The sequence below is a fragment of the Sturnira hondurensis genome, unplaced genomic scaffold (assembly GCF_014824575.4).
Source record: "Sturnira hondurensis isolate 20B ecotype Veracruz unplaced genomic scaffold, ASM1482457v3 Scaffold0010128, whole genome shotgun sequence".
Taxonomy (NCBI): domain Eukaryota; kingdom Metazoa; phylum Chordata; class Mammalia; order Chiroptera; family Phyllostomidae; genus Sturnira; species Sturnira hondurensis.
The window spans coordinates 26230987-26374384 of record NW_028082759.1 but is presented as its reverse complement, the minus strand read 5'-3'; the positions used below and the strand labels follow the sequence as shown (position 1 = coordinate 26374384).

Sequence of the window (143398 nt, the reverse complement as noted above, 5' to 3'; positions counted from 1 at the left end):
GCTACGCCAGCCAGGGCATCACCTGGTCTTTTTTATAAATACTCAGAAGCAGTCTCAAGAGTGACTCTTACTGAGTTGACTCGGGAGTCTTGGCGATGTTGGAGCCCTCTCAGCGTCTTAGGTGCTAATGCACTTTCTCCCGACACCAGACTGGTGTTTACCCCTCTGGCTGCACTGGGCAGAGGCCTGACGCTCAGCAGAATGTCTGTCTTTATTTTGTTTCTTTTTTCAGTGTACAATGGCCATTAATGCTTTTTAATGTTCTTTAGAAACACATACAATGATAAGTAATTTGTTATCACTCATATCAAAACACCCTTGTCAGTGAATGAAGTAATATCTCAAACTGTATATCGCACATAACATTTTTGTAAGTGCCTAGGTTTATAAAACTTTGGTTTTATTTCAACAAACTTGTGAGTTAAAGGGGGTGGAGGATTAGCCTAGTTTTAGAAATAAGGAAGTTTGATGGAGGGGAGAAATACAATTTTCCCATTTACTGATGGAGTTAGGACCAGGCCCTGACTCCCGTCACCGGTCACTTCATGCCACTGTCATTTCTCTGGTTGCTGTATAAGTGACAAAGCCACACCTGCCCATGACCCTGGGGTTCTGCCTGTGACTTTTGAGGTGATGAAGCTCCCAGTTGAAACAAGCCCTTTTTTCATACTTGAACTTCACAAAGAGCTTCATTTTAAACTGTGTTGTTTTGTCTAAAAGGTAATCGGTCGATTTCTTAATTGCATCCCATTCCAATGGTGCAGAACTGTGATTTTCAGCCTTTTTCATGTCATGGCGCACTTCAACTAATTACTAAAATTCTACGGCAAGCCAAAAAATGTATCTTTTGCTGATTTGATTTAAAAAATAGGTATAATTCTGATTCATTCACACCAGACAGCTATTGTGTTGGCTGTTGTTATTTCATTTAATTTATTTTTTGTTAGTTCAAGGAAAAGAGGTCAGTGCCCCTGAGGAAATAGTCAGGGATTGCCTGTTACAGAAATCCTTGCAGCCTGCTGGTTGAAATTGCTTGAGGGGGCTGCATTTACAGGGAATGGTGTAGCCCAAACACACCAAAACACACGTCAGTTGCTTTGAAGTTGGATTACTTCAGTTCATCATAACTCAGCTATCTGTCCCCAACACTTGGCCTCTTAGTATGTTGTCCCCTCCCACTCCACCCCTGCTCAAATTATTAGGTGGAAAGTGTTCTGAGGGTAAAGCCTGCTTTGGGGGGAAATTGGAAGGATGAGGTAAAACTTTAAATGATGCCTGGCGCTCCCTAAGCAGGAAACTGGAGCCAGGCCCCATGGCTCTCTAATTAAAACTTGTGTTCCTGCAGGTTTCTTCCGCGGCCCGGCTGAACAGACCTGCCTTGGATTTCTGCGGAGAGTTTTTCAGCAGGAATGCGGGCTTTGTTTCTCTGAATGGCTGAGTGCAGATTAGTGGGATGCCAGTTTCCTGTGGCCTTTCAGGCTGCAATTTGAGCCTGTTTGCTCCTGGCCCTGGCACAATTGAAAACAATGGGGGACTTCTTTCAGGTTTCACTCCGGGGCTCTCAGAAACCGGGGAAGTGGCTAAAGCCCTACTTTACAGGTAATTAACAATAGATAATGTTTGCTCTGCATTTTTTAGAGCCGATAAAAGGTAGAAGAACATATTCAGCTCCTGATTTAGACACTACCCTGTGGTTTCATGGGTCTGATAGCTGTCTGGGCACCACACGGTGGCCTTAGTGTCTGGGTCACCCATGGGGTGGGGCACACATGGGAAATCACGCCATAATTAATAAACAACATAAGGATAAACTCTTTTACATTCTCACAACTGCAAACCGACTTTTGCCTCACCCTGTGTATGACTGAGTATAAAACTCAGAAAGTAGAAGAAAAAGGAAAACTTATTAAAACATGGACCACTAACCAAGAAAGCTTAGAGGTGGCTGGAACTGCTGTCCCCTGAAGCCACCCACGCCTTTTGGCTCAGTGTGTGTTGTTACGCCTATATCTGTTTTATGAGGGGAACGGTTTCCATACCTTGATACGTATTCAAGGCATTTTTTTCCCTGTTCTGTCGATTCAGCTCTGGAATCCACCAGCCTGTTAAAGTCATGCCGGCATAAGAGGTTTTTATTCACTGCGGCATTTCACTCTTGGCCACAGATACTCTGCTGAGAGTGTCTGGTGTGTTGGAGAGTGGGTCTGGCCCTCACGTCACGTGTTTGGTGTGACAGAAGCTCTTCAACACCGCACGCTGAACACATGTCTGTAGACCGCCCTTCTCCCGGAAACATACGGTGGCAGCTCGGGGGGTGGGGGGAGGGTAGGTTTACAGTTGTATGTGGAACAGAGTCTATTCCTGTCTTGTTACTCATTAACGATTGTTATTTCCCATACGGACAACTGTGGACCTACTCTTGCCCCACCCTGCGTTGTGTCCACTTTGAGGCCAGTGGGTTGGTGGCCGTGTGGATGGCCTCACTGATGATTATCTGGTCTTCAGCAGTTATGAGCTAGTTCTTCGCCCCACATACTGGCTGAAGCAGTAAGAAGGAGAGATGGCAGCGATCTGTCCCCAAGAGCAACATGACGACCTCTTTCCCAGTCCTGTTTCCAGGACAGGTGGGCGTTTCTCTTTGGGAAATAGTCCTCACTGTCAGCCCCCACCCTTCACACCCACTAGCGTGAGGTGGCCTCGGAGCTCTTGATGAAAATCTGAAGGCTGGGTCCCGTCTGAGATCCCCAGCAACTTATTTTTAGAGTGAACATAACTCTAAACCAAACGTCGGTAGCTTTTTGTTTCAAGCCCCTTCCAACTCGTGGCATGAAAATGTCACCTTACTCATTTGCCCTTAAGAGCAGTTGCTCCGATGGAGAACATATGTGTCATGTGAAACCAGACACATTGAACGTGGGCTCAGACCCCTGCCTGGGGAGCTGGACTTTACGCACAGAGATGTGCACAGGGGATGTGGCCCTTCAGCAGGGAAGCCGTGCGCCCGGACTGGCCGCTGGGCCTCGCACAAGCTCCTCACCCCACGGAGAGCCCGGCGGGCAGACCTGGCCCCGGAAACTGGGAAGCCATTGACTCTTCTCTTCTGCTGATAGATGCGGCTTGTGTTCATTGTGACACTGTTTCTGAAAATGCAGGAAAAGCACAAGGGAGACAGTGAAAGTCCCACGTGACAGGGGGTCTTCAGCAATTATTTGATGCCCTCTTTACCCATCTCCTAGTTTCTTCACCTTCAAAACGCAGGTTTAGAAGTAGAAACACTCCTCGCCATTTCTCATCGCGTTAGTATTTTCCATAATGCACTGGATCTTTTAGAATAGAGACATTGGTTCCGAAAGGCGGCCGAGATCCAGAGTGACCTGTCAGAAAACAGCTACTCTGAAAAGACCCAGAATATACACTTTATCTCATTTCCTTCCCTTTTTTCTATCTTCTTCTTGAGAAGAGTTGATAAGAGGGGAAACACAGGTCGGTTCTTTCAGCTTTCTGGACTTACCCAATTAGGCACCTTTATGGGAAGAAACGAAAGACACATGACAAGAAAAAGAGAACTGAGGACACGGAATACCATGAGGGTGAAAAGGCTCAGTAGCAAAAATGTACAACTTTTACCCAGAAGAAACTAACATGATTCAACATTGCCAACACTTACAGCAAAATACTAGAAAGGACACTTGCAAACATCCCTGCTGCTTTGTTGTGCGAAGTAGTTTCCTGCTTTCCCCTCCCCCTCCGCAGTTCCCCACACTAGCAGTGCTAATGATTTCCCCTCCGAAACTTCGTCTCTGAACACGAATGCTCGTCATTTTCCCCATGGTGACCGGCTTGGAATTATGTAGCCAACTTTATCATCGCCATCATTAAAATCAGTGCATGTTTCATTCCGGTTGTGGAGGAAGTGATTGCTTAAAGCATGCAATCACTTGATTGAAAATATGACTTATTGTTCAGACAGTGCAACACGTACGTGACAAAGGACCTTCCTCTGTGCCCCTCATGCCCACGCAAGGATGCTAACATGCTCGACCTTTTCTGACGGAAGCACTTTTGTGCTAAACCAACCCGAGGCCCTTAGGAAGAAGTGACGACCAATTAAAAATTTTTTTTAAATTATTGATGTCAGAGAGAGAGAGGAAGGGGAAAGAGTAAGAGAGAGATTGACTTGTTGTTCCACTTATTTATGCATCATTGGTTGGTCTTCGCATGTGCCCTGACCAGGCAACCGGGTCCAATGCCTCAACCTGCTGAGCTCCTGCCAGGGCACGAAGCAATGGCTGATTGTGATCTTACTCAGGTAACCTTTTACAATGACTCCTAGATAGGTCAGTGTTCTGCCAAAAATTAAGGTGTTTGAAAGCAGCAATGAGCTCACTTAATTTCTCTGTTTTGAACAGAGGGCTTTTGATGGTTTACCAGACACCACCTCACAGTTTCCTGTTCCGTGTGTGTGAAGCAGGGCTGCAGAAAGCCATTTGCCCTAAGTTTTAAAACTCTAGGATGAAAAGCCCCTGACCAGAAGCTTCGGAAGCACAGTAGCTTTCTTAAGTCGTAAAAGAGAATTACAACCATAGCACCAATGAACCAAACAAACACACAACCTCTCTCCCACCGCACCTCCCCCCAAAAAAAAAGTAGTAAAAGCTAAAACAGGAGATTGAGTGGTGGAAATGATTCTTTAAGCCTTTCACTCTTAGGGGCTCTCATATTTTTAAAAATTGTCCTTCTTCCGAATCACAGCTAACCCAGCATTCCGCGCTGACAAAAGAGGTTGGTGTTCTCCGTTGAGAGAGAGCTGGGAGGTAGGGTCAAGCTTTCGGGCTCAGGGACCAGCTGCAGCTGGGAGTTCGTGCTGAGGGCCGGCCGCCGCAGGACGGAGGTCAGAAAGAGCAGTGCATCTCTCCCACGCTCCTTCGCCTTCTCTATTATTCCTGCACATCTGACTTATTATTTTATTACTTTTCCATACTGACTTACTGCACATACTGACTTATTATTTTATTACTCTTCCAAAAAGCAACAAAACAGCCCATGGCTCTACAGGAAACAAGAGAAATGATAGAGTATGCTCATTTTTAAGGGACTATAATAATTTTAAATAATGGAGCAATTTTGCAAAACATATTTTGTAGACCCGACCCCTGCACACCCATAAGGAGGAATTAGGAGGCACTGCATTCACCTGAAGAAGCGAACTGAAATACTGCGCCTTTGGAGACACAGTTTCCTGAGTCGGGGCTGAGGGCGCAAACACGGGCCAGGAGAGAGTCAGATCCATCCTGAGGGCAGACGGGGAGCAGGGAGGTCAGTGCTTGATCTTCCCAGCCTGACAATGACCATGAAAGGGCTGAGTCTGGCTCATGACTCAAATTCGCCCCGTACGTGACTGCATCATCCTTATCTGGGTTGCTCACCCTCGCTTCATTCGCCTCCAACACCAGCTCTGGGAAAGTATCTAAGACCAGGATGCTAAGGGTTGCCAGTCAGTGACTGGCGACACCGAGTTTCTTCCAGAGCCGCACACCCCTCCACAGGGAACCTTGGGGAAACGACGGTGAGGTGGTGAGCTTCCGGAGAGCACCGCCTTCCGAGGTCGCGGTGGAGCGCCCACACCGGGACCACCTGCATAATCCAAGGTCAGCGCATATTTGTTTCTGGTGTCTTTGACCTTTTCTTTTGGTCAAGCTCCCTTTCTAGAAATGACATTTTGTTTCTCAAACCCAAAAGACTCAGCTTTCCCTTATGCATTAATCTCATCGGTGAGTGGCCTTGGAGTCACATGTGCAGACTCAGGAAGGACATCTGTCCTTTCTCCCTTGGTGTCCTGCTGCTATCTACCTCCCCATCTACCTGTCTAGCTGTCCCCTGTTTCTCTCTCTCTTTCTCTGTATCTGTCTACCTACCTACCTATCATCTACCTACCTATCTACCTATCACCTACTTTTTAACTACTTATCTACCTACCAATCATCTACTTACCTATCTACCTATCATCTACCTGCCTACTTATACCTGCCTGTCACTTGTCTATCTCCTCACCTATCACCTACCTATCCCTCTACTTACCTACCTACTACCTCTCACCTGTTTGTCTACCTATCATTTATCTCTCTATCTCTCTATCATCTACTCATGTTTTTACTTGCAAAATTCTCGTTGCTCACCGGAGACGTTTGAGCGTATTTGTACTGTAGTAAACCACCTTGCATCTTGCTAATCTCGAGTGGTGTGAACAACATAACAGAAGCCCTTCACACTCCTATCAGAAGCTAGTTATCCATAAGCTAGGCAGGTGGGGGGAAGGGAAGAGGAACTTACCTCCACCCCAACAATAAAGTCTCGGACCTTGATTGATGGCTGAGATGTTTTGCAGTTTATAGCAAAACATTTTTTAGGATGTCTTAAGTCCCTTGGCCGTCTGGCATTGACTGGGCTTTGTTTGATCTAACAGGCTTGTCGGTGCCTCACTAGGTGGATTCCAGCAGAGGTGACGTGACCGGGAAGCAACGATGTGCTTGTCTTGCCTTCCCGAGTGAGGCTGAAGTCCTGGGCCCTGCCAACGCCAGGCCTCTTTCCCCAGACTCATTGTGAGGCGTGAAGTGGCGTGACGCAATGGGAGTGAATGTCTTGACAAGTGTCCCTTTTGTTGTTCTCAAGAGGGTTATGTCCCGGTTTGCTCCCTCACAAACTCTCTGCAGCTGACACAGCCAGAGAGAGTGAACTCCTTGGCGGAGGTGCAGGTTTCGTTTGCTGGTGCACCCCCTGGGGTGGCGGGCGCGGAACACGTAGGAGCTGCGTTCTCTTTGCCTCGGGTTCATGTTCATCTTGACATTGGATCACTTAGTCCTTCTGTTCATCACGTGAGCTAGCAGACTTGCACAGGCCCACCAGGCTTGCTGAAGGAAAAAGCAGGGAAGGCCACTCTCTGGATTTCTCTGGTGCCCCTGGTCTTGCCTTCCCAGTTCTTCCTTGGCGCAGTCAGGGATTTGAGCGTTTGCGGCAGAAAATATTCAGCCATGTGCTGTTTGGTGGTGGATAAGGGGCGGTAATGTCACTTGTTCTGAAGACTGAGACTGTTGGGAACAAGAAAAATAGTCTCAGCCCCAAGGAGCCTGCGTCCCTAGCAAACATCCTATAAGTTGATTGCCATCTGTTTAGTTTCAAAATTTTCCTTTCAGTTGAGTCAGACCCCACCCTGTTCTCACGCGCAGGCTCTGTAAGCCAATAGCTAACCGCCACATCTGCTTCTGTGTAACGCTTGCTTGCCTGCCTCTATATAAGGACTTAGCTGTAAGTGCTGGGCACGACTCTCGTTTGCAGCCCCTGCGGTCACTGTGTCTCTGGACACTTTGAGAGTTCGCCCCTGCGCAGGTTAAACTTGGCCAATAAAGTGACATGTTTGAAATCCTGAAAGTCTCTGACATTTGTTCTCGTGGTTGGTGGATGCAAAAAGACCAGTGACAAGAACGTGCCCAGGCTCCAGGCTCCCCCTGGGCCCCTTTTCCTCAGACTCACTGTCGCCACCATGACCATCAGTACTCAGGCGGCAGCGGAACCGAAGTGGCCTTGAAGGGAAACTGTGGAACTCACTGAGCATCTCTCGGGGTCCCTGTAGTGACTGGGCGGAATTTCTCTGTGTCAGCAGCTGCTTTCTCAGTCGCCTTAATGACCTATTTTAGACTCAAGAGTTTCTTAATCTGGTGACACATCTTCAGAAAATCCAGTTGAGAAATTCAATAGCCAGGGCCAAGCATATTTGCTTCACTAATACTCTGGTTTCTTCTGTTGATATATATCCAAACCTCGCAGCTGAAAATGCGCTGTGTTCTTCCCATCATTGATTTTCATAAAATTGGTTTCGATAACTTGGCGAGACTTTGGCAGTGTCTTGGGGTCAGTCCCACCCAAGGTTTGCTGCTTCCGGACTCAACCGCCAACACACCTGGCTTCCCGGCAGAGGTCGGCTTCCAACTTTTCTAAATACTCTTGTGAACCGAAGATAAAATCTTCGAACAATAATTCTTTGGACCAAAAACAAGCCATTTTTTCCCTTCAAAATACACACTTAAAGTTTTATTTTATTCACCATCATGAATTATCTGAATTTTCAACACTCAGCAGTTAGAAGCAGAGTGAAGGATGATGGGGAAGGGGGTTTTCTGAAGCAGAAAAATGAGGACAGTGACCGAAGGTGCCCTCAGGGCCTCGGGGTGAAGGGTTTGAGCAGTTCAAAGCACAAAATTATTCCTGAGGGTATTGATATATTACAACAGAGCACAATATTTTATTTTCATAATAAGTGATCTTGAATTTACAAAAAATGTTTTATATTGTGTCAAAAAGCGACTATCACGTATGTTAGATGAAATTCAAAATAAAATGACTAATGCTTGGGAGAGTAAATCTTAGTTATGTGGAAAATTATCTAGCAGGTAGTAACTCATCTCAGACAGTGTTAATAAATGAGCAACTAAATTAATCAATTAGTTCAACACAAAAAAATTCATATTGCTTAGATAACATGATTATTCCTCTGCTCAGCTTTCTAGAGTGGCTTCCGTTTATCTTGAATATGAAATCTAGTGTGCCATTTCCTGAGTGGGTTGTAATAGTTGCTCAATAAGAGGGCTATTTGGTTGACACCTACTCTCCCCACAGCTCTCTCTCTCCATCCTCTCTCCTCAAATTGTGTTTTAATAGGGGCTTTCTCACTTTCCTAACCTAGCTAAGTGATTGGTTCAGGGGATGGGCATGTGACCAAGGATGGTCCAATCAAAGTCTTTCCCTGATATTTTTTCCAAATAGGAGCAAAGGAAGAGGTCTTTTTCATTCAGTTGTGAAAGTGTAAGAATGTGTGCCTAGAATCCCATTACTCAGAGTCCCCGGCAGTCAGAGAAACTTCCAGACGGATGACAGGTCACACTAAAAGAACCTGATAGCACTGGATAGCAGCACCTTAGTTTGTTTGTTCCACAGGCCAGCCTCCAACCTACCACCTAGTAGTTCGCTGCAATAAGCCAGTGACTTCACCGAGCAACTTCATCTGTGGTTCCTAGTTAATTCACATCTAAGTGTTAGGCACTTTCCCTTTTTTTCTTGCATTTATAAAACTGGATTGTGGGTCATTGCCCCTATTCCACAGTTAAGCATTGGGGTCTCAAAGAGAAAGTGCCTTGTCTGTGGTCTCATGGTTATTAAGCAGCAAAGCTGGTTGTTAAAGCCAGGTTCACTGACTTTGAAGCTCATCTTTTAAAATTTCTTTTAAATTGATTGATATTTAGAGAGAGAGGAAGGGAGAAAGAGAAAGAGAGAAACTTTGATGTGTTGTTCCATTTATTGGTGCATCCATTGGTTGCTTCCTGTATGGGCCCTGACCAGAGACTGAACCTGCAACCTTGGCGTATCAGGGTACCTGACCAGGGCTGAAGCTCATGCTTTTATTAAAAATTTTTATCTTGGCATATTTTTATTGTGATAAACTATACATAACATAACTTATCATTTTAATGATCTTTAAAGTCTACGATCCAATGGCATTAAATATGTTCACATTGCTGTGTAATCATCCCCACTACCCACCTGAAGAACATTTTCATCACCGTAAACTGAAACTCTACTCCCGTTAACCAATAACTTCTCATTATACTCTTTCCCAGCCTCTAGTAACCGTTATTCTACTGTCTGTCTCTGTGAGTTTGATACTTTAGGCACTTCATATAAGTGAAATCATACAGGATCTGTCTTATTATTTCACTTAGCATAATGTCTTCAAAGTGCATCTACGTGGTAATGAGTGGCAGAAATTCCTTCCTTTTAAACGGAATAATATTCCATCATACGCGTGCACCAGACAGCGGCTGCGCATGTTTGGGGTGTTTTCTACCTTTTGCTGATTGTGGATAACGCGGCAATGAACCACGTGGATGGACAATGTTCTGTTTGAGTCCCTGCTTTCGTTTTTTTTTTGAGTTCATACCCAAGAGTAGAATAGCTGGATCATCTGGTAATTCTGTATTTAATTTTTTGAGGATCCAGCAAGTGCCTGCTCTATTTTACATTCTCAACAGTAGTACAAAGTGATCCGATTTCTCATCCTCACCGACACTGGTTACTCTGAGGACTTGTTTCTCTTTTCACAACATCCACATTAACTGGGCGGTGGTGTGGTTTCCATTTGTCCTCGAAGCTGCCGACTGTTAAACCTCAGCCCTCCTGTCTTGCAGCTGTGCCCCCATCCCCAGCTGCCCTATCTGTTTTCTCTTCAGACAGAGTGTCACATCCCACTGACCACACTTGGGCTTTGTCATTCTGTTGTTAATCTTCCTCAGCTAGAAAAAAACCAATGTCTTCTTCTTTACTCTGCCAAAGCCTGTGTCCCTCGGTCTTCAAAATTCTGTTTGGAATTCATCTCGCCATCGAAGCATCTCCTCCGGGATGCTGACCTCACCCCGAGCGCGTTTCATTCTAGGATTGCTTAGCATTAGGAATAGTTAGTATTGGGCTTGTCTGTGTGTTCATTTACATGTTTTCCAAGTGGGTTTATGCCGCTCACTTTGAGTTCAGAAACTCTTGACGAAGTGGGTGCTGGGTACCTCTCTGTGGCAATACATGGCACCTACTGTCCAGTGGCCAACGCACAGTGGACATCTGATAAAGCTGTTGGTCACCATTATTATCATCATAACGTATTTACACCTAAGATGGCATTTACACTTTCCTGTGGTATTCTTCTTAAGAAGAAATCTTACTAATGAATCTTTGTGTGACAATCTTTTCTAATGTTACTTCATCATTTTTCTTTTGTAATATTTTCCATGCTTCTGAGGACGTCAGAAAAAGATGTTGTCTCTCTTTCTGTTCTCTGCTCACATGGAAGGTGCCTCACGGGGGGGCGGGGGACGAAGGTCTAGGCGTCCCAGGAGAGGCGGACACTTGGCTGCCCTGCTCCCTTCCAGCAGTCTGGCTGCTGTGGTCGGCAGACATTTCTCCCAAATATCAATCGCTGGGCACAACCATTTTTTAAAGGTGTTCACATTTAGACACATGAATTCCATACTATGGTCGACCTGGAATTCTCAGATCAGCTGGTCTGTGAGCCACGTGGCACCCCTCCAACCCCCCCCCCCAAAATAACCAAAACAAAAAAACACCTGACAATGATCAGGCCTCCTATGCTGTGAGTTTTGAACGACCGCTGTTAGGGTCTCCTGTTTGCAGACATGCAGCCAGAAGTGGTCTCTCCACCTGGTCACTTTATATTCCAGCTGGTAATTAATTACTCAGTGGTAAATAAGTAAATAAATACATAAATGCCAGATGAGGGGATGGAGCGCACAGTCTACTTGGTATGGACTTTTGGGGGACGTAGGGTTTCCCATCTGCAATGCTATCTATCTCTGCTCGTACCCAGGCAGTCAGGCTGAATGTAAGCGGCCCCTCCCTTTTCCAAAGCCCCTCTGAGGCACTTCAGTGGGGCTGGAGGGGGCAGACTGGGCAGGGAGGAGACGGAGGTGGCCGCGAAGCAGGCACCAGACAAGAGGGTGATACAACTGTGTCATTACAATGGGACCTCACGGTCTTTAAAAAATTAAGTGTGTCTGTGTGTTGTCACTTAAGGTTAACTTCAAATAACAATTGCATATCAGTAGCCAGATCATCTGCTTAGTTATCAAGAGAGTTTCTCTATTGACCTGATGGGTTGAAAAGCAATACATCCTCTACATTTGCTCAGACTTCTATTTGGAAAAATATTTCTCTTCTCTTCTCTCCTTCCTTTCTCCCTCTCTCCCCCTCGGACTTTTCTAGGCCTGGGAAAGCAGGCTTATAGCATTATGAAGTTTGCCTCTCCCAGCCCAAAGTCCCTGGCTCCCGTGGAAGGGGCTTTCTCTCTTGCTCTCAGCACAGCCTGGAGCCAGGTGGTTCCCGTCTGCTGCCTGGAGGCCCTGCCCCCTCCCCCAGAGGAGCCCCTTTGCCCTCTTCCTCCCCAGCCCCTCCCCACTTTCTACCCCCCACCCCTGGGCCTCTCTGTTTTGTCGCTAGAAATAATCTTTTATTGCCCAGTTGTTCGGAAGTGACCTTTTGCCCTTGAGCAGATAGCGCCAGGCTCCCCCTCCTTGCCGCCCCCCACCCCCATTGCTCTGGGGCTGCAGTTGCTGTTTTGTGTGGGCTGATCGGGTGTCAGGGAGAACAATGCCAGGCTTTGCAGCTCCGGCCTCCAAAGAGGTTGGGGGTGGGGCGTGTAGGGGGGTTAGTTCTCCAATATGAAGCTGACCGGTGGATCCCGGTTGCAAATATCTTTTCTTCAGTAAACTGATAAACAAATGGAAAATTTGAACATATTTAACTCACTTCTGTTCAACAACCATGTATTTCACAGAAATAGGAGATTATTTCAGGATTTCACTGTATGGTATTTAACTGTGTAAATATACTCTTGAATTAACTTGAGAATATAGTCTTACATTAAAATATTAATCAAATGTACTATTATATTTCTCAGAGGCCAATTTTCCAGCAGGTTTCAATTATTCTAAATAACAAGTGTAATAACCCCTATAACTGAGATGTTCTTAATCATGAAAAGCAAACTCATTTTTTATTTTAAAATTAGGGAAAATATCCACAGCTATTGGCCTCCTGGATTAAATGCAGGAATTTTTGATTTTGTATTTTTCCTAGGAGTTAATTTCTTCTGTTTCAAATTCTCAGGAATATTCACCAGAATTAGTAGAGTCAGAATTTTTTGTTTTAAAAGTCTTAGTTTCCACTTAGAGGTTGATATTCTGCTCTACAGGCACAGAAAAATTCTGTGGCTGTTTTTTGACACTTATTAACATATTATTAACATAAAAATGTTGACACTTTCTAGCCCTTGACCAGAGGGGAACAAACGTCTTCTCCCCAACTCCCACCTACCTACCGTGCCATGACCCGCACGTCCCTACACCCTGGAGCAGAGGGTTCCTACTGCCAGTGGCCCGGCAGTGTCTTAGCCCCCCGCCTCAGCCCTGGTGGCGAATGGTGCTGCTGCTTCTGCTCACTTCAGTCGGTCCGCTCTGTTCCTTGTCTCAGAGCTGGGCTGTGCTGAGTGAAGGACCCCTGAGAGGTTGTCGTGACTGTTAGTCACACAGGCAGACGAGGCCTGCTGCACGGCGTGGAAACACGTACATCAGCCTTCACCACAAAGGAAGCTGGAGATGGAAAGTGCAGCGTGAGTAAGTCTTCCCTGTTCCATTTTACAGATGAAGGAGCAGGAACTGGTAGTCATGCAAATGAATGTTCTAGAAGGACACAGAGCAGCCGTCAGGTTCTTCTGATTGTGCTCATAAATGTGCGTGTGTACGCATGTCACAAACATGTGTTGCGCGCTGCCTTTTTCATTCCTTAGTTGTGCTTTACCAGTCAGATGCATTGCTCTCAAAAAACCAACATGAAACGTGCAACGTTTCCAGTGAATAATTTTGAGAAGATGGTGATGTGTGTGTGTGTATGGATCTCCGTGTTTTTAAAAGAGCGATGGACCCTGTCGATCCGTTTTATTAGCAGACAGGATAGAGGCACAGTTGGCCAGATAACTTGCCATTTGGAGGGGTTCCTGGCTGAGCCTGGAAAACCGGGGCATGACCAAGGGGAGGTGGATGTTGCGGCATCACGGAGCGAGGCGAGAGCACGCCATTCCCGTGTTCGTGGGCTTCTTTTGGTTTCAGGCTCCCGTGGTTCAGCAGGGCAGCGCTCTCCATCTTCAGAAGGCTGGCCGTAGTTTGAGTGGTAGTGTTTGGTCTTTAAAAGGGTCCAGGAAATGGCACCGAGCTCTCCTTCCACATTTTCCCCCCAGAGAAGGGTGCCCACAGCCCTGGTGCCGTTTTGAGAATCGGTCAGATGGCTGAGAAGGCAGGGAGAACACTGGACACCTCCTTTGGGGCCCTGGGTGGGCGGCCGAGGAAGTGCTGAATCTGTTTCCCAGGGTCGCTCACAGCAGCACCCCGACAGGGTCACGGTGGGGCTCCTCGCATTCTGCTCTCACCGGACTCCCCTCTGAAGTGAGGCTACTTCCCTTTTCGGCTCCTGGGACTGCTGGGGGAACGCACAGTTCCATCCACTCTTCACGAGGGGAAGTTGGCTTCGATATAAACTTGGAAAAGGGCACAGAGACTGGGGTTCAGGAGATCAAGATTCTTCTGTTGATTGTCTTTCAAAAAGACAGAAACCTTTCCCCTAACCGGCACCATGATCCAATTAGTGCGGGAGACGCAGGTGATGCTCCTGAAGCCGCAGCCATGGCCTCCGCGACAGTGGACAAAAGCAAACAGAATGCAGAGTGGTCACAGTGGTCAAGCCAACCAATAGCTATCAGTGTCTCAGCAGCAGTACAGTGGCGTGCAGTGCTATGGAAATTCAAATATATGTGGAAGCTGTTAATCATATTCTCTTATCGCCACGCCCAGAAAGCCGATTTTCTGCACACAACGTCTGTTTTCTGTGTAAGGAATGACATATCTGTGTAGAGATACAATTATACGTTCACTGAAAAAAGTAATGTACTAGCAAGTTATCGATGAGGTTAACCGTAAGGAGGGCCCAGAGCTTTGGTAATAAAGGCCACAGAGCAGATTTGCTGATTACTCTGTATACAGTCATAGGAAGTCATAAAAGTAAGCTGATAATCTTCCTTTGAATTAGGAAGAAAATTAAAACCCATTCCTAGAAATTGGTTGAGAGTAAAAGAATGAATTAAAAATAAAGTCATGATAAATGGGTGCTTCAGGCATGCCACTGGAGATTCGTTTTGTCATGCAATAAACAAGGCGTTTGCTGAATTATTATAACTTCCAGCCTTTCCCAATATTCAGTTCCTCCAAGGCCCTTGTACGACTGGAACTGCACTCTGTTTGCTGAGCCACGTGGGTCTTGGAAGTTCAGGAAGTCCTTCTGCAGGAGTGGTTCTAGATGTCCCTCTTGGTCTCCACCCCTGGCCACCATCTTCGGGCCACCAGGAGCTCCACCTCAACCTCCACAGGGGCCTTCGTTCAGTGCTGTCCTTTCTGTCACCTATCCACGCCAACGACGTCCAAGTCCCCGGTCCTGTCCTCCTCCCTCTTCCCCTCGGGCCCTCCTTTGTGGCACTCAGGACTAGGGTCCCTCCCCATCTTCCTCCAGGTGGCTCTGTGCTGGCCTTTCCTGTCTTGCTCTTCCAGGCGCTTCCTCACGCTGCAGGAGAGAACTGCTCCGATGTCCGGTGATGGAAGCAAAGCATCTTCCAGCTTCCATCTCCCGCAAGAACCTGTTCTTACCACCGTAATTGTTTGCTGCGTGACTTGGCAAATGGTGTTAAGCAACTCGCTGGGCAGAGGTGGAAAAGGGAAACCCGGCCCGAAGTTCTAGGCTCCCAGGTGAACTAGGCCCAGAAGACGGCAGAGGACTTCCTGGGTGATAAATACGGCCCGGGGACGGCGAGGGAGGGAGCTGTGGCTCCTGTCACCCAGCAGGGAGGACTGGGGGTGGGACGCAGGGTGACACATTTCCTTTGGTCAAGCCCAGCGGCGCCGCTGGCTTCGAAAATCCCCCCACACCTCAGTTTCTTCTTTGTCAAAGGTTCTCTCCCCAAACTTTTGTGGGCAGCATGAAATCAAATCCGGAAAACGCCACAAAGTGCTCAGCACTATGAATAGAAGGTAACTGTGCCGTAAGGGTCACGTGGGGATTTGTGGTTGCTACAGTCGCAGCAAGAACACTCATGCCGTGGTTGTAGTTAAGTGTTTGTTTGCTTGTTCGCTTGTTTATTGCCTTCCTCCCCCGCTAATCTGCATTGTTGCGGGGACCACATTTGCTTTAGTACCCACTGTGACCCTCTTATGTGGACAGCTTCTGGCTCTGGGAGGCACTGGACAGATATTCATGGGACACACAGGTGGATTATGATTATTGGCACAGTGCCGTCCGGAAGGTCATCAGCAAGTCCAGGCTTCACGGGAGCTTGTGAACACTGACGTTTGTGGAATTTCTCCAAGTTTGTTTTGGAGATGGTTTGACCAGCCTGGGCTGTCTAGCGCCCCGAGTTTCATGAAATCAGAAGCTGACTCGTTGGGGAGTCTAGGGAGGAACGCAGAGCAGGACTTGACCGTCCACAACCTGCCAGGGAGTGGGGAGGTGGAGGGATGCTGAAGGGACTCCCGAGGCCGGGCAGTCTGGGCGCACTTACTGTACATTAGACGGGATGCTGTGCTCCTGAACACATCACGGCCCGAGGTCACCACCCAGAGGCGGGGTGTTATGTGAACAGCCAGCAGCCTGCCCCGCAACTGGGCAGCGATGGGTGCTCACAAGACACCCCTAAGCTGGCAAGGAAATTAAATTTTGTTTATGTTTCTTAACCTGGCAAGGAGGTTTGTAGGTCATTTTAGATTTAGGAAGTTTTCTCTCAAAAATGGTCAGAGTCAACAGAATGAAAATGCCTAATTTTTGGTAGTGTTGGATAAAGCAGGTGTTATTTTATCCATAAAACCAATGTTCTTTTCTATAGCCAGAGCCAGATCAATCACATCCTAAAATCAGGAAGTTGCAGCAAGCTGGTCCAGCTGGTCAGCAACCAAGTCCGTCCGAATTATCGAGGCCCTGGTGTTACCACGCATTCTCTGCTGGTGGTAACCGACTTATGCCGTGATAGTGAGTCAGGCATTCAAGGTGTTAAATACGCTTTGGGGGTGCTGGGTAGCTAGATTTACACGGTCATGGGGAGAATAGAGGGTTATTTTTGTTCTTTCATTCAGCATTCTTAAGTGGCAAATTTTAAGAGCTTAAAGCTGATATTAAATTCCATGGATGGAAAACAATACCGACTGACCGTCCACCGCAAACCAGGTGTCTGCACAGAGGAGCTCGCACACCCCTGTCCGGGGCCAAGACTCTCCAAGGGAGAAAAACCGTCTGAATCTGTCAACCTTAAACTCTAGTGACGTCTGGAGAAGAGCGTGACGGCCATTCCTATTACTAAGAGTGGACAAAGGATACTTTTAAAAGATTCAAAATCTTCAGCCTGAAATACATCACATGACTCGTTAGACACATTAGAGAAGTAACATTTGTCTTTAGGAAAATAGTTCAATTTTATATGTTGGTGGGTTTTTCCCGATGATGTTGAATTATAAATACTTTTATTTAAAACAAAGGAAGGAAAATCCCCCAAGTTCATAATTAGTAAATTTTCCTGAATTAAACATAACTTAGGTGGAAAAAAATTCAGATGAAAGTGATTGCAGACATGACATTTTTATCAAAACAACTTCTACTGCCCATGTACTCTGGAAACTTAATTTTCATTTTTCTTTCTTTTATTTCTTTGTGGTGAATTCTAAGGGAAACTTCTGGAGATCTTTAAAAGTAAGCAATTTTGAGTATTTCCTTGGGTTAGGGTTTTGTTGTGCTGGGTTACTGGGATCCATTTGCTCAACCAAGATCAAAATAAAACCGTCTCAAGGGAACCAACTGTGTCCGATGAACTGGTAACTTGGTAAACTGAGAGATGCCTCGCTGTGCCAGGGAGCAGGCCACACCCTCAGCTCACACCCAGGCAGAGCCTGAGGGTGGGCCGGGGGCACCGCCTAGCGGGCTGTCATCGGCGGCAGCTAGAAACAGGCGAGATGGAAAGACTTGCTTGGCGGGAGGTCCCTGTCCGTGATTTGTCTATCTGGGGATCTAAACAAGGCACCTGTGTCCCGCTGACTCTTGTCCTGCTCCATGTTCTCTGACCCCTCACCTCTCTTCCGATCACCGTAAGATGGAGAATTTAGCACGATTTATAACATACTTAGGTCTGTGTTGCAGTGTTTTCCAGCCCCCAGTCAGGTGGCGTGGAAAAGGTGACCCAGCAGAGAGGTGAGGCCAAGGCAGGGTGGTGAACACGACCTTCTTTGGGGTTCTCCGGGGCGAGGACCCATTTCTGAGCAAACTGAGAGGAAAGATGGACAGAAAGGGAAATGGCTTTGTTAACAATGGAAACGAAGCGAGCACGGTGACTTGAGAAAGTGGCAGAAAAACAGAATGACTCGTTCTTCAAAGGCACCTGAATGGAAATGAGGGACAGCCGACTTACTCACAAAGAGAAGGGGAAAGTTGAATGAACCGGACTGGAGCAGGACTGCAGGGGTGCACAGCTCTGAGGAGGAGGAGGAGGAGGAGGAGCTGCTGAGCCACCCCAGTTACATGTCAAGTGCTGTGTGGTGCCCTGGGGACGGGTGTTAGTCACATGAGACAAAGGATGGCACGTCTTCCAGGCTCTGAAGGTCTGCCAAGGCCTGTTAGCGCTGTGCTGGGCTCCCTTGCCAGAGGCAGGATGAAAACCTACGAGAATTGCGCTTTTGCTGTGACAAATGGGCCTCGTGGAGGGGGAGCAGGCCTCAGGGGAAGTTACAGGAAGGCTCGCAGGGTCGCTCTCTCGAGTCATGGCTTCTAACACAAGAGGTCATGGGCACACCGAGTGCCCCTAATGCCTGTGTTCCCGGGGCGACATCGGCATGGGGTTCAATAAGCCTAACTCCAATCAAGGAAGATTTAGCTGCTCTGTTTTCTTCCTCAGCAAAATAATGTAGGCACTCTGAGAGGTCTTCTATACTTTTACTTCTTTTTAAAAAGATTTTATTTATATATTTTTAGAGAGGGGAAGGGAGGGAGAAAGAGAAAGAAACACCAATGGATGGTTGTCTCTCACATGGTCCCTTACTGGGGACCTGGCCCGCAACCCAGGCCTGTGCCCTGACTGGGAATCGAACCCATGACCCTTTGGTTCCCAGGCTCAACCCACTGAGCCACACCAGCCTGGGCTGACTTCTTTTTTAACTTTGACAAGCTCAAGCCCTTTCCAGAACTTCACAGCCCATATTTGAGGCCACTGTGCCTCTATCATGCACCAAAATTAAAGGTAGGGAATCCAGATGGAAAGCACAGGCTTAGAATTGGACCAGTGTAGGTTCGAGGCCAGTCTCTGCCACTTACAGGGGACAATATCCACTCCCAGCACCGCCCAAAGACCTGGGCACCCAGACCATATCTCGGCCCGCTGGCCCTCCCCGCTCCAGGGACTCTGCTCTACCTTCCTTTGACCTCACCTTCTCCATATGCCTGGGATTCTGTGGGTCCAGGTGGGGAGGACATGGCCACCCTCTCAGAGCCAGTGCCTGCCTGTAGTCTGGGTACCCTGGGCCCCAGAATTCTGGAGCCACACAGCAGGGCCCACTTCAGTCTGGGGCTCTTCCTCGGGTCTGTCTGCACAAGGTAGACAGTGGCGCCACGTTGCTTCTGTCTAGGGACGGGGTAGCAGAGGGAGGTGTCTGCAGTGTCTGTCCTCACACATGTATGACATTCCTGTGGCATGAGATGGGGCGGGGGACCGGGGAGAAAGGCCCTCGGTTTGTATGTCGGCCCCGACCTGGAGAGGTTAAAAGCGAGCCTTGTCCAGTAAAGCTATTGGGATATATAAATGGGGTAATATCTGTGAAATGCTTAAAATAGATACTTATATTTGTTTATTCGCGTACGACTATGCATGATAAAAGCTCCGAAGGAATGGTTGCTTATAGAGGTTACTATTTTAAGTTTTGCATTTTTCAAATTTTACATAATCAACATGTATCACTTTGTAACTGGAAAAATAATTGAACATTCTATTGCGAAGTTAAAAACATTTTCTTTCCTTGCCACGTGATCTCGAAGTTGGGAACGATCTGATCTTCTTTTTCTGGTCTCTCACCTTATCTCCCAAGACACATTTTACATTTTCTCATGAAGTCCTATAGCTCTTCAGTAAGAGAAATAAATGACATTCTCAGAATCAGGAATTTTGGCTTTAAGTGACTTTATGAAACATGACCCTCAACAGTTCCCAATTCACATTCCGGTTTACGATTGTGTCACCAGCTGAACCCTTAACGGGCCCCAGCAGAAATAGTCACATAAGCACTTAGGTGAGATTGTTTTGGCAAACACCCAAAGGTAGAATTAGATAATTCTATCAGGATGTTTTTAACGGCAACTCACACAAACTCTCTTGGCTGGTCAATCCCAGCCATTGTAGCAACGAAGCTTCCAAAATGCAGCTTAATCTGCCATCCGCTTCTCCCCGACTTCACCATGTCCGTTGCAGTGAGCGCCCGCAGATTCTGGACTTCATGTGTGCCTCAAACACAGTCTCAACTGCACCTGCGACCTTGGAGCTGGTCTGTAGTAAAAAATATTTTCCCTGTGACAGCCTCTTGGATTTCGTTAAGGATAAAGGCACAGTTTAGATGATCGCACTTGAGCTGGGAGATGGGAATGCAGTGAGTTGCGCTCCAGGCCGGGTCCTTCCCGGCTTCGTGGGGCAGCTTCGGCTCGAAGAAGCTCTTGCAGGTTGAGACCAGGGACCAAAGCTCTCCCTGGTCCCCCGGAGCTAACTTAGGTATTTATGAACATCCTTGAAGGTTTATATATATTTACATATATATAATTTCAGGTAACTTAATGGAATAATAATTTCCCCATGGGATGGTGGCTTTTAAAAAAATCCTTACTCAAGATTATTATGTTTATTGATTTGAAAGAGAGGGGGAAAAAGAGAGAGAGAGAGAGAGAGAGAGAAAGAGAAACATTGATGTGAAATACTGATCAGTTACCTCCCGTGGGCACCTGGCCAGTGACAAACTGGCAATCTAGACATGTGCCCTGACCAGGAATCAAACCTGTGCCCCTTTGGTGCACAGGATACCACTCAACCCACCGAGCCACCGGGCCAGGGCCAGGGGATGAGTGGCTTCCCGCACCTCTGATTCTGCTGTCAGTGGAACTGTTTGTTCACCAGGTGATCTTGTCCCAGTTAGACACTGGCTGCTCTATGTGACACTGACTAATGAAAGCCTACCTGTCACATCGTCTTGATGTGAAACACTGTCAAGCCTGAGATCATCGGACAACCCTGGAGCTTGGACGTGCTGACAAGCAGCCTCATGTCCCGCCCTGGCAGATCGGGACAGTTCTTCACGGAAGGTTCTGTTTCTCTGTGGTGGAATGGACTTGCATGTTTTTCAGAGTCAAGTGTTCAAGGAGCTTAACAAAGGATTTGTGTATAGATGAACTTCCCTTTCTGTGTATCTGATAGGTTTAAATTCGAATCTGTATAGCAGGTACATCTGTCCTGGGCCCCTTTGGTGTGACTGCATGCATGGAGGCCTCTTATTCCTGTCAGAATTGTTAGTATTGAGAAAAAGGCCTGCGTAGCCCTGGCTGGGTGGTTCAGCTGGTTAGAGCGTTGTTCTAATATGCTAAGGTGGTGGTTCGATCCCTGGTCAGGGCACATACGAGAAGCAACCAATGAATGCATCAATAAGTGGAACCAATCTCTCTCTCCCTCCCTCCCTCAAATCAGTTTTAAAGATAGAGAGGGAGAGAATAAGCCTTTGTTGGTCTCATAGACTTCGGGGACAGGATTAACGAGTGTGCCTATCTCAGCTGCTCCGGTTGAGATGGACATTTGCAGAGCTGAAAGGGCCGTGAGCTTGTCTCAGGATCACGCAGTGAGGTCAGTGGGCAGCTCACGTCTGTCTGGGCAGCCACTGGAGACCTGCGGTGGGTGCTGGTGGGGTTAAAGCAGCCCGAGACAGAATTCCTCCATCCAGTGCCTCCAAACTTTACTTTAGTATGAGATTCTTCGGTCAGTTATTGTTGAAAATAAAACAGAAAATTGAGAAAAAAGGTTGTCATTATTCAATCAGTTATGCAGGACACAGAGGGATAATTGCAGGTAGAAATGAGGTTTATACAATTATGGACTAAATTTTAAAAACCAGGTTTGAATACAGCCTCATCAAAATGTCCTAACCCCCCACCAACCCCGTTCTTACTTATCCCCTCATGAGAAAGTGAAGACTGATCCTTTAAAATAACAAATAAGTCAAAGAGAAGTTATTTCTCAAAGGAACCTGTTGACTCCTGTTTGTTGTTATCATGGGACCCTATTTCCAGCGATTGGCTTTTTTTTGAGTTAGGAACCTGTTTGTTGCCATTTACTATTTTTCTGTAAAGCCCATCTGAAACTGCATGTGTGTGTGTCTGGGTGTGTGAAAAATGGCTCTTGGATCAGCTCTATTTGCATTGGTATTTCCAGTGGAAATGTCAAGTGTGACCTTTGTCTTGTTTGGGTGTCTAATCCTGTTTTAAAGCCCTGTCACGCCCCTGCTGAGGGTCAGTGCCCTCGTGAATAGAGCTTCTGCACCTGCTCCCCTTCTCCTCCTCTTCCCCTCTCCCCGGAGCTGGAGGATGTTCCGGACGGCCAACAAAACAATGCTGTGCTTCAGTGACTGCTGTGTCAGAAAATTACTCCAGACTTGGGAATTTCGTCGAGTGAGTTTCGAAACCATGAGAAAATAAACACAAAAATAAGCAAACCTGAAAAAGGAAAAGAAAAAAAAAACCCTGCGAGAACATTGCATTTCACTGCTACAAATATCAGGGCTAGCACACCCTTGAACTTTCCCAAGAGGCTCCAAGGAGAGATCGGCTCTCACAAATGCAGGATGCAAAAATCAGTCATTGACATTTCACCTATAGGGGAAAAATTATTAATATGAAAGCGCTGTGGGAAATATAAACAAGGAAGTCGGAGTTACCATAGCGACGGCATTTGGTTCGCCCGTTTCCCAAAGCAGAGTTTTGAATAGTTACACTTCGTGGGCTGACTTAGGCAGCCAATGAATGTCGATGACCTGAACAGTCAAAGGATTGTATCATCTAAAGACAATGTTCTGTAAAAATCAGCTCTGTCTGCCAGTGCTGGGGCTGGGCCGTAATTTCCCATCCCAGGCATTGTTAGGGCCTTAACAAAGAATGTCTTGCTGGAGTCTCACCAATTTAACTGTGTAGGTCGTCATTTTACCATCTTTGCGTTAGAGCCACCCAGGAGGGGGAAGCAGGATCCACACTGAAATCTGCTAAAACTGTAAAGTTCATTATCAACAGTGATACCTGAAAACACGTCCACCGGAAAACACCCAAGTGAACAACCTTTCTGGCCATTTTAATGTTCTTACTATTTTTTCTGAAACTGTGCTAATTTCCATATTTTCTTGTAGAAAGAAGCCTTTACTGATACTCCCCAAGCTAGTAATAGAAACACATTCTGTCTTTCATTTCGCACCAGGCTCCAAAGTCCAGTTAGGATGCAGCTTTCCGGTAAATGTACCCACGGGGCCTGAGGTCTGACCCCTGTCCTGGCTGGCTCACAGGTTTTCTGGCCGGCAAGCGCCCACCCCCACCCCATCTAGGCTGCTTTCCACCACAGGGATCATCTTGCCAAAAGGCCCTGTGGCACTCTTCCCCAAAGGTCTCCAACGCCGAGAGTGGACCGTACAGATGGAACCACCTCAAGGAGTAACCAAACTCGTCGGAAGGTGAGTGGTGGAGGAGAGTGCCAGGGTTCAGGAGAGTGCCAGGAAGTGACCCTCGCCCTGGGAGCGAGCAGCGCTGGGTGCAGGCACCGAAGACACAGGCAGACTTAGGAGAGAGCAGGCAAGGAAGTGACCGAAGGCCCGAGGTACTTCGGGGCCCGGTGAGTGCAGCAGTTTGCTCGTCAAGGAGGACTGCGGGAGCTGACTCGGAACAAAGCAGGTGAGGCTTTGCTTGGGCTGGCCCTGATGGTCAGCTTAGAAATGTTTGTCCTGTGGGTTTGGGGAAGCCCTGACAGATGTTTGGGCAGGATGGGGGTATTACAGTCTGGAAAGACTCATTGGAAATATATAGGGTAGATCAGGTGGAGTGGAATAGCTGGGGCAGAGGGGCTGCTTCGGAGGCAGGTGCTGAGGTCAAGGTGCGTGCGAAGACCTTGATTACAGAGAGGCCGTGAGCAACGTGGAGACAGATAGGAGAGGCACTGGGGAGGCCGTGTGTGATGGAGCAGACGAGCAGTGACTCTGAGGCCTCGGGTCCGATGACCAGCAGAAGCAGGGCAGCCAGGAGAAGCCGGGGTCTTGTGTCCACTTGCAGTGAACTTTCAGATGCGAAGTTCAAAATGATTGCGATTCATCCTGTTGAAAGTAGGTGGCTTGGGTTGCAGGATGAGAGCTCCAGGGAGAGTCCTGGCTAGAAATGCAGGTTTAGGAATCTTGTTAATTGAGGGCAATTTAAAGCCTTGGAGATGAGTAAGGTCCTTCAACAAGGACCAGATTTGGGAAAGGACTCATACTTCTGAGATGAGAAAGGGAAGGAGAAAGCAAGGAGCAAAGAGGACAGGCAGGGAGGGCCCAGGTGAGCATTGTCCGGGGAAGGAAAAGAGGGAGACTGTGGGAGGAAGGAGCAGCAGGCAAGAACAGACACATACAATCTGCAAAGACAACGGCTTTTAAAAGACAAGGCCCAGCAGCCATGTCACTCATGATTTAGGAGACAATGTACTGTGTGAGGGTGGAGATGGCGGTTGTAAATGCCCCTGAACTTTGGCAGTCAGTGGAAAGAATGGGGGCGGACAGGGCGCCCAGCTCATGTGAAGGCCATTAGATGGGACAGGCCCGCCACTGTCTGAGGTCAGAGACTCAAAAGCCAGGAAGAGCAAAGGACTGGAGGTGTCAGGGAAAGCTGCTCAGGGTTAACAAAGCAGGTAAGTATGAGCATGATTCCTATTATACTGATGAGGAAACTGAGGCCGTACAAAGTGCTCAAGGACACAGAGCAAATGAACGGCAAATTTAGAGTTGAAAAACTCGGTGGTCGGCTCCCAAGTCCACATTCCTAACTGCTTTGCCATTCTCCGGATTCTGAGCACTTCTGTTCTGTGGTAGTACAAGCAGACTCTTCGTGACTGATGGCAGATATGAGTAACCTTTAACGGGTCTGAACCGTGTCCTTCCTGGGCGGTTGGGTAAACTCCCTCTTACCCAGCACCCACTTTCTCAATTGTGTGCAGAAGGAAATCCTCTTTCTTACTCATCTGTATCTCAGTGGGACTCCGGCAAAAACTTTCAAACCCGCAAAAAAGAACACCTCCTGTGACAAAGGGTGTTTTCCTGTGTCTTCCCACGTGGCGCAGCAGGGCTGGGTCTCAGCTGTCAGCCTCCTCCTCTCTCTCAGCTTTGACCAGTTTCTGCCCTTTAGAGATGGTATTCGAGAACTCTTTCAGAGAGGAGTTTATTCTGATGACCCTTGCAAAGCAATTTCCATTTGTTTGTTTTTCTAGCTTTATGGAGGGATAGTGGAGGTGTGACATCGTGTGAGTTTAAGGTGTACGATGAGGGTTTGCTACACACGTGTATTGTGAAATGACTCCCAGGGTGAGGTAAGTTAACACGTCCGTCTCCAAAAGTACAAAAGTACATTGTGTGTGTGTGTATGTGTGTGTGTGTGTGCGCGAGCATGTGGTTTGGACATTTAAGCTTTGCTCTCTTAGCAACTTTTAAGTGTATAATACAGTATTATTAATACAGATGCCATGCTGACTATTAGGTCCCCAAGACTTACTCATGTCATAGTTGGAAGTTAGAACCCTTTGACCCAAGAGTAATCCCGTGTCAAAAGAATCGTGAAGGACGCCATGTTTGTCTAGGATTCCAGATGGGGCAGTCACATGTTTGGACTCTCCGTGGAGCTGTGTGCGTCTGTCTCACGCTTGTTTTCTTCCAACAATAGGTGGAGACCGAGGAATGCATCTTTTGGCTGCGCCCAGTCCTAAATGTGTTGTTTAGAGGAGTTTAGATCCCATTAATGTTCAGTTTGCGTTTTGTCTCTGTGGTCTGTCAAAGTTTATCTTTATAGGCTGGACTGTAGGAAGCCTAACAGTCATAAACATTCTTGTTAAAAATAATTCTCTAGAACTTTTTGAAGCTATAGTCAATTCTTATCAAATACTCTTGAATAGCTCATCTAGTGTTTGAAATTTTGTTCATTCTAATTTAAGGAAACTGTGACTGGAGTTGCTCACATGCGTACAGAATGAGCAGTACATGTAACAAGCGTATTTCCAGTTGGAACTCGCTTCCTTGAGTTACCAAAGCAGAGCGGTCTGCCCAGCGTGAGTAACTGTTCGGTCCACGTTATCTACTACAGAATTTATAGTACACATAAAATTAAATTCTCTTGTCCAGATCACAGCCCAGCACAGAAGTAGCTTTTATCTTCAAGACCTTTTAAAACGTCTCGTTTGTTTTGTGTTGCTAAGAGTGTCCCCTTCTTAGAAGAATAGTGTAAGACAGATGCTCCTAGCAGTAAACATACCCACACCCAATGCGCCCACACGTGCCAGCCCGTTGCTGTGCTTTGGTGGGCCCGTGAGCATAACTCGCACTCTGCATCATTTACACATGTATGCATCATTTCCATTTGCCCACGTACCTATAATTCTGAAGTATGGTCAATAAGGAACATCTGCAGGCTCAAGTTTTGTATGAACATTGTCAAGTTTAACATGGATATAAATTTTTTCTCTAAAATGTCTAAAAACACAAAATATTTGACCAATAGTGCCTAGTAGGAGATAAAAGAGATGGACAAAATGTGAGTGGCCCGGCAAGCAGGCTTCCTCCATACCGACTTTCTGAATTTCATACTAGGGTGATTTTAAACATATGTGGTCATAAGCTTATCAGATTTCCAAAAACGAGCCTTCCACAAAAATCACACTGGGCCCCTCAGCTGTGTTTTCTTCCATTATTTATTGACAAATTGAAAACAAATGTTCTTTAAAAAATACGGGGAACTAGAAGCAGCTGTCAGGATGCCCCGATCTCTAGAAATCTCTCTGATGCAGGCGCGTAGGAAACGTGACTCAGGTGTAGGGGGCGGAGCCCGTGTCCTCTACGATCACGCCGTGTTTACTGGTGTCAGTTCAGAGATGCAAGTGTGCACGTCTGTGGGAACACAAACTGAGCAGTTTGTTTAATTTAATGAAGGTTCCGAGTACATAAGCAAAGGATTGGGGGCAAAATGCAGGTATTTTCAGTTTGGATGTGCTCATTGTGAATGTATTTTAAAAAGAAGGCATTCTGGGGGAAACCCTTTGGAAGTGACTTGGTGAATATTATGGAGATGGTTCTGGAAGTTTTCCTTCTCCAGCTACTGAAGGTTAGTTACTGAGCTGCCTAGGGGCATGGACTGCGGGATCATGAAGCCAGGCGACCGACAAAAAGCCCAGAAAACGCGTGCGTACAGTATCAGAGGGCTGACTAGTTCCAAACAAAAATTTCCTTTATGTAATAGACACATTTTGCCTAATTTAGAAAAAAAGACATATTCAATTAATAGGCTTATTTTTAAAGTTGAACATCTGGTCTAAGATGCCATGAAAAAAATTTTGTTTAACTTAGCAAGTATCATCCTTTTGGGACGTGATTCTTTGAGAAGAGCGTAACATCGCGGAGAGAGAATCCTGCCAGGGATGGGTGCTCGGAGTTTAATCATGAGGGACATTCCACCAACAAAAAGAGAGAGGACGAACTCTTCAGAAATGTCGATGTCATAAATGACAAAAAAACCAAAAAGAGTCTAAGGGGATTTTCAAAATTAAAGAACTCCAGGGAGACGCAACGACGAAATGCAACACCTGGCCTTAGACTGGGTTCAGTTCTGAAGGGAAAAGTGTTATAAAAAACATCGTTGGGGCCAGTGGCAAACGCGGAGGACAGACGGTAATAGATAGCAGCGTTGCGTGGATGTAAAATCCACTGAGGCCGATGGCCGCGCTGTGGTCCTGTACGAGAGCACCGCGTCCACAGTGAGTGCACACCGAGGCCCCTGGGGTGGGGCCGGGCTGGGGGCTGCGGTGCGAGCCGCTGAGCCTCCCCATGATGAAGACACGGGGGCCAATGTCACCGGCAGGAAGGTCTGGGTGAAGGTGCTGTGGGTGTGCTTTGTGAGGTTGCAGCTTCTCAGTTTGCATTTATTTCCAAGTGAAAGTGGACGATTGGAATGAAAAGCTGCCTCGCTGGAGAAGGCAGTCGGCGCCGCAGTGGGAGTCCCGGGCCGAAGGCCACTCGGTGTTATCGCAGGTGAGTTGTGTGGATCCCCGACGGAGGGAAAGAATCCGATTGGCATGTGGAATTAGACTTTGTTTTTTAATTCCATGGCAACCGGCATAAAAAACTAAGCATGGTCCATTGACTCCGTCTTGCGTCCACTCTGGTTGTGCCTTAATTTTCAAAGGGTCTTTCTTGGCGGTCTCACTCAGCGGGTCCCCCAGCGGGTCCCCCAGCCCTGAAGGGTCTCGTGGCCCCCAGATGTCTCTCTGAGAGGGGTGTGTAGGTTCCTGCTCTGCGGTCATATGTTGTTTGCGATTGTATTAGACAGTGTTTGATGGAACATATTTCATGAGAGTAAATTTTAAGTATTTTTAATTACATTGAATTTGCCACCTGCAAATCCCAAAGTCCTTTACAAACTCTCTCTTCCTAGGAAGTGTGGTGGACAGTTGTCCCCATACCGGGCCCGAGGACGTGTAGGGCCTCTCCGTCCAGCTTCTGGGTTTTATCTTTGTTTGGCCAACAGCTCTGTGCTCATCTCCTTACCACTGTTTCCTTATCGTTTTTTGTGTGTGGTAAAATCAGTCTAAAGATTTAAATACAGTGAATAAATTGTTATGTACCCTATGAATCCAGTGTGTAATTAATGAGGAAAGGGCTGTGGAATGGGAAAGCTGGTTGGCTTGGTCCATGTGATTCCATTTTTTTTTCCGTGACTGGACAGACAGACCATAATGCTGAGGTCTCTTCTGAAACTGGCTCCAGGTGGGGTGGTGGACAGATGGGCAGTGTTGGCGTCGCCCGGGGCCTTCTCAGAAGCGTGGACTCTCCGGCCCAGGCCCGCCGGTTCGGACAGGACTTTGCAGTGTAACAAGAGCCCTGGGGGTTAAAAGGGTTGGGGGACACTGATAAAGCCTAGCACTCTGACACAGGTGTCCCTGAAGAATCTCGGGGACGCGGGCACCGGGCCTGCTGTCGCCTGCTGTCACTGCAGGTTAGGACTCTGAGAAGAATCATAGTCATGGCCGTGGTGGCTCCTTCACAGAACCTCTCTCCCGATCCTTCTCTTCCTAAGGCTTTCTGATCCTTTTCGTTCTTTTTTGTCCTTACGAATTATTTTTATTGCTTATTCTAATCTCCATGGCATGTTTACTTAGACACAGTTATCTTGAACGGTTTTCCTTGCCTGCCCAGAACGTGGCCCCGTGTGATTTCTTTCCCACAGTGGTCAGAGCACATGTGTGGTAAGATGTAAACCCTCGGAAATTCATCGAAGTATGTACATCGTGACCCAGCCCATGGTTTGTCTGGGTGAAACACTCTGTGTGCCTGGAAAACACCTGTGTCTTTAGCAGTGGTTGCGGGTGGTGTTCCGTGGCGTGTAATTAGGGTAATCTGATTGGTTGTGTTGTTTAGGTAATTTATATTCACCGTGACTTTGTCATACTTGTTCTGCGGAGTATGCCGGTCTCCAAGGACAGCCACGTTCTCAGTTCCTGGGGGCCTGGGCTCCAACATTCTAAGTTTGGGGGACACGGCCCAGCCCCTGAGAGCTTTCGCAGGCAACACTGCCGTCATTCTTGTGCAGTTCTCCTCGTGCACGTAAGTGATTTCCCCGGGAAACCCGCCGAAGTGTGGAGTTGCCAAGTCCTGAACAGAGTGCTGGGGAATGACGAAGACGATGTGATAGGCAGGGTGAAAGTCTGAGAAATAGCAGTAAGGGCAAGATGCATTTTGCAAGTGATGATAACTTTATATTATATAAAAAGATAATTTTGGCATCTTTTTGAGATAGCTATTATCTTTATTCCCATTTTACTGATAAGGAAACTGAGACTTATGGAGATTAAGTGTAATTTTTCTAAGGATCCAGAGGACCCAGAGTTCTGTCTGAAGTCTATTTGATTCCATAGCCTGCACTTCTATACATGGCAGCAGCCTCTGTCATAGCTTCATGTGGAGAACACACATGTATACACATGCACACAGACACACGTGCACACATACACATGCGGACACAAGCACAACACACCCAATACACAAATGCACAATGCAAACACATAGAAACACACGTGTCTGTGTGTACATACAGTCACACACAGTGCCATACACACGCCATGTCATACACACACAGGCACACACTGCACACCCGTTCCCACATGCACGACCAGACACACAGGCAGACACACATCCTCCCCACCTCCAGGAAGTGTGGCCTGAGCGCGGTTGGCTGCTGGTTCAAAAGCCCATTCATCAGGCCGTGCTGGCTGTGGCTGGAGCACGAATGAATGACAGCAGTGTGTGAGAACAGCCCCGGAGAAGAAAGAGCACAAGGCCCCGGAAAAACAGCTCCCAGAGAGGCACATCTGTGTCGACTTACAAACACAGAGGCGTGTGGAAGCGCCGCGGCCACGGAGCCCCTGCTCTGGGAGCAGAGGCACGGCGTCCTGTGAGGCCACGAGGCGGGGGGTGCAAGTCCCTGCGAACAATGGCCACAGATGCCAGCCAGGCAGGGGGCATGGGGGGCGGGGACACATGGTGTGTCTCCCGCCAGCTGGGGGACGAGTCCAGGAAGGAAGGGGAGGGCCAGCTCCAGCGCTGTGAGTGCGACATGCCTGGCCCGCGCAGGTGCCCGGAGCAGCGCCTGGCACACAGGGGGCCCGCCCAGGCGGCTGGTGCCCAGCCTCAGTGCACTCTTCACGATGGCCCTCCAACCAGCTGAGCCACACTGCAGAGGGCTCTTTTTTCACTTTTAAAGGAACTTATTGGTGTGACATTGGTTAATAAAATTATATAGATTTTTCTTCTGTTTTGCTCTCACTCTTTCCATCTCTTCACCCCAGCTGGAATGCCTTCCCTGGAAAAGTCCTGAAGGAGCACAGACCTCAAGGTGGGAATGCTCCGGCTGCAGAAACCGTCTTTCCATCCGGTGGGAGCTACTCCCACGCTTCAGCTTAGCACAGCACTGCACACGTTTCCTGGTGCGCCGGGAGCCAGGAGGCCTGATGGGCAGAGTGTGGTGCAGGCTCAGCCCCCATTCCCGGTCCCGGCTGGTGTGGTCCGGGCGGGACCTGGGACCAGGCCCTTGGAGGCCCCCTCTGACCAGGCCTGACCTGCTGGCGGGAACTCAGGAGGCACAGGGCAGTGAGGTCCCCCTACTATGTGTGCGAGTGCTGGGGCGGGGGCGGGGGCTGGGAGTGCAGAAACCTCTCCCACCTGCTCTTTGCCAGAGGCCTCTGACAGACCAAGCAGCTTGTGAAAGGCATTCCTGGAAGAGGGACACATTTGTTCAACTTATGTAACTTCTCTGTGTCACCAGACTGGAGCAGCCTTCCCACTCGGGTCCTGTTGAACGGGGTCCAAGTGAAACCTCTTTCCCTGCACACTCAGAAACCCCACCGCCTGTGTCAGCTCCGCCCAGGGGGCGCAGTGGGCTGTCGGCCTGGCAGCCCCTCCGGCCCTCCCTCCAGGACGACGTTCCTCGTGCCCCGTGTGCGTCCGTCCAGTCGTCCGAAAGAGCGGCACCGGTGTGTGGTGGAACGATTTCTGCACATGCTCTTGAGTCGGGGGTGGGGGTGGGGTGCGTGGGAGAGCCACATACGAAGCTGGAAGTGCAAGGCCGGCTCCTGGAATGTGGGGGGCGTCAGGACGCATGTGTCACTGGGGACGCTGCCCCTGCCCAGGGAGAGGGAGCCTGCGCACGCGCAGTGCTCAGAGAGGTGCAGGGCCTCGGCCCGGGCCCCCAGCAAGCGAGGGGCCTGCAGGCTCCTTCCCCTGCGGGGCCATTGCTGCTCAGTCAGGGCCAGCTTCATGGCTGCGGTTGTTCCTGGGCGCGGTGCTCCACGCACCTGGGTGCTCCCCACTGCTCTAAGGGTTGGCACTAATTGTGACGGAAGAGGACTCGGAGATTCATGTCACCCAGACAGGCTTCTTCCTGGGAAGCGGGTCCTTTGACGCACCTCTGAGGCTCTTTAAGTGACCTCACTCTCAGGAACCCCCCACCCCCACCCCCGCCCCCGCCCCATGCACCCCCGCCCCATGCGTCGTGGGTTTCCCTGCACGTGAGACCCCTTCCCCTTCCTATGTTACCTGTGGGGCTGGGCCCTACTTCAAGATGATGATGATGGAAGAGAGGGAACGCAGTGTGGGGACCTGGCTGTGACAGGGATGCTCGGGAGGGCTCCCCACGGTGTGCATGGAACAGCAAACCTGGCAGCACCACGTGGCCTGGGACAGAGGGGAGGAAGACAGGGGCTGTCTGGGGTCAGGATGGGGCTCCCAGAGGGAAGAGGCCAAAGTGAACCCAGGAAAGTCTGGCCGATGGGGTGCATGGATCTGCAGTAGGGCGCCCTGGCGTTTCCACAGGGGGCTCTGGAGCCTGTCGCAGAAACTGACGGAGGGGAGGGCGCTCAGCCGTGCGCCGGGGCATCTTGTTGCTCGTCCTGCGACACCCTTGGCTTTATCTGCGAGCGCGCTTAGCGGTTTTGGCAGACACCGGGACCAGCTTGCCTTGGGAAGTGCCAGAAGTGGAAAATTTGAGTAAAAACCTTCAGGGAAATAACAATAAAATGTCCCTAAGAGTTAGAATTAATGACTTGAATATGTGTGGCTTATATTTTCAAGCTGAAAGTTAAGTTTCAAAGGGTAGCTCTCTTACAACATTCAGGAAGCTGCCTGTTTAAAAAACCACCATTATTTCTGAAACTTTCTCTTTCAAATGATACTGTTTTTTTTAATGTAACTCCAAAGTAAGAAATGTGAAATGTCAGACAGGTTCTTACATGTTTTATTCCCTTTTCCACCTAGAAATGGGAATAAAAACATACGCTGCTAAGAGGCATGGATTCATATGAAGTTATTGGTGATGCCCCATAAAAGTACCATCATGAAATTAAAATGTGTTATTACTCAGATGTATAGGATGTTTGCTCTACAAGCAGAACCAGAACCAGAACCATTGACTGGAAATCAATTGCCTTTTGTGAAAATATAAAGTCTTTTCTCTGTGTGCACTGATTCCTTTTTATGCAAAAGTTAATCTGAGATCACTGAGATGGAATGTTCCAGACATGGATACCAGGAACAGAGAAGCCAGTCTTTATGTTCGAGATTTAAAGAGTTTAATTCAGAGTTAGGAACTTGTATGACTTTTGGAAGAGCTGGGGGGTGAGGGAGGAGGGGGTGACCAGTGCAGAGGTCATAAAGCTGCCCCCGGAGGTCAGAGGGGCTGCCCCAAAGTTAGCAGAGGTGACAGGGAGCCCACAGTTCCAAACTCTTGGCGTAGCTTGTACACCCTTGTCTGCAACCTGGTGTCCCCCTGCAACCTCTGAGATGCTTTCCCCGCCTGTCTCCCTCTGCTGGGCCAAGGGCAAGGCCTCCGAGACTTGCCCGGGCATTTGTGTGGAAATGCCCCACCTTCCACATCTGCCCCAAGTCTTGCTCTGAAGCCCAGGCCTCGGGCAGTCCCCAGCTTAGAGGCAGGTATCCACGAAGCCTACTTCTCTACACTCTTGCAGAAAAATCAAATTTGACGTAATCACAGAACAACCATGGACCCTGGCATACATTCGTTTGTTTCTTCCTTCCTTCATTCAACAAAACATGCTTTGAACAGGCAGGCCTCATGCCGTGTGCTGGGACACAGATCGTGTAGAGGTAGATGAACACTTGCTTAGTGTAGTCAGGGAGACCCACACAGAACGGTGACGGGCCCTGAGGATGGCGGACACGGGCGGACACAGGCGTACAGGGGTGGGGCTGCAGTGTGAATGGCACCTCTGGGCAGCACGGTCACCCGGCACTGGTATTCGACAGTTCTGGCCACGTGTCTGCCCACCTCGGTGAGGTCTGAAGCTCCTGGAGGACAAGAGGAGCCTCTGTATAATTTTATTCCTTATATGTCTTACACAGGAGAGTAGACACCAAGTAAATATCAGATGGATGACATGTGGGCCTCAGTTCAGCACTCCGTACCGAGTCAGGTGGGTCCAGGTGCATCGGATGGACGAAATGTTTGAGTTTGGCCCGTGATTCTCACTCAGAGGTGGGCAAGGCTACGTGGTAGCGACTGGTCATATGTTCCTCCGTTCTTAGATCCCAATACCTGGAATCTAAGCCTTGACCCTCTGCTTCTCAGAGTTCTGATTATAGGGTGGATCCCCCACCCCGCCCCCATCTAAGTGCCTGAAGGGGGCAGGGTTAAAAGTAACAGAAGCTATCAAAAGGTAAGCATGCCAGTTAATGTATCAGACTAGTATTCCATTACACCTGGCATCTGCCCCAGAGGGTTTTCGCCGAGCAGCAGGCTGCTTTGCCCTAAAGATGCAAGTGAAAACTTAAAGCTCTCACTAGTTTAGGAGAATAATCGAGGTTAAACACCTACATCGAATGCAGTATGGGCATGTGGGAAGCATGGTGGTTTACCTCCCAGGAGCATGACCCAATGGATGACGCTTACAGGTAGAATAAACATAGGTCAGTTCATGATTACTTAGCGGGGAGAACGTTGAAAGCCCAAAACCTCTAAGAAGCAGATCGCATAGTGGATTATACCAACCATTTCTTCTTCCCTGATGCTCACAAATGCAAACGAGATCCAGTGTCTTGCTCTTCTTTTGCGTCCTACCACAACCGGGGTCATCAGAAGCAGAAATACACCAAGAGTGCAGTTTCTCATCTTTTCTGGCTCTCTCTCCATAGAAACATGTCCCACATCATGTCCTCTCTCTGTGTTTGATGCTCCGTAGTAAGAAACAGCCTAGGTCCCAGGACAGTTTAGGAAGCCTGGGCTGTGGATTGTGCCGCTGTCTGTAAACACCCGGTCAGGTGTGGCGAGTAAGAAGGCAACCGATTCGGGGGACCTTCTGTAGCTAACGTGTCCCTCCGGCCCGCCCCCCACACCACCACCAGCACATTCTGTCCCCGCCTGGGCTGCGTCCCCTGATGAACAGATGGATCCCAGCCACGGCCTGAAGATGGAAAGTCTGTTTGGGGACGAGCGGTTTCTTACTCCTAGGCAGCCGCCTCCCGCTTCCGTCCTCCTCCAGTCTGCTGGAAACTCGGGGTCCCTCGCTGTACCTGTGAAGGGGTGTTCTTCTTTCCCCCCTTTCCGTCTCTGTGGCTGTAAATTCTCTCTCCAGTGGTGATGTATGGCGAGTCTTTGAGGGGGGCAGGGTCTGTCACTGTGATACACAGAGAAAGGTGAGCCCCTAGGGCCCTCTCCCCCAGAGAGCCCCGAGGGCCCCCACCCCAGCAGGGCAGTGTCCCCTGGCGCGGTGAGCCCTTGTTTTCTTTTATTTCCGACTGTGAAAGAGAAAGGGAACTTATTCCCCCTCCCACATCCTTCTCCCCTCTGCAGACCAAAGTGCATTTAATCACTTCTCAGTGTCAAGTTCAGATGTGCTGATAATTATCCCCAAAAGGATCAGCTGGGACACAGGAGCAGGGGCCCGAGAGTAGGCCAGCGTGTCCCAGGGCTGCGTGCCTCTGTCAACCATGTTGAACCATTCAGTCTGTTCGTTGGCTTGACTTAATCTGTCTCTACTAGGCATACGATGAGAAGAAGACAGGCGACATTTCTGGGGAATTTTAACACCCCCGAATTATGGATTGCTATGTTGGTTTTATTTCCTGTGACAACCAATTAACCGAAATATTTACTGGATGCCACTCCAGGCAAAGCACAGTGCCACACGCTCTCGTGAAACCGACTGCACGCCCTCAGTGGCGGAGCTCACGCAGGTGCCCGGGAGACCGTTCGTCTGTGACGCCTGAGAAGACCTGCCCTCCTCCCGTGTCTGCAGTTTTGTGTCCGGCGCATCGTGAGCAGTTTGGGGGGCTGTCGTACGGGGTGGAGAAGTAATCTTCCTTTGAGCAGATCAAACATGAGAAGCTGGGTATCAAAGTAGAATGCCGGTGAACAGACATGGAACCGGCACCAAGTTTCGAGTGGAAAGCTTCAAAAGTGGCAAAGTGGAAGAGCTGTCCCTGAGAAGGCCTCAGGGCTGCCTGGCAGGTGCCCCCAGAGATGGCACTTCCTTCGTGAACCCGTGACAAGCTGAACATGCAGGATCAGACGGTTGGCTTTCTCACCGTGCTGGAAACGGTCCTTCTACAGGAGCTGGCTCGTGGGTCAGGCTCCCGGAGACTGATGGGTTACCGCAGCGTCAGTTTGCTAATTCAGATGAAGAGACCACAGGCTCAGAGACTGGCCGCGCAGATGCGGAGTCCAGTGCGTTCGTTAGCACGTGTTCTTCTTAGAGGCACACGCGCGCTGGTCGTGTGGCACAAATAACCACCAGTGAGTCGAAGGCACTCTTTTGTTACTTTGTAACCAGATGACGTTTCTTGTTCTTTGACTCCAAAAATGTTTCTTGTGGATCTTTTCTCTTCCACATGAATTTTAGGATCAGCTCGACAAATTAAAAACATGTATATTGAGGAAAAGAGGGAAAGAAAAGAAAACTATTGTGTTTTTTATTTGAATTGCATGGAATTTAGAAATTCATCTAGGGAAAATGAATGCATTCCTGATACTGGGCATTTCTATGAACATTTTATACTCATAAAATCTTATGTTTACTTTATACATAGATCTGAATATATTTTAAAAACCAGCTCTATTTCAGGTTCTTTCCTGAAGGTTTAAAAATTTCTCATGTAGGTCTTGCTCGTCTTTTTTGATATTTATTACAAAGTCTTTTAAGTCTAGTGATTTAAAAAGTTATGTCTTCACTATTTACTATTGGTTTCTAGAAATAAAATAGATTTTTGTACATTGCACCAAAGTAACTTTGCGAACGTGTTAGTTCTAACAGTATATTCTGTAGCAGTTGGACAGAGCGTGTGTTCTCTTGAACATATACTTTTCTGAGTTGACACTCATCATTCACAAACCAGGACAATTTCTTTCCTTTTTTGTCATGGAAGGGACCTAGTCACGTGGTCCCTCACGTTTCCAGCCCTTTTCAGTTAAGGCAGTGTGACTCGTGTCTATGTTTTCAAATTTGGTTTCGTAGGTTTCTGTTTAGACCAGAAAATCTCCACCATGTCTGTGATGTCCCGTTTTCATGTCTTCCTGATACGAACAGTGAAGGCTTCCCTGCCTATAGCCCCTTCCCATGACGAGGTGCTGTTTGCTTCCAAAGAAGTCGCCTTCCGACCGTGTCCTGGCCCTCGGCTCCCTTCCCCCACCAATCATGCACAGCAACAGCGAAGCTCTGTGTTTCCTTGAGTGAATGGGACTCTGGCCTCCCAGAGGGGACTCACAAGACTGACTGTACCAGGTGTGTTCTGCGGGAGAGTCTGGAGGACATCACGTTCCCCAGAGCGGTTGGCTGTGCCCGGCCCGGGGGCATGAGTGTCGCTGAGAAGCTGGTGTGTCTCCTCTTCTGGGGAGGCTCAGTGACAGGAGACGGCCTTGCAGAGCTGGACAGTCTCAGAGTGGTGAGGACCCCAGAGACCGAGTGGTGGTGGAGAGCAAACCGAGAGCAGGGCGGCCACGTCGGGGTGGCCTTCACCCACAGAGCAGGGTGGCTGCGAACGCCACAAGGCCTCCCCAGGGCAACTCGGCTGGGTTCGTTTCACTTAACAGGATGCTTCCAAAGTTCATCCATGTGGTAGCAAGTATCAGAATTTTCTTTTTTCATGGCTGAATAATATTCCATTATCTTTATGCACCCATTTTATTTATTGATTCATATGTTGGTGGACACTCGGGTTGTTTTCACTGTTTGGCTGTTGCTAACACTGCCACCCACAGTGGTGTACGAGCACCTGTCTGAACACTTATTTTCAGTCCTGCTGGGTTTACACCTGGGAGTAGAATTGCTCGGCCGTGTGGGGATTCTGGGCTTGACTCTCTGAGGAACTAAGTGGTTCCTGCAGCGGCTGCGCTGGGTCCTTAAAGACGTAGCTTTCGGTGAGAGCTTCTCGTGCTTCTGGTCACTGCAGGGCAGTGATTAGACAGCTTGGCCCACGGTGCCCCGTCCTGAGGTCGGGTCCTCGGTGCCTTCAAATCCAACCAAGTCAGACCACCAGTCTCAGACTTCTGTTCCCCTCAGTCTGCAAAGCCACACCCGTCACCAGGTGCTTTATCCATCGGAATGCACTCTCATCAGGTTCAGCAGACGCTAGGCAGTCTAGGGCTCTTCAGGAGGGTCAGAGACCCAGGCTTGCGTGTTTGCTACGCAGCTGGGAACAGGGTGGCCTCGAGACATACGTGAGCCCGACATAGGAATGTTCTGAAGAGAACTCTTCTGTCATTTGGAACCTGTAACTGTAGAAACTGGACTCTAGAAACAGAACTCGGACGTCGTTTCTTTCCAGGAGACCTGAGCTCCCTCTGCATGTCCACCGCCCACATTGCTCACTTCCATCTTTGAGTTCTGAGTGGGTCTGTCTGCTTGGCAGAAGCTAGATCTCATAGGACCCCCAAGCTGCAAGGGAGTCTGGGAAATGTGGCTTTCTGCTTCTAGGCCTCTGTAGCACAGGAAGTCATGCCACAAGGAGGTGGTATAAATGCCGAGGCGCTCAACTTATAGGTATGGTTCACGCTTGTTAGAGGACCACTGGGCCTCCATCCGTTTTCTCCCTTTGATGAAACTCAGCAGACGTCACAGGCTACATAGATGGGAGTCGAGGAGCCTGAAGCCACTGTGCGCCCTTTCTTCAAGACTGGGGACTTTGGAGCAAGAGTGGAGCTATGTCAAGGTGCCAGCATCAAAATATAAAAAAGAAAGCAGATGTGTCCCACGTTACAGGGAGGAAGGAAAAGAAGTCAATGGTCCCCACCCCCCCCAATCTTCTAAGGTCTGAGGATGGCACAGCCAAGAATAACAAAGAACAGGAACTAGAAAAATGAACTGCAGTTTCTCTCCATTTTCATTCATATCTAAATCCTCTGTTCTTAGGTTTTTAAATAAAAACAGCAACAGGAACTTCGCTGAGGGCTAAAACTGGAAACAATTCGAGTGGTTATACTTACTGAAAACAAGATTTAACTTTTCAGGCTCTAATAAACACAATTAAAAGTAATATAATGATAATCATGAATGAGTGACAACTGTGGGGGGTGGTGATAACATCCTACATCAGATAGTAATTAATTTGGGGTCAAGTTCACATCCGCTCCATCTACAAAGTTAGAATTGTAACATCAGGACACAAAAATGAAAAGGAACTTAGAAGCCAGTCCAATTGATTCATGTTCTATCATCTATTTCTGGGAACAGAGAACAAATTCCCCCTTTGGTTATCCAATGAGAAATGCATTTGGTTTCCTGTACGTTTTTCTTAGTGAAGTTTAATTGTGATTCAGTGACTACCATTTTCTAACTTCTTACTGCTTGTGCCACAGGTGGCAAACACAAGGTCCGTGGGCCCTCCACCTGGTTTATTCAGCCTGGCACCTTGTGTCCGCCCCACGCCAGCACCATGCTCTCACTTGACTGTTAAGGAGCAGTTACAGTTACACAGCCCTAACACCACAGCCGGCCCTCTGAAGGCAATCACGAGGCTGATGTGGCCCCCGGAGAAAATGAGCTTGACACCCCTGGCCTATGTAGTCTCTTATTTATTAACACAGTGACACATTTATTAAACTGAATGGGCGTGAAAAGATTTCAAAAAACCAGTTTCTATGTGTCATATGTCTTCTACTTACAGTCAAACTTAAACATGTAAAGAGGATTAGCGCCTTGGGTAGTGTCCAACCCTCCCACTAAACCCCCATGTAGTACTCTGCGTTAGACGATGGAGGAGTTTTCAAATCCTGAAGAAAGCAAAAATCCACTCCTGTATTTTATTCTAGTGTATTGAATACTGAAGATGAAGGAGCGGGGGAAGTGGAATGGTCACTTATAAGGCTGATTTACACCGACTTAGCTGTTACTGAAAGAAGCATGAAGTGCGCTCATAGCGACACCCAAAATAAATTCAGTGGTGAGAGGATCAGCTCCTGGCAGAGTTGCCTCTTCCCACTGTGGCAGCACACCAGTCAAGATGCCTTCGGATTGAAAATGACAGGAAATCTTTAAACTGGCTTATTCACAGGAGGAATTTATTGGCTCACGGGACTGAGGAGGGGGACTGACTCAGAGGTGGGTGAACCCAGGCGTGGACACGCTACATTAACAACCTCGTGGCCTGAGTCTCTTGCCTTTGGCCAGCTCTTCTCCATGGATGATGCTCATGGTCAAGCACAGCTTCATGTCCATATGCTGCCATTTCATCAATTCCATTAGAAAATAAGAGTCCCTCTTTTCTAAAACTTTCAGCGAAAGACTTTCATGAGCTCAACGCGGTTCACATGCCTGTTCCTGGAACTCTTCACGTTGGCCTGAGATGTCCAACAGGCTGGTGCGCCAGTAGGAGCAGGAGACAGGAAGGGCAGCATACGACCTTGAAAGGCCAGGGCCTCCGGCTGGTGGCCTGCGGCCCTGGCAGCCCGCTGCACAACACTGCTGCTCTGCTGCTGGGCGTGGGCTTCGTGTGCCTGGTGGGAGGGCTGTGCTCTCCTCATTTAGGCGGAAGCATCCTAGGGACCAGCCAGGCCCTGGAGCCATGGATGTGAACCAGCTGCGCTGCGAGTGGGGGAGGGTGGCCCTCTGGCCGAAAATCAGGTAGTATTTGTGCACTAAGGTAAAACGGAGCCTGGACAAGGAGCTCAGCCAGCTGTCCGCTCCAGCAGTGTCCCAGGGCTGAGCTGTCAGTGCAATTCTGAATGTCTTGTCTTGTAGAGCCAATGCAACTCAATGTAAGCCAATTCAACTCAGCTCAATGCAACGCAACAATTACTGGTCCCTTATTACTCACCCAGCAGTGTGCGTGCGTGCGTGCGTGTGTGTTTGTGTGTTGGTACAGGTAGATAAGGAGGCATTATGAAATCGTCATGGTAAAATCAAAGATGGTACAGTGTAAATATTTCTTCAGTTGCTTTTTAGCAAAAACAATCTGTGTTTAAGTGAATTACACATCTATTGTATGTTCAGATATGATTATACTCTGTTAAACTTACAAAATTAAGGAACTTTAAAATAAATATTTACTTCATCATATTTTTTACAGTCATAGCAATTCTTATTCCTAACAGTCTGGAATAGCAGCCAAATACCCATCCTGTAGAAAAGCATCTTAGGTTTTCAGGTGGCCTTTAAATACCATTGACTTTTATCCTGAAATTATTGCTGGTAACTCACAGTTTGCTTAAAAATTGAATTGGCCTCTCATTTCTGTCAAGAAAATAATACCCTTATTCCTCCATTTAGTATAGGAGTTCCAAGAGTGCATGCGTTGACTTTAAACTTTAGGGAAAGCGGAAAACAAACAGCCCGTTGCTGTTGTTTATACAAAGTCAGACAAGGGGCCAGTGGAGCAGCCCCCAACCCCAGTGGGTTGGTTTCCACTTAAGCACGTACCGCACCTCAGCCAGGCCTTCCTGCTAAGCTCAAACTCTCCAGCACCTGAAAAATTTTGTTTGGTTCTTTCTGGATAAAAGGAAGAGAACAAGATTTAAGTGAGTAAATACTTAAGGTTAAGTGAGTAAATACTTAAGGGGTAAAAAAACTAACCTCCATGGTGGAACGTTGAAATTTTTCTGTTTGTTTGTTTTAAGCTCAGAAGCGGAGCAAATGTTTCTGCTCCTTGGCCAGGAATGGGAAACCCGCTTGGAAAGCCGGAGACACCTCGGTAGGTCTGCGACACCTCGGTAGGTCTGCGGGCAAGAGTGAGGGTAACGACCACGGGACGGGGGTGGTGATTTGCAGAAATGAACGCCAGGACCGAGCTGGTGGGCCAGGCGGGCCGGGGACTCTGAGGACTGGCAGGCTGGCCGCACCGTGGGGCGCGGCCAGGGCACCAGGAGTAGGCGCCCGGGTCAGGCCGCCCTATTTGCATTTCAATGAGCCTCGCTGGTTGACTCTGTGCCCAGCGCTTCCGCAGCTCCCCCAGAGTCTGCCTTTGTTGGTTTTCGCTCCGGTCAAGTCCACTTCTGGCCGCCGGGGAGCGGCGCGCATTGAGCGCGTGCAGCCAGGCGGAACAGCGGCAGGAAGGAAGGAAGGAGGAAGGGGCTCCCGCGGCCATTGTTTGGGACGAGCGACTGTTTAATCTGTAAGGTGAACTTCAATCCCTCGCAAATCCTCTCAGTGCGGCGCGGGGGCACCCAGACAGGGACAGATGGTGCAGAACCCCTTTTGTTTCAAAATATGGAAATGCGCCTCTCCATTGACTTAAGGTAGTCCGCTCTTTCAACTGTTGCTCATGCCCCCTGTCGCATTGTCCCGGAGAGACCCCGAGATGCCGGTGGATCTGGTAGCCCTGCCCGTGCACCTCCGCAGTTGTTTTAAATGTGATTGCTGGAGGTGAGTCTGCTGTTTGGTGAGCCATCGTTGCCGCGGGGAATCCATCTGGGCTTGGAGAGCAGTCGGGGAGTTGGTGTACGTCCCACAGGAGCTCCTCTTCAGAGGCCCCTGACTTCCTTTTCCACATTAAACATCAAGTTCAGAGGTCTCCGGTGCTTCTGGTGCAAAAGGAAAGCGCCCATCCTCAGGGTCCCATGATGCTTTGGTGCGAAGGACCCCCACCCCATCCCATTCTTATAGAAGGCAGCTCCCGCCCAGGCCGCACCCGTGTCCCTCCAGCCACAGCTGTGGTTTACAGAATGCCCCACAGCAGGATGGGGGGTGTCCACGTGTGCTTGTGGTACCCGAGCCCTTGAACGAGCTTCTCAAGATGCATTTTTCTGCTTATCCCGGCTGTCTCTGCTTTCCGTGGGGCTGAGGGCATCTGGGAATGCCAGGACACAGCCCAACTCAGTCTGAAACAAGGTCAACAACCGCCCGTATACATGACCTATTTTTCTTGCCCCAGCTTTTGTACAAACCTCGGCAGTCAGGGTCCTGCTGGCCTCTTCCAGTCTCAAAGGAAAAATCTGATTGGACAACCATCTGATAACAATCAGACAATTTTCCATTTTCAGCGCAGATGACACAGGAAGCAGATTATTGTCTTGTGGTTTTGAATCTATTTAGAAAATAGATTGTTGAAGTATTTTAATCTTGAGGCATTTAGACCTTGGGCATGTTAATACATTTGTATAAATAGACAGAGATGTCTGTGGGGTCTCTAATTCCAACGCAAACATTTGACGACATTACATGCTCACAGTTCGTTTCTAGTTTTCTCAAAAGGCACCTTCTCTTACCTGCCTCATGGCCACAGATGCCTTGCCTTCATGGTGTCCTGGTACACTCTAAGAACATACACGACACATGTGACACCAGGGCTGGTCGACCGATGGCTACCTAGGCTACCACCGAGAGGCTTTCTAAGTGGCCAAGAGCGAGGATCTCCTGTTTCTTATCCAAGGACATCCTTCCATCGCAGCCCCAAGTCCATGAACTGACCCTTAACCGTAAATTCCTGCCTCCTTTCCATCCAGTCAGTCAGCCATTGCAGACGGAAGGGAGCCGGAATCAGGTGTCAGCCAGCAGGGGTAGCTTACAATGTATTTTCTTTTTCATTTACTTGCTTATTTATTTATGCTTTTTAAAAAGAGAAATATAAGCTACTTTCAAGTGATTGTTATGCATTATGCATTAGAATTCAATGCATAATGTGGGGGTGGAAAGGGCAGTGTTTTTACACGCTGAAGTACTGTCCAGTGAACAAATGAGTTTAGAAATTCAACAGTGAAAGCCAGCTTTGCTTGGAGTTTTTAAAATTTTACAGGGTTTCCTTCCAAATGGTGAAAAATGGAATACAGTTTATTATTATTTTTCTTCCTCTCCTATGGGCAGGTGTGAGCTTGAGTAATTTCAGTTTCTTGGCTTTCTTTTGATTTTATATAATGAGGCTTTTGTTGGAATTCATTCCAGGGATGGTCTCTCTCGCTCTCTGATTCTGATTAAACTGTGAAACCCCATACACTCACCGAGAGTTGTCACTTTGCTCTGGTTGGTGAGTGAGTTTCGGTGAGAGGCCGGGAGCCGCAGACCCCCTGCAGTGCTTGGATGCGGTTGAAAGGAAACTAGCCCTTCCAGCAGAGAGTTGGGGTTTTAGTGGGACCAACGCCTCATGTTCACTCATGGTGAGTAACTGGGGCAAATTCTCCAGCTCAGGGCGTTAGGTTGGCGGCACGCACTTTCTGTTGAGTGAAGTCTCACAATATTCCTCAGGCCAGTGTGCTGTGTGGGACCGACCCGGGTCTCTCTTAGAGGTCAGAGAACAAGATTGCATTTCCGCAGGGACGGCCACTTCAGCACCGACCCGTGGGTGGGAGAGGGTTTGGCCGGCCGGGACTCGGATTCAGAGGCTTTAGCCACAGAGTCAGTTCCCAGAAGACCCTTGTTTCTGGATTGAAAGTGTAGGAATTAAACTGTTATTGTTAGTTTCCCCATTGCTCAGGTTTGTCCAAAATGTGAAGAATCATGGTGACCTTCCCTAGCAGAAAGAGGACTGTTTGGAGGGGTGCACCCAAACTGGCCTTAGGGTTGGGCTTCTTTTAGAGACGTTCTCTAGGTCAGAAACTGGTTTCCCCAAAGGCAGGACGGATTCCTGGTTGCCGATGGTAAAGAGTCCGGTTGTCTCTCATCTGACCTCTGTCCTCCTGGGAGGGCCCCGCCCCTGGCTCTCGCCCTCTCTCTCGGGCCTATTCTTCATCTTCTTCTCAGGCTCTGCCCCTTTGCTAGCCCCTTAATTTGTGCCTTTTTAGGGGTTCTATCTTTGGTCCTTGTCTCTTTTGTGTATTCCCCCTTGGTGAGGTTTCTCAGAGATCTTTCTTGAATACACTATGTACCCTCTTACCTCATGGCTTTCGCATATACAGTTTTCTCTGCTTAGAATGTTCTTTTTCCAAACATAGGGACACCTGGCTTTTTTCCTCTTCACTGCGGTACTCAAACATCGCTTTTCAAATGAATCCTTCCCTGGCTGTCCACAGAAGATAAATAGTCAGGGTGAGGACCAGGGCGAGACAATGAAGATGGCCCAGGCATAAAACTGAAGGGAGCAAGTTCAAGGTCAGCAGGAGAGAGTGCATGCCTCTGTACCTTTGGTACCTGACCACCTCACTTACGACACTTGTGCTGGCCCTGCACCTGTGCTCAGTCCTTCTTGTTTTTCTCCACAGATATTGTCATAACTAACACGCGTAACTGACAGTTGTGTGTCTCCCCGCCTCGCCCCACTCACACCATTAGAATGGGGAGCCCCTGTCTGGTTTGGGTTTTGCTGTAGGCCCAGAGCCCAGGTCAGAGTTCGGGATATAGTGGGTATTCATTCTCTATTTTTATATATATGTACATAATGTATAAATGACTACTACTCATAATCTTGATGCCTCTCAAGTGCACAAAAAAACAGGTTTGTAAATGAACTTGGTTTCTTGGATGTTCCACAACGTTTCAAACTCAGTGTGTCTAAAATTGCGTTCATCGCCTTACACTCGCACCCCCACCTCCCACTTGAATTCTCCTTTCTGACGAATGGGACCCCGATGGGCTCAGATCCCAATGTGAAGGTGCGCTAGCTCAGGCCATGTCCCTCCCTGACCCTGCTTTCATGCTGCTGTCACCCTCTGGGGCGACCCCCTGGTGGACAGCGTGTCCTTTGCTGCTCCAGACTTCAGCCCCATCCCTGGGAAGTGGGCACTCTGAGCCACAGGTCAGGTCATGCGCTTCCTCCTCTTGGAAGTCTTCCCTGGGCGCCCCGTAGATCTGAAGGCACAAGTGGAAGTGCATGGACTAGAAAGACACTCTGCAGTCTGTCTGTCTGCAGTCTGTCTGCTGACTCCCTGGGCTCCGTGTGTCCGGCTGCACCTCCTCTCTCTTCCACTTCTCACATTGCCGCCCCCAACCCCCCACACTTTGTGCTCCAGCGACACCCTGGGAGTGATCTGTCCTCTGAAACGCTGCCCTCCCATCACCTGGCAACAGTACACCTACCCTTCAACCTCAGTGGAGTGGGCAGCGGGAACTCCCCTCTGCCTGTCGGAAACAGCACTTTGACCCATTCAACCTGCGTTTCCTTCATGTGTGACCTAAACAGCCTTGAATAATATATATTTTAGTGAGGAAAAAGATACATTTTGAGTCTAGTTTGAACATTTATTTTTTGGGACCTTCTAAATAACTATGAATTTCATGCACTCCATTCAGGCATTTTCCGTGATTAATTCTCTCTTGTTTAACGTAAGGTGCCGAACTGATTATGAAGGCCAGGTTGTGTCCTGGGGGGCTTAGTGTCCACGGCATCCTCAGCCTTTCCTAGGTTTGTATCATGGGATGAAAATCACAGTTCTTTTGCTTTTGCCTTGCTTCATTTAAACCCTCAGTGTCTTCCCATCCCTTCCCCCAGGAATAGAGTCTAAACTTTCTAATTTGAGCGAAGGGGTCGAGGAGCCCTTGGGGCAGAGATTTCGTTCCATCGCCATGAAGTTGGGAACAGGGCGATGGTTTGGTTCACTGATTTCTTTTTCCTTCTAGTTCTCGAGCCCCTGATCCCTATCTCCTGGGGGAGCAGTTAATAATTTTTTCTCATATCCTCTGACTTTCACTTAGTCAGTGCTCAGGTGATCCGATTTAAGGCGTGTGCTAAGTTTGTCCAAGCCACTGACAGTGAGCCCCAAGCTACAGTTCATTCCAGGTACAGTTACTGATGGTGTACGAAGGAGCCAAAATGGGGTTGTATGTAATCATGAAATTGTTTTAATTTTTAAACTTGGTTACAGTTTTCAAGATATGATGTAGAACCATAGCTATGGAAGTCCACGCCCATCTCAACTTCCACGTGGCCCATTTTTAAGCTCCTGCAACAACTGCGTTTTCAGCCATCATTAATGAAAAACAAAGCAACGAATGGAAAACCCAGCATCCCCACTGGGACCACCATTTACCTACTTTTCCTCCACTTCTCTGTCAGGAGAAAACAGCTTTCTGGGCAGAAACGTGAAGGGTGCAGGCCAGTTTTCAACACAGAAGCACTGACAAAGCGGAGACCACGTGTGGGCGCCCTGGGTCCCACGGTCCGCCCAGCACAGGTGCAGACTCGGTGGGGACAAAACACAGCGGCCCGTGTTCGGAGCGGCCATGGCTTCAGAGGGCTCTGGGCTCGTTTCGGGGGCGCTGATCCTGCTGGACTTCTGAAGGTTGTTTTTGTTTGTTTGTTTGTTTTGGGGACTCTCCTTTAGGAAATGCCTTCAGACTCTCTAACCCCAAATATTTCTTAAATCTGCCCCTTTCCTCCCTCCCTACAGTCCCAGTGTAGGTGCTTACCGTCTGCTAATCTTGGCTGTGGGTTTTATGCCCAGTTTTCGTGCTCCTTCAGATGGTTCTTCACGCTGCTGCCTTTTCTCTCTGGCCCTGTCTCTCAGCAAGCCTTTCAAGGCTCTCTGCGATCTGATCTGGTCTCTTTTTATCCCCCCTCCCTCCATGCCATTTCCACGCAGTTACAAAAGCCTGGACTGACCCTCCATCCTCACTGGCCCGGGATGGTCCAGGTTTACACCTGGGGTCCTCTCTGGTTGAACATTCTTAGCACTTTCAAGAGTGTCCCAGTTTGGATGATAAATTAATTATAGGGTCGCTCCTGTGTATTTTTTAACAGCTTTATTAAGACTTAATTACATACCATGAAGTTCACTTGTTGAGAAGTGTGCGATGCAGTGGTCTTAAGTCTAAGCATCGCCGTCATGGAAACGTAGAACGCCTTCCTCCCTCCCTCGAATGTGCCCACCAGCTGTGTCTTCTCCCCTCCCCCTCCCCTCACCGTCCGCATCCCGGCCTCAGGCCACCTAGTCTACTTTTCTCCCTGCAGATTCGCTTATTCGGATTATTTAAAATAAACCTATTTACTAAATCTGTGAGGTTAGAAAGATTGTTATTAATCAGTTTCAAAATAATGCCAACACAGATGAAAAAAAGAAATGCTAGTCCATAGGTGGTTTTGCGTGTGTATCTGGCCTCCTTTACTTAGCATGATGTTTCCGGTGTAGCACGTGCCACGTGCCGGCGCTTCAGCCCTTCCTGTGACTGAATACCTTTCCCTCGTGCGGTACACCCCAGGTTATCTGTCCATTCGTCGGCTGAGGGACGTTTGGATTATTTTCACTTTTTGGCTAGTATAAATAAAGCTACTGTGAACATTAGTGTGTAAGTCTTTGTGTGGTTGTATGTTTAATTTCTCTGGAGTGCGGTATAGACCTGTGCGTGGCATTATGTGGTGATACGGTCGTAAGGCTGTGGGTCACATTTTGAGGAATTGCAAAACCCTTTTCCAGAGGAACCACACTGTTCTACATTCCCACGGGGAACGTATGAGGGTTCCGACTTCGCCACAGCCTCACCAGCACTCGTTATTGTCTCTCTGATTACAGCCATCTTATCCGTGAAGTAGAACGTCACCAGGGTTTGACTGCATTCCCCTTCTAATTAATGATGTTGAGCATCTTTTCACGTGTTCATTAGCCGTTCATGGTCTTCTCTAGAGAAATGTCTATTTAAATCCTTTGCCTATTTTTAAATTGGGTAATTTGTCTTTTGAGTATTGAGTTGTAAGAATTCTTTCTATAGTCTGAGTAGAAGTCCCTGATCAGGGACGTTATTTGCAAATATTTTCTCCCTGCTTATGGTTTGCCTTTTCACTTTCTTGATGGCTCTCGTCCGAAACGACTGACGACGGGGGTCAGCTCCGTGTGCTGTCACCATGAAACACCTGCGCTCATTTCGCGTGCCCAAATTCGTATTTACTAAAATAAACAATCGCTCACTTATGTAACAAAAGTTTAATTCTTGTAATTGTTAGCGTTCATGGGAGGCTTAACATAATCAAGAGCTACATTCCATTGAATAGCATGAACCTGTATCCACACTTAATATCAAATGCTCACCATTACCCACAAATGGGAGCAATATTGGAAAAGTGTCAGATTATTTAGGATCCTATCGTGAGGTTAATTTACAAAAGTGAGACTACCCAGGTTGATGAAAATCATGTGTGGTAAGTTAAAGCCGGGTGATTATTGCAGATCTTGCCATTTACTGCAGTGCCGTGTGCTTAGCAAACCCTAATCCCAGAGTAAGTTCTCACAGAACAACAGGTTCGCTTTGAACAGAAAAGTGAAGCTGAACAAGAGTTCAGACATTCCCTCTCCATTTAAATCATAATTTCCCCTTGTTTAGTCCTGTCAAGCAGGCTTGTGCACACAGTAGGCGTCTGCACACATGCTGGGAAAGGCATACTCTGCACTTCAGGGTAATTTGTGAGCCTCTTACTCACCAACGGCCCAGTGCTATTGCACATCACCCGAACTTGTCCGTGAGAGCCCGTGACGAGCGGTTTGTTGGTATCTGCATGAAGGTGCCCGCGTAGGAACAGGGACTAGATGAGGGAGTCCCGGGTGTTGCGATGCCACAGAGCACCTGGGGCACATCTGTATTTGGACCCGGCTCAGCTGGGTGACTCTGGTGTGCACCAGTACTTGTGAAAAACTAAGTTAGGTGACCTGGAAGATCTTTTTCAACTCTAAGGCTGTATCAGCTTAAGGGACAGGGACATGTGTGTCTTGGAATGTCTCAAGCTATCAAAGTTCAAAGGAAAGTCTTACTTACTTGAAAGTCTCATAGAGAGAAAACCAACTTTGTACTCATTCTTCTTTGTTTCTGGTTTTCTCCCCACTGGCTTCCTGTCACCTTCCGTCACACAGCCCCTATTTGTCCTGTTTACATGTGACTCCTATGTGTTACACAGAGTTCAAGGGCCTATGAGATAAGACTTGCACAACAGTTCAGTGTTTTAGGCTCAGCTCACTCAGCTCCTGTGTCAGCTTCCCTCTCCCTGCCCCCCGCCCCCCCCCCAAAAGGGGCTGGGGCGGATCCCCTGACAGGTTTCTGTGAAACAAAGAGAAAGTGCTTCCTCCTTTTGGAAGTACTGGGCCCCTGTTACTCAGTCCTGTTTTCAACCACAGCACACAGCAGGGCGTTCGCATCCACACCCTCAACAGGTGAGGGGCCCACCTGAGCGACCCCAGACGGCCCTTCCAAAGCCCGTGCAGTGAGCTGTGGCCCCTGTCTTTGCTCCTTCCCAGACGACTAGAGCCTGTTTCCTGTTTGAGTGGAAGTTAAACCTCTCAGACAGGACAGTCTCCCTCCAGGAGGGAGGGTCAAGTGCTGCTTCCGGAAACACCCTTCCTTCTAACTTGACCTGCCATGGCCCAGGCCACAAGGAGATGACCCCAGTGAGCTCACGATGCATGGGGGATGAGATTGTTTTGTGAACCCTGGAGAAGAGATATTCCACTGCATTGTGTTGAATGTGTCTTTGCCACAGGAGTGAGAGCCCCAGGGCCTGGTTAGTACGAAACAACTTTGCTGATGTTGTCCCATTCTCAGCGTCCAGGAGTTTATGTGGATTTATGGGTCTCGATGGAGAAACAGTGGATGCTGAGTAGGCTGTGGCTCTGCCGTCAAATCGCTCACCGCCCGTAAACGGTCAGTTCCCCAGTGGAACCAGAGCGTTCCGTCTGCTTCCTTCCCCACCTCCCTCACAGCTTACCCATCACCTTTCTCTGAAGGCAGGAGGGGTCCCCGATGATGGAACTCTTGAAGCAGACAGGCAAGTTCACAGAGAACAAAACACTGTGTGTGTGTGTGTGTGTGCGTGTGTGCGCGCACGCGCTTGTAATTCTGAGGATGGGGAGAAGCAAGGCTGCTGTTGGTTTGCTAAGACAGGATAATGTTAGCTAAGTTTATTACCTTCAGTCTGGACTGATTGAACTTACGAGAGCATGGGTTATAGAAAGGAAATAAGTCTTGCCTGTGGCTGCTTAGCTAATGAATAGCAAAAACAGGATGATTTCACACTGGGGAAAGAGGAATATATGTAACAAGGACGCCATACTACGTGCAAATCTGAAGTCTCTACCGGTCAGCCCATGTAGCTGAAATGTTACACTATTTTTAATGGACTCGAATTGTAGGGCCTGAAGTCTTAGAATGAAGGTGCTGGTATATGAAATGAAATTTCATGAATTTAAGCCAAGGAAGAATAACTGGAATGGAATAGGAAAGCCTATTTTAAAGTATTTTTTAAAAACATTTTATATAAATAGAAAAACCTGGCTTTGAAAAAACAAAACAAAACATGCTTTGTTAAAGAGAAAAACCACAGGCCCCAAATGGTGTTACCTGTGCTAAAGCTCGTGACACCCAACCCAGACTTAATACCTGACTTACCTGCAGTCCCCCCTTTACAGGAAACGTAATCTAATCAACAGCCTGAAATTTTCTGCCAATGAGGTAATCTGTCACACGGGCTCTGCTCCCACACCCCCCACAGAAAGGAGAGGCAAACTGTACAGTAAACCCTCACCTTTCCCTTCCCCCTCCGACCCCCAAAGGAAATGTCCTGGTCAAAAGAGAATCTCTTCTTGTTACTAGCCCCCTGACCACTCTCTTCCCATAAAAAACGGTGCACCCCTCTGAGCAGAGCGCCCTCTACTTGCAGGACCAGATGCTACCCAATTCCTGGATTGCTTAGCAAGGCCAATTCGATCTTCATATGTGCTTGGCTGAGTTTTGTTTTTTGACAGCTTCAATTATTCTTAAGCAGACATGAACACAAACAACTCGGACTGACTTCTGGGACTTTCTACCCCAACTTCCTGCTCTACACCTGGTTTTGGCTCGCTGCCCCGTGAGCGTCCTTCCTGCAGCCGGGCGGCCGGACTCGAGAATGGGGGCTGCTGACCCACACTGCGAGGTTAAAGCCCCTTCCAGGCGACCTGAGTTGTTTCACCCAATTTCTGTGGGTGGGGGCACAAAGGCAAGCTCCGCCTGCTGCTGAACTGAGGGGGTTAGACGTGACTGGAGTGATAGGGAATGAAGAGCGAGTTAAATTTTAGTGTATATTTTAGTGTAAATTTTAGTTAAATTTTTGGTGTATAAGCATACGTAGGTATGATACAATGTACAAAATGTAGAAAATAAAACATTTCCCTTATAATTCCACCACCTAGAGTCACTGTCGCCATTCTGGGTAGCAGCCAGTCTGAGAATAACTGTCCCAGTTTGCCCAGGACTGAGGGGAGGTGCCTGACTGGAGTGCGGACACGGGAGAGCCCTGGGCACTGTGGGGTGAGGGCCGCCCCACAGCAGCCTCCAAAATGAGGCGAACGTACTCTTACGTTAGCCTCACCTCGGGCGTCCTTGGGTAGCGCCCAGAAATGGGAGAGAGAACAAATGGTGTTTTAATGAGCAACTAAGTTTTGGGGCGGTTTTCTTCTGTCCGCCTGCCTGCCTGCCTGCCTGCCTATTTATCCATCCACCTACCTACCTACCTAATTACCTATCTGTAGGAAATTGCACACAGCACTCTATAACTGGGTTTTTTAAATAACAGTATGTTATGGACATATTTTCATGTTCTAAAGTAGCCCCCTTCAACGTCAGTTTTAGGGGCTGCATGGAATTCCGTTGGAGGGTGACCGCATCTGTTTAACCCCCCCCATCATCGGACAGTTATATGGCTTCCCTTTCAAACAATGCCACCCCAAATGTCCTCACAGCTAAATCTTGGCATACAAACCCCACGACTGCTTCTGTGGGGTGAATTCTTAGAAGTGCTGTGGCTGAGTCCGAAGACGTTACTTTGAAGGTTTTTGATGAACACTCCCAAACTGCCCATCTTACGTGTTGTGCCAATTCACCGACCCACTGGCCTTCCACGCTGGGCTTGCAGCAACACAACTAGCTCCCAGGCCCTGTCAGCTTGGCAGGTGAGGGAGACTTTCCTCTGTCCTGCACCTCGGTGAGGTCCCTCTGGTGGGCCGGAAACTGTGCCACGAGAACAGGGTTCGTGTGGCAGCTCCTGGTGTTTGCATGAGTCATCACTTCAGCCCTCGACGTCAGCAAATTTTTATTGAACGCCCACTGTGGGTTGCCGGTGGTGACCGCGGGCCTCAGTGTGACAGAGTCTAAAGGAAGGACAGAGACACAGTTCCTTGTCTTTGCTTCGGGGGCATTTTTAGCAACTTCCTTCTTTCTCTTTCCTCGCTACAGCTGTGTAGAATCAAGTGATGGCCAAAATAGCTTGTCATTAAAAAAATGAAACATTTTGCCTTGTGAAATATAAGGTACTTTCATAAAAGAGCATAATACATATGTATTAACACATGGCTTGAAAATTGAATTATGTAACCAGCATCCAACTCCAGCAACAGAACCCCACCAGCACCGGAAATCCACTCCGAAGCCCCATCCCCTCTTGTCCTCAGGGCACTGAACTGTCCCGACACAGAAGGGTCATCGCCGTGGGGACATGACTCTGTGGGACTCTTCCTCTCTGTTCTCTCTTGTTCTACCGTTGTTCAGTTTTGTGAAACTTTCTATGAACAAAAATATAAGGAATTATTTTTCCGATTTGTTGCTTTTGCTCATCATTATATAACATTTATTCATTTTGCTGTGGGTGTTGGATAGCATTCCACAGTATAAATACACTGCACATTTCAGTCTATTCTCCGTTCATGGATTTGGGTGGTTACCAGTCTTTGGCCTTTACCTAGTCTGTGATTCATGATTTAACACGGGGTAGATGCTTTGAGCCAATAGACTCCAGGGCAGATACGTACAGAAACCTAACCTTTGAACAGTATTAGTTTCTTCGGGATGAATCTCTCTCCCCCAGAGCTTTCAGCCATGATGCTGTGATTTGCTTACTCTATAGTTTCGTTTGTGAATCCCAGTATGTGGAATCTTCTTTGGTTAGAGCTATTTCCTGAGAGTGCTTTTTTCCTCCCTGTAGGGGTCGTGAACATAGGAGCCACCTCACCCAGGAAGCGCTCATTACAGACGCCCCCGCCGCTCTGCCTGAGCCTTGACCCCTGGTGCAGGGGCGTCTTGGAGAAACACCTGGGATTCCTGGCAATCGGTGGGTTCAGAAGTGGGTTGGAGTTACAGGAATTGACCTGGGAAGAGAACAAGTTCCACCAAATTAGAGATTTGTGTAGATTGGAAAATGTCCTATTTAAAAATATATATATTTAAAAATTTTCAATCATAGTCAACATGCAATATTACATTAGTTTCCAGGGTACACCATAGTGACTCGACATTTATACACCTTATGAAGTGATCCCTCTGATAAGTCTAGTGCCCGTCTGGCACCAGACGCAGCCAGTGTCTGCAGTTGCCTCTTGGAAGGTTGGGGAGCCATCAGTAGGCGGGAAAAGGGACCGATTTACCTGATTCAACCTGGGCTCAGACCTGTTTCCACCACCTAATGGTTACACAATGGGAAGTGGTTTACTCACTGGAGGATTTTCTTTCTTCTTCAAAACCAGGATGACAAAACCTTCCTTAAAAAAATTAGGGAGTGAATACAGTGGCTAAGATGTATTTATGATTGGAAATACAGCATGTTAATAATATTCAGCTGTTGGCTTTTGAAAGTAACTTTCAGAGCGTAAGGAATTTTCTATATAAAAATGACATAATTGAATTTGGGCTTCAATATTTCTGATTAAACTTGTGAAAATGCCTTTAAACCTGCCATATTGAAAAGAAAATTGCTTTGTACCTTTATATTTTTATCTCTTTAGGTTGACTATTGTAACTTTTCGCCATGTAATTTAATAATTTAGTGGGCAGACCCATCAGAAAATGAGAATGTAAGTTTAAAATTTAATATTGAACATACAAGTAAAATGAAAATTTTATGTATAAAAGATGGCATTATCCATTTTGTTATATCTGTTCCTTTCCCTATCTTAAAAATACACAATTTACATAACAGCCTTAAAACCATAATAGCCATAAGTTAGGGTGGTAATGGGAAAAACAATGTGAAACAGCTCAGATTTAAGTAGTTTACAAAAGCAAGATTTTTCTTTATCCCTTTCGTGAGGTGATTCAGTGTAACTTAACTGTATTTATTTTTTGTCTTAATCCTTCATGACCGAAGAAAGGCCGAGGCCCTATTTATATTTAGAAATCTGTAACAGTTGGAAGGACAGAACCAGTGTCAAAGAGAGGGAGATCGTGCCGTATAGGCGAGACGGTGCGGCACCAGGATTTTGTTCTACACAGCCTACTGTGATGGGGAGTGGGGGCGAGGGACAGGGTGGAACACACGGTTTGGACCGAGGCTGGCTGGTGGGAGGCCGGGTACTGCTGGCTGTGGCAAGCTCACGGTGCTATTATCTCAGCTTCCGTGTAGGTTTCAAATTTTCTATAATAAAAAGCAAGGGGAGAAAGAAGATAAAATGAGGTAATGCCTTAAAGTGTTAATCCTGTCTTAGTACAAACCGACTCAATAAGTGTAACGTCCTCTCCTTCCATTGTATCTCTGAATGACGGATTAGCAGGGAAGGAATGGCCATCTCGGGGGTGTGTGTGTGGGGGGCGAGCTTTATTGGGTGTTGATGGCTGTGGAAGGTTTGGGGCTGCCAGGTGAGCAAGACTGGGTCCATGGGCTTGAGGGGCTCTGGGTTAGCGGGGAGAGGACAGAACACCCCAAGAGCTGCAGCGGGTGGCGTGTGCAGGATGGTGACCCCAGGACCAGGGAGTGCGGTGGGGGGCGGGGGAGGGGAGGATGGTATGTGGCAGTCCAAGCAAGCTTCGCCTGTTTCAGAACTTTCCTTTGGACCAGCCTCCTGTCCAGAAAAGAGGGAGGAGGAGAATCTCTTTGCATTTTTAAAATGTGTTTTTTTTTCTTGAGTCATGTCAAGAATTCATGCTATTGAAGTCTCACCCACTGAGTAACTGGGTGTCCTTGGGCAGCTCACCCACTGAGTAACTGGGGATCTGGGCGCTAACCCCAGCATCTTCCCTGGCACCGCGGCTCTCTCAGTCTCTGTGTGGACCCCACGTGAAAACCGCACAGCTGTCTGGGAGGGGCAGAAGCAGGACACCCGCCGTGGCAGAGGCCCTGTGTGGGCAGCGCATCGGGAGACACACCAAGTCTGAGAACCTGCCAGAGGAAGAAGTGGGCCAGACTGTCAACGCCGGGTCCTTCAGCTCCAGGGAGGACGTGCCCAAATGTCCACACGCTTCTCTGCGGGGGAAACAGCAGACCATGGGAAGGCCGGCGGGCGCCGGTCAGACCCAGCAACCTCTGGTCTTAGGGTCCAGGTTCCTCTTCGAAGTGTGCGTCCAGCCGGGTAGTTCAGTTACGGTCCTGGGTCCAGTCCCGTGTCTTCTGACTCCATTGCCTTTAGTTGGCTGCTCGGGTCCCCCCTGGGGGGGAGGTCAGAGGAGGGAGGCCTTTAAATCATGATACAAATTCCATCATTACCACATGGGACACATTTTTGCAGTTTTGTAACTGTCCCTTCCAAAGAGAGGGATAACTAAGAACATTTTCTAAACTTTATTAGGTCTAGTTTCCAATAGGATTCTGGATTCTTGATGGAAAAATACATCCCATGGGATCTATGTCCAATGAACTTGGCAGGAAGATGGACGTGAATCAGAGTCCGTTCCCGTGAGACTCCCTAAATGCACTTCAGATGGCCTTCCTCGTGTGGGCGTGCCGCTCCGAGTCTCTGCCACCGAGGGTGGGGACAGCAGCATCTGCCTTCCCAGAGGCACAGAGGAAAAACTACGTCTAGAACGCGCAGCACAATGCCCCTCACAGAGACATCTGTTCCTAGGGTGTTAGGAACACGCTCATGTCACCTTTGCCCTTGGTAAGGGTCGGCAGGGCTGGGAAGACCTGAAAGGTGACCAAACGAGCTGGAAAGCTGGACCAGAGGCGTGCAGCCGGGCGGTCACGCTGCGATTTTGCTGGCCTTCTGTGTGGTGCGATCGTGGCCTGAGTGGGCTCCCTCTCACCTGCAGTCTCCCCACGCATGCGTCTGGGTTTTCTGTTTCCTCTTTAGCCCCCCTTTCACTGCCACTGTATGTGCCACTCTGGCCCCGGAGGGACATTCGATGACGCCCGTGGTCGAGGGGTGCCCACGTGCATCGTGCTCATGGATGCTCATGGATGCCTGAACTTGGCCTGTGTCAGGGCCGCATCCCCGCAGCCCAGAGCCACGTGCTGACTCCGAGAAGCGGCTCCGAGACGCCTGAAATGTGCTTCCGTGGACTGTACTCGTGTGTTCAGTGAGCCCAGATGCCTGAAGGACACTCTCGTGACTGTGTGATGATGACATCTATAGCTTGCGGCACCCGAGTTTTACAGCTGGACTTTCACCACTGTGCCTCTGGTTCTAAAAGAATGGCAGACTGTAAAGGAATGGATAATACATAGTTTGCACTTGGAAGGCTATTTACAGCCTCTGTCGCGTATCCTTCTTTCTTTTTTTCAAAAGACAGCCCTTTCCCAATGGAATAATCATTCACGGGGCCCAGGGAGCGGTGAGGTCAGAGGTCCCGGGTGGTAACTGGCCTCCCTGTGTGACGGACACCACAGTGAGACACACCGACGAGCCGTGACCTTGCTGGGCAGCCTGCAGGGTATCAGGTGGTGCCGCCTGTCTGAGTGCCGTCGCTGAGTCCCGATTCGGGGGATGGGGGCTGATGGCCGGTCACCCCCAACCGCCCTCTGCAGCAACATCAGCGTGGAGCGCACAGAGGCGGTTGTGCCCTTCCCCGGGCTGCGCAGCACCTTGTCAGCCGCTGTCCTGAGTCCTGCGGTGACGGCGCGCGGGGCCCTTGGAGGTGGCGGCAAAACCCTGACTCTCAATTACAGCTCCTGTTGGGGAGAAAGGAGGGTGACTGGGGCACGGAACCCTCTAGATCCACCTCCTGAACCACGCGCCAGCTTCAGTTCCTGAACGAAGGGGTTAAATGGCACCAGAACAGCAGCCCACGGGGTTCTTCTGTGGGTGAAGTCTAATAAAAAAAAAAGGCAGACTTTTCATAGGACATTATTTTAGAAACGCCTTCCAAAGATTTCAGAGCCCTTTTCATGAGAAAAAAAAATCCCATAAAGAAACATTTTAAGCTCTTGGTGCTTTCCCCCAGGAATGTGGTAACCCAGTCTGGTGACGGGAGCAAAGCCCCGGACTTGCAGCGGTGAAATGTTGAAGGAGGTATAAAACACACTTCAGGCTTTTTGAAATACTCATGAAAGAGAAGGAAAAAACTTGAATAAACATTTTTCATATTTTATAGGTGTTACTATGGAGAAAAATAATTAGAAAGTTACCGAGTGACTTCATTTAGATCGTTTCTTTTGTGCGCTGCTCCGCTGGCCAAAGAGCCTTCGACTGCATTGGCAGAAAGTGCTGATTATTTACCGTCTTTATAAATGCCAGCTTTTCTAGTCCCGATGCTTGAGAAAGAGAAGGGATGGGCGTGTCTCCGTGTTGCGGGAAGCTTATTTAGAAATAGAGGGGCCATAGTAAAACTCAAAGTGAATGGGTGGGTGACGAGGCTTCAGTTCATACACAGGCCTAAAGAAAGACTGGACCGAAGTCTTGTTTTTTTAGGATAATCCTTCTTGTTATAAAAGCAAAAATGACAAGATACGGAAAATGATCAGAAAAATTACCTGTCTCAACACCCAGAGAAAAAACTACCGTGAAAATGCTATTGCTGTTCAGAACATAATTAGTTGATACTGTGAATAGTGTGTGGTACCGAGTTTTTTTCACTTACTATGTCAGGTCATCTCTGCGGGCCATTCATTATTTTAACATAACTTTGAGCCTATGAATACAAGTTCACTTAACCCATCCCATTGGATGTGCAGGTGTCCTGGTCAGAGTTCATTCAGTTGCAGTGACAGAAACTGTTCTCAAAGAAAGGTACCCAGAAAGGGGAGCTTGGTGGCTTTGACCTAGGGACGGGAAGGAAGAGGTCAGGTTGATTTCAGAGTCACCGGGACTTGGGCCTGGGAGCATCAGGGCTGCCTTTCATTTACTTCTCTGTCTTAGGTCGTGGCTTCTTTTGTTGTCATGACACATGCTCTGTCACTTCAGATGGCTTCTTGAATGGAGGTGGCCACGGGCAGCTCCAGAGCTGCAGGGCAGGGCTCAGCGGAAAGAGAGGAAGCCCCCCTCGTACCTTCGGTTTGGGGACTGTCTGGAAGAGAGAGGCTCAGAGAGACTCACCTTGTGTGGGTGCTCATGGCTGGACCAGCTGCTTGAGTGAGGCGGGGGTTGCCCTTTGCCCAGGCCTGGGTCTGGGTGGTGGGCCTCCCTGCGGTCAACAGGACAGCCAAGGGCAGGGGGTGGATGCACCCACCCAAATGGGGGGAAGCTTGGTTTTTTCCTTGTATGGAGTGGGGGTGGCTGGTCCCAGAAGACTGGAAAATGCAGTGTGGTGCAGGTAAATATGTTTATGCAAGCCAACATTTATGTTTAGAGCTAAATTCTGAGCAAAAGTTTAAAAATAGAGGTCAGGTTGGTTTCTCCAGATATCTGTTGCATTTTTTTCTAAACAACTTCAGAGGATTAAAACAAAGTATGTAAGTGATAGCACACTATAAAAACTGAAGAATTATAGCTCCTTTGCTATCCAATTCCTAAACCCTCTTAAAAACTGAGTGTTCTAGTTTCTCAGCACTTGGCTGTATCTGCCTTTCCTTTTTAAAGTAAATTGGTTTCGATTTCAGCAACCCCTGTTTCCTGAATTAAGAACTTCCTGCATTAAGAGGTTCATTATCTGAATCACAACTCACTATAACGATTTCACATACAAGGCGGCCTGGAGTCTGAGCTAGACCCTCCCTTGTTCCCTGCAAAGGATCTACATCACGTGTTGAGGAGACATATTGCACAGAAGTGGTCTCTTCTCCATTGTATTAGGTGAAATGACTTTTAAGAGCAGGCAAAAACCTCCGAGGAAACTGGGTGAGTTTCCTCTAGACAAGAAGTCTAGAAGAGCGAACCTTAGAAGAAACTCTGGGCGATGACACATGCTTCCCTGCCCCTCCTTGTCACCTCTCGCCGCTGGACGGCCACAGTGACCACAGCCCAAACCTCGCTCTGGCCACTCTTTAAGCCAGTGCCACAAAAGAACTGTCTCGTTTATTTAATTGTGCTGAGTCTTATTTGAACTTTTAAGTATCTTGAACATACCGCTTCATTGTTCGTTTAGATTACCGGGCATGTTTATGGAGGGAGGAAAAACATGATTCGTATCTGATTCTGTGCAATACCATCAAGTGCTGTGTACAAATATACCCACCAGTGAGTTCACTAAGTGTTAAATAATTGGATAGTGAGTGTTCTAAGTGTTTTGTAGCATGCAGGGACCCTCGATGCATTCTTATGTAGATGTTGACGCATGTTTTAGGGATATTTGGAGAAATTGGCTGGGATTCTCAGACACACACAGGAACAACTTATTTTTTCTCATTAAAAAGAATGGATTTATAGTTCCCATCATCCAAACATTAGCTAATGCATTTTGGGGACAAGATTACACTTACTATGCAACATATTTTTCAGGATGAGAGAATGAGACATTTCAGTATAAACCCATTTAATTTGGATATTATTTTGATGAAACCACAGCAAATGCCTCATAAGTGAAATACAGGGCAGTGTGATTATTCTTTCTTGGAGGCAGGTTATGGAGGGAAGGTGGATGGGGAACAGAGTTCGGAGGAGACTTGGAGCTTGACAGAACATGCTGACCCCAGAGAAGGCCAAAGGAAGCGACTGAGAAAGGGCAGCTCAAGAGGACAGACCTGGAGCTGTGTGCCCAGAAAATGAAACCGGCAAGTGGAACCGAGCGGAATCAGGGAAGGCGCCGAGCTGGGATTTGGGTGGCTGGCTGGGAGATGGTTCCGATCGCAACCAGGGGTGGACTTGGAATTGAAGTACAAAGAGTTTTCCTTCGGTCTCCCCTGACCCCAACCTCCACTCCAGGGCCAGGAGAGCTACCAGCCCTTGGGAAGTGGATTTGCCTGAAGATGAACTAGAAATAAGAATTATATGGGGTCATTAACATCCTGATCTGTGTCCATCTAGGTCAAGGTCAACGAGCCCAGACAACAGAGAATTGCTCATCTTGGGCTGATACCACCTCAGTGTTCAGAGTCTCCTCCCAGCAGGGGTGTCCAGCCTTTTGGCATCTCTGGGCCACACTGGGAGGAGAAGAGTTATCTTGGGCCACACAGTAAATGCACAAGCAATAACGAAAACAAACAAATCTCATAATGTTTTAAGTAAATTTATGATTTTCTGTTGGGCTGCATTCATAACCATCCTGGACAGCATGAGGCTCTCAGGCTGTAGGTTGGACACCCTGTAAGCAGGGACCACAGATGCTATATGTTAGAGGACACAGAGCAGGGGCAAGCCATCTATAGGCATGAGACTACTTTAGGAGCATGGTCTTGTAGGAGAAACCCCAGTCCTTGAGGTGACACTGTCACAGAATTACCCATATGTGGCCATTCAGAGGATCAGAGCTTCTTCACAGAGGCTTCAAGGACGTGGTGACCTTTAACAGAAGACAACCAGCTATTCTTCCAGCAAAGTGGGTTTCTGCAGGAGCCACGAAGCATTGCAACTCGAGCTGTGTGGCCTCCTGGTGAACCACAAGCCAGTCCAGAAAAACGAAGGAGAGCAATGCTCTTCACTGGCCTTGGAAACGCTGTTGTAGATGAAGAGTCCATTGGAAGCAGCTGAAACTTGGAAGGGTAATGGCTTCTCATTCGGGCATTATAACATTAGCCCATTAAGCCCCGTAGCTAATCAATATAGGACTATTTTTATTTTTAAAGAAATCAGAAGGCCAAAGAGAGGGGAAGCAGAGGGAACACAGCGAAGGGCACGTGGAAAAGGCACCTGCCAGGGCTGCTGGGCGGCATTGGCTGACTTTGGATCAGGACCTCCACGCAAAGTGACCCAGAGGAGGGGACACACTTGGCCCATCTGGGGGGTTTGTGTATGGTGAGCTTTTTTAGGGCTCCCACGGTAGATGATTTTATTTGCCCATGGAGGAGGACGCTGAAAGGACAGCAAATAGCCTTAAATTAAATAATGGTAGAAAGTTATTTGGTGTTGGCATGACATTCAGCCTTTTTAAATATTAAAAATGGAATGATAAAACAATGCACTTAGAATGAGTATACTTAGTTTTCTTTTTTTAAATGGGTAGATGAGTTTCTCTTAAGGAAATGTGAAGTCCCAGGTGCAAAGAAGGATCCCCCCTTGTTTTTCCTCTTTCCCTCTAAACCCCAGACCACCCCTAACACAGCTTAAGAGCAGCGGTTCCCACTGGGCTGCAGATCAGAACCCCACGAAGAGGTTAGGTACCCCAGGTCCCTATCTCAGCTCTACGGGGTCCTCATCCAGGGCTGGGGCCCCGGGAATCTGTATTCTTCAAAGCTGTCCAGGTGATACCCTGGCCGATGTGGGAACCACTGCCATAAAACAGGAGTTTACAGCTCCCGGTCTCATCTCAGCCGATCACTGAATTCGCTCCGGGGCGGTGTCAGGTAATAGGGCCCCTGCCGTGGGCTGTTTCCTGTTGATTAGCGACCAGCTGGGAGAAGCTGTCTCCAGGACCTCTGAGTTCACACCGCCCGTAATTACCCCGCTCAGCAGACGCCTGCAGTTCAATCTGGGAACCTTTTCCTCCACAAGCACTCTCAGGTTGGCTTAATTGCATTCCTTTTCTAATTCAGCTCTGAACTGCCACAGTTGCTCCAAAACCGAGGCTCTCAGGGTAGGTCTCAGCAGGAACAAACCAAAGTGAGAGGCGGGGGAAGCCGGAGCCCTTGGCGGGGTTTTGCTGCAAGGGCTTCTCTGTGTAGCAGCTGTTTGTACTAGGTAAGGTGAAGGAGGCTGCACCCAGTATTCACAGATTACACCCCGCTGCTCAGGAATTTTCAGGGAGCTCCTCTCCCGCAGGCTCCTCCGTGCCAGCCAGGCTCCCCTGGACAGACGGACCGAGGCGTTTACTCCGAATCCCGCACAGCTCCGTTCCCAGCGGGCAGGTGGGGCGGGGCCGGGCCTTCCCCCCACCCCTCCCCAGGGAGGTGAGGAGGCCGCTCAGGCCTCAGCTCCTGTTACCGAGCAACACAGTTCCATTTGCCAATTGCCACCATTTCCTTCTCGTAGTGTTACAGGCCTTATTATTAACATCGAGTTCAGAGAAATTGCTGTCATTATGTGAAGTAACTTCCTTCGGAGGTTATTCATTAACCTTAGGTATTTTACTGTGTAATTATAATTGCCAGGTGCCGCAGGCTTGGAAAACCTTTGAACTCCTCTAGGTATTAGGGGATGGCAGAAAGGAAATCTGATTTTTCTTCCTTTTCCAGTTAAGTTTTAATCTGGAAGGCGCCCCACTTCCCCTCTAGAGGCGCCTGCCTTCCTCAAGGGTAAACTGTTCCGACCCCCTCTTCCAGATTGCTGAGTGTGATTTCCCCAAGCACTGTAGACCAGACTGAAGCTGTCCGTCCTTTGTCTCAAGGGGAAATTGGGGGGACGGACACTCGGAAGACACGCAGGGTTGGCGGGCCCACTTCGGCGGGCCTGAGACTCTGCGACCGCCTCGCACAGTACCTGGGATTGAACATTGCGCACGACCTTGTTCTGACCCGGGGGAAGATTTCATCCCGGTGCTTGATCGATGGCTCCTGAAAAAGTTTTTCAGGGCCTGGCTTTGCAGGAGCCAGGTGCGTGCTGCATAATGCGCCCTTTATACAGGCATCCTCGGTGGCCACCGCTGATACAACCCACGACCGCATGGTTGCCAGCGACTTCGGTCCCCACCCAGTACCACTGCAGGTATGCATTTCACATATAGTTTCAGGCCCCCTCCCCTAAAAAAAGACAGTCCCCCTTCTCTTTGTTTCAAGACAAACAAAAGTAACTGGCGCATTTCTTCCACCTGCGCCTGCAGCTCGGTTGCCCTTAAAAAAGAAACCTGTTTCCCTCCTCCCAGGTTTCTGGTTTCTCCACCCCGTCTCCCCACCGCTCCCCACTCCCGTACCCAGGCCTTCCGGCCTCCGCCCAGCCTGGGAGAAGGTGCCCGACATTCCAGGTAACCTGACTCTGCAGCCGGCAGGGGTGGTGGCTGCCGCCGGGAGGCCACGTGATCGCCCCTGCCCGCCCGGAAATACACACCTTGTACGAAAATAGGGGACAGGTGAGCCCAGACAACCCTGCGGATTTGAATTTAAAAACGCGTTTGCTAACAGGGCGCTTGCTTCTGCATCAGACAGCTTCCGATTGGACCCTTAGAAACGAGTGGGCGCGCGGGCCCTGGGCGTGTGGGGCGCGGGCTGAGCTGCTGCACGCAGGTCCGCGCAGCGGGAGGAAAGGGGGGGGCGCGGGGGGGGGCTCCGAGGCCGAGCGCAAGCCTGAATCCAGCCCCAGGGGGCCGCGCTGCCTCGTCATTCCCGGGCCCTGCCGGCCCTCCCTTGTCCCAGACAGCGCTCTCCTTTGATCTGTAAAATGGGAGAACGTAGGGGACACTTTGATATTCTTTAAAAGGCACGGGGATTTGCTGCTTCCTCTCCAAATAAAGGGCTTGCGAGGAGCTTCTCTGAGCACCGGACGGAACGTGCTGCCACATGCAATCCAGTGAGCGGGGCCTCCCCTCCCAGCGCCAGACAGCCCATCCCGGGGCTCGGGGAGCCTCTGCTGTGCAGCCACGTGCGGAGGGAGGGCGTGGCCGCTGCCTTCAAGCTGTTGACGTGGTTTTGCTGGGGCGATGGGAGACCAGAGTGTCAACCACAGGACAATATCTGGCGTTTATTGAGTGCTTCCCTTGTGCTAGGTTCCGTGGGGCACCCGTATTGCTTATTAGTACTCACCAGGGAGGTGGTACAGGATCATCTCCATTTTACGGATGTGTTCACGAGATCCTCAGCCCCTGGTCGCACCGTGCGCAGCAGTCGGTCTGTGCGCAGGGCCTGGCGGACTGCGCGGGATCCAGCTGCCTTGCCGCCCACCTCTGTGCGCAGTCCGATGAAGGCAGCCGGGCAGCTGCCTTGGCCACGGCCTCCCAGCTCTGGCTGCCTGCGGGACTCTTCTCCTTGCCCTCTCCCTGGGTTGGGGGGGTGGGGGGAGGTGGGGGATTTTCTGCCGCGACCCCGAGGACAGTGTGGTTCCCCGGTCCTTTGGGACCCTAAGTACTGTTTGTCCCCCTTCTCCTGTCTTTCTGCAGCCAGCATTCACTGCCAGTTAACTTCCCCTTAGGCAACACCGACGGTGCCCAGCCATCTGTCCTCCCTTCGCATCCAGGTAGAGAGGGGGCCTGATGGGGCAGTTAGGTAGAGGTGCAAGGCCGGGTCCGCCTGCCTCAGTGGGTAAGGAACTCGCTTAAGTTCCTTCCTCTGATGTTCAGTGGCCCTTTCCTCTGCTTTGCAAGAAGCTGTGACCCTGCTTACACACAGGCAGGTGCAGTCACGGTTTCGCCAGCACCCCGGAGGCAGCTCTGACGGCATGGTGTCTTCAACTCAGTTGGCCGCCCGTGGTGACAGAAGGACTGAACAGGATGCGGTTTCAGGGAAGCCACGGTCTTGATAGTTGGATAGTTTCTAATAGCCTGAGACACCAGCCAATAGGATCTTTCGAGTGTCACGGGGGACACACCCTTTGACCTGGGATGCTGTGCCCCCCCCATCTCTGGCCACTGGGCTAATTCCAGCACTCCCTTGGGCATGGGGCTGAGTGGGAGACATTCTGGCGTTTGGAACATTCCAGACTGAGAGGGGTTAACCCTGGGCCCACTGCTCCTTTTTGTGTTGTATCCTTGGTTGACTGGGATCGAAAAGGCCTGACGATCCTTGGTTCAGTGTAATTCTGTCTTTTAAGCAGAAATATAGGGATCTGAAAACTTGCTGCACTTAATTTTGCTTTGATTGAGCATCTCTGTGTGTGTCACTTAGTGGTAGAGATAATGGAAAGAACAGGGTGGGTGTGGGGAAACCCAGCTGCACCTGTCCCAGTCAGCTGTGGGCCCACGGAGCATACTGATTCCCGCCCATGTGGGCCTCTGTTTCTTCACATTTTTTATCTTCACCCAGTGGTGTGTTTATTGATGAGGGAGAGAGACAGACAGGAACATAAACAGCAATTTGAGAGAGAAACATCTATCAGTTGCCTCCCGTACATGCCTTGACCTGGGATTGAACCTGCAACCTTTTGGTGTATGGGACGATGCTCCAACCAACTGAGCCACCTGGCCAGGAAGATTTCCTCACCTTTAAGAATGATTTTAAAAAAGTTAGACCAGGCCAGTGATTTTCCAGTCAAAGCCGCTCTGCTTTGGGCTCAGACATGAGGGAGGTGCGTGTACAATATTTAAGAAATGGAAAGGGAAGCTGATAACTGCTCCAGAGATGTGCCGAGTCTCCAGCACTAATGTGGACGGTTCTCTTAAAGGCATTTGGTGACGGTCAGCCTTCTGGGATCACAGCTGTTCAGTTTGGCTAAGTGCTACCCTGCAGGAGGGACCGGAGTGGGAGGCGAGGCTGGAAATGAAGCGGCATTCCAGATTGGGGATCGCCGTGGGTGCCGAGCCAGCGAGTCCGGACGTTGTTTCAGTGGAATTCAGGAGTCAGCCACAATGTTGAAAGCAAGGTTTTGTCCATCGCGGTTTGCATGCAGTTGGAAGAGACCTGCAGAGGAGTGAGTCAGGCACAGAACAGTTACTTCCTTACCTGAAAGCCTCCAGTTGGGGGGCAGTTCACGGCAGGCAGGCAGGCCCGTGCAGCCAGGCTCCGTGCAGCCATCAGGGGTCCAGGCCCCTCCTGGTTTTCTGNAATTCAGGAGTCAGCCACAATGTTGAAAGCAAGGTTTTGTCCATCGCGGTTTGCATGCAGTTGGAAGAGACCTGCAGAGGAGTGAGTCAGGCACAGAACAGTTACTTCCTTACCTGAAAGCCTCCAGTTGGGGGGCAGTTCATGGCAGGCAGGCAGGCAGGCCCGTGCAGCCAGGCTCCGTGCAGCCATCAGGGGTCCAGGCCCCTCCTGGTTTTCTGCTTTTCTGTTCCAGTTGAGCAGGCTGTCATCTCCGCAGTGACCTCATGGCCCGGGATGGCTGCCGGGCTCTGCTCGTCATGCTTGCATGGCCAGCTAGGGGGAGGAAAGCAGAGTGGAAGCAGGGGTGTGCACCCAGGGAGTCAGCCCACCGTCATCAGCCTTTCCAGCAGCCCCCACAGCCCAGTTTTCTACGTCTTACCAGCTGGAACACAGTCTCATGGCCATACCCAGTGTCAGGGGTGGGCGTGAGGGTGCTGGGCAGGGGGCACTTTTCTTCTGGGCAGCAATGTGACTTGCTCCGTCAGGGCTCTGTTCCTGAGAGATGAGGGGAAATGGATACTGGGGAGCAGGAGCCAGTGGTCTCTGCTACAGAAAGTGATCAACCTCTGCCCTGGGTTCCTCTGCCCAGTGGCAGTAGATGGGACTGTTTGGGCTCATCCGGGGGTGGGGGGGAGGAGGGCCCGAGCTGGAGAGACCCCAGGAAGGCGGGTGGGAAAGCAGGGCCAACAGGACCCGCTGGGTTTCACAGGTCGTTGTCCACTGGGGTGAGGGAGAGGAAGGACTCGAAGATCACTCCCAGTTTGGCAGCCGGGTGGAAGGGATGCTGGCGGTGCCAGTGACTGACAAGGGAGTTGGAGGAGGAGAAGGGTCAGGACAGGGGTCACGACTTAGACTGCGGACCTCTGAGTCTGTGGTGCTGGCGGTGCACCGGGACTGGGGCTCGGGGCATTTCCAAGTAAGCCTTACGTTCACCCGACTTAAAAAATCCTATTGTCCAGGATGCCCTAAAGTCTCAGTGGCCCTATTGGGCTTCCTAAGTTGCTACTGAGGGACATTGTGTGACACATGAGGGAGGAAGATGATGGGGTGGCCCCTTCTCTGCAGAACCCGAACTCTGTAGTGGTTCTTTCCCACCACGGGGCTTAAGGATCTGGAGAGTCAAGACAACGATGGTGTTCCAGGCACACACAGCACTACCCCACCCGCCCTGCCATCTCCGCTGTGGGGAGCTGAACTGTGGGCGGAGCACACACTTCTCTGTTCCAGCCTGGGGGCAGTTTTTGGTAGAAGACGTCCCTATCCCCTTCGCTCTGAGCCTCTCTACCTGGCCCCGCTTTATCTTCCCTGTCTCAAACCCACTGTTGGGAGGCAGGCGCAGGCTCTGGGGGCTGTCTCTGTATGCAGGAGGGCTGTAGGTAAAAGGCCATTGGCAGCATCCCTGGTCCAGGAGAATGACTGACAATGACAGTAAGTGTGGCAGTGAGGGCCCAACTAGATGAGGAAGTACTAGATGTACAGACAGCGAGGTGGGTAGGAAGGTGGTCAGGGCATCAGGGATCAAGATGGGGGTCGTGAGCTCAGGGAACAGAATTTAAATCCTCGGAGCATAGAACTTCATGGGGAACGGCCCTTAGCGCACCTTGCCTGGGTAAAAGCACCTCCTTAAAAGAGACAACCCGGGTCAGATAGTTGGGAGTGAGACCTTAAAAACGGCGTGCTCCGTAGAAGACAAAAGAGCAGGCTCCGCCCAGCCTGCGTGTGGTCCAGTGCTCAATGTTGGTCAGCCTTGATGTCGGAACCTAGAGTGGGCACACCCACGGCCTTCGGAACTTGGAAGGCGTTCTTCTCCTGTCTCTGGCTGAAGGTGTTACTGCTGAAGTGGATGATAGCAGTTCTGAGCCCCGGGCCTTCATCTGTGACTCTTCACCCTATCTGGGAGCTTTTAGGGTCTTCTCAACTGGATGCTGCAGTGCTTTGCTCTAAATCTTTTGTTATTCGGTGTGCCACTCGTGTCGTGGGCCTGGGCCTGTGTGCTTCGGAATGGGCCATTCTCTCATGTCAGGTCTCTGGTCATTCCTTCCATGATATATTCCCTGTCCTGCCTTTCTGGAAATTCTACTAGTTACATGTTGGAAGTCCTAGACATCCTTTCTCTCCTAATGTTCATCCTTTTGCCTTTCATTCTGTGGATCTTAGCATTGCCTTCCTGAAAAGGCCATCAAAACCATTGTTTTGTACTGTCATCTGAAGGGTGGTCAGGTCGCCTGGGCGGAGATGGGGAGGGGGAGGGTTTTGGCCCTGGACTTCGGGTGGGAAGCGTCTGCACTGCCCCTCACTTGCAGCCAGTCACCAGGCATGTGGCTCTGGCCTTCCTGTGACGGGTGCACTGTGGTCCTTGGCTCCTTGGGTTTCCAAGTGGAAGCGAGGTCTTCCCCACAACCTCAGCCCCTCCAACTTTCTGTGTCTCTGTGGCTTAGAATGTATGTTCCTGTCCAGGTCAGCAATATAACTCGGAACTCGAAGATGAGGGTGATTACAAGTGAGCAACCTGCTGTTCTGAGCATGCGTGGAGTGGTCCTGTTTGACATAGGTGGTGATGACTTAGTTGTCAGGCTCCAGGCAGCCAACCGCCCTGGTTACTTGATGGAAGCTGCTTTTCTGAAAGAGGCCTGGGGTAGCCTGAGTCCTAGAATACTTTCACTTGACCTTCGTATTGGCATAACACGAATTTAACACCGTGTGCCTGTTGTTGTATTTTTGAATAGGATTTGAGTATTCTGATGGAACACACCACAGCCATCCTCTACGTCCACCCTCTCCTGACCAGAACGCTCCGTGCCCTGCCTTCCCCTGCCCCTTTGGCAAGCTGGCCTGACTTTGGATTCTGCTGTGGCTGCTACAGCATCTTGCTTCCTGCGTTCTCCGGGCTGCCTCTGTCTGCCTCCCTGCCTCGCAGCGGCACCCTTCCCGAGGCTTCTTCCTCCCCTCCTTCCCTGTGTTGGTGTTGGTCAGAGTGTGGGTTGTGGGTATGCAGCCAGATTCGTGTGGGGCCTGACCTGACCCACCGGATCAGAACCGCTGGGGTGGGGTGGGGTCCACCGAGCGGCCGGCCTGCCGCTCCAGCCCTCTTGGGGAGTCCCCCACACTGCGGGTGGAGTTCGTCCCCATGGTCCTCAAGCTCTGAGGGTCCAGGGCCTGACGCTGCTGCTCATCCTTGGCCTTGTCTCTGGGACCCTCAGACCCTGGCAGGTGTTGCTCTCCCGCCCCAGCAGCACCAGGGCCCCTGCCGGCTGCCACCTTGATCTGGAAATCTTCTGTTTCCAACTCTTCACAGGGCCCGGCCTCTGTGCTGGCGGTGGCCACTCACACTGGCCATCTGTCATCCCAGGAGTTGGTGGTTTTCTGCCAGACCACTTGGAGATGCGGTCACAGAACCCGGGAGGGATGCATGTGGTTAGATCCCCTTCGTTGAAGGGAACCACACTGACTGCACAGGGCGCACATGGCTGAGCGAACGTACCTGGTTCTGCAGCCACCAGGGGATCGGTGGCCTCACTGTCCTTTCTCGCATCACTTCTGCCAGAACCCTGGGAGGAGGGTGGAGGGCACCCTGTGGTGAGTTCCCAGCAAGAGTTCAGCTGTAACTTTCGGAGTGGCAAAGCCGTGGGAACTGCCCCCACCCCAGATTATGGTGGGGCCAGCCAGGAGACTCCTCCATGAGATGTCCCCAGTAGCACTTCTGGGGGACTTGTGTGGCATTTGCTGACTGCTGATTACTGCAGATCTGGGTTAGTTGGAGGTCAGGGAGTCAGGGACAGGTGAAGCTGGGAGCTTAGAGGTGGGACAGGCAGCCCTACTGATCTGTGTGAGACCCCTAGAAAGGACACAGAGCTTTGAGAAGCACATGGTGGGGATTTATCAAAGGATGGGAAGAGCAGATCACTGAGCTATGCCCGCCCGGCCTGTAGAACCCTGCAGGTGTCTCTGGGGAGCCCCCCGAGAGAGCAGCCTGGGCACTGCACACCGGAGAGCTGGGTCCTGCTGGCCAGACCTGGCGGGGGCTCGCTGCCCTTCTGGTAGTTGCAAAAGGAAGGCTCCATCTATCACAGAGTGGCCTACAGTGGCCCCTCCGCTCTGTGGCGGGCGCCGTCCCAGGGGATTTGCCGCTTCCCCCACGGGGTCCCCGAGCCTGCTGGGAGGCAGGCCTGTTTCCCCAGCTGTCTAACCTCTCATTTTATCTGTCTCTTGCTGACCTCTTAGTTTTACAATGAGTCAGTTTATTTGCTTGTGCAAATTGAGTTTTCTTAGAGAGAAATAGAACAGAGCTAGGAAGGGGCCGATGTTTTGATGGTTTCCTCTGAAGGACGAGAACCAGCCGTGGGCCGGGGCCCTGCAGGCGCTGCTCATACCAAGACAGTCCCTGTTGGCGGCTTATTTTAATACCACAGAGGGAAGGCGAGTGGGCAGAGAAATACCGCCTCCCTTGTCCGAGGGGGAAGATCTGCTGGGTTTACAAGCTAATTACTTCTGGATTCCTGGGGAGTTCAGAGAGTTTGCTTAGCAACTGGCCTGGCTGGCCCCTCCCCGCGGTGGCCCCCCAGCTTTTTTGCCCTCACCAGCAGGGCTGGTGCAGCGGGGCTCCCACTCAACCAGGACTAAGCGTTTTGGGAAAATGGTGTCTTTTCCTCGACGGGACCCAAGCCTGTAACCCAGTCCAACAAAACGAGGGAGAACCAGCCAACAAAAACCTTTTTAAGAAACAACCCAGGCAGTAGGAAATCATACTGGTCAGGGCTTGTTTTCCTGGCTCGGAGCCTCATTCCAACCTGTCGCAATCAGCTCTGGCGTGTCTATAGGGACACCCTGGTGCAGGGCCCCTCGGAGGAGAGGAATTTTACATCTCTGTTTGACTGGGCTCTTTGCCAGGGGCGAAGTTCAAAGTGCAGTTTCCAGTAATTTGCTGGGCCTTCTCTGCGGGTTTGATAGGGCCAGGACAGAAGCCTGCAAGTCCAAGTAGTATTTCCTGATTCCTGTCATTTCTTAAGAAGAGCAGGAAGGTCGTGGAGGGGTGGGGGCTGAGGACTCGGGCTGGTTCTGAGAGCAGAGGGGGTCTCTCTCACTTGAGTCTTCCCAGCCGCGGGCAGCCTGGCACAGGGCTGGAGGGGCCCGCCACCTCCCCCAGCAAACACCAAGTGCCCGTCCCCGCCGGCCAGGCCCTCCACTGATTTACTGCGAGCTGGCAGTTGTTTGGGGCTATAAAGTTGTCGAGTAATGGCAACATGTTCTTGTTTTCTCATATCTGTAGGATGAAAGTGAACATTTTTATAATCCTTCCCTCCTCGCCACAGTTCAGTTCCCTGGCGTGAAACATGTGGGCTTGGTTAATGGGGAAGAGCTACAAAGAAGAGTTGGGTTTTATACCCGCCCCCACCCCCGCCACCCCCTTCGGAGGACAGGGCCCGCCTTCCTGTCATTTCACCTTCGTGTCTCCCCCCTGTGTCTATCTGCGGCCTTGACGCACCATAACTGAGCGAATCCTCACTAATCAAGGGACGGGGGTGGGGTGGTGGTGGTGGTGGGTGGGGGAGTCTCATTTCAAAGAAGCGTTTGCTGGGCCAGTGTAATTTCTCCGTCAGGTGAAGGCTCCGTGGAAGGCGGCTTTCTTGGTGACAGCTTGCTTTCCCACAAGCAACAGTGTTTCAGAGTGTTGGCTCCGTCCCCGTACCAGCCACTCTTGCCTTGGAAAGGACCCACGGAGCGAGGGAGGCAGTAGGGGCAGAGGACAGAGGGGGAGTGGGGGAGGCAGAGCCGAGCTCTTCGGGACTTTACGGCCCTGGCACCGAGAGCAGTCGGTCACATTTTGGTGGCCCTCCCACTACCTCGAGTGCCCCTCGGTCCAGGAAAGCAAAAGCAGACAGACCCCAGGGACTGGGGAGGGGCCTGGAACCAGCGGTGGGAGTTACTTCCTCCCTCCCCGCAGAGCCTCTGCCCTCCGTCCTGGGTTCTCCGAGATCAGGCTGCTTTTCATCTGCTCCTTCGCCTCAGGAAACGGACTCTCTGAGCTGCTTTCCCAGGAGCCGGGAACCGTGGGTTAGCGGTTTCCCGTTAGAATGTGACTCCACTGTAGTTCAGCAGTTAGGGGCGCGGGGCGGGCGCGGGAGTGGAGAGTTCGCCATGACGGGCATTTTCTGTGTTCATCTAAGAAGGGTGAGCATGAAGCTGTGTTGGCATGAAATGTCATTTCGGTATTTTTACTCGAGGGCTGGTGCTTTGGGGGAGCCGTCGGAACGTGCATCTGTATGATGCCAGAGGGACGGGTTGAAAGTTCCAGGCAAGAGCGGGGACAGGCTGGTTGTATCCACTTGCGTTGCCCAGTGGGTTGGGTGATTCCCCCTCTCTCCCGAACTGCCTATACTTTTTTAACTTCCATGAATGAACTGTTTGTTTTGCAGTGTGGGATAAATAATATTTTGGTAGTCTTCAGTTACAGGGAAAAACAGCAGCTAGTGATCTGTGGCCCACGAAACCAGGCACCTGGCTCGCTGCAGGTCTGCGTCCTCGAGGCAGAGAGGAAGACAGAGACCGACGACCTTGACACACCCCCGCCCCAGGACCCCTCGGCAGGGCGTGACCTTCCCACCGCTTCTCCGACCATCCCACATCTCTGTCCGAGAGAAGACCCGCCTGCGAAAGACCCTGGCTCAAAGATGGATTGACAGCCCGCCTTACTCCCTCCCAGTCCTGCTCACGCTCGGGGGTGGGACGCAGTGAGCTGCACGCTTCCCACGGCCATCACATCAGGCCTCCGGCGTTCATGCGGGGAGACGGCGTGGGCAGTTCACCCGCATGCGTGGCATCCTGCTGGCCCACAGCCTGCACACTGCCTTCTCTGTTGGGACCACCACTTGGAACCCGCATCTGGTGTCAGCGAGGGAGCCCCACGCACAGGGAGCGAACTGCGACTGAGTTGTTCTTCACACGTCCTCAGGCACAGCCGGTGACCCCCGCATGCCCTCACCGGAGGTTTGGCGAGAGCGACAAGTGCGACTCGAAGGAAATGAAAATTCCTCGCCAGAGAATATTTTTGTGCAGTTTTTAATTTTGTATTTTTAACCTCGTGAACTTATTAAGAAGCCTAAAGAGCCACTTAGACTTGTGAAATCTCGACACGATGGAGGACGTTTTAGGCTAAAGTGCAGTGTAAGGATTTGTGAATTTATATCCGAAATAATGGGTAGGAGCCGCAGATTCCGTTTTGCTTTTTTGCTGTGCTAAGGATCTCTTGGAAACACTGTGTAGACTGTCATGAAGTAAAGATGAATATGTATTAACTCCTTTGGGATAAGCACGATCAAAGTGCCACAGCATTTAAAATGAACAGTATTACAATGAATGATGCAAACAATCTGTTTACTAAACTATGTGCAGCTCTGTGGATAAATGGGTATCCCGTGGTTAGGGACATTGAAAAATGAAGACCATTGGGAGGCGGTCTTGCAAAAGCATCACTTACCGCAAGCTGGGTGCCGCGGGTGCTGCGCTGGCCTGGGCAGTGCGCTGCCTCTGCTCTTTGGTCCAGGCCGCTCTGCCCCGAGAGTGCAGGCCACGTCCCAGCAGCTCGTCCTTTCCTCCCACGCCCACCTCTTCTGTTTTCCTCTGGACTCCTTGTCTCCCATTCAGGGACCCCAAAGGCCAACACAGTAACCCAGCAGGGAAGAAGAAGGAAGTAAAACGTAATGAATGTCTCCTCTGTTTCACATACACTATCTCATTTAAACCTCATGGATCCCTCCGGAGTGAGCTACCGGTAACACCCCACGCGGTTTAAATGACATGCTCTAAGTCACCTTATAGGAAGGTAGAGAGATCTACCTTCGGATTTGACCAGCCTTGCCTCTCTTCCCCTCGAGGTCTGATGACATCACCTCATTGACAGTGAGTTCCCCTGCACATTGACAAAAATGCGGTTGAATTAAGGAACATATCTCCTGCGTGAAGTGAGGAACATCCGACGACTCTTTTATACGTGTCTGTGGGTGCGAGGGTTCAGGGGTGGTGCCTGTAGTAAACACACTTGCAGAACAGCTACTCTTTCAATGCACGTCACCTTATTCTTTATTTTCAAAATAATCCCAGACACATCTAGGCCATAATTTTAAATTTATCACTCTGCTATCCTTGTGAAAACTTTCAACTCAATTTTTTCCCCTCTCAAATATGTCTGATACCGCCATCGCCTACCAACTGCGGATTGAAATAGCCAGTCATCATGGTGTCTGAACGAACATCCAAAACACACTGGTTTTCTTCCAGGGTTCCCGTATCTATTATTGCTAAAACATATAACTTTTAAAACTCAAATGGTTTTCCCCAGCCAATTCTCTAATCACAGACATAAATTTCACTCCATTAAGGGAAGGAAACCAGGCAGTATGAGTAAAGTTAGGAATAGGATCACATTTCAAGGGAGGGGAAAAAAATAAGATTAGGCATGGGATTCTTTCCATTGCTCTTGCTTAGGAAACGTGGTTAAAATGAAGCCCGGCTTCTCCGAACACGGAGAGTGCAGCCCCTCGGCGGGAGCGGCTCAGTGGAGGCACAGAGGCTGCGGTCTCGCAGGACAACTGGGCAGAGACGCAGCGGGGTCTCGGGGCCACCCACTCTCCTGGGAACACTGACGGGCCCTCGACCCGGGAGACCAGGAAGACGGGCAATCTCCTTTCTGTATGTCAGGGCGGTTGCCTCGCCCTGTGTTTCCTGAAGCTGTTTAATGGAAATCCAAATAATCTTATGACCGTTGACTTGTAAATTTCCCTGTATGACTACATCTGTGCAGAAGACTAAGCCCGAACACTCAAGTCCTTGGGAGATCATGCGGCCGTGATGGGCGCCGAGGTTGTTTCTGTACCTTGGCTGTGGTTGATAACGCTGCGATGAACACGGGGGCGCACATATCTTTTTGAACTGGTGTTTTTGTTTTCTTCAGATACACCCAGAAGTGGGCCGGTGGGGTCCTGTGGCAGTTCTAATCGCTAAGGTTTTCAGGAATCTCCGCCTGCTGTCCACGGCGGCCCCTCCTGGCCGCATTCCCACCAACGCTGCTCAAACCTTCCCTTCACTCCACGTTCTGTCCGACACCTGCCATTTCTGTGCTTTCAACGACGGCCATTCTGGCAGGGGGTGAGGTAACGTCTCCTGTGGTTCTGATTTGCGCTGATCTGATGAGTGAAGCTGAGCATACTCTCATGTCCATTGGCCTTCTGTATGTCCCTTTGGAGAAGCGTCTGTTCAGGTCCTCTGCTCGTTTTTAAATCGGATTGCTTGCTATTGTGTTGTTGAGTTGTGTGAGTTCTTTCTGTATTTTGGTCGTTAACCCCTTCCTGGCTGTGTAATTTACAGATATCTCCTGTTTACACTGAATGTGTAGAATGAAGTACTAGCAGAAATGTTTTTAAAAGCTGAAATGCATGAGCTGCACTTACACAAAAGAAACTGGTAAACACTCCGTGTGGCTTCTGGAGAGACAGGGGCCTAATGTGAGGGGGGAGTTATTTCTGTGCAATGGCAGGAGAGGGCGGGCCCAGCTGACCTTCTCTGTTGTCGTAGTGATGCTGGCCGGCCCAAAGGCAGCAGGTCAGAGGACAGGGGGCATCTGTGGGGGGTGGGTGCACTGGCAACAGCCCGGCTGGGCAGTGAGCATGCCTTCCTTTCCCTACAGTGCTTGTGTGCCCCGCCTCCCGGGGAAGGAGCCAGACCCTCTGTGGCCCGGGGCTGGCCAGGCAGGGCAGCAGGCCGGCCCGGGAGCCAAGGCCTCAGGCGTTTGCTTCCACTGGCCTGGGTGCCCGCCCGGCCTCAAAGGCACCTGGGCGAAGCACCTTTGATGCCTTTACTTTATGGAAGTCCGTAAACACAGCGTGTGCAGTTCTTACAGGCCCGAACTAGTGTGGAAGCGGAATCACCGGTGAGGTCTTGACGGAGATCTCCTGCAGCCGGGACGGAGCAGACATGCCCGCCCAGGTGGGAGAGCCAGGCGTTGCAGAGTCTGACGGTGTCGACGGTTTGGAACACGCTTTTATTGCCCGCCCCCCCACCCCCGAGTTAAAAGACCTGTTTTTTCCCCATATTATTTCTTACCATTTCAAAATTACCCCCTGAAAGAAGGCTGGGTCTTTCCGCCTTATTGTTTCTCTGAAGCAAAGCTTCCCAAGGCAGGGAGAGGACTGACCCGTGACAGGGACCCTTGGCGGGGAAGAGCCCGGGGACAGCTTCAGGGGAACACCGCTGGGGCCCCCCGAGGAAGGAAGGTGCTGCTTAAAGACACCTCGGCACACCAGAGATGCACTCTGTCAGCATGCACGTGTACGATGGCTATTCATGTCTGCAAAGACGGTGAGCTACTGACCAGGCCACGTGGGTCAACATCTACAAGCTAAACATGTGTTCAGCAGCCATCCGTGGTATTGGGGTATCCAAGTTTTTGTGAATGTGAACTTACGTGAAAGGGCTACTGGGGGCAACGAGGGTGAGGGAACGCACTCTGTTGGAGAAGAGAATTGGACACCCTGACTTCAACCATAGCTGAGAGTTGTGAGGTCCGTCCCTCAAGGCTCTTAGCAAGCAGTCAGAAGCAATTTGTCCCCCAGTGACGCTGTCCCTGGGAGGGTAAGAATTCAATTCTGCAGAGCAGCCTGGTAACTTGAGGGCCGCACCACTGTCCAGACTGGCCCTCTGCCTTCTGGTGGCCCTGAGTTCAGAGCCCTGGGGAAGGAGGGGGGCGTCACCACTCACCAGATTTTTAGATTTGGATGTTTGATTTTATTATTTTATCTAGAGATAATGGGGCAGGGGCGTATGAATCTTACTTATATAATTTTCAAGAAACCGCATATTACTTTTTTAAAGGCCAACTTATGAATTTACTCTGCTACATCTAACTTTTATTTTTTATTTTTTTAAAGATTTTATTTATTTATCTTTAGAGGGAAAGGGAAGGAGAGAGGGGGAGATGTATGGTTGCCTCTTGTGTGTCCCCTGCGGGGAACTGGCATGCAACCCAGGCATGTGCCCTGACTGGGAATCAAACCGCCGTTGTTTAGTTCGCAGACCCGCGCTCAATCCACTGAGCTACACCAGCCAGGGCTACATCTAACTTTAAAAAGCGTTTTTTCATTTACTTTTAGAGAAGGGGGAAAGAGGGATAAAGCAAAGCAAGGGAGGGAAACGTCGACGTGCGGGCCCGCAGGCTGGCGCGCAGTCCACTGAGCCGCACCAGCCAGGGCTGAATGCAGCTCCCTGGTGAATTGGATGTTTGGGTCAGGCAGCCTGTGCACTCCCATTTGAAGATCTGACTTAGACCATAAATATGGTGCGTATTGTTTAATTTTCACTGGGTGGCTTTGCAAATATACTTTCTTCCCACTGTGCTGTTCTCTGGAATTATTTTTCTCCACTAAAAAGAAATATTTGCCAAGTAGGACATCCATTTTATTAGCCCTGAGCGAGGTTGGAGAAGTCCTCTCTCTTTCTTAGCACTAAGTTTCTTTTCTCCCCTCCCCTTTTTATTTAAGGTACTGTTCCTCTGCTTATGTCCTATCATCAAACCATTTCATTCCGACACTTCACATGTTGTGATTCTAAACGTTTCCAGATTTCCCATGTGGCAAATTCCTTGTTGGCACATGTCCTGCCTCGGGGGAGCCGGGGACACGGGGAGAGCCTTGTGCTTTGGGCGGAGACAATGGGGTTCAGGCAGGGGCTACTTCAGACCCCAGTGTGTGCGTGTGTGACCTGGGAGAGCAATTTAACTGCTCTGACCCTCAGTCTCTTTTTCTGTAAAGATCCAAAGCAATACCTAACGCTAAGGTTCCTGGGGACCGAGCGAAGAAGATGGGGAGGCACTTTGGGTGGTGCCTGGTCCCAGCTGCTGAACAAAGGATGACTTCTTGGCCTTCGTCTTTGTAAAGCGTCATGCGTGTTGGCACTCAGCATGCACTGGGCAAGGACTTCATTTCGGGTGGCCTTTTCCTTGAGGATGTCACGCGAGACCCCTTAGTGCTGGTGACAAATGATCTCCACATCACTCTGTCGGTTGGGTTGCTTCTGAGCACCCATCTTGTGAACCCCTGCCTCTTGTTCTCTTATACTTAATAGCTACCATGAGAAGAAAATGAGAGCTATTTTTTTGAGAAGTCGTGGCTGGTATATCGTCGCTGTTGGCAAGCTCTATGGACGTAAACGTTGCAGTAAGCCGTCCTGGACTCCCTTTGCATCCTCAGCAGTTCAGGGGCTCAGGGTGCCTTGGGAATTCCAACATAATGTATGGATTTTGGTCAGCGCCCTCCGAGGATGGCTCTTCCACACGCAGCCTCTGTTCAGGGGTTACTTTTACAGGCTTGTCAAGCTCGGTGCGTGGATTCCAGCGCGCACATACTTTTGAGTGGCTGGAGCCAACGAAAGCTTTTTGACATAAATCTGTCTTGGGTGGTAGGTATATGGCGACTGCTCTTTGAGTAATAGCTGGCTGCAGATCTGGTCTAACTTTACTTTTTCTTGTCTATGGATTGTTTGCCCAAACTTTATAAAAGCGAAGAGGTTTTAATTTTTGAAATGGCCCTCGTAAAGATAAAAAATACAAGATAATGTGAGCTTGCGATTGCTTTCCTTCAGAAGAAACAAAAACAAAACAACTAAGAAGTTCCTTTGTCAAGGGCCTGGAAAACACGACTTTTGGACAGAATCTGGGGAGACCTGTTTTGCATTAAAATACCAAATAAAACAAAAGGATGGATTGTCTTGGCAGTACTTGGGCTGACCTTACGTGATGAGCACCGTGCGTGTCAGACAGCCAGTCACTGTCATAGTTGACAGATTTCGGTCCCCTCTCCTTGTTCAGAAAGGGCTGTCCCGGGGTGAGGTGGTTTTCCAAGATTCTTATGCCAGGAACAGAGCAAACATTTGCTGTCACAGGCTGACATTATCTTTCTAGCCCTACAGATAGTCCACCAGCTGTGGGCCGGCCCAGCACGCTGAATCAGTTCCTGTGACTTTCTGCGCAAGGCAGTGACACACTGACCCAGCGTCATTATCGTTTCTGCCAGTTTGGAAGTTGCCGGAAGGTAGGGTTCGGGTTGGAACAGGAGCTGGGCGCAGAGGGTTCGGCGCGCAGCCGACAGCACAGGCAACAGGAAACGAGGCAGAGTGCGCAGCACCTTTGGCGTAGGGGCTTTCGGAGAAATATGCTGGAATTGGCTTTGGGGGACCTATGTAGAAGGCTCTGAGCACCCAAATTAGGAACTGGCCCTCGATGAACCATTTCTGGCGACACAGGTCAGTTTCGATCTGCTGAAACATGTGCTGGAGAAACTTCGAAGGAGGCCCATGGTCTGGAGGAGAGGTAATGAAGTCTGAATCGTCTGACTCGTCATGCAGTGTGACACATGTCGCTAAGGGATCCTGTTGTCAACCTGGTAGCAGAGCTTGATGGCCTGACATTCAGTCTGAGGTTAAAGGAGGAGTAAATGCCTTGAACAAATAGTTATGCTCATTAGGTCACTGTGAGGAGACGCTGGCCCCACAGACTCGCACAGCAGGGCGAGGGGTCACTGAGAGGTCGCTGGAGTCCGTCCAAACGCAGTGACGCTTCATGCAGCCCTTCGCAGTTTCTGGCATCCCCCTTTCTGCCTCACTCCACCTTTAAGACATTGTGTCAGGCAGCTCCTAGGGTCCTCATCTGGTGGACGCGGAAGCACAGGGAGGACAAGCACGTTGCTCAGAGTTTGTGAAGGTGGCAGAAAGCAGACCCGAATCCATCTTTGCCAGCCATTCTGTTCTCCTGGCCCAGCTGGACTCCAGACCCGCTGACTCACAAACTGACGAACGCGCTCGCTGACGCGGCCTGCCCGTCGCTTTGGTCTGGGAACGCTGCAGGGGCCCTGGACCTCTTTGCTTTCTGCTTCGGTGTCGAAGGGCCATATGAGAGTTGCCCCGTGTGTCACTGGCTCATTGTCCCTGGCACTGAGTGAAGGAGAAAATGCCAGTATGTTTGCACTAAACATAGCCGAGCGGACCCCTGTCACCCTGCCAATGACAGGTCAGAGCTGACGACAACCAGTCTGAGCACAGAGTAAGTGTTCGTTGGTGAGCAGTGTCCCGGGAATGAGGAGGATGCTCAGGAATGCGCCGTGCGCGGAGCACTGACTGGTCCCCAGGAGGCTGGAGGTTCACAGTGCTTTTCCAAGTGCCCTCAGGGGACCTCGGCCCTTGCACTTTTTTGTTTGTAACATTTGATATGTGAAGTAAACTGAATGCGTNACTGAGTGAAGGAGAAAATGCCAGTATGTTTGCACTAAACATAGCCGAGCGGACCCCTGTCACCCTGCCAATGACAGGTCAGAGCTGACGACAACCAGTCTGAGCACAGAGTAAGTGTTCGTTGGTGAGCAGTGTCCCGGGAATGAGGAGGATGCTCAGGAATGCGCCGTGCGCGGAGCACTGACTGGTCCCCAGGAGGCTGGAGGTCCAGGGTGCTTTTCCAAGTGCCCTCAGGGGACCTCGGCCCTTGCACTTTTTTGTTTGTAACATTTGATATGTGAAGTAAACAATGCGTTCCTTGAAACGCTTCTTTCTAGTCTCCCCTATCTTTTCACTCAAAATATCATTCTCATTTTGATCTAAATGACTAAGCTGATGGTAACGTGCACAGATTAATTCCGGACTTTCAAGTGAGCTCACAGATGAGGGTGTGAGGGTTATCGATGAGTCGCCCCTAGAGAACCCCTGGGAAGGACGTGATGTGACCGTGATGGGATCCCGGCTCCTGGCCTGAGCTGGAGCCTGAGCTTCGGGTGGTGAAGGGGCGTCTGGGGAGGGAGGGGCGCGTTTCCATGTCGGGGGGCAGGTTGGCGTTGTGGTCAGAGGGAGGATGGTAGCAGTTTTAAGCCACATCTGTGAATTCATTGAGAGGTGAGGTCTTGTCCCCTGTCCTTGAATCTGGGTGGGCTTACAGCTGCCTTGGGAAATAGAGTGTGGCAGAAATGATGCTGTGCGACTTCCAAGGCTCGGCGACATGAGATGGGGCAGTTTCTGCCTTGTTCACCGTCCCCCCTGCCCCGGAACCCTGAACTGCCCAGCAAGACTCGGCCACTCGGCAGTGTGTGTCCTGGAGAGGCACCCCCTAAGTGTTCTGGTGGACAAGCCCTGCTCAGCTCAGCCTGGCAGCCCTCCCCGCCCAGGTGGCCGCGTGGAGAGGAAGCCGTGCTGAGCCTCCTGACCAGCCCAGAGTCGAGCCAAATAGCCACGAGTGACCTGCATCGGTGACGCATGACACGGGAATCACCCAGGCGAGCTCTGACCCAATTATGGGCCCCACGAGACTGTGACGCATCATGAAACAGTTGCTGTTCTAAGCCACGAGGTTTGCAGGCAGTTTGTCACACAGAAATGGGGCGGTGGGGCAGAATCCCGTGTCGGGAGGGCAAAGGACAGGGAGAACGCCTACCTGCCCTGAGGAGTCAAGTGGTTAGTTGCACGTGTGATGTCCAGATGCAAAGGGAAGCCGTTGTGCGGACCGGCAAACACCTGAAAACCTGTGTGTGTGTGTGTGTGTGTGTGTGTGTAGTGACGTAGGTCCGAAGACTAGTGCCAGAGTGAATCATCACATAGCTTGTCGTGCACTGGCTTGCTGCAACTTCAGGTCCACCTGTGGATGACTTCCGGGAAGTTGTTCTGATCCAAGAAGGACTTTATTTACGAGGGGCCATGTCATGCAGGATGAGGTCATTAAACTTGTTGGCTGCTGAGTGCTTATCAATACGGATGATTGAGGGGGGTCACTGTGATGTAATGGATGTTTCACTCTGAGTGCCGGGGGTCTGGGAGGGCCTACGGAGAGTGCTTTTCTGGGCTAGGCTGCTCTTTGCCGATCCAGATAGTTCTCTGAAGGCCCCGGGACGTTAGCTTTGTCTGTGGCAAGGTGAGCGTCTGCTGGGAGTGGTGCAGACCCTGCAGAGGCTCGGGGAAGGAGGTTGTCCCACTGCCACCCATGCACCTGTGTTCAGCCTGCACTGTCCTCCAGGAACAAGGGCCTCTAGAAACACGCAGCTCTGAGTAGGCTCGGCTGATTCTCTCCTCGCAGAGAGGCCCACCTCGGCCACACCCGAGCTGCATCTCTCCCATCTCCTCTGTGCCTGGGACGCTAATGCAGTTAATCTGTGGTTGACGTGGGTTATGCTATCTCTCTATTGGCTGATTAAGAGACATTGTCCTGCATGCTCTTGGCTTGTGAAGTATCTTAAATGATACTTCCTGCAGTGAACCCGTGTTAAAGAATCTATGGGCAAAGACAGTCTCAGTTTCTGAGCATCCTTTTGCCACAAAGCACCAGTGATTTGTCATTCATATTCCTCGCCATCCAGGGATGATGGTCTGAGTTCTTGCTGCTCATGGCGTGGTTCTCGGCCCAGCAGCACCGGTATGGCCTGGGAGTTTGTTAGAAGAGTGGAACCTCAGACTCTGCCCCAGAGTCCGAGTCAGAATCTGCATTTAACGAGCTCCCAGGAGATTCCAACCCACATTCAGTGGGAGGAACACTGGTCCGAGAATTACCACTCCCTACTGTTACTGCTTCTGTTGCTGTTTTGGCCACTAAAACCCCAAAAGCTCCCACTTTTGTACCACGTGGGAATGTTTTATATGCATGGCCGTGTGGATCTCATTCTCCTGACAGCAGTGTGACACAGACGCTGTCATCTCTGTCATCCGCCGGAGGGATCCAGGGCTTGGAGACTTGGAGGAACTTGCCCAAAGCTGCGCAGCTAGTGAGCGCCAGTGATGGGTTGGAACCCAGGCCTGTTTCCGAACCGTGGCCACAGTCACCCCGAGGGTTCAAGTGTAGTATACCTGGAAGGTGAGCCCAGGAGACACCTGAGGGGTGTGTGGAGGAGAGGCATGGAAAGGCGGAGAAGTAGGGCTGTGTTGCTGAGCCTGTGGCCATTCTGGACAACTGGAACTCAGTCCCTGGGGCACTCTGGGACATGATTTAGAACGTGTCTCTCAGCTCTGTTCCACTCAAGCCATGACAGTGGGCTGCTTCTGGGGACAGCAGTCCCCGGGTATTTCCAGGCAGCTGCACACGGTCACACAGTGAGCTTCGGGGGTGACAGAAAGATCTCAGGCAAAGAGACGTGATTGCTGGGGGTTGGAGGTTTGGCCAGGATTGGCACCGGGGGACAAGGCTGGACACTGACGTGTGCTCTGCCTCTGTTTGCCTGGATATTAGAGAATGATTCCCGCTTAATTTTTATTTGTTGGACCAACTGCTGTTATAGCATCAGAGGAGACATACCCAGAGTCCTTATTCTTAGGCTGCTGGCATGTCTCCAGACCTGCACAGAAAATCTGGATAATGGAGAAGGTCACACGGGATTGTTTCACCCCGATGAGGGAGAAGTCGTTTATCTCGCTGTTCTCCGGCAGCGTTTGTCCACATACCTCCCATCGTTGTGTTCTGTTGTTTAAACTGAATGCCTCACCACCGCTCTCCGTGTGCCCACCACGACACCTGCAGCAGGTCCGACAGCCCTGTGCTGGGGGGGCAGGCGTGGGGGAGGCGGAGAACGTGTCTTTGGGGGCACGAGTGCGGGAGTGGGTACCTTCTCCTGCCCGTGGACACAACCCAGTCTGCTTTTCGGTGGTTGAGGTGCTTCCTCGGCTTTATCTCATTCAGGAAGTGTGTGTTAGGTAACTTCTACGTGCCCCGCTCTGTGGGGGGTATACTGGCAAGGTACACAGATACGGTCTTTGTCCTCCACCACACAAGCGGGTAGGTGAGGCAACCGGTGACAAGTGACCTGGCAAACCGAAGTTGAACACCATTAGAAGGAATGCGACGTGCCGGCCTTGTGCCAGACCAGGGCCGTATATCGATGCGCTCAGGTGTGCAGGCTATATGCCGAAGGTCACTGAGTTTGCTCCTTACTATCTTCCAGTTCTGTACCTCGTAGGCAGAAAACCCACATTGTGTCTCATCATCACGAGACTTATGAACGGAGAGGCTTTTGGACTGCTGGATGCATCGTCCACAAGCACACGTTTGTTGGGGAGGAGTGAGGAGGGCGTGAGCGTGTGTGGTGTGGGCGAACACATTGCTGAGGGTCCCAGATTTCTCTGTAGGTTTGCTGTCTCGTGGAGCTGGGGTTTGAGCCAGGCCCTTGACTTTTACGCAGTGCTACCACTAAGGAAAATGAGGATAGAGTACGTACGAATGGATGCTTTATGCAGGAGTCTGAGGATTGATAAGGAGGTTCTTGGAATGCAGTGACCATCATTATTCTGAGTACCAACGACTGAGTTTAGCTGATTTAAGCAGAAAAGAAATGTCTTAAAAAGATGCTGGATGGCTCCTAGAATTTCCAGAAAGATTCTGGGCTTGGAGACCACGTATCCAGGAGCAACACCCCAAATTGTGCAGTGAAACTGATGAAGACCCTTCTGTGCTGAGCGACCACACGACAGGACCCACCGATGTGGGTCCTGCTACCCGTAGCCCCTGCTTGGCTGCCTCTGGCATGAGGATGCAGCTACCCACAGCCGACGCACGCTACGTGAGCCCTGCTTTTTCCTGGCACAGCGGGAGCCGCCATCCTGAGTCTGCGGCCCAGTGATTTCGGCTGGCACAGCCTACACCATGTGCTGGTCAGGGAGACTCAGGGAGCAAATGCCCCGCACTTTTAGTCTCTGTGGTGGCCAGGGGCATCGGGTGTGGTGAGGCCAGGGCAACTAATTCCACAGCTGCCCTTTCGGTTCCTTGGTTCCCGGTGCTGCGCTCCTGTCCCTCTTCCCGTGAGCAAAACCCGCTCCTGCTTCCGGCTGCAGCTCCCCTCCCTCTCGCTCTGGGAATTCTCTGACTCCTCTAGTCTCGGTTTTATTTCTCTTCTGACCCTCTGCGTTACGTATAGTCAGAGTAAGTTGTGAAAACATGTTTAAAAGTTGAGAGCTGACTTCTTATCGTTAGACCTGAACCTTACTGCGCCATAAACTGTTGTAACTAGAATGACATTTGGTGGCGCTTTCGAGTACTCAGTGGAGAAATAGCTCGTTTGCAATGTGCCTGCGTAGGTGGCTTCCCTTTCTCCCGCCTGACCTGCTCCCCTGTTCTGTCTTTACTTCGCCTCGTAGTCAGCACTTTTGTGTCCTTGCTAATATTTCCTACTGGCAAAAATGGTATCCTTTGTAGCTGTAAAGTCTCATAAGCCTTTTCTGAAAGACTTTTTTTCTTTACGAGATTTCAATTCATTAAAAAAATGTGTATTAACCAGATTGGGGAAATATATTTGCAATTCATTTATATCTGATAAATGACTCATCTCCAGACTATTGAAAGAACTCTTCAAGCTCAATACCAAGAAACACAAACAAAACTCCAAAAGTGAAGAAACTGTTTGGATAGACAGCTCACCCAAGATGTAAGGATGGCAAATAAACATTAAAATATGCTCAATATTGTCAGTCCCTAGGAAAACGCAACTTTAAGCCACAGTGAGATGTTACTACATGTCTATTAAAACGATGAAAATAAAAAGAAACTGACAATATCAAGTGTTGGTGAGGAAGTGGAGAAACGAATTCACGCATAGCTGGTGGGAAGGGAAAGGAAATAGCCACTTGGGCAAACTGTCTATCAGTTTTTTACAAAGTGAAACAGTCCCTTAACCTATGACCCAGCGACCCCATTCCTGGCTATTTACCCAAATGAAGTCAAAAATGTACGTTCGCACAAAAGCCCGAGTGTGAATGTTCGTAGTTGCTGTGGTCACCATTGCCCCAAACTAGAAATGACCGAAATGCCCCTCGGCTGGTGAACGGGTGACCCACCTGCGCTGTATTGGCCAGGGCAGTGCCTCAGCAATGACCCAGGCGTGAGCTGCCACGGTAACAGCAGCGAAGGGTCTCACCTGCTTAAGCTGAGTGAAGAGGCCACATTCGGAAGGCTGCAGACCGTGGCTTCGTGGCTGTGGCTTGCAGAACCCACGTGGAGGAACAGAAAACTGCTTTCCAAGGGCTGGAAGAGAGGGGGCGTCCACCCCCCGGGGCCAGGGAACGCTGGCGGTAGGGCGCTGCTCTGTGCCGTGGCTATGGAGGTGGTGGCTCCATGGCCGTATGCATTTGCCAAAACTCACAGAACCGGACACCCACCAGGGTGATGTGGCCGTGTGTAAAGGATTCCCTGACACGAAAGTGCAAAAACTAAGCTCGTCCTAGGAGATAACTACCAAGCCCTGAGATGACAGAGAGCTGTCAGAGGATCAGGCTGGCCGAGGAAGTCGGTGGAAGGGACACAGCTACATGTAAGACAGGGCAGGCCACCGTGTTTTATAACAGGCTGTCACACAGCGCTAGGGTCGGGGGGTCACAGTAAACTCTAACCACGTCGGTGCGTGCATGCTTGTGTTCCAGGTGGGCAGGTGTGTAAGCAGGGAGGGCCTCACGGAAGCAGTGACACTGATGGATGAAAAGGTTCCCCGTAAGGAAGGCTGGGCCAGGGAGAGGGAGCAGAGATGTCAACATCAGGAACTAACGTGGAGTTACCCCCCAGATACAGGGAGAAGGCGAGTGTGAGCTTTTAATAAAGAAACCAGTTCAAATGAGTTTATCCGAAGGAGAGGAAAAACGAGCATTACTGGAAACGTAAGCTGTGTGTTTTTCTTCGCTGCAGCTGCTAGGCGTCTGGGCTGGGCATCAGAGAGCAGGTTACCTAGCCCGTGGCTGGGAGGGAGGGTACCCCGCCCCAACCCCTCCACCGCCTGGGGGCCCGGAGGTAATAATAGCAGGCAGGCCTGGCAGCCTCTGCGCTGGATAGTCTAGGAGGAGGAAGTCCCTAATTACATTTTTCTGGGCAAACATTAACCAAGATTGAAACCCAGATTGGAAGAAAAATAACAGGCTGGAATCTTCAGACATACTCTGGAGCTGTTCCGTGGATTGAAAACAGGAGTCAGTCCCTCTGCTGACGCTGAAAGTGAAGGGACCATCCTGAGGCTGTGGCCCACAGACCTCGGTAGGGAGCCCGTACCACAGCAGCCCGCAGCCTGCGTTCTGTGACATGCAGAGCATTTCATTGTCCACTGCCTCGTGGGGAGACACTGTTTACATGCAGCACAACCAAGCCAAGGCCACAACATAGGGTCTCTGGTTCACCTCCCTGCGATGACCGAGTCTATTACGCAGGAGTTTCCACAGCTCGCCACTGCACAGTGCACGGCCTCCCCTGGGCCGCATCCCGGAGGGACGTCCCAGGAGCTGTGACTGTCCTCGAAATGATTCGGGTTTGGTGCTGTGGTTCTGTATTTCCCATTTCTGAAACTTCTTAAACTGAACCGTGACGTGCCCAGTCCAAGTTGGGCACACTTAGAGAAACAGTCCAGCTAAACTTGGCCTGACATCAGGGTGGTGCATGTTCATTTTCCTTCTATTTATAGCGGACCACAGCCATTATGCGGGAGGCGTCCAGTCTCTTCTGTGCACTCCAGGGAACAGGAGGGGCGGGGGCGGCACCAGAAAAAGAAGTTTGTTCCAAAGGCAGATGGTGCTGTGTATGGCCAAGGGGGCCTGTGTCTCCAGGGAGCTCCACCGCGAGGAGGGTGGCTCGTCCCACAGCTGGTGACTGCGCAGTTCTTCGGCGGTTGGGGGACCGTTTGTCTGAGTGCTGCTTCGGAGCCCAGAACTGCACTTACATCACGACAAAGAAGTGTCTGTACCAAAACTTCCTCCTAGAGTTTCTTCACCAAGTAACTTACCCACTGACCTACCCAAGAGGTGGAGGTCAGTTCTACACTGTGATGTGGAGCAAAGACTTACTGACTTGAATTTTAGTTCCGTTTCTGTCTGGAGCAAGCCAAGTGGGTTAGGCCTCAATTTCATCTGACAAATTCAGAGGGTTGGATGCAGGTTTTTCCAGTTCAGAATTCTGATAGTTCCCAGTTCTTTGGAAGGAAGAAAGGTAACTTTCATCATTCTTATCGTATGTCAGCTGCAGAGGAAAGAAGAAAATCTATGAACTCCATCAAATCAATTAGTTTTATTTTTTCAGTTCTGGAATATCATGTGGAAAATTGCTGCACTTCAGGGATAAGATTTCCTACGAGACAGCATTACCCTTGACCTGGTCCAGCATTTGACTTTGAAAGTCTAAGCAATACTTCTCGGCTGTTTTGTGCAATTGTAGGTCCACTCTCATTCATGTGACCGACACAGGTCAGTTAGGGCAGCGTGTGACCCTCCTGATCACAGGCTGTATTGTATGTGTATCATATTTCTTTGATTTTACTAGTTCAAGTTTCAAAGTCACAGCCTTAGGTATGCCATAGAGGGATGCTTAATGGCTGTGTCAAGTACCCCATCTAGAAGGGGACTCAAAGTGACTTCCAATCCCAGCTATTTACTTCTAGTGCATTATTAGAAATTTTTAGTGTCTTATTTCCTGGATATTTGCTCTACTGTGGTTCCTAGGGAAGAATCATCTATGGTGGCAAATGTCCCTGCTGTTTTGTAAATAGTCACAGATACAGAGAGGAGGCAAATAAGACAGGGGTCTGGGCCCTGGCAGCCCACACCTCAGCCGCAGCACATCCATCAGGGAAGGACTCAGTTTTGAACTAATAATATACAGTAATGAAGGTCAAGACCACTTTTGACTCTGCAAGTGTATTCCTCAGTTGTACCTAAAAGTTTTGTGTCCATGGGGATTGACTTCTTGTCAACTATTGAGCACCTTTGCTTTTTGTACTGCTTTGCGAAAAGAAGTTCTGAAATTAAAATCAAACTCCCGAGCATTTCTAAACAGTCGAGCCCTCTTTTGGTGCCATCTTTAGGATGTTTTAGAAATTCCAAGATGCCAGGTGATGAGCACGTTCTAAACTACTGTTTCTTTTATGAGGTCTGTCCAGAGTGTATTCAGCCATGTAATATGAAAAACAGAGATATTTATTGAAGAAGATACAAGAAACATTGACCATAGGGTAATGACACCCCAGTCCCCTTCAAAGTAGGCACCTTGGGACTTCACACCATTCTCCCAATCACCACCACCTGCCCCATTGTATTTTCCTGAATCTCAGCGACAGTTGAAATCTGTTCCCCTTCAAAGGTGATTTTAGTTCTAGGTAGAGCCGGAAATGGCAGGGCGCCAAATCAGGGCTGTAGGGAGGCTGAATCACCTGGGTGATTCGATGCTTCACCAAAAAAACTCTGTGCAAGACATAATACACGAGAGGGTATGTTGTGGTGATGAAGCTGCCAATCACCTGTTGTCCATAGCTGCGGCCTTCTGAATCATCTGAATAGCTCACACTGAGGAATGTTCAAGCTTAACACAAAATTTGATGCAGATTTGCTGCTCTACTCATTCAGTCGTCTTGAATGTGACAGCCACACAGTACACATGCTCACTCAAGGGCATCTACCACCCCACTGACTAGTGCAGTGAAGTTGTCCTTGTTCATGCATGCGCATTCCAGTCCACTCTCCTTAGCTGCCAGGTTATATTGATGTTGTACAAATCATTCTCATTATATTAACAGTGATTGGATTTTTTCTAGTTAGACATCATATTTTGTGTGTTTAGATGTGCAGATGTTGTGAAAACAAGGTTATGTTACCTTTTTTCTCTAACATCACAGGATTGACTTAACCCAAGATGAGGTATGACTAATTTTATTAGATCCCTTTTCCCTGTTTCAAGTTTAAACATCTAATTTCCCCTTGGTGATCAGAGATGAAAAAAACTCTGGTTGTTTTAGAAAATTCAGGAGATGTGGATGGGTGGACCTGTCTTCCTATTATAAGTGCTTATTTTTATCTTTGTTTTTGCCCTCTGGTATTCTTTCTAGTAGAGGCCTAAACAGAAGTGTGGTTCATGAATTTGATTATTGCTCAACATTTTAGCTTCTAGCAAGGCACTAATTTCAGGAGCAATAGATCCAGCACCGGGTAAGATTCTAGGGGTGCTGAAAGAAACGATTATACAATGTCATCTTTTCTCTTCGGTGTTTGGAGAACTCACTTCTTTGGCTCAGGACCTTTTAAAAGACGTGCATTTTATATGGCAGAGGGGTAAGATTGACTATTATCTTCTCATCACTGATTGGCTTCTCTCACGGCTGACAGGAGTTAGGGTCTGAAGCCTCCTAAGCCCCAGACAGATACTTTTAAAAAGGAGGGAAGAGTTCTCCTTTGTTTTCTTTTTTCTTCTTTGGTTTGTTTTCTTTTTTTACTGTGTCATTTCTCCCTCTGTGTCCGTAACACCAAAAATGCAAACCTTTTCTAGGGGAGGTAAACTGTGGGAAGGGACACCCATCGGGAACCTGATGGCAGAGAGGGGTTATTTCAAGGCGCTCCTTGTGCAGACCCGGGGCTCGCTCTCCAGCGATGAAAGCCCGCTCTGGTGCTCGAAGAGCCCATCGCCTCCTTTGGGCGCAGGAGAGGGAGGAGGGCACCTTCACGAAGGCAGATTCACGCCCTGCTCTCAGGAAGAAAGGGGGGGCGGGGTTCCTCCCAAGCCTGCTATTTCTTAATTGTCTCCAGTTCAAAATCGTCCTTTTGCCCAGGTGGCAGATTTGGGGGCGGCGTGTGCGGAGCCCCTTGGCTCTCGTCTTCGGTTTCGTTACCTGTAATGCAGGTAAGGTGAGAGTGGAATGAGGAGGTGCCTCTGAAAGTTCTCTGAGAACATTCCGCAAATGTAAGGGTTTAATTTTGTATTTTAGGTTGCGTATTCTTTCCTCAGATTGAAACTTCAATTTCTTACGAATTCACGACGATATTGACCCAGTTGGACAGATGGGATGGAGATGAAAACGCACACACACACACACACACACACACACACACACAACATCCTCATGGATCTTCCCAAACGTCCCCTCCCCGTGTGCCGTCCGTCAGTGTGCGAGGCCAAGCAAGATGAGAACGGAACTCATTGTCTGTGAATACCCTGAGCTCCTTTACTTCCCATCTGAATTTAATTCTAAAAATAGAGACCCAGATGGATTCCTGCCTTCAGGTATAATTACCTCAAAATTGACTGACATGCAGCTCACACATGACACTTCCGAGCTTTAATTAGAGTAAATTGGTGGCATTTATTTGATGGGTAGTTTGGGGCAAGGCTGGAGGCGTGAGGATACACTGAGCTATATCATTTCCTGCTGAGGCCTGGGAGCCAGCCCCTCTGAGACAGTTCTGTATTTAGGATAAAATCCCTTTAGAACTGTAGCCCGTCGGCTGTTACGAAGTAATCGGTCTGGTCAGAGAGAGATGAGGAAAACAGAATGCCACTGACACCAGCGGAAACCAAAAACCCACAGAAGTTTTGCTTAGATGGTCTTAAAGTTTTTTCTTGATTTAAGAATATTAAAAGTCTTTTGCTCATAACATTTTTGACATTGATACTATGAACACCAAAAAGAAATGCAACATTTAAGTTTTAGACCAACTTCTAAAAGTATGTATGAAAACATTCATCTGAGTGTCTCTTGTGGTTGCTTTAATTACTTCCTGTTTGTGGCTATTTCTCCTTCTTTATAATTTTGTGAACTTCCTTTTTTTCCCTCTGAGCTAGGCCAGCTAATGGTCTGCTGTTTCATTACTTATTTCAAGGACTCCGTTCTTAGATTTATTTATCACTAATACTTCTTTTGATATTCTAATGTCATTAATTTTGTATTTGTAATTCATAATATTTTTCTTCCTTTTTATAATCATAATGTGCTTATGAGTTTTGAATTTAATGCTAAGTGTATTAGCTCATTGCATATTTTGAAAGTATGTAGTGTATTTTATTATTATTTTGTAGATACCCTGAAATTTTAGTTTTGATTTTTTTCTTTGATGTACGTGTTCAGTAAAGGCAAATTTCTTAATTTTTTAAAGGTTTTCTTCTCCTTGTCTTTTTTCCCTTGTCTTCTCTTCCTCTTAATTTATAGGTTACTATTACTGGAGGTCTCAGTCGGATATATTCTGTGCTATTTCTTATTTTCTTTTTGTCTTTGTTTATGGTTAGAATTTTATAAATGTCCCATGAATTCTTGTAAAACACGTGCAAGATTTTATCATTAGGATATCAGTTTCTACTTCTCTATAATGTTCATGTTCATTAATTACACAATTGAAATCCAACACTTAAAGTGTAAAGTTTCCTAATATTGTGTGTCAGTCTCTTTTTCTTTGCACTTGCTATGGTCTATACATTGTGAATTTTAATATAAATATTTTGTGCATCAAGACTGGTAGTATCTCATTTTTCTCATAAAGTTTTCTCTTTGCTTGACTTAATACTTTGCTTAAATGTAATCTTGTCTAATGTTAATACCATGACCAAAATTTTGATAGTACTACAAATGAGTGATTATAAATTAGATGAATTAAGCAAACTGTAGCTTCTTTGTATTTTATGTAAGCTAACTTTCTTCCTAAACTTTTTTTCTGCTAGAAAGGAAGAGAACTGGAACTTGCCAATTAGTAGGATCGCAGCCTTCTTTGGGTTATTCTTGCTCTTTTGGGACATGTTTGGGTTTCGGCTGCCCTCCCCCCCTTTGCACCTGCTTGCAATGGCAACTTGGGTTATGAGGTGGTTGTCCATCATAGGATGTAATGGCGGGGCCTGTCACTGTTCTCTGGGTCCTCACTGGTCTCTGTTGCCAGGGTCTGCTGCAGTGGGTCTCGTCCTGCCTGGGCTCCTGGGAGTGCTGACACTGGGCTGAGAGTTATTCGTAGTCTGTGTCCTCTCCTCTTTCCCATGTCAGGTCCTGTTTTCCATCAGCCTGTCCAGCTTTTCTGGTTCCTGCGAGGGCATGTGGGGCCTTCTGGATCTTTTGTGAACTGCACGGGGACCTTGAGGAGCCACCCATCACCCAGGCTCAGGGGCCCAGCACCCCCCACTCTTTCAATCTGTGTTTCCTGTTTTCCATGCTGTATTGGTGTAGCACTGAGCCATGTGAAGGGGTTCCCTAGGGCTTGGAGCCATGTGCAGGCCATGCCTGGGGACCAGAACCCCCAGCTTGAGGTTTCCAGCTCTCTCCACACTTATGAGAGTATTTTTATGGCTTTATCCCTTCTTATGTCCATTTTAGTGGTTCTCCCTTTTTTGGTGTTGCTTTGTGCTTTAAATCAGAGGTAAATCTAAAGCACAGTTTTAAAAAAGGTTGATGTCATCCGTACATCTTTCTCACTAAATAAGTCTACTCCCCCCCGTGACCTGTGCTGCTGACCCACCGGCACATCCTGCCCACTTTTCCTTGAGAGCATGCCCGACTCCATCTCCTATACAAGCTACCTTCCCTTTTGCTCGTTTTGTTTGGGTCTGGGTTATTGCAAGAGCCTCCCAATGTATCTCCCTGATTCTCATCTACATAGCGGCAAGAGTGATTGTTTAAATGTGTGAATGAGATCATGTGAGTTTGGAAATTTCGACAAAGGCAGCTCTTTGCACTTGAGCACAACTCGAATTTTCTCCCCAATCCTACAGGGGCTGCATTCCGTGGCCAGTGCATACCCTGCAGCATCGTGTCCCCCCCTCACTTCCTTTCTGACGGCCCTCTAGCCAACCCCCCGACTTTCTTTCTGAGCTGGAACTAGACACGCTCCTTCCTGCCCATGGCTTTGGGGCTGATTTTCCCTGCCAGTGGGGCGCACGCATGCCCTCCATGACTTCCTCGGGCGGGCTCATTCCAGCCCCTACTTTCCGTGGCCGCATCCTAGAGCAGCTTTCTCAGACCATCCAGCCTGACTAGTCTGCTAATTGCATTTCATCCCATTCCCTTTTTTCACCTTTGTTACGACACATGATACTACCTGGTTCATTTTACTGATGTATTCGTTCATTTTTCTGTTTCACGCTGTGATATGGGAACTGCCCGAGAGTAGGGACGTGTCTGTGAGTTACCACGAATAAAAATAGCAATGAAAATAACAGCAAAATACCATAGCCACTCCTGTGACTCTTCCATCTGGTCCTGTTCTCAGCCCTTCCCATGTATTAGGTCTTTAATCGTCATTGCAATCTCATGCGGTTGCTACTCTTATTACCCTCATTTTATACTGGAAAGAGCTGAGACATAGAGAATTTCAGTGATTTGCCCACGGTTGACTGACAGTTAAGTGGTACAATGTGGATGGGACCCCAGGTGAGGTGGCTTCACACACTACACCGCATGCGCTGGTCCCGGCAGCTGCAGACTCAGGGCGGACACTCCTCTCAGATGCCCAGCAGGTGGGCAGACAGGAAGTGAAGGAAAAGCACAGCACAGCCCACTAAGTGAAATCTGAGGCGTCGAAGGGGGGCTCAGCAAGCATATTGGTGTACCACCTTACTCAAGTTAAAAATCTTTTTCTATTAAAATGTAACAGAAAGACCTGAACCATCTTCATTAGCGCGTGTGTTGGGCCATCAGTATTTGTTTAGCGGGTATCTGGCATCATTACTGCAGACAAACGGAGTCAGCGATGTGAAACATTTTCTGATACGAAGCATCCTAAGGAACTGAAGTCTGTGAGACGGGACCCTCTGAAATGAGGTCCTTGATGGTGGCTGGAGAGAGGTCACCGTACAGATGGAAAGTGATGTGAGGGAATGGAGGGAGGTGACCCCAACTATCCCATACAATCTGACCTGTGGCTCTGAAGGCCACTTTGCAATAACGAGACGTACTGAATGTCAGTGGGTTGGGACGATGGGGGGGCCTGCCCAGGTACCCGGTGCAGTTCCAGTGGCCGGAAATGGCAGCTGGACCCCAGCTATGCCAAGTGGCCATGCGTGTCTCCGTGCATTGAGCAGTAAAATGAGATTGACTGTGTGCATCCATTGAGTAATAAGTCAGACTACAATGACCGCCAGTAATGGCCTGTTGTCCTGCAGTGTCAGGAGCTAATCCATGGGCCTTGAAGTTCATATAACCCTCACAGCAAACCTGGTGAGCGGGCATTATCAGTATCCCCAGTTTGCTGGTCAGGAACGAGAGGCTTGGAAAGGTTAAGTGATTTGCCTGATACCACACAGCGACACAGTGAATTTGAACCCAGGCATAGGGTTCTGTAAGTAAAACAGGAAACAATGACCACGACCAAGCGGCTACTATTTGCCTGGCACTGTGCCGGGCACTTGTCTCGTTTACTCTTCATAACCCTACCAAGTGAGGGCTCCGCTTTATAGCAAAGGCTGAGAGGGGATCAGGGAGTCTCCCCCGGGTTATGGGAAGCCAAGCCTGTGCGACTCCAAAGTCTGTACAAACTAGTCACTCACTAAACTCTTTAAACTACCAGGAGGGGTCCTGTGCTGCCTTCCCCCTTCCCCTTCCCCACCTTCTTCCCTACCCTACCTACCCCTCACAGCTCAGGAATGTGCCCAAGTATGTGATGGGGATTGGCCTAAATTGTTTTCCATGAATTGTCTCATTGAATCCCCCAGCAACCCAGCACGGCAGGTATTTCCGTATGAGGCAGCCGAAGTTGAGAGCCCTGATCACTGAAGAGTGTGGGGTGCAATTTCCTCCGAGAAAACAAACGGAGCCTTCGGAAGCCTCGTTGCTTTCTCTGCACCTGGGAGAATGAGTAAGACTCAATTCTTTTTACTTTTGAACAGAAAAAAAGAATCCCCCAAACTGCTTCCCTCAAACCGATGCAACCCCACTTTAAATTTTTATCCTGTTTGTTGGAGGCAGGGGAGTTTGGAGTTATCTTCCTTGCGGTGTTTCTCTTGAACTGTTCTGGTGGCTGATCTGGTTAATTCTGGGGGCTTCCTCCTCCCCTGTCTCTGCGGCTGGTTCTGTTCTGTTCTCAGGACAGCCACCATGAACTTGGGTCTCCTGAAGGAACAAGTGCAGGGGGCAGAGCCGCGGCCTCTGGGAACCTCATTTGCATCCTTCTCGTTCTGAGGCGACCACATCCTGGTTGAGACAATGTGTGGTCTGGTAAACAGAGGGCCTCCCCGGTGTCTGCCTGGAGCACCGCCAGATCTGTGACCGCCTTTGTCCCAAGGTGCTGTTTATTCTGCCCGGGAGCCCGAGGACAGGACAGACCCGCTAAATGGGCCTTTTATTTCCCCCTCTCTCCGGCAGGAATTCCTTGGGCCCACAACAGTTGTTACTATTAGATTAACAGGGGTACATCAGACTTCTCCACAGGGGCTCCCTAAACACTGTGGAAAACCTACACGAGGTTCGAGGTTCGCTTTTCCTTTCTTGCTGTGATTCTTTGGACAGTGGGGGAAGCAGGAAAATTGAAAAACACAGGGTGAGGACAATATGAAGACCAAGGTTTGCCAAGACTTTGTGTTGATAAATATTTATTTCCACATCCGTTATGTGGTCCTTTCCCCTCTTCCTTCTCTCTCTCAAACCGTGAGCTGGGACATGTTATTTAAGAATCTGGGGAACCTTGTTCTGCTTGCTCCATTCTCCCTTTCACTTGGTAAATTAAAAAAAAAAAAGATTTTCAGATGCAGTCTCATTTCTGGCAGGGAAGGCTAAGAAATCTCTCTCTGCCACCCTCTAACTGGTTTTTCTTTTTCACTCCCCTCAAAACAGTTTAACATTTCCTGCTGTGTTAGTTCTTTTCAAACCCAGATGAGCTACATACTTGAAGCTTGATTTTTAACTAAGGGTTTTGTGAGTGCCTGTAATCACTGAGAGAAAAGCACTCTCCCATACCGAAGTTAGAGTTAACGTTTTCAATCAATATTCCACAGACCTTGTCTGAGGACACAGAATGTGAACTGGCCTGTGCCGTGACGCCTGCCGTGAAGTGTTGCCCAGAACCTTCCTGCAGTATTTGTGGAGGGAGACGCTAGGGTAGAGAGGCAGATGACAGACCCGCTTGAAAAAGACACCAGTCGGCACCTTGAGGGATCGTCAGCATTTCTAATAAGGCCTTGGCAGGGATTTCTGGCACCTGGAGAACAATGTTGTGATAGAGAGGGGTTATTTTGAGGTTTAGAAGTGAAGCATTTGTGTGTGGTCAATATTGAGGCCTATCGTGAAAATAAAAATTAAGCCTTTGTAGAGAACCTTGCGAAGATTAGCCAGTGGGGAAGACAGTGACCCTAGCTGCATTGGTTTGCTTGGTTAGGAAAGATCACTCCATGTAAGTATAATTTTTTCCTTTCGTTTTTTAGTATCATACCAGGCCTCAGAATCACGTTCCGTGGCGACTGGGACCTCCCCGAAGGCGGTGAGTGAGCAGGTGTACAAATAACAACAGCCTTGGTGAAGGAAGCTGCGTGGCTTTGGGCAAGTTCCTTAACCTATCTGAATCTCGACTTCCTCGCCCGTCAAGTAGAGGTGCCGTCTCCCCTGCTGCATTTCGTGGAGAACACTGGGTGTTCACAGCGTCTGTAATGTCTGGCACAACACTCAGCCCTCAGCAAATTCTCTGCTCCCTCACTTTCCTTATTCTGCCTCCCTCCCTCACTGTCCCTACTTTGTGCCCGCCATCCTCCGAGGTGCTCGGGAGTGGGCGGCTGCTCTGCTTCTCTGAGCCTCATTTCTAAGGCGAGCAGCGAATGTTCTCAGGCTCCTTCTGGACCTGAAGTTGCCTCGCAGCATGACGTATGGAGAAAGGCGGTGTTTGCGGCCAGCTGTTGGGACTGTTGACCTGCCGAGACAAGGCTCTGAATGCTACGCGGGCAGCTGGGAGATGTGCCGGGACGGTGCCCCCTCTGTCCCGTTTGGTAGCCTCTTCTTGCCGGATTTCACCTCCTCTTGGTGTCTGGGCACCTTCCCACTCCCTTTGGAATCTTTGAGGACTCGGGGCTGGGAGGTGAGCTGTCCGTCGGGGGAGCAGTTGCATGTTCTCCAGCCGCTGTCCAGTTTCTGGTTTCACTTTGGAGGGCTCTTATTGTCGCCGGGCTAAGGACTTCTCTGTCATCCTGGAGTCCTGCAGGCTGCCTGCCTGGGGTTCAGCCACAGCTGGAAAACGAATCAAGCCCATGTCCTTGGTGGGCCCTCTCCCTGAGCCAGGGCTGGGCTGGGCCTTTCATGACATTATTGCATTTATTATAATGCAAATCAAGGACAAAGTGAGCAGCCATTTTCTTCATATCCTTTGGAAAAGTAGATGTGGGAAGACCGTCCGTGATCGTCTTCCTTCTGCCTCTCCAGCTCTCAGCTTTGCCCTGCTTCCCCGTATTCCTGCGACCACAGGGTTGCTCTATCAGTGGAGATCTGGAAGCACCAAGGGCATTTGGGATGCTGTGTTTGGGGGCCTTCCTACCCAGTCCGCCAGCGCCCCCTTCTCCCCCAGAGGGCGTGCATCCCCTGGAGCCGCAGCTCAGGCTGCGGCAGGGGCCTGTGTGTGCTCTGCTCTGGGCTCCCTCCAGGAACCGTTCCCTCTCCATCATCTAGGGCCCTGCTCTAGCCTGGCGTTATTGCCTGGCTCCCTGCCTCTGGGAGATTTTACTGCTCATTAGCATCCCTACCAGAGGGTGGGAGAGGAAAAGTCATAAAAGCTGAAACTCAAACCAGTGCGCTTTGCTACTTGGTTACAGTTCTGGTAAATGATGGGACCAGAGGAGAGGAAATTGAAGTTGTGGGGTTTCCATAGCCACTTTGGACGGTTTCCCGAAAGCATTGCTGGCCAGCGTGTTTGAGGATAGGAAGTGGTTTCTGACCTGGGCCTGGCCACCAGAGCCGGTGGGCAAAATCTACAGGTCATCCCCGTGTTTGAAGAAGCAGTCGCCCGCTGCACACCCATGGTGATTGCTGGAACGCCGTGTGGGGTTTGTACGCCAGCGACGTGGCCGTGTGAGGTAGAGGTGGCGTAAGGGCTACTTGTGGTTGTTGTTATCACAGGGTCTTTGACATTCAGTACATGGGACAAAAGTGTACAGTTCGGGTTTGGCATTCTCTGGCTATTCGTCTGGGTTCTTCTTTTTTTTTTTACTCCTCTTTTATGAGGTAGTTTAAGGCTTAGATTTTCTTTTTACCACAGAACCTAATTTAATTGTGGTGCTTTTAAAATTATTTTTTTTTATACATGTGCCCGGAGCTTTTGGGGTTATTGGTAAACTTTAAAAAATACCACAGGGCATGTAAACATATATCATTTAAGAACTAGTTAGGACTGAGGCTCATGACATCCTTTGGAAAATTCTAACTTGGAAGCAGTTCTAATTAACAAGGTATTTTTCTAGTTTCTTTCTTGCACGCTTTATTAATAATAATGCCGTTGGTCAGATAGAATCTTTTTTCCTCTTCGGGTTTAATTTTTCCCTCTTCCCCTCTTCAATAACCAGTTCTGTTGCCATTAACTTTAATAAAACGTGTGGCAAACTCGTGATCACAAACAGCTAACACGCTCGAGCTAAGAACCCTTGGACTCTGCAAACTGGGGGTTTCGCAGTTGCTGTTTCTGTAATAAAGTCGGGGAAAATAAATTACGGGGTGACCTCATTAAACCACAGTTGATTTATTCAGAGTAATTTTACGATTTTGAGAACATGTTCTTCCCCCGTTAACGAGATTCCTTATTGTTATTTTTTTAAAATAAGGATATTGGATAACTCGCTTGGCTCTTCAGAGCTATTTTGTTTTCCCTGTCATTTGAATTCCAGATGAAGGCAATTTAATTCTTTTAAGTGGTGAAGAGACTAATGTCTGAATGAAACACTGGTGGGATCTCCCACACACTCCCACCCGGGCCGTGGGCCACAGTGAAGGAGAGTGTGGGCGCCGATGCTTTGGCGTCCAGGACAGACGGAGCCTCGCACCTTCCCTCCCGGATGGGGCAGGGTCGAGCGAGGAGAGAGTGTGGTGTTCGAGATGGCGGGGTTTCAGTTCAGCTTTAATGTGCAAGATGCTTATTATTATGGCGTCTTACATGTTGGAATCCCTGGGTTGCATGCATCATAATCGTTGGTTGCCATTTTTTCCACTGTTGGCTTGGGCATTCATTTCAGGAATCTATTTAATTTATCTGGTGTGGGAACTTACGTTAGTGAAACAGCATTTGTTAACCAAATCATTTGCCTTGCTGTCGACTGATAGCACAAAAATGCGTTACGTTTGTAATATTTCTTGGAGCTATTTTATGCCATAGCCCTAGAAATGGAGGCCTTCTCAAGTCTTTAAGAAAGATATATTTGATACAACAGCAATATACAGGGCTAGCACCATCATACCTTCTGAAATTCCTTCCTACAGTGCCGAAGAGTTTTAAAATAAGTTCTTTTTGTAAGGAATAAAAGTAGAGTCTAAACCACATACCAGCATTTATTGATGTTCTCAGGAGAAACAATAAAATGCATGGGAACACAAAATATCGACCACGGCATGTTTGCTCAGTGTTGGTGCACGTGCACCTGTACTTGGCCTTCATTCAGCATGTGAATGAACTTCACCCCTGTTGGATGGGCATGTTTCTCCTCCTGAGGGACCAGCTTCCTCAGGTGCCACTGCCTTGGGAAGAGGTTCTGCTGGCGATCTTGGGGCGGCTGGTCCAGAGTGTGAGCCACGTTTGATGTTCGGTGGCAGCCATTCTTGCCGATGTCTCTCTGTTTGTGTTTCAGGGGTAGGGCGGGGTAGCAGTGACAGAGCCTCGTCATTGAAGAGAGGAATCTGCCTTCCACGCCGAGTGCCATTCGTCTTGAGGGAGCAGATGAAGGAGGCTGTAGAAATTCCAGCCTCTTCCCCAGACCCGCCCCCCCACCCAGGTCAGCAACAGTCGTTTGTTAGGGTAGGGCTTCCAGACAGAGGAGAGGCTTGGCCACCGGCCACGGCTCTTAATTCAGCAGTCCCTAGGTCCCCACGTGGCTAAGGAGCAGCCTACCTGTTGTCTAGAGTTTTTCATTGTTAAAGTACACGCAGTCACACTAAGTTAATAGTGGTCCTGGGAAAAAACATGTTGACAAAAGGCAGCAGAGGTGTTCACGAGTCATTGCATCTAATTCAGCATGTGCACATCCACATGGTGGGGGCTCAAGGAATCTCAAACCACATTGGGCTCGTACTGCTGTCTGGTTTGAGACGCTAATGAAAGAAGTGGGTTTTCACTGGGCACCGGCCGTGAACTTGGCGCCTTGTGGCACCCTCATACACACCAGGGTATTCACTGGCTGGAGGTGGTATTTCTAGCTCTATTTTAAAGGCTTGACCAGATTTCCCAAAGTCACACAAGTAGCGAGTGGCAAGCCAGTCTCTTATGAAAACCTTGCCCTTCTGATTATACCATCACAGTCTATTTTTCAAGAATTTCTAGCTCTTGGCTGCTACTGAAATTGCAAATGTAAGCGAATTCCCCACGGAGGCCATCGTAAAGCGGTACTCTACCTAACACGGGCACCTACATGCCTGTTACCGCCTGCCTGTCCTCCGTCAGCTGGCTAATCCGGTCTGGGGCTCTTCCTTCTCCATGCGGGTCTGGCACAAATAACGCCCCTTTTGTGTTATGGAATCTTTTGTTCCAAAATCATTAGCATGCCATTCTGCAGCATAACACTGTCACACTCAAGCACCTCATATGGCATTTTAGGTGAAAGATTCAAATGACAACTCTACATTATCACACCCCCCATTATTACCCTACCCATGGCACTCATGCAGGCGTTACTTCTGCTGGGCCTTGTGTATATTAGATCTTTTCCTGTCTGTAGGAAAGGCCAACACGCTACCCAGGCCCTTAAAACAGATCACTCGAGTGGTTAACTGGTCCCAGTTGATGGGTCCACACTGAGAGGTGTGACGAAATTAAAACACCAAGCCACCATTTTCATGACGTCACCCGGTGCCTTCCATTTGCCGCAGGTGAATCAGAACGCCTAAGGGTTTGTGTAATCTGCCCCAGACTGCTTCTTCAGGGTCCCCTACCACTGTTGCCATGGGGTCTTCCTGCCTCCCTGTCTGCAGGTGCCTAACGCTCCTTCTCCTCCTTGCCAGGCCCGGTCACTCTGCAGGTAGCTCGCTGCTGCCCTGGTCCTTCTCTGGCAGCTTCCTTCCCTGTGAGCACCAAGGCGAGGTGACCTTTCCCACGAGGCCACCTCTGGTTCTCCAAACCAGCTGTTGGGCCACAGTCAGTCTCTGCAAGGCATCATGAAGACAGACCAGGTCGGAATACACGCCCTTGTCCTGACCGAGTCCCTTTAGTACGTAGTTCACACTATATACAAGACTCAGTTTCCTTAAATGTAAAATGAGTATTAGTGTGTAACTGTCCCCATTTGACTTACTGTGAGCAATATTCTTTTTTCCCCCTATGGCTCAGGTCCTTAAATTATGAAAATAAAGATAACAAGAACAACTAATCTCATGGAATTGGTGTGATACTTAACTGCTCATTGATCAGGGAGAGTTAGGTAATGTTGCAGGAATCGACCCCAAATGTTCATGCCTTAAAACCAGGAAGTTTTAGTTCTTGCTCACACTTCATGTCCGTTTCAAGCTGACCAGAACTGTGCCCACACTGTGCACATTCAAGAACAGCGGGTGGCCAGAGCCCTCACTGGCTGAAACGGTGCGGGTCGCTGCTGTAGCAGGAGGAGGGGAGCTAGCGATGGTGCACCGGTCCCCAGAGCTTCTGCTCAGAAGTGCTGCCCGCCACGCCCCCTCCCAGTTTCTTAGCCAGAGCCAATCCCATAGGACCCGCCCCCCAACTTCCAAGGGGCCGGAGGAGGAACCCACCTGCTGCTCCGACGAATCAGCAGGGAGTGGCACTGATGCTGGTCAGACCCCTGTCACGGGGCCATTGCCCTACGGCCCGTTTCCAGCCCGATCCTGCGTCATAGGCTGCCCGGAGTCCAGGTGAGGAGTGAGGACTGGGCCACCTGCCCCACAGTGATCTGCACGGACCCTCAGGGAATGTCTTACAGATGAAGTGATTAGTGCACCCCTGCTCCAGGTGGCTTCTCTCCCGATGCGAGGGAGTAACTTCGGTTTTGGGCCCGAGGGTTTGCTTTGTACTCAGAGAGGTCCTAGGTAGCATTCAGGTAACCCAGACCAGGGGGCAGGGTGGGGTTCTTGGAAAGACCCCTACCACCTCCTGCTGTCATCTTCCCTGAACGTAAGACATGGAGATGCAACCTGTGGACTTCGTGGCATTCAGAGCACTTCCGCTTAAAAGCTTCAGGGCATGGTCACCCAAGGCCGGGTTTCAGCGGCAACGTCATTCACAGATCAGACGAAGGGAGTACATCGTACCAGAACTTGGGCTTGCTCGGCCTCGGGAGTGAACCTGAAACCAACCTGTCTACCATTACAGGAAGGCCTGGGAGGTCTTTGGTGTCAGGAGCTGAAACTTCCAGCTGAAAATCACCTGCTGGACCGTCCGAAGCCACGTTCTCAGCACCTTGTCTGCTTTTTCCTTCTCAGTCCTGCAAGACATTTCTATTTGTTATAGAAAAGTTAGCAAATAGAGAAGGACAAAAAGAGAAAAACAAACACCATATAAGGGAAAATTACCCCAAAGAAAAACATCTTATTTCTCATCGTGAGTTAATATCTTTTAAACAAACACCATATACTCTTTCACTGCTGTAGTGAAGGTTTCTTAAACACTGATCAATTAGCGTACTCTGTTATAGTTCCTGTCACTATACTGTAAATTTACAGACAGTAAATTTACATCATAAGCTTGGCCTGATGTTTTCAAAGAAATTCCTTTTTATTAAACAAATTTTAAACAATACATAACAACTGTCTTTCTCTGACTTAGAATTACAAACCCCAGATGCAAGCTTGGCTTTCTAGAAGTCACGAAAACAACCTTCGAGTAAACAAAGTGAAGTGGGTCGCGAGTAAGCACCTCCACGAGCCCACGGCTGGATGTGCCGCAGGGCTGAGAGGGGCGTGACGGAGGGTCAGGACGCTCCGAAAGTCATGGCCAGCGGGTGTCTATTGTTGGGCCCCTTGACAGAGCGCCAAGGTTGGAAAAGGAGTCATTCTTGCTGCTACAGAGCCATTCAATCCTTGTTGGAGACACCCACCTCCAGAGAGCTGGCTGGGCAGTGGGCGTCTGCTCCGATCTGACTGTGTGTTCCTGTCTTCCTCTTGGCCACTTGGAGATGAGGATGTCAGTGGCTAAACAGTGCGACCACTTCGGGGGACCGACTTGGTCTGGAAATAGCCCTGCTCTCTCATGGCCTCTTCCCTCCTACTGGCCAACAGGGAGAACTTACTGACTTCGACTCCTCTGCTGGTCTTTGTCAGGGACACGTGGTGGCTGCAGAGGAGGGCACCTAGTCCCACCACGTGGAGATCACAACTTGAGATAACACATCAACATAAAAATGACCTAGTCAATGAGATTAAGTGTGAACTGTGGGACTGGGACAAGGGGACAACTTGTATTTGTTTGATGCACTGTGACTTATGGTTGTTATTGCTATTATCTCTATCGTCCCCATTTCATAGACAAGGAAACTGAGGCAAGCAGAGGTTAAGTGTCTTGTCCCAAATCACAGGAACACGGTGTTCAAGTTTCATTGTACCCTGATACGAAATGCTGAATGATATCTTTCTTTCCTGCAAATCCAAATAATGCTGTTTTCTGCCTCTCCTCCAAGGCCCCTAGTTGTCCCCTCCAACCCTTGATCTCCCTGTAGTCTTCTGAATAAGGTGTGGGGAGGTGAGTATCTGGCCCCTTCGGTTATACCTGCTCCCTTCTCAGCCTCACTCCTCTCTGATTGCTTGAATGGTCTCTGTTTTCTCAGGGGGACCCCGGTTCCCACTCCTTTGTGAAGTCTCCCCAGTCTGCCCTGACAACAGAGGTCTCTGTTACCCCCCAAACTACACTGGTGTCGGCCAGCTGCAGTACTTCTTTGTGCTCATTCCCACGAGTCTAGGGGTGGTTATCTTTGTGTCAGTTTAAGTGCTAACACCCGGTCTAGACTGTACGTTCCTAGAGGGCACACCAGCCTCGCGTGCAGCAAGCTCCCCCGAACGCTGCTGCGGCATCCCCTACTTTATTACGTCCTTTCCCTTCTATATAACCAGACGCAGAGCTGTCTGTGTGTTCCGTAGCCTCTAAAAGGAATGGCCATGTGGTTAACATCATTATTGACGTTAGTCCAGGCAGGAAGTAATCAGAGGGGATGCTAAACTGAGAACCCGAAGCTTGGGGAATATTTATCCTAGCTTAATTTTAGTATTTCTTCAATGACTGAAAAGAATGTATGGATTTGGTGGCATGCGCCAAGCTCCATAATAACTGCCATACACTTTTATTTGGTGCCACGGGCTTCAGCATCAGCCCATGGAAACCACGGGCCAGAGGACCAAGCCAGAGTCGCTGCTCAGTTTTCTGGAAGTCAGGATCCTCCCTGGGGTCGGGCTGCCTTTGACGGACGCTGACTCGGCGTCCATTCCATCAAAGCCCTCTTCAGTCCTTTTGTAGAGTCAAAATATCTGCAACCCCATCCTGCTCATTTCTAAACCCTTAGCCTGTAGTCTGTAACTTTAATAATAAAGGATGTTTTGTGTGTGAACAGCATCCGGTGTTTAAAGAGTCACCTACTCTCTGTCCATCTTCAGGAACGCCTGCATGGGGCACACCGAGATGATTTGACCAACTTCATGGGGGAAAACTGGACTTTTGTCTTACGTGGTCACTTCCAGAGACCAGACTCTCCAGGGTGGGAACAAGCATTGATAAAAACTGAGTGAAAACTTCTAAGCCTCTGTTTTCTTAGGTCAGTGAAGACCGTCTGAGTTAATTGCCAGCAGACCTATGATGAAAGGTGCCTTGAGGGTTTGACCAAGTGGATAAAAGGCTACAGAAGTAGGAGCAGGGACGGAGAAGAGGGGATCTTACTAAAGCCAACCCAGTTGATTTGGGGGGCTGTGTTCCCCCTTCAGCCGGGCCATTTCACAGCACAGTGGAAACCCCGGGGCTCAGGTTTTCCTAGCGCTTTACCCCTTGCTTCCGCAGATTTCCTTCCAGCCCCATCAGAGGGAGGGTGCCTCATGGCGCTTCCCTAACCTTCACATCCACCCCTTACTGAGTGAGGCTTGAGACAGGCCTTTTGGATACAAAGTGCCTCACGCATCTACGGGCTCTGACTCCCCCACTCGCTTGGAAAGAATGGTGGGTGCTGCTTTATGTTAGAGACCTGAGCTCAGTCCCCTTGCGTCCATCCTTGGCTTTACCTCTCAAAGGTCCCAGATCATGTTTGTAAATCCCCAAGGGCCCACTTCCTCCCTAGAAGAGGAAGAACGTGTAGGCGCAGGTCAGGACCTTAAGGAACCTTCTGCCACTCTCCTTGGTGTAGTGGGAGAACGGATTTTCTGGAATGGAAGTGGTGGTCCATCTGCGAGGCAGCGGTAACAACGATGGCAGCAAAATGCAGGGACTCTCATTCCGGAGTACAGCAGGAGAGACGAGATTGCCGTCTGCTCAAACGCCGCCCTTGGATGTCTGTTGTGGGGTGGGTGGGGGGGCATCCCAAAGGTGGTTATTTACTCACTTTTAAAAGGCGACCTTGCACGGGTGTCCCCAATTTACTTTTTTATTTAGAGGTTGTTTAAAAGGTTATTGCCGTTAAACCCGTTGCTTCCTGCGTGATCAGATCCAAAACACACCAGGAGAAAACAAAAGACAATTAATTGCACGGAACTAAAATTCTTTTTCGACCTCCTGGGCATAGAAAGAAAAAAAAACAGAATGAACGTTGTTTACTGATTGCTCTGCTCAACTCCTATCAAAGATTGTGCTTTTATAAATTAAACAAAATTACTAAGGGAATGCTTTTTTTTTTTTTCCTTTGTAAAGAAACGAGGTTGGAAAAGCCCCTGAGAGCAGGGGCAGCCTTGCATGGCCACGGGCGCCTGAGTGGAATTGCTAACCGCTGGGCTGCCTGTATTCACTGGATTGCAAGCCCGAAGCCAGACCTCATTTGACTGAGCCAAAAAATGGTCCTTTTGTTGCTGTTTTTCCCCCTAGTGTCATCTCTCATGGTTGCCTGGGCAACCGGTGTGTATCCTTTCAGCATAGGTTGCTGGGCCCCAGGAAGGAAGTGCTCCAGCGCTGGCCTGCTATTTTTATAGAACCGTTACATAATACAATCTATTAAAGCTTCCTCTTGGCGTTTTATTGCACAAAGGGGAAATTAAGTTTGATGACTCCTGAATGTTGGATGGAGGATGTCAGGTGACTCGGATTGTTTGGCCCAGGCCGCATGGCAACAATAATCCTATAAGCCGCTCAGGGAGAGCCCATTCCCGTCCCCCTGGCCCAGCTCACGGCCTGCGGAGCTGGAGGGAAGGAGCCCTAGCTGCCCCGGGGTGCGGGTTTGGTAGTGGTGTGTCATGCCCCGTCTCTGGAAGGGTGGCAGCCAACAATGTGACACTATTCACGGTTAAGGGCAAAGGGAATTTTAAAGGTGTAGCACATATGGTCTTAACAGGCGGATGATTGCTGGGAGAGAGGGGTGACTGGAAGGCAGAGGACCACGACTCTCTTCCCAGGGCCTCCGCCGAAGCACTGCGGAGCGCTGTGCATGCTGTCGCCTCCGCACACTCCCCTGTGCCCCTGGTTAACTCCGAACTGGTCCTGGGCAGGGGGCCGTAGGGGAGGGAGGCCATGATAGCCGAGTGGCTTTTTAGCGAAGGCCACTAAGGAGCAGGGTCCTTCTGTATTTGCAACACGACTTCAGGGATTCTCCGCTTGGCTCGGGCACCCATAGGCAAGGCTCTGAGTTCCTGTTAGTCCTACCTCTCTTCCTGGTTATGATCGCCCCCTGTCTGAATTGAAGAGGGGGCAGGGGTACAGTGGGGCCAGGGGCTCAGTCCTGGAGCAGCCAGGGGAGCCTGAGGTTGGGGACCCTGGACTGGAGAGGGTCAGAGCTGGCCACTCCCTCCCGCCTCTCCCCAATCTCCCACTGCCATTTCATTTTCACTCATCACTTCAGGGGACCCGCGAACCCCTGGCTCCCAACTCTGTGTCTCCAGCCTGCTTTTCTCCCAGGTGCAGCTGTCTGGTTTCCTAGCTTCCTGCTGGAGGAGGTCTTTTTCTGGGTGGCTTGCTACTCAAGGTCAAGATATCCAATGTGAAACCTAAGTCCTTTGTGTCTCCAACCCGTGACTCTGGCCGCCTCTCTGGTTTCCATGGATAGCTGAACTGACTGAAGACTAAATGGCATCCATCACCTGGTCCAATCTTTCCATTTTATAGGTGAAGAAGATGCGGCCGAAGAGGTTAAGTGGCTTGTTCAAGGTCACCTGGAGAGATAAGAGCAGGTGGAAGACGTCTGCACCTCGGACCCTTACTCTGTCCCACCCAGGTGTCTCCAGGAATTTTGAGCCCTCCTCCCTCACCAATCCTTCTTCCCTGCGCTCTCAGAATCTAGTCTTTCTTTCTCATTTCCATGCTTCCCACATCCCTAGGGGCCTTCTTTGCATCAAAAGTAGACTATTTCAATTTACGACCTGGTTGCTGCCCTCAGCCTCTACCCTTTGATCAATACTGCATTTTGCCTCTGGAATGATCTCACAACGTAATTATGCAAACACTTTTGCTGTTTACAACATACTGAAGTCTGAATCGAACTCTCCATCATGCGACTGCCCAGCCCCAACTGGCCTACCTTCATCATCCCCCACAACTAGGGGCTCTTTGTTTGGCAAAGTTAGTTCTGTTTGCCATTCTTTTTTCATAGATCAGAGATTCATCAATTGTTTTCCTTTTTTAAAAAAATACTATTGCTTCCTACAGGTTGATTTCTTGTGAAATACCCCTAATCCTATTCTCTAGGGCTTCCAGAAAATTGAAGATGCTATGGCGCTGATAGAAGAGTCATGACCATTCGTGCGATCGTTTGTCCCTCACTCAGGACAGTCACTGAGAGCTAACACTGTGCTGGAGCAGTAACCAGTAACAGCGCTGCCGGGCCGGAGCTCCTTAAGTGCAGAAGGCAGATATTACGTAAAAACTGCATAGCCACGAAATACCACGCGATTGCACAAAGAACTAATTTATCACAAATGTTTCAAGGGCTGCAAAACGCTTAAAACACCCAAACAAGAAAAACCAGACAGGGTGGAGGAACGGAGGGAGAGGGTAAGGGAGGAGGAAAGGCCCACCCCAGTGGAGGGAACGGCGGAAAGCGCCTGGAGGAAGCCGGCGTGCAGCGGCTGCACGGGGGAGAGTGGTCGGAACGTGGAGACCTGAGGCGGGGACAGGACGGTGTGTGCACCAGTGGGGGACCCTCCTTCGACAGCAGCCTGTCTCCTTGTAGACAGTGCCGTCTGTAAGTCAACTTTTTCTTGTTTTTAGGGGAACCCTCACATTTGGTAAAATAATTGTGTATCGATAGCAGCATTCACTTTGCTTTGGAGATTGATGATTTAGGGGCGGGGGCTGGGTTTGAGCTCCCCTCACACCACAGCCTTCCGCAGCGACGTGGCGTGCACGACGGTTTCTTATCCTGGAGTTGTGGCCTTGCTTTCCCTGTGGGAAGACCTGGTTTTAAAAGTGTGAACTCAGCCCCAGTAGATAGTAGACTCAGGAAACTTCTAATGGTTCAGCTCGTATTTATTAAAGTAAGAAAATACGGCCCCTTGGATCTGGGGATTCCAGCCATCTTTCATTTTTTTAAATGCAGTTGAGTGATAGAAGAAAGTGAAAGGAATTTGGAAGGTAAGGGTTTAGCACTGGAAGATATAACTTAAAATTCTTCTCCTTAAAAAACAAACAACAAACAACTTTGACCTAAAAGAGTTACGCATTGTAGAAGCGGGAAATAACAGAGCTGCAATAGCATACGGGACTCTCTTCCAGGAACGTAATGGGGGGGACACGGGCAGTTTCCTTCCCGTTTGCCTCAGGCAGCCTTGGGTGGGAGCGGGCAGCGAGGGGCCGGCTTCCCAGAGGCCTCTTTCCAGGCCTCCTGGTTACCAGCATTGGCAAGGAACTCTCTCCTCTTTTCTTTCTTCTTATTTTTAGAGTGTGGACTTCTTTCTTTCTTGGGGTTGAGGATAAGGCAAGGGCCTGTTATTACCAGAGTGTGAGGTGAACCACAGAGACTGGTTTCCCGAGAATCGGCCCTGGCTGCCAACCTGGTGGGCTGGAGTCACCCTGGCCAGGGCCACGGCGGGTGCTTCTTGGGGAGCCTGGCTTCCTCTCCACGTTGTGTGTGCCCAGGGGCGCTGGGTGACCCTCCTCCGCGCCAGCCGTGAACTTCAGAAAGCGGACCTCTCATCCTTACTCTTGTCTGCAAGTAATTCCCCAGGAGGTGAACTGCAAGCCAAGTGCTAAGTCATTTCGGAAGATGAGAAGTCATTACTCTTTTTCTTGTGTTTTATGGTGATCCACCAAGTATTTCTGCGTGGCTTTCACCAAAGGACAGGATTTCCCCTTCTGGTAATGAGAAGAAAAAGTAATCTCCAGTTTTAAAAAGGCCTAGGAATTCCTGAAAGAGAAATTGCTGCAACGCTGGAGGTTTGGGCCAGACCGAGTTACTGGGGAGGGGGGTAGCAGAGGGGGAGGCCACAGGATAATAATCGGTTTCTAGCTGGTGACAGTCTGCTCTGGTACACATTAGGTGTCATCAGTATCTAGTGAGCTGGTACAAGGAAACACCAAAAATGCGGAAGAGGGTTCTTTGTTCTCCGTGGAAGAACAGAGAACTTCATCTTAGGGGCATTTCTTCAGTTTTGAGGGATGTTTTCCCTGGAGCACATGAAACTGAATCCAGGCGTCCATTTCTGTTCAAATGAAAATCCGACGGTCCTTTTTCAATGACCGTGCTGCTCTCCCTAAGTGTGCACCTACCGGGCCTGGGAATTTGAGATTGACTCGTGGCTGGCAGGCCCCTGCCTTCCCCGGTCACGTCTCTGAGGCGCCGTTTCCGTCCTGTGAGGTATTTGAACATCATCCGAGAAGCTGTAGCAAGAGAGCTGTGAACTAATGAAACAGTTAATGTTCTGACTAGCCTAGGAGTGACAAATATATTTCCCTGCCCAGGTATAAACCAGCTCATTTTACATGTAGGTGACTGCACTGTGCTCTGCCTGCTGGTGGCCGGGAGGGTGTTTTTTATTGGGTGTTTGATACTGTGTTTGAAAGCACTGTGGTCATTTGAGTTCCTCATGCTGTAAAGAGCTGGTGCTTCTCAGAAGGGACCTTGTGAAGCTGCATTGCTGCGTTCGTATGGCTGTTTGGGGACAGGGTGCCTGGAGCTGCGACTCGGGCCCTCAGTTCATCTGGGATGGAGTCACTCCCGACGGGGTGGTGAGAACAGCATCAGTTACTTTCTGGCCACCTCATTGTAGGTGGCTTGTTCAGACAAATGAGAAAAGCGAAATTTTTTAGAGCTGTCGCCATACTGTCTGTTGGTGATATTAATAGGCGTCTGAGGTTGATGCCAAAATCCAAGACCAGCAGCGCGCTCTCCAGCTCCCGCTTTCACGAGTCCCTTCCAGCTCCACGGCGATGCCTTAGCCATGTTTTCGGGCACTGGTCAGTCAAGACGATGTAAGAATGATGACTCCCTTTAACTCCATTATTGGGGATAAGTTTAAATCTCAGAAGTTCTGACTTAGAAGGCGCTCTGAGGATCTTGTCTGATGTTTCATTACGCAGATGAGGAAACAGGAAATACCTTGGCTAAAGCCCTCTCAATCTTACAGATGCAGGCCCACTGGGACCCACCTGGTCTCACAGTGACCACTTCCATGTGCTGTCTCACAGAAGCCTGGTGCTCGGCCAGGTGTTTGATATACATTAAGGCTTTGAGAGAGCAGCAAGTTTGAATCCTCAGCTACCACTAACCTCTTTTCTTTAAACATTTTTTTGTTGATTATGCCATTACAGTTGTCCCAATTTCCCCGCCTTTGCCTCCCTCTGCCCTGTACCCCCATTGCCTCCAGCAATCTTCCCCTTTGTTCATGTGCCTGGGTCATGCATATAAGTACTGTGGCTTCTCCATTTCCTACACTATTTTTAACACCCCCCTGTCTGTTTTGTACCTACCATTTATGCTTCTTAATTCCCGGTCCTTTCCCCCCATTCTCCCACTTCCCCCTCCCTCCAAATGATCTCTGTATCTATGATTCTGTTCCTGTTCTGGTTGTTTGCTTAGTTTGTTTGTTGTTGTTGTTGTTTTTTTTAGATTCAGTTGATAGTTGTGAATTTGTTGCCATTTTAATGTTTATAGTTTTGATCTTTTTCTTTTTCTTATATAAGTCCCTTTAACATTTCATGTAATAATGGCTTAATGATGATGAACTCCTTTAATTTTACCTTGTCTGGGAAGCACTTTATCTGCCCTTCCATTCTAAATGATAGCTTTGCTGGATAGAGCAATCTTGGGTGTAGCTTCTTGCCTTTCATGACTTTGAATATTTCTTGCCAGTCTCTTCTTGCCTGCAAGGTTTCTTTTGAGAAATCAGCTGACAGTCTTATGGGAATCCCTTTGTAGGTAACTCTCTGCTTTTCTCTTGCTGCTTTTAAGATTCTCTCTTTATCTTTAAGTTTTGGCATTTTAATAATGGCATGTTTCAGTGTGATCCTCTTTATGTCCAACTTGTTTGGGACTCTCTGTGCTTCCTGGACTTGTATGTCTATTTCCTTACAGAAGTTTTCTTTTATTGTTTGTTTCCAATAAATTTTCGATTTCTTACTCTTCCACTTCTCCTTCTAGTACTCCTAAGATTTGGATGTTTGTGTGTTTGGAGATGTCCCAGAGGTACCTCAACCTATTCTTGTTTTTTAAATTCATTTTTCTTCTTGCTGTTCTGGTTGAGTGCTTATTTCTTCCTTATGTGCCAAATCATTGATTTGAATCCCAGCTTCATCCCCTCCATGGTTGGTGCCCTGTAGATTTTTCTTTATTTCACTTAGTGTAACCTTCATTTTTCCCTGGGCCTTTTTTGTTTTGCTGCCATAATCAGTGAGTTCTTTGAGCATCCTAATCACCAGTGTTTGGAACTCTGCATCTGATAGGTTGGTTATCTCCATTTCATGTAGTTCTTTTTCTGGAGTCTTCTTCTGTTTTTTTTATCAGGTTCATATTTCTTTGTTTCCTCAATTTGGAAGCCTCCATATATTTGTTTCTGTGTATTAGGGAGAGCTGCTTTGATGCCCTGTCTTAGTGACATGGTCTGTTGTAGAAAAGGCACCTGTAAATTGTGTGGGGCAGAGTCTTGGCTAATCCCCAGGGTGGGCAACGCTCTTCACCCTTTGTGGCTCTGTGTGGGGCAGGGCTCAGAGAAGGGATGATGCCATTGCTTGGCTTCTGGAGGTTTGCCTGGCTGGCACCTGCCCTGTGCGTCTGGCAGGCACCCTTCTGGCTGTTGCCCTGGTGCTGAATCTGGAAGGGGTGGGTCTGAGGACATTTTAAGTCTGTGTGGGCTCTTTCAGTGGAGTCTCCTGAAAATCCGGCAGTTCCTCCCACCACCCCAACTGCCACTGGTTTTTACAGCCAGAAGTTACGGGGATTCACTTTCCTGCTGCTGGGACCCTGGGCTTCCTGTGTTCTCAAGGGCGGTCTGCTGCTCTGTTGCTTGCATTTTCTTTTTCTTGCTGTTAAAAATACCTGGGCCTCTTGTCTTCAAGAAAGCAGTGAGTGGTCTCTGCTCCTTTTTATTTATAATGTCATCTCATTAAGAAAAAAAACAACACATCTTTTTGTTCCTCTCATGGAATGTGTGTCTGCACAGCACACCCGTCTCTCCGTACTATTGCCTGCCCGCCATCAGCCCCGAGGACATGTCATCTGACACAGTGTCAGCTTACACCACGGTCATCCACTGTCCGAGCTCAAAGCTCTTCTTCAGATGTTGCCTGCAAATCGTCCAGCATTTCTGGCCTAACGTTAGTGATGGCAGAATTTTTTCTTTATCCTCGCACGACACTGTCTTCTTTCTCTCTCCTGACTGTGAGCATCCCAGGCAATTCTGTTCTTTCCTGCCCCTGGAAGTACAGCCTCGGACATGGCTTCAACTCATCAGCCTCGTCTAGAGGACTCATAAGCCTGCAGATGCAGCTCTCACTGGAACAGACCCAAGTCTGGTGGAATATACCATTGTCAGGAGCCTCTCCACTGGAGCACCTCAAAAGCCTTGGGCTGCACGGGTGAACTGATGAATTCAGGACGTAAAAATGGCCGAATGGCTTCTTACATGACTCAGCCGAGTAGTTACGTCCCCCAGCTGACATTACTGCCTTCTCCAAACCTTCATTTCCCGCACTGGCCTCTCACCACCAGTGACAGCGGGGCAGCGTGGGGGTTAGGTTTGTTGTGCTACAGGCATCTGCAGACGTGGCCTCTTTAAACCTTACCCTCTGCCTTTCCTCCATTCCCCCAAAGTGAGAATGCTCCCAGCTGGTCTCTGGTTTTCTCTCCTTCCTCCGCACGCTGGCCCGAGGCCGCTGTAACCGAGGCCGCTGTAACTGAGGCTGCTGTAACAACGAGCCTTGCAGGCCCCATTTTATAATCTGGCGCCTGCCTGGGCAGAGATTCTTTATTTTTTTTTATCGTCCCTTCTTTGGAGGGTCCTTTTTGTCTCTCGTTTGAAGTTAAAGATGCTCGTGATTGGATACCAGGTTCTTTCTCACTCAGTGTGTCCGCATGTGTCTCCTGCTCTGCCCTGGGTCTGTTATTCTAGTTCACTAGTCCCCGGTTTAATTTTAGTGGGTTTGCTCATGTAATCTGTAAATCGGGACTAGTAACATTAACAGCCTCGTGAGGTTGTGGTTAAAATTAATTTAATATGTAAAAGTCACTTAGTGCCTGGAACATAATAAGTACACAGTGAATGTTAATTGTGCTGAAAAATATCAGTTTTATTATCATGTCGTACAGAATCAAATTGCTTTTGTTGTTTTCTATATTTTTGCAAAAAAAAAAGCCCCCCAAACCACACTCAAAATCCACAGCTTTTAAAGGATTCATATGTAATTCTGGGTCTGTAAAAAGCTTTTGGTTAATTCTGACTTGTCTTGATTCAGTTTCATCCTCCTTAATTATAGGGCTCTTTAATGATGAATTTAAAAAAAAGCTAGAAAAAACTTCCCTTGTCCTCTTTAGGAGGTATTTAATAGCAAGGATTCTAATAAAGGGTTGCTCTGAAGAAAGTCTTTTGGTGGAGGTGATTCTCAATCTTTAGTTGGCTGAAATGGCCCAAGGAATACAGTGAGGGATTTGCACTGCGGCGACGTCTTTGAAGTCTAGTCGCCTGCCTTTAATTTTGCAGTGAGTGCCTAATCTCATTAGATTTCACACACTTTGTGTTTGCACTTGCACAAAAGCTGTCCAAACAAAGCCAAAATGTTGACACCACCGTCCTCTGACGGCATTTAGAGTGAATGTATTAAACACACTTGCACTAGCTTTGCATTAAGCTAAGAAATAAATTGTGAACTTTGAACTCAGCAGGACAAAAAGCCTCCCCCGCCTGGCTGAGCGGTCGTGCTGGGGTGCCGGGGGTTCATTGTGTCTGCTGGGAAGCCACACTTGGAAACGCTGTCCCCATACAGTGGGCGCTGCCCGGCACAGAAGCAAAGCTTGACCGCTGGTCCTCCCATCCTGTTGTGAGGGACCTAAATGGAAGGTAAAGGGAGCTGGTGGGTTTTCTTTGAAGCTCACTGAATAAACTTTGATTAAACCCACTTCAGAGAAGGGCTCCGAATGAAAGACTATCTCCTAGTTAGCATGTGCATTTCAGTTTGTCTTTATTCAGTTTACTCTGCTAATTTACGCATTTAGCAATTTTCTTTCAAACACCATTCAATCCTATCTCTTCATCGAAGGTTGGAAGCTGAAGATTATAAAGAGAGGGCTCACGTGGTCAGACGTCTTTGTCCCTCCTCGTAAAATGCAGAAAGCAGCATGGCTGGGACTGAGAGCTCTGCAAATCTGACAGCTAGAGGGAAGCACCTCAAGGCTTCTAAAGGAAAGGAACTGATTGATACCTCCAATCTGTGCTGATGTTTGTACACCTGCACCTCTGCAACATGGCCATCAGTCAGAAAGTAGGTGCCTGTGACCTTTGATCGAGGAAAACCATCCTCACGAGGTTCATGTATTAAAGTTTGTGCACCCGACTGGCCGAGAGCCTCGCAGCTCCCCCCGTCCAACGTGCTCACTCGTACTTCAAGTGTATCTTGCCTGGGTCTTTGCTCTCGGCTTATATCAATGGGTTTTAACAGACGCACTACTTGAAATATACTAGCTATCGTCAGAATGCCATTGAAAATGTTACCTATTTTCTCATATCTTCCATTTTACCAACATGGTGAAGAAAAATTCTCTGAGGTCTTCATGTCCAGAGCGGTGGTAATTTTTCTGAGCAGCTGGTCTATTTTATTTTCTAAGCATCGTGGGCATGTCAATCGTTGATCACCTTTTCACGTCTGCTAGGACTTGCAGGAAGCTCAGAGCCCCAGTCCCTGTGCCCGCAATTTCGGAGGGCGGCAGGGTATGCGGGCTGTGTGCGTTAGTTACTCTCGGCTTTATTGTTTACCTATTCTTATTTTCCTGCTGTTCAAACTCCCTCAGAAATCATTATCTTCAGAATTGCATAATTTTAAAAAAGCTGTCCCAGACCCCTGTGGAAAAAGATGTGTATTCACACTTTCATACATTCCTGCATGAATTCATTCATAGTTTTATACTAGTGGCATGAATGGGTACCTGGTTTCCAAAGCCTCAGCAAATTAGGAGCCGAAGATTGGAAGGAGAGGGGTGATTACAGGAGAAAGGATGGTAAGAATATCGGCTGAAAGACAGTGCCAATTGATGAGCTGTATCGAGGGCACCAGAAAAATACTGTAGGCGATGGGAGCGGGGATTCAAGAAACACAGCTGCCCAAGATCACGCAGTTAGGGCTGAGCCCCTGCTGGTCTGGCTGATCCACGGACTGGTGACAGGTGTGATTCTGCACGTGCTGTTTATTATAAAGGGTCCTGCGCAGGACGGTAAGCTGGCGTTACAGTCCACACACTTTGTCTGACGAGGTGGTGACCTGCCTACTGCTGGTTCTGAAGCTGCACCTAAAAGCACTGGGTCTCTTTAAAAGACTCAGCTTCAGTTACTGAGAAAGCTAAGGTAGCAAAACAAAGTCGACTTCTCCGTGAGGCTGACTGAAGGCGTCCTTATCAAACCTCCGTATGTAGAACATCTGTGGCACGGCCATGCTTAGCAGTAACGCTTTGCTCTGAACCGATCCCTGTGAAATGCACCCCCAACAGGATGGGCTGCTCTGTCGGGTCCCCTGAACTGACCTGCCGGCTGTGACAACTTAGGCTCATCCAAGGCGGAAATATGAGGGTGAGTGATCACCCACAAAGGGAGGGTTAGTTATCAAGGGCTGAGCACTCTGGATCATAACAAAACAGCGTCCGCCACTTTGGCCCCATAAAGTCAAACTACCTCTTCTCTTCCTAAGGTGCCAGAAGCCCTCAGCCCCCCCGGGCCGGCAGGAGGGGTGCATGTTTCATTGAGAGACAAAGACACTGGGCTCTGGCTTGTGAATGAACAAAGGCAGCAGCGCTGTCACCCGGGATAGCACAGGACAGTGCTTAAGAGGATGGTTCTGCAGCAACATGCCTGGGTGGAAACCTTGGCTCCGGCTAACTCGCTGTGTGGCCTTAGACAAGTTACAGAAGTTCTCTGTGTCTCGGTTTCGCCAGCTTCCACCCCAAGAGCGTAGCATCCCACGCCACACAGCGTTGTCATGAGAGTGACTAAGGAGAGTGCTCGGAACGGTCCTGACTGCGTGAAACGGCAAGTAGTAAGTACCACCATTTATAGTTACCTATTGGTAATGTTAAGTATTACCATTGAAGTTAGAAGAAGAGAGGAACATACAGGACTTTTATATACATTGCCCTTCTCTTCACGTCACACTGCATGTGCGAATGCGCCCACGAGGGTCTGCGTTCCAGTCCGTTGGTGTCCTCTGTGAACACTTAGGAGGCAGCAGAGTGTGGAAGAATAAATTTGCGTCTTGGCTTGGGGTCCATTGAGAATAATTCCATATATCAAACCGTACATCTCACTCTATAAAAAGTCTGTGGCTTTAATGACATTTAAAGAGTAATGTAACCACATGATGAAAATTTGTCTATTCTTTATCTAGTTCAACCACATGAGCACACCCGCCACGGGGGAATGAACGGCACGGTGTGCTTCCATCCAGCCTCTGTCTGCTGCGGAGCACGCTTGTGTGTTACTGCCCGCGGTTCTCCAACTGTTTGCTTCCCCCATACTTAATGGGTGTGGACTTGAACCTGCCCTAAATGTTTCTATAAGCATTGCCTTGTGCGTGTTGACTGCATTCTGCCTCTTCACTGAAATATAAGTAAAATCGTTTGCCGATTTGAACATCAATATGGATTACTTGTAACTCAATATCAACATTTAGCTTGTTATTAGATAAATGGTTCCAGAAATGCTGAGTGGGCAAGTTTCTATTCTGCCTTTTCACTTCATTTTATTTATAATAAATTTTCATATGATTATGAGTTTTAAAAATTGTTTTCATGAAAATATTTCAAGCATACAGACATGCACAGAGAAAAGAGAAAAACACAGTGAAACCTAATACCCCTTGTGGAGATTAAATAATCATCTACAATTTGTCACAGTTGCTTTATCATTCTGTTTTCTTTTTGGGGGGGGGGAACATTCTAAAGCAAATCCTAGACACTGTCACATTTTGCTATCTCACCCCTAAACATTTCAGCTTGGGTCTCTAGAATAAGGAATTTTTCACATAACCACACATCTTTATCACAATTGACAAAAGTAGCATCGAACTTAAATAACATCATATTCAAATTCCCCGCAAAGACTTCGACAGGTCAGCGTAAGTTGGTTTGCTTGCTTCAGGATCCAGCAAAATCCATGCATGATAAAGGTTTATATTGTCTCTTAAATCTTTAAAATCTAAACCTGTGCCGTCCAACCAACGTGGTAGCCACTGGCCACTAGAGCCTTTTAAAATTTAAATGAATTAAAATTAAACAAGAGTAAGAAATTCAGATCGTAAGTCACACTGGCCTCATTTCAGACACTCAGCAGCCCCCCAGGGCTGGCGCTCGAGTCTCAGAGAGCGCAGGTCCAGAAGGCCCCTCGCGGCAGGAGGTTCTCCTGGGCCGCGGGCTCCAGACAGTGGGCCTCTGCCCCACTGCCCACAGGCCGCACTGTGCCACCCAAGGAACTAGGCCAGCTGTCCCTGGTTACGGATCCCTTCTTTATGGGCCGTTTAAGGTGTTCTTCCCAACTTGGTGTATTTCTTGTAATTGGACGTTTTATCTAAAAGCTTAAAGAGTTTCAAGCTCAACAATTTTGTTTTGAGGAGCAGTGTGCAATACCACTTAGTTTGCAGGTGCTATTGTGCACTTCAGAAATTCTGGTCACTTTATTTCATTGAATGTATATTCAACAATATTACACTGAGGTTGTCTCTTATGAGCTCATATTTAATGTGTTCCCATTTTTTTTTAGCTAGACATAGTATTGTCTTGACTCTCTATGAATGGAGAATTTTCTGTGTTTAATTTTATATTTCTTTAGGACAAATGATCAAAAAAGGAAATTCTGTAATAGAGCTAATTATTTATTGATACATATTATTTAATGACTTTCCAAAGGATTGTCCCCAGGACGCTGCCCCAGGAATATACGGGCATTAGTCTCACCACATCTTCACCAGCATTGAGTATTATCATGGAGAAGATCACACTGTTTTCAAATTAATACTACCCCGCAGGCAGAACCCCTTCTTCTACAGCCCTTTTTCATTCCCTGGTGTCTCGGGCAGGTCCTGCCCCGCCCCCCACAACGAGGCACAGTTTTCAGCACCCAGACAGGAAAGGCAGGCTTCGTAGGGCGGCTTTGCCCGGGGCCCTTCCTGCCTAGATCCTCTGCGCTAATAATCCCTTTTCTCTCTTCTTGATGCCTTCTGAGCAGGCTTAGTGGTTAATCTTCTATTTCCAGTTTATGCTCCACTCCTCCCCCTTGCCTGCATTTGAGACGTCCCTCCCTTCAACCATTGAGACTGTGGGCTCTTCATTCTCCCCTTGGGTTCAGAAGGCTTTAATGGCCAATTCTGTCCCCTTGGCAGTGACAATTTTTATTCTCACTGGCTTAGTCCGGCTGTCTGCCCTGGCTTTCTTTGCAAGTGTTTCTGTGTAGCGTTTTCGCCTCTGAGGAAGCCCACTGTGGTGTGACATAATTAAGTGACAATGAATGAGGAGCCAGGGCTTTATGAGCACGTAGTGACTGGTTGGGAGATTTATAAGCAAGAGGTGAAATCGAAGAGAACCAAATGCTCAAGTTTCATATAAATAATTTTTTTTCCAAAACTGATGGGGTTTAAGTTGTTGTTTAACAGATATCTGTAAAGAAGTATGTGAAGACACGCATGTTAGGTCTTGAGATGCAGTTGCGCGTTCACTAACAGAATACCATCTGGGCCGAGTGTTTCCGTTTCTCTTCTCCCCAATTTGCGCGTCTCTAGTGACCTTCTGCCCCGGCGTTTGCTTTCCAGCCCGCTGACCTCTGGCCCTACATTGATTCTTCATCGCTCCCTCTTACATTTGCAGTAAAAAGAAAGTGAGTATGACTGAGGTCACACCCTGGCTCTTTACACAAGCTACACAGGTGGGATGCTAACCAGTGCGAATAGGTATCCTGGGAAAGTTAAAATTGCTGCGAGAAACCTGACTTTGGAATTTCCTGCCTGATGTCTTTAAAGCTACTGTTTTAATTTGATGTGCTCATTTGGCTTTAAATGAAAAGCTAGAGACGAGGTAGAAAAGAACAAATCAACAAACAAACAAATACATACAACTTACAGCTGCATGGAAGTAAGACCACATGATAGCACACGACTCTAGAGGCTGAACTGAGTGTTTGTGAAACCTGACATCGACTGGACCGGGTGGTGGGAGACTCCCAAGGACTGTGCTGCCTGTGTGCAAAGTGAGTCCGGGATTCCTGATTCCTGACCATGTGTCAGAGCTACAAGTCCTGTTTTCCATTTTCTCAGGAGCTCAGGAATATGTAAATGGAAATTTTTACTAAAACATTGATCAGCTGACATGGTACTCTGTACATAGAACTCTCCAAAGAAGATGTCAGCCCTGGGAAATACCCTACCCTTCCCTGAGTAAACGTGAACAGCTCCTGCTCGATTGGCCGGAGTTAGGGGATATCTTGTGCTGTTTCCTTCGAGAGGCACCTTTGGGCGCTGAGTGCGTGGTTGTAGGTGTGCGGGCAGTGAAAACGCCATGCGAAGACGGGCCACTCATCTGTGCTAGTCTAGCATATGCGTCCTTTAAAAATCTTTGATGGTGAGCTTTGAGAGTAATCAACTCAGAAAGGAAACTAGGTTTTTGAGAACTTCTCCTGTTTTTTTTTAGGGTGTGAGAGCCAAGCCCCGGGACTGCTGGGTGAGGGAACTGGGGTGGGACGCTTCTGAACTTGTACTTGTGTTAGTCCTGCGCCCAGGGCTTTTACTGCCCTGAGGCTATTTTCAGAATGGTGCCCCAGCAGGCTCTACCTGCTGTCCCTGCGCAAGGAAAAAGGATCTGTGAAGTAGCAGGAAGCCTGGGTGTGGACACAGATGTGGGTCATTCCTGTGCCAGCTCTGCAGGTGTTTCTTGCTCAAGGATTTGTCCCAAGTCAGTAACTTTCCCAGGAATTTACTGAAAAATCAAAACTCTCCTTTTCTAGTGTATAAGTGGGGACATCACTGAGTCTGGGGCAAGGTCTTGCCTCACACTCAGTTAGGACTGAGCTAGACCCAGAGCGTTTGGGTGCCTCTAGGGGGAATCTCTGTTAACCCGTAAGAGTGTAGAGATGACCTTTCTCACCATGCACATTCTACATAAAGAAGTGGGAACACCATTCGGGGGGTGGGGGCACCTTTCTGGGGGTGTCGAGGATGGGGACACTTCCTTCACTGTGAAGCAGCCTATGTTTTTTCCTCAACGATTGAATCTTGAACGTTTCCTCCTGTGAAAACATGGCCTGCTCAGCAGCATGAGTACCACTGGGCACCAGCACCGCGCCACTGCGAGTGGATTGGGTGGGCGGAGGGCAGTAGGGCCTCGGGGGTCTTCACTGGGGGGACGTGGCTCTTGGGGACGTGGCTCAGGCATGATGAAGTGACGTTTTTGGTCATAGAGATTCAACAGTGCTGTTCATGCGGTTATGCAGGCCAACATCTCACATCTCAAGCCAGTGACATCAGCTGCCCCTGTTCTCTTTACAGATGTTGTATTTTTAGAGCTGTACCCTTCCTGCCTTGAACTGCAAGGTCCATGAGAGCAAACGGACTGCTGTGTCCCCAGAAAAATGGTGTGTGTGCAAAAAGAACTGTCAGATGAAGGCCTAAGCTAATCTCCTATTGTTTAATTTATGAATTGTTTCCTTTTACTATTATAAACTGCTCGTGCGGCCACCTTTGCAGCTGTTTCTTACGGCCCAGCTGTGCTAAGTGTAAATTCCTAGAAATACAATTTCTAGATCAAACTGTTTTTGCACATTGAAAAATGATGGATTTATATCGACAGCTTTCCTCTGAAAGGTTTAGACCGTATTACAAAAGTTTGTACCATGCCAAAAGTTGGTGTGCCATTGTATTAACAGAACACGGAGAGGCTAATGTTCCTGGCTCCTCAGCTGTACTGCGCAGGGGCCTTCAACATCTTGGCCGCTTTGTTAGTTGGAAAAAGAATCTGATGATTTTAATTTGGTTGATATTCTGAATTCAGAGCAAAATGTCCCGGTTGTGGAGGCAGAGTTAGGGTGGACCGGGCTCAAACCACTCACTATAAGACTTAAAGGGGGACTCCATTGTCCTGAACACTTAGCCATAAAATAAAACATCAAACTGTCCCTCCCCCCCGAACAGAGCTTCATCACACCAGCTCGGGAGACTGAGCCAAACGGCCCCGTACCTCTGTGTACCTGTCAGTTTGGGAAAAGCTTCTGTGGCCGTGTCTGACTTTTCCTCTCAATCCCTTGTGCCTTTTTATTTTTTAACCAATAAGTAAAAAAGAGAGCTGTGTTTTGCTGTGAGAAAGCTCCCTATACGAGAGTCTAAATGGTCACCCTTTGGGGAAAGAAACCATCGTTTTAGTAAGAGTTCCAGCTCGTAGTAACATGCCTGTGCAGAGGAAAAAAAATGAGCATGCGAACAGCGTCTGGTGCAATGGCTGTAATGGGATGAACCTGGCCTTGGGGCCAGCTGTGGGCACTTCCCTCCCAGGACACGGGAAGCATAATGACATTCATAAGGGGACAGAGGCATTTCAGGCTGCCCTCCGGTGTCTGGCTCATAAGATTTATGTACTTTTGGCTGATACATGTGTCCGTATAAAGTGACGGACACCCTGCATCCTCTGGGCCCTGTAGCTTTTTGTGGAGCGGCATCTGTCTCTAGCTCGCTGAGCCCTAACACTTTTGCAGCAAAAGGTAACGTACCATCTTCCTCCCTGTGCTTTCCTGCTCCCTGTAAAAAGTGTGACGAGTAGCGGCCTCAGCTAGAAGAGGACTGAGTATACGAGTCCATGTGTGTGTTGGTAAGCTTTAGGTGGAAAAGGCTGAAGGTTTGAAATGAAAAATACAGCACGTCAGTCACATTACATGCAGGATGGGCTTCTGTTATTCAGAGTACTGGAAATAGCTGGTGGTTGTCATCTTGTTTGTCTACAAATGTCCTGGTTTGTCTGCACATTTTCCTGGTTCATATATGACTGAGGAGTGTTTCAGCATTAGACTAACTTGCACCAGTACCTGTCCGTAGGGTGTCAAATTAATAGTTCTTGAAAGAAAGAACAGGTTATGCAGCTCTCATTTACTTACGTTTTTTGGCTGGTAAGTGGGTTTTCATAGACTGCAATGGAAATACTGTGGGTGAGGATTATCTCTTCAAGTTCAGGTGTAAACACCAGAGTTCACTATAATAACTTGGATCATGCACCGTCCGAGGAGCGAGGGTTATTTCCTTGAGACACTTGAGTGGATGGATCAGTTGCCAAGCAACTTGAATTCTTATGGGGCCAGGCTGGGGAACAGAAGGGTGCCAGGTGGTAATACACTGTAGCAAAATGACAAAAACACGTGAAAACATGAGGGTTGTGTCTGCAAACTGTAGTGCATAACTGTTCAGAAATTCAGAATATGTCCCCCCTTAGTAATTCATTTCAACAGCTATCAATCAATGACTGATTATCTTCAATATCTATGAGTCTCTCCATTCATTCTCCCCCCATCCACTCTCCCACCACGGGTGACTGACTTTGGGGTTGGAAGTCCCAAGAAGTAAACTAGAACCACATATCTTTATCGTTCACTACTTTCTCATCCATTCCCGTAATTTCCTCTGTTCCCCCCGACAACCGCCCCTGAAGTCTTACACATTTTGACTCTTCATTCCCTGGTTACATCTTTCTTTTGCTTGGTCCCTCAGGACCAATGTTACAGATGAGACTTTTGCTTCAAGGGTCGCTGGTGCTTAGCTACTCAAGTCAGGTGGGAGTAGGGGTTCTGGAGAAGACGGCCAGAGCGGTTCTCACGTGCCCACACCCCAAGACCTCTCTCCCGAACACCTGTGCGCTGGGGCTCAGCAGGGGTGACTGTCCAAGACACCAGATACTGGGGGAGACAGTCCTGCCTGGCATCAGCCTCATGTATTTGAAGACTTAAGTCAGTAACGGGATTTGTTCGGACACCCTATACAAGTCACCCTTCTCTCACCATAGAAACCAAAACTAAAGAAACACTCCGAGTGCCTTCCCTTTGAGAGATCTGCCAGCCGGGGCGATATCTGAGTTCACCCCTCGGTTTCTGGTTTTCAATGGGCTGTTCCTGACCCATAATCCCCTGTAGCAACCTAGTACCATGTGATGGCAGAAACCCAACTGTTCTGGAAAACGTCAGGAAAAGCGTAGTCTAATCTGGGGATGTGTCTAAAGGAATAAGGAACCATTGTTTATTTAGTGCCTATTGTATATATGCCTGGCACTGTACCAGTCATTTCTTGATAGATTTTAAGACTTAATCTTCAACACTCCTTGTAGGGTATTACCCACATTTACAACTATGACCCTATGGCTTGACGTGGTTGACGTGGTAACTTACACAAAGCCACTCAGCTCCTTTCCCAGTACATTTCATTCTTATGTTTCCTCTTGAGATGCAAGTAAACCAGTAGAACATGTTTAATGGGAGGCCGTAGCTGGGCACCCTTTGGTTGGGAACTCCTCCAAAGGGGCGTGTGGGGGGTGGGGGAAGGGCGTGTTGGTGGCTGTTGGGGAAATGGGCGGACGGGGGGAGTGTTTGGACAACTGGGCCCTGCTCTCACTTCTTTGGTCTTGGCTGTCCACTTCCACGGAGCCCAGCTCTCCCTGCTACCCTCCTGCTATGACAGCTCTTACTCTGCGGGTTAGAGACCGATGTCAGTACTCGGCCGGGTGCTATACGTCTACCCTGGTTATTCAGCTGGGAAATCGCAAAATGACGACCAGATGAGTCCAGAAGCACCGTGGGCCTCCTGTGAGGTGGTCCCGGGACCAGAACTCCATCTGTCAGCTGACCCCCACTCTCCCTCAGTCTAACACAAACCTGCCGGGTGTTCTGGGTCCCCAGTCAGCAGCAGCATCTCAGACCCTCTGTCCAGCAGCCCTTTAGAATCTGAGTATTCCCTGGAATCTGAGACCAAAGTCCGTGAGCCAATGGTCAAGTAAGAACGTGCCCTGAGGAAGACTACAGAGACTAAGAGAAACTGAATAATAATAATTTAAAAAAGGTCAAAGCCAAGGAAAGGTGCAACTTGGGGCAAAGTTCTGGCCTTGGACTAATTTAGCAGACGAGCTTCCGGGGAAAGTTAGAAATACGAGCGAAGGATCCAGATGGAAGGGGAGGGGCCTGGTCTTTCGTATCCTGCATCAGGCCATCACTGGGGCATTAATGTCCCCGGGGGCAGGTCAGTGTCCACTCCTGGGCCCTCCCGGCCCTCCTGAGGAGCCACCGGCAGTCTGCCGAGACTTGCAGGTGTGGCCTGTCAGCGGCGGCATCACAAGGAGATGGGGGGTGATATGCAGATGGGGTTCCTGCGGAGCATCGCTGGGCCTGCTCCCGGGAGTCACACCGGCGAACGGAGGCCGAAGGGCAGTGGCAGCGGGAAAGAGTAAAAAGGAGCTTCCGCGGAGTGTCTCTGAGCACTGCCTGCCTGTGAGTAAGGTCATGGACAAGTACAACCCAGCCCAGGGCCACTAGGGGCCCAGGCTTTTCAGGAATGAAGGTGCGGGTCACCCACCTGGTGAAGGGCCTCGGCCAGGTGAGGTGCTTGCTGGAGGTACAGGGAACCCAGGATGGGGAGCGGAAGAAGGGGCTTCTAAGTACCAGCTATGGCCTTCGTTTCTGTTCTTCTCTGTGTTCTTTTTATGTGATGGAACATGTGTTGCTTCTGTATCACAGAGGTTTTTAAGTTGTGCACCAAGAAGAGTCTACAACTCACAAGGAGTGTGCTTGCTCTTCTTTGGAAGGGTGAGTATGTTTCTGGTCGTCTGCAGGACAGCGTTGTCACATGAGGCGTTGCGAGGACTCGGTTATTGTCTTTATGAGGCGATTCATTTTGGCTGAAGGATGTGTGTATGTGGACTTGTGATGGTGACTTTTCATTGGCTCCAGGCACTCAGATGAAACATTATTTCCGGATGTGTGTGGGAGGGTGTTTCCAGGTGAGATCAGCATTTGAATCAGTGGACAGAGATGCCCTCCCCAGTAAAGGGGGACATTATCCAATTCTTTGAGGGCCTGAGCAGAACAAAAGATGGTGCAGGATTTATCTGTTTAATTCCCATCCCAATGGCTTGAACTGGGACATCTCACCTCGGCACCTCCAGCTGAGGGGGACCATCACCCCACTGGCTGCCTGGGTCTCAGGCCCTCAGCCTAGGACTCAGATGCATGGTGCACGTTCCTGGATCTCCTGTTCCCAGACTGAGTATGGGACTCCCTGTTCTTCCTAGTAAGAATCCTTTCCATAATAACTATGGTTTAAAATAAGTATAATTTTAATAAGTTTATATATCTTACTGGTTCTCTTCTTCTGGAGAACGCTGTTACAGCCTCTCATGTAAAGAATGAGTTTTGACACCTTTAAGTTCCTCCCGCCACTTAAAAAATAAGCACAATGTCGTCAGGCCTCGTTGTGCTTCAGAAGCAGTGTGCGCCGCGCTGGGGGGTGTTGCTCTGATCCATTTTTTGGGTGATGTCGAGGTGTCTGCTCTGAGTGCCAGGATCCTCAGGGAGCTGGCTCCGTGGGAGCAAAGTCAGCTCTTGAGGAAAGAGAGGCGAAGTCGCTGGTGGACGCAGGTAACGCAAACATTGCCACAGTTGCTAACGGACGGTGGGCCTGACGCGCCCGCTTCCCCTGGGGCGGACCAGGATGTCCTGCCGATGCGTTTCTAGCTATTTCCTCACCCAGGCCGGTCACTCCAGAGAGACGTAGCGAGGCCTGTACTGGAGTTGTTACAGTGCCTCCCCCACAGGGTGAGATTTATTTTGTATAAGTTGAAGGTCGGCATCATGGAAATAAAACTTCCTTCTTCGCGTGTCCCGTGTTACGTGGTAAGGCACAGCTTATTGTTTGTTGGAATGTTCATCTCAAGTATTAGGAAATATGCATTTTTCTTGCTATTTAGAATTTGAAATGGAACAAACCCTCCAATTAAAAAAATTAGGCACATATTTGTAAAATCCATCCCACACTTTTGTAACCAAATAAGCCCCAGTACCCGTAGGAACACATGCACACAAAGAAAAGGAAAGGAGAGGAGGGGAGGGGAGGGGAGGAGAGGAGAGGAAGAATGAACTTGGCCTAGAACTTGCTCCATTCCACTCTGACTTGGTGGCTGCCCTGGGCCACTTCGAGAACCTGCACTTGGTGGCTTATTGTATCCAAGGCTCCGATCGCCCTCAGGACCGAGCTCTCCAAAGCCTACGCTGGAAGGCTGGGTTCTGATTTTGGTCAGTGTGTCAGTCACGAAGTGAAGCAAAGTTTGGGCAAACTCCAGAAAACGACTTTAGCACCGAGAGCCACCCTGTGAGGTCCTGGCGACACATGGTTGTTGTCATGGCACGTTCTGAAAAGGACCTTGTTTGTGAGACACGCAACGTTTGTCCTCTCTCTAGGACACGTTTCCCGATGGCTTCACTCAGCCCCGGAGCTGGAGTGGCTGGAGATGCTGAGCTCTGGGCGGGAGTCAGTTAGGTGGGACGGAAAGCTAAGTGGGGCTGCCCCCCCCCCCCCCGTGACCTGGGAAACAAGAAGTGGGCCCAGGGGCGCGCTGGCCGGCGCTGGCCGGCCTGCCCTTTCTGCTCCCAGCTCCCAGGGCCGTTTCATCTCCCCACCCCTGCCCCAGAGGCCCAGGAACGGGCTCTGATTCCTGCTACGTAACAGACCTTTCTGAGTCTGTGCTGGGTACACACTTCCAGTGGGAACTTTTGGGTTTCATATGACTCACCAGGTCCAGCCTCCTTAGTGTTATATGCCCCAACCACAGGATGGGGGGCACCTTCCTGGGGAGGGTGGCTCAGTGCATTGTCCGGGAGCACCACTCACTTGCTTCCTGTCTCTTCTGCTCAGGTGTCAGCTGCTCAGGCGGCGGAGCTCTGCCAGCTTCCAGGTCTCCACTCCACTTTCATGTGAGCGGGTGATGCGAAGTCCCACCTTGACCTGTCAGAACTTGATAGCTCTGTAAACATTGAAATCTTTGTTGCCACAACACCCTGAAAAATAACACGAGATTCTGCCTATCAGTGTACCCAGGCCCTGGGAAAGGGGGCATTTCTAAATGACACTGAAGCTCGTCACAGCGTAATTTCCTGTGACTGTGTCAACACAGCCCCTGAACGCAGCCTGGGTTGTCTTGTCACCTGCCTCTGGTGCTCAGCCTTCTAGGCCACACTTGTGCTAAGGGACTCCCTTTTCATAGGGCAGTTATCCGCTTTGTCTTCTCTTTTCATTACTCATGTAAGCCAAGGGGAATGAAACGCATCTTATTTCGAGAGAGAGGGCCTGCAAATGATTAGCCCTGGTTCCATGCAGTGGGCCTGTGCGTGGCAACCCTGTGGTTTACGGTTAGAACAAGGCTTGCAGCAGCCCAGGGACTGGGACCCACATCCTCCAGTGAAGGTGACAGGGACAGATCCAGTCAAATGACTGTGTTTATGAGCGGGACTCTCTGTAGCCGACTCATTTCGTTGTGTGTTGGTTTTGTTGCACTTTTCTTGGTGGGGGTGTGTTTTGCTGTTCTTTACTATCATAAATACTCTTGCTCTGGAGTTCACCTGAGGATCCAAGTGAGACACGACCATGATTATGGCTTAATCTGGTGCATGCCACCATATTTGACATCTTTCTCCCCTAATACTGTCCCAAACCGGGTTTACCCAGCCTAAATCCTGCATGCAAAATTCAAATGAACAGAACGCTTCATAATGGCTTCCAGTTTTTATTTTAGCTCGACAAAAGTTTTGTTGGTAGATTTTGGCAGTCTTGGAATTATATATACAGCAAAAAGTATTACATGAAAGAGAGAAGCAAACGGCATGATTATATGGTTCCAATTAAAAGGACCCACATTGACCAAATATGAGAGATGCAATCAAGACTAATCCTGAATCTTTTTGTGGACATTCGGTGCTTTGGCACCGAGGTAACTGGGTCCATTTGCGTGGAAAACAAGACCCCAGTCCAAAAAGTCAAAGGAAGTGTAAGCTAAGGACGGAAGAAACGCTGGCGAATTTAGGAACATGCAGTATAGTTATAATAGAGCCAACATATTCAGGACACTTAAATTTAGCCTGCAAGTCAATCCAGATGTTTGTTTATTAATGCTAATAATGTTTCCAGTCTTGTTATAGAAAACCAAGTCCCAGGGGTCCCACTTCTGAGTTTAAAGACGAATGCATGGTCTTTCTTCTTTTTCAGCTCTGTTTCGATTTTAGGGGTTTTCTATGGCCATGGTTTTCCATGTAGAAGTGTTTGCAAATCCCGAGCAGCTCCTGATGCCTGGCGGGAAGTCTGTGTGCGACACTGGTCTCACAGAGCCATCTCCACTCTACTTTCCTCTTCTTGCTTCCGTGACAATAAGGGAAGCAACTGGGCCTAAGGATATAACCTGCTCCTGCCTGTTTCTTGTCTGAAGTTGTAAACCTCTGCCATCCCACCCAAGACTAGAGTTTCAGCTGGCGTGACACAGCGGTCTGCTTGCTTACTGGTTCATTCTGGTAGTAACCGAAGGCAGAACTGTTTTCACTGAAGGTCCAGGGCTGCTCTCCAAACCCTCACAATCTCTGGGTCATTCCCCAGAGGAGACCATGGAGGAGAAGGCACACGTTATGTCCTTTCTTATATTTTTTGACACACCGTATGTGTGTGAAGTTGAGAACATCTCCCCCTCCTAATTGGAGGGTCCTCTAATTGGACCCTAATTGGGTCCTCTCGACTGGATGCTGTGGAGTAAAGGAGGCCGGGGTGCTCAAGCTAGATGAGCAAAGCCCAGGCCACGGTGTCTGGGGGACTGGTGTCTCCTCCAAGGCTCATCTGCTGCTCAGCATCCCTCAGGGTTACCATGTGGGAATGCGGAGCCAGGCTTGCCAGTTCTTCTGGTTTGTCAGTTGAAGTTCTCAATCCTGATTTTTATGTGAATCCTGCATTGTTTTAAGTGTTGGCGCTGAATTAGACTTGAAGTCAAATATCATGAAGGTGAATCAGAATAAGGCTCTGCGTGTTCGGGGTGGCCAATGTCCAAGCCCCAGGCTACTCCCGAGTCACTATGGGGAGACTTTGTATTTCTCAGCTTCTTAGGCTCTATAACCATCAGGCAGCCTAATTTATTTACACATTTCATGTTTTTGTCCTAGCTAGTATGGCAGTAAGCAAAACACACAAATTTGTACTAGTTCCAGGTTTTACCAAATTGTGACCTGCAGCATCTTAATCTCTTGAAGCTGCTGTTAAACACCTGGGCCTGAAAATCGATTTTACAGGGTGTTTTGGGGTTAAAGAAACCACCACATGTAAACTGTGTAGCCTGGCCCACAGATGCTCCTTGCCTGGGTGTTACCGTTCTGGTCATTACCAGCGGGTGACCCACATTGGAAGACACAGCCTCTATCCGAACGAGTTTCTCTCAGAACAGAAAAGAGGGCCTCTCTGAAGATTGCATAGGCTTTGCAATACAAGGACAGTGACTCAAGAGTCACCTCTGAGAAGGATTTGGGAATAGAAGAGGCTTTGAGAAAGCAGAAACTCCAGCAGCTAGAAACTACGAGAAACATGAATTTTATCTCAGACATTAATATTTGAAGGCTTTCATTGAAATGCAGTATGACACATTCAGAATATGACTTGCTATGAAGATAAAACCAAAGATCGTATCTGGAACTGTGTTGCAAAGGAAAAGGGTGTAGGTTAAATTCTTCCCACTTTCTATGGGATCTTTACCTGCAAACGAATGGGCGAATGGCACGCAGGGTATTATTTTCTTTTGTATCCAGGCAGGTCTGCTGCTGGGGAGATTGGGCGAATGGCACGCAGGGTATTATTTTCTTTTGTATCCAGGCAGGTCTGCTGCTGGGGAGATTTCTTCTCTCTGAGCTTTAAGCCCATGATCTATGCACGAGGGGGCTAGGGGCTCAGCCAATTGGGGTGCCCCAAAATGCAGGGCACATAGATAGTAGATCCCTGATGTTTCCTCCTTATATTTCTTTTCAAAATTAGGTGCAAGTCAAAGCTTCAGTATCCAGAGGAAGCCCCTCCCTCCCTCCCTCCCTCCCTCCCTCCCTTCCTTCCTTTCTCTGGAACAGGTGCGAGTAATAACAGAAAACAACAACAGAACAAAACATTCAGTTTCACAAATAGTTTCATGTTAGCAACAAACAGGGCGGTTCTGTCAGAGTGTTGGCTGTCTCTGGCGTCCTTCATGAGACGTAGCTTCTTGCTTGAGAAGAGCTCTGGGGCTGCGTCACAGGTTATTGGGCATCAATGCACCATGGACGTGCTCACGGTCCTGTTCCTAAACTTGATGGCATGTAGTGACGCCACATCTGAGGCTCAAACACTTTTGCTGCCGTGTAAGAATTGTAACAAACACAGATAATATTGTTACCAACCGTGAGATAGGAACTGTGGAAGGTGCTTAGTGGACATTGCGTGACGTCCTCCTCACCCTCTACCCATGTCTTTATCTCATTTTACAGAGGGGTAAACTGAGTCTCAGGTACAAAGGGCTTCTCTTGGGTCACCTTAGACAGTCAGATGAGGCTAGGATTAAACCAGATTTGCTGCTCTTGGCCTTTCTACCCCATGCCCACACCAGTATTTTAAGGAGTAACTTGCCCCACTTGTGGGGAATGTGCATTACCTAGACGTCTTCGGGGATGCGAGAACTCCCAGCCGTCCAACAGCCACGCCAGCAATAGAACAAGATCCCCCGACGCCCGTCTCAGCCACGACTACTTAGGATCCCTGCTCTTCCTTAGAAAAGAAGGACGTTCCCCCTCTGTTGCATATACAACATAGAAGGAAAAGGGGAAAGGGTTTTTAAGAACCGAGAATGAGAAGGAATAACGAGAGATCGCGTCTGACAAAAACATGAAGAAACTAGCCACCCCCCTTTTCTTTTCTCATAGGCCAGGTCCCCCCACACGAAGAAAGGGCTAGTGAATTTGGCTGCAGAAAAGGTCACAGACTGAAGGTGTCTGACCCCCCGCAGACAAGAAAGGGGCATCCAATAAACGTTGCACCAACAGGTTAGGTCTCTGCTTCCTTTCTCTCTGGAGACCCCTTGCCCCCCAAACTCTTCTCGAGCCTGGTGCAGCCTCTCCACTGTGAGAAGGCTAGTAGGTGATGGGTAAGCAAAGGACCATTCTGCAGGCAGACAGGGATCCTCAGACTTCCCAGGAGGAGAATGAGCGTGACAAAACACATGGTAAAGATCGAGTGTGATGACTTTCTACCCATTCCTTTCCTTTGAGAGAGTGTTAGGCTGTTTGCTCACATGCGTGTCTACAACATCGATTTCCTTGAGAACAACAGGAGAGGGCTCTGCAGAAGCAGGAAGACACGGGCAGACTGCCCTCCATGGAGAAAGGTGGTGTTTGGAAAGCCATGCAGCCACAGACGGCCATGCAAAGTCACAGACAGACGGCCATGCAAAGTCACAGATGGCCATGCAAAGTCACAGATGGCCATGCAAAGTCACAGACGGCCATGCAAAGTCACAGATGGCCATGCAGTCACAGACGGCCATGCAAAGTCACAGACGGCCATGCAAAGTCACAGACAGACGGCCATGCAAAGTCACAGATGGCCATGCAGTCACAGATGGTCATGCAAAGTCACAGATGGCCATGCCAAGTCACAGAAACCAGTCTTATACACCAATCCGCAGAGGTGAAACTCTCCCAGGCTCCTCCCCTGTGCCCTGGCCGCTGATGGCACCACCTCAGGGGACATTTTGGTCACTGGTTCCGAGTTCCCCATGGTGTTCCTGGGCCCGGGTCCGTGGGGGAGGAAGAGGCAGAGCTTCTTCCACAGCTGGTTCTGATAAGCAACAGGTTAAAGAGCAGATGCAGACCCTGTTGGTAACTCACTCCTGGGTGCCAGGGTTTGCGTTTTCTTTATTCCAAATTAATATGCATGCCTACACTGTATTTACATCAGATGTTCTGATCACAATAATGAGGGTACAGCAAGGAGATTCTCAAAAATTATATCAAAATACACTTCCCTTCAAAATGCAGTGATGGGTGAACTAGATGTGCTAACATGGAAATAGAGTATTTTAAGAACAAAAGTAGTTAAGGCCAAAACCAGTTTAGCACAGTCAAATCCCTGATCGGAAGGCAGGAGTAGGGTGGGCTGAAAGCTCACAAATGTGTCAGGTTTTACCCATTTTTCCTCCAAGAGGTTAAGTAAGGATGTTGTCAGCAGAGTTGCAAACGAGGTTGGAGCTTTTAGAAAAAATAAAAATAATAGAGAGAGAAAGACAGACCAGTATGAGCTGATGGGAAGTGGATAGTGAATATCCTGGGGAGTTAAAGCAAGACTTTACTGGAAAGAAGAGCAGAGGTTGGCAGGAAGCAGGGGCGAACCATCAATGTGGGGCCCTCCAGAGCTGCTGCGGCATGTTATCTGAAAAGGACGATTAGGACCTAAAGTTGAGCCAGTAACCTCAAGGTCAAGGCTGAAGAGGACCTAGCAATTCCAGGGGTTGCCCAGCCTGCAGCAAGAAGAGGAAATAGAAAAAATTGCTTGACTAGGGGTGGTGAACACACAATACAGTGTGCAGACGACATGTTGTGGGATTGTGCACCTGAAACCCATATAGTTTTGTTAACCAGTGTCACCCCGATGCATTCAATAAAATGGAAAAAGAAACTGGAAGAAACCAGTGAGGACGGTGACCCTCAAGAATCAGGGCTAGGAGAGTCTCCTATGAGGAGAAATGGTGTAAACACGGGCTTGGAAGAGACTAACGTTCAGGCCTCTGCCAAGCCAAGTCACACGGAATGGGGGCGGCGGACTTCCCTCATCTGGATATAGTTTGCATCCGCCCGGGCCTTTATATTGTGCAAAAATAGTTGTGCACTTTGAAAGGCTGTGCGTGCTGGATCCTAGTAGACGTGGGGCCAGAGTGAAGGAAAAAGGAAACATTCAGAGGCACGGTCTTTGCAAGAGAAAACCACCCCTCTTAGGAAGTTGTCTGGTGGCTGCTGGGTGTTTTGCAAGAGCCTTTTGTGAGAACCTCCCCAAGAGAACTGTCTCTCAGAGCGGTGGCTGCAGACCAGACCAGCAGGTTCCAGGGCTCCGAGGGCAGGAGGGTCGGAAGATAAGTGGGCTTGTTAGTGAGACTTTGAGAGGAGGAAGCTAGGGAGAACTGGCTGGAGATTGTTCCCAGGGGAAGGACGGAAGGCTAAGGGCCGATGGCAGAGAGAACACAGGGAAGGGGGTGGGAGGGAAACAAAAGTCGAGAAGCCCTCTGGAGAAGGAAAACTGACCGTGGAGCTTCAGGCCTGGAAGTGAGTCAAAGGCTCATCAGAGACTCCGGGAAGGGCAGCTCAGGGAGACCGGCCGAGGTGGCCTCAGTGGGAGCTGCTCAGATGCCACTGTGTCCTGATGGGAAATGGGGGCCTGGGACTGAGTGTGCCAAGGTCCCAGCTCACTGCCTCCAGCACCTCAGAGTGACATGTCCACTAGGACCCTGGGAAAGAAGGCGGTGAGTCCAGGCTGGGAGTCTAGAGAGAGGAGGAGCTTTTGGGGGGCATGAACGATGCAGCACCGGAGAGCCCCTTGTGCAGCGGTTTGACTTCCCAAGGCTGTGGCCAGGTCTGGACTGCCCTAACTTGAATCTCCCCGCAAAATGGATTATGTGCACGTTGAGCTCTCTGCTGGTGTTGGGCGGTGGCTGGAATGGAAGAGGGGGGAATACTTGGGAATACCAGGGGCTGGTCAAAGGCCGGTCCCCAAGGGCTGTGATTTCTGGAAGAGAAAACTTCCTCTTCCTGACCCCGAGCCGACTGTGTAAATCAACTCAGACTTAGTGAAGAGGGAGAACCCTGGCAGAGAAGGCTTCTCAGTGGAGGTTTGGCCTTGGCAACTAGACGATTTGAAAGGACTTGGTTTGAGCTAGAAGAAATTGTGTCATCATGGAAGAAAGAGGATGTGTAACCAGCATCTTTTTAGTTTCACGTAAGGATGTGACATGAAATAGTTTTGGAAATTAGTACAGAATACCCCAAAGTAGTAAATCTAAAGGAGGAATTTATATTGAAAGTACCAGTTTCACGAAATGAAGAAAACCTGTTCAGAGCTGTTCATTGCAACCGGAGGGCCACTCTGTCAGAAACAGTCTGTCCCGAACCAGAAGAATTTATGGTGAACTGAGTCAAGAGGACACTGTATCTTGTTCACAAAAGCCGTTCACTATGTATTTGTTGAGTGGATAAACATATGTTGAGTAACAAAACTAATGAATAAACTCAAGGAGTAATTGTATATTCCGTTGGGAAGCCTTTCTCCAAGATGGTTCACTGCCCTTCCATGGGCTCCTGTGCGATCAGGCACACCCCCTCTCTTGTTCTGCTGCGTGCGATGCTCACCTACTAAATGGGAAGCTACTTGAGGGTTGGAACTGGTCCTTAGTCTTTGCGATAACTCCAGCACTGACCACAGTAACTTCTACGCAGCAAATGTTCAATAAATAATGGTATGGGTGAAGGACATTATTTGCAGGAGTGCTAGCGGAGCCCAAACGTTGGATTAGAATTTCACACAGAAGAGTGAAAGAGTCCTCTTGTTTTTAAATAGTTGTGTAAAACCTAGAAAGTCCGTTAAGGGGCAGAGGGATGGGCAAAGCAGCTCCTGGAATTTGAACATAATATTTAATTTGGAAAGTGGGTTATGATAATGTGGGGTGAACAATCCCTTTCTTGGGGATGAAGGCTAAAGAATTGAGGACGAAGACATGATTTTTACCAAAAACGCGATGGGAGGGTAGCCTTCCCACATCACCCCAAACACCCAGACGTTAGATTGTGCAGGGGTTACGTCCTGAGAATACCTCCCAGAGGAAAGCCAGCATCTACCTCCCCCTACTGGTCTCAGTCATCCCAAGGGTGATGTCTGATTTTTTTTCTCCTTTTGACTGAGAAATGTTCTAATTCGGATGAATGTTTTCATTTGTTATTTGGAGAAAAAAAGGTCTTATTCTTAATTTAAAGTTTAAGCACCCTGCAATGGAGATTTGTGTTGCCATGAGCTGTACCAAGATTTGGAGTATAAATTGTCGCATCACAGATGAGGAATAGGTAACTATTGTTGCTAGTTCATCTGCCGTGAACAGATTTATATGACAGAGGATTATAACTCACTGACAACAAAAAATTGGGATGAACTTCCTACTACAGAACATTTCACATGCACAGAAAAGTAGATAAATGTGCTGAGTTTCCATGCTCCCATCATCCAGCCCCCACAAACCGACCTTGTCTCTCTCACTGCGCCCCCAAAGCCCCACACCTGGCTCGTCCTGAAGCGAAGTGCAAGCATGGATTGTGTCACCTGCAAACATTTCAGGATGTGCCCAAAAGGTAAGGATGCTCCCAACATCCCCATCTATCATTCGGCCTAACTGAAATTAGCAATTGTTCCTTAATATTGACAAACATTCAGTGTTCAAATTTTCACAATTCTTTCAAAATTTGTAATTATTTATTTTATAGTTTGTTTGAGACAGGCTTTTAATAAGGGCTTCATTGGTAATCATTGGCTACGTTTCCTAAATTCCACGGAACGTGTGAGATCTGTCTCCTCCTCCGTTAAAGTTGGGCTTTGGTGATCTTTTTGTTCACGAAGTTGCATGGCTTATTCTGAGGAGTCTGGTGGGCCCCCCAGGACTCTGTCCCCGTGTTTCCTGAAGATGGGTCGCTTAATATTATCCAGGTTTGATTTTTTCTGCAGGATGCTGTTGCTTACTTCTGTTCGTCAGCGTCTGGCTGCTGCCGAAGTTCATCGTGTGGACATCTAGAGCGGCACCTCCTGACCGTGACCTCTGTGCCGAGGGCGATGTTCCATCTCCGCGCTGTTCTGTCTCTGTTCTGTGTCCTAATAGGGTTGCCACTGGCCACGTGTGGCTCTTCAAAGTGTGGCTAGTTGTGACTGAGAAACTAAATTTTTAATTTTTAAAATTTTAATTACTTCCTATTTAAACAGCCACGCGTGGCTAGTGTTTGCGACGTTGACTAGGACAGCTCTGGACCCAAGTAATTCATTAAAGACGGCCTAATGCGGATGCTCTTATTCTAGTATTTTTGTTTTATGTATTGATGGGAATGTTTTCGTAAGGAGAAACTTCCTGTTTTCAACTGGGTTGCTATTGTGAGGTTCAATTCACACAGGAAAGGCAGACAAATTGCTTAATGCTTTCCCTGTGTTCATCAGTTGTCAGAGTAATGAGCTGGTCCCCTGGCGTTCTCCAGAGGTGATGCGCAGCGGGCTTTGTTACTGTTGCTGTTATGTAGTCCTACTTGGTGTTTTGGTTTATTGTAATTACTCTTGTTGATGCGCAAATTGGCCCACCCTCGGCCAGAGGAGTGTCTGTTTGGACTACCTCCTTCCTGCTCTTGGCGACCCTCCAAGTCCTGATGAGCTCTCGGCTTTCTAGTGTGTGTTAAGGTGTCCGGAGTCACCCTGTACGTTTCCTGCCTCCTGTTTGAAATTAGCTGTCTTTCTGAGAAACCCTGGTGCTATTCAGTGGCCAATGGTGTTTCCAGAACCAGCAGTCTGGGCTCTAGGGGTGATGATTGTTATTGGGTTGGTCATCACTTCTTGCTTTTACAAAAATAGAGTTAGAAATACAGATTTAAAAAAAAAAACTACAAGGGTGCCTCTGACTTTAAGGCTTTTTTCATGCTGAAAATCTGGTTTCTTTTCAATGACACCAGTGTAACTATCTATTTCCTTTATGCCATAGTACATACACAGAAATTTCAGGATAACAATGAAATTATTGAAAAAGGCCACAGGTTTTCTGGTTTTGTTTTGTGTATTTTTTACCCCCTAGGCTGTACCTCGCTGATGACATGCTATTGCATTTCAGAGTTATTTAAAATCGCTCCTCCCTGTGTGGTTTTGTCACAGACTGGATACACATTTCTATTTGTTTTCTTCCTTATATTTTTAGGGTTTCTTTAAAAAACTGTAGTTTCCTTTCATAACCACGTAAAGTGTTTATGTGTTCCCCGAGTCAAGTCTACAAAACAAGTTACATTCAGAGAAGTCTAGCTTCTTACCTTACCTTCTTAACTCTATCCCTTCTCTCCCTCACCAATGTTTATTTTTATAAAATTATGATTTAATCCTCCACTTATTATTATTAATGAGGATATATGTGTTTATGTTATCCTCTCTTCGATGAATAACAGCCTTCTCCACACACTTGCCTCCAGTTTTTGTTGTACTTAATAACGTACTCTGGAGACCACTGAGCAATGCTATGCCGAGACTGACCACGTTCCTCTCCAAAGCCGCACAGAATCTCAGCACGGGGATGTCCAGTTTATTCAGTGAGCCCGCTGTTGATGGACATTTAGGTTGTGTAATTTGAAATGATAGTTGCAGCCTGAACAAAGGCATCCTCTTTCTTCATAAGTTTGGTTTTCCACCAGGCTCACGTAGGTATTCCTAGAGACGGAAAGTGTGCAGGGCCTAAGACAACTATTGGCCAGGGATTAAGATCAATTTACTGAAGTTGTTGGTGTGTTAGAGCTCAAAGGAATATTCTCATTCATTGCCCCTGTAGGAGATTGGTGCCTCTTTGTCCGCTCTTCATGTGTTCTGGCAGAGAACTCAGTGGGGCAGGAAGGGTAAGAGTGACTGGTTTCCAGAGAAGTGAATGATAGGAGAATTTTTTTAGGATGTGAAATGGTAATGGTATTCAAAGAAAATTTAATTTTACCTTTGCAGGAAATTTGTTAACAATAAAATGCTAGATTATTATCGTTCCATTATCTGGACACACAGTTGGAGTTTGAAGGTAGTGATGGGCGATAGCTATACTTCCTGTACACACTTCTTTCTTCATTTTATGCTTTCCTTATCTACTTTTCAGACATTTTGAAGGTCAAAAGTAAGTGGCAACTACGTAAGCATCAATAAGTCAACGAGTAAAGACATGCTCTGTTTTATTTAGGACATTTTCATGTTTTCTCTTGTACTGGGACAAAATGCGAGATTTCAGTCTAATCTGCTTTAACATCATTTTCATTAATTTCCCCTCAATGCTGTTTTGAGGGGTCTAGTGGTTTCTCACACACACACGTTTGTTCATTAGAAGCAGATACAATGTGGTGGCCATGCTTTCGTGGTACTGATTCCACCACGAGCTGGCTTGGCTTGTCCAGTAGATAACTACCAATTGCAGCTCCTCTCTATTGCACTTGAACTTGTGCACTAGGGGAGTTACACCACATTAGGGAGGAAGAGAGAGCCACCCGTGGGGGCCACGGCACACACAGGGAAACCAGGACAGTGTTCTCGGGAGCTCTAAATCTCGGTCCCACACCTCCACAGGTTCCCAGCCCTCCAGTCTGAACTGCACCCCTCTGTACAGCAGACTGTGCAGTCCTGATCTGCTGCCTTCTGCATGGACCAGGGTCCTGGGGGTCTTCGGGCCCATGCAAGGTGGGGGAAGCGAGCTCTGGACAGAAGCAAAACCAGGGAAACCAGGCATTTCCAAGGAGTCAAGCAAAGGTTGGTCTTTTAAGAAAGACCAATAATTCAACCTAAAACATACTCGAAGCTTTTCTAAGCAGGCTGCCCTTCTCAGCAGGCTTAGGGGTGGGCGGAGACTGAGGAGTCTGCATTTTCTAGCACTCAGTGGTTTGGGGGGGACGGAACGGCCAGACTAAACACAGCGCAGTCCTAGAGAGAAGGCAAGAAAACCAAGAACTGGCTGCTGGACTTGTTGGTCTTTTATTAACACAAGTTTTTTATTTAATACATTGCCACCTTGCCTATAGAGGCGGTGACCCTACTTTGAGCTATTACAGTACTGGGCTGCTTGTGAGACTTGTGTGTTTAAATTTGATGTCTACTAGATATTGAAGCTGCTTGCCAATAGTGTCAATAATTTATTATGCATTGCATATTTTCCTCGTGTTTTGTTTTTAGTTTTTCTTAGCCTCCTGTAGGGAGGGGTTTAAGGTGATATAAGACACTCATCGGAGGCACGCAATTGAAGGGGCTTCAAAAACCTCGCTAATGAAGAGAAATGCTATTTTAATACAATACATTTTAGCAAAGAAAAGATTAGCCCTGGCCGGGTGGCTCAGTTGGTCAGAGTGTCATCCTGTACACCGAAAGGTCAGAAATTCGATCCCCAGTCTGGGCACATGTGGGAAGCAGCCTGCCTCCCTTGCCACACCCTCATTCTGGCCCTGGTTCCAACCAAATTTTATTTTAAAAAATAGACAGCTAGCCCATGAGGCCATTTGTTCATATTTAAAAATATTGCCTTAAACTATATATATATATATATAATCTTGATTATTGCATTTGGGTAGCCCCACCCCCTTATATTTTGTGACCTGGTCTTAGCCCTGTTTTTGAGCTCAACTTGGAGTTGATGAAGTCTGGTTGTATCCCCCTCGCGGGTAGGGCTTACGTGGAGGCCCACGGAGGCTGCAAGGGGAGCCCCAGGTGACACAGACCCGAAGCCACAGGGCTGAGACTCGTCCTGGTTTCGAGTCCCCGGTGCCGCCATTCAATTCCTTGAGGATGAGATCCCTGACTCCTCTTTCTCTTTCCACTCAGTGCCGAGTGGAGCAGCCTCCGGACTTGGTAGCATCCTGCCCTCTGGGTTCCATCCACTCTGTGTGCGACCTAAAGAAGACACTTACTTTTCATTGTTTTAATTTGTGTCTCCATAACACCCAATTCTGGGTCAATTCGATGAAAAGAAATGGAAAGGAGATAAACGAAAATAAAACCTTTCACTGAGACCAAAACCATTTGTATGTTACTCTGTGGATCAAAGAGCTGATTAGGTGTTTCACAATTCTTTTTTAAAATAAAATGGTGTGTGGTGTTGTGTAGATACAGGCGAGGTTTGCTAATGTTCAAGAAAAATTAAGATGTCCAGTAGGAGTTTGTGGAATTAAACACTAATACCCGAATGCTGTCTGCAAAGAACATTATACTTTGGAATTGTAATCACTAGCCCAGGTCATCTGTGTTTTCTCATTTTCTCCAGAGGTGAGAAGATAAAGATTTTTGGCGCATTCCCAGTAAATCAGAAGAAGGTCCTAGAAAGAATGTGTGTGTTGGTAGTGGGCAGGGTGGGGGAGGAGATGGAGTGGAGGAAAGTGCAGTCATATGATTTTTTTGGTTAAAACTGGGAGAGATTGTGGGTTTCACATCAGTCCACTTTCATTATTGTTGTTCCCACCTTCTTTGAGTCACATGGTTTCAGTTTCTTTCCATATGTCTTTGGTGCAAAACTTGATGGTCATGAAGGAGAGCCATTGAAAAATGCTGACAAAAAGTTTGGGGAGCAAGCACCGAGATCTGCAAGCCCTTTACTAGCGGTTATTCTGAGTGTGAGAAATGGCACTGCCCTGCAGTAAACGTGTGCTGGGGGGTTCACATCGCCATAATGCAGCCCCCGAAATGGAGATTTGAGACCACAGTGCTATACGTGTTTGCAGAAAGTGGAACTTGTTGGAATGCTAGAAGGGAGAGATTATATATGTACATTCCTTAAGGTATAAGAGGCATGTTTTATTGTGTAGAAAATAGGATTTGTCTAAAGGAGGAGAGACAGCTATTTCACATATCACTAACTAGGATTTTAAAAGTATGAACTTTAAAACATTTAGGGTATCTTTTGAACCCAGACATAATTTTCCTAGTGACATGAAGTAAAATGAGACAGAAAAGCTATTGGGAGAGGGCATACTGCTTTTTAAAAAACAACTGAAAAGTATATTTTCTTCAGAATCACATTTATAGGGACAGCATCAATGGAATCCTTTGACGTACGTGTCTGCTAATCCTATGAGAGATAGTAAATTCATGATTCAATTGATTGTATGCATTGCATACACTAGCTGATTTAAGGGGTGTGAACTATCATCATTCAGAAGTATTTATGGGGTGACTAAAAGTTTGAGGTGCTGGCTTTACAATGTAGTAAACAGACCTTTTATTTCTAGGAGATTTCGACTACTTTTTTTTTTTAAATGACATCTGAAGAA

At 48.8% G+C, this 143398-nt stretch overlaps 2 long non-coding RNA genes across 2 annotated transcripts; one reads left to right on the top strand and one right to left on the bottom strand.

Annotated features, from left to right (window-relative positions):
* Nucleotides 1-39962: 39962 nt before the first annotated feature.
* Nucleotides 39963-41819, bottom strand: LOC118995276 (uncharacterized). Its single transcript, XR_005068243.1, has 3 exons — nucleotides 41543-41819; nucleotides 41395-41458; nucleotides 39963-40625 (listed from the first exon to the last, which is right to left on the bottom strand). It is a non-coding gene; the product is annotated as an uncharacterized LOC118995276 (long non-coding RNA).
* Nucleotides 41820-62956: 21137 nt separating this feature from the next.
* LOC118995480 (uncharacterized) lies at nucleotides 62957-104036 on the top strand. Its single transcript, XR_005068279.1, has 5 exons — nucleotides 62957-63663; nucleotides 63821-64024; nucleotides 101194-101337; nucleotides 102560-102727; nucleotides 103878-104036. It is a non-coding gene; the product is annotated as an uncharacterized LOC118995480 (long non-coding RNA).
* Nucleotides 104037-143398: the final 39362 nt, after the last annotated feature.